General features: G+C 39.3%; 1 long non-coding RNA gene across 1 annotated transcript; it reads right to left on the bottom strand.

Moving 5' to 3' along the window:
* Nucleotides 1–69496: 69496 nt before the first annotated feature.
* Nucleotides 69497–126995, bottom strand: LOC308065768. Its single transcript, XR_013928915.1, has 2 exons — nt 88077–126995; nt 69497–87650 (listed from the first exon to the last, which is right to left on the bottom strand). It is a non-coding gene; the product is annotated as an uncharacterized lncRNA (long non-coding RNA).
* Nucleotides 126996–144179: the final 17184 nt, after the last annotated feature.

The raw sequence follows: 144179 nt of genomic DNA, 5'->3' as shown, positions 1-144179 counted from the left end.
GACAAATGCTAAATAATCAGTCTTAAGAATCTGACATACTGAAAAGTCTGGTCAGTTAATGGATAAAGGTATCATATGTGCCCTCTATCTGAAGCATTTACATCTGACATGAGATGCCCCAACATGAAACAAAATCCATGACCCTAATTTCTGACAGTAACAGTAGCTGCAAGTACTTAATATGTTGTGGAGCTGGTAGTAGTGAAATAGACAGATAGATAGATAGATAGATAGATAGATAGATAGGTAGATAGATATTCAGAAAATGCTGTAAAGGGTTTAATTTCATATCCTTCAAGTCTGGAATCACAGTTTGAGATATGTTCTCAAATTTTCAGGGAATCTTCACATTATGAAGAATTTCATAAATTCTCAGGATCTTGAATGTTACACTTGGAAAACATTCTTTGAGGAAATCCTAGCACAGATTAAACCAGAGATCCCATACTCCGTTGGTATAGATCAGATTAGTTGATTTTCCCCACTTGAGAAATTGACAAAGGAACTGTATATTATTTGCATTTGATTTGTAGGAACACACTGAAGATCATATATTTGGATGATTAAAATTTCATATTAATTCTGCAAGCATATCCAATAATCTTTGCTCAATTTAATTTTATGAGCTGAACTGAAATACCCCATCCATGCAATTAATCAGATGAAAGAAAGATTGCAATACCTGGTTGCAGAAAATTGTAAAGAACCAGGAGACCTGTTCTCCCTCATCCTTCCTTTCACTGTCCAGTTTAAAAATGATGAAGAGGAATGACCCTGAAAAAATAATGGAACTATGTTAGAATAAATGGGAGCATAAATAGGACTCCTCAAGTTATGTATACTATGTACCATGTCTGCATAGGTACATGCAGAAATCTATGATTTTCCTCAATTAAACCTTTGTTAGATTGTCTTGGGTTTAGGATGCTTGAATCAATATACACTGAAAAGGTTTTGCAAAGTTTATGCATTTACACTCTTGTTTATGTTTAAATCACATAAATATATATGTGATGCTTTGGTCAATTGTCTAGATTAGACTGACAATATTCTGGGGATCCAAGCCGCCAGCCATCCACTAAGATATACTATATATATAGTACGTAATCCAGTATTATGGTATAAATCTTGGAATATACAATACTTTTTAGAGCTATACATATATAACATTTACTGTAAAAGTGTTTTGCTTGGCAAGAAAATAACACATATGCATATTTCTTATGCCACCGGCAACCACAAATTAAACATCTAATTTTTATATATTCATTTCAATTTGATGCAATTGAACTTCAATGTGGACTCAAAAATGACATGAGCATCAACTGCATTAGGAATGCTCTTCAAACATGGCTTGTCCACCAAAGCTAGATGCAGCTTAATATGCATCTGCATAGGTATCATCCCGTTTGAAAATATATGCATTTACATGGGGATTTCGACTTTTCTTCAGATCTCTTTTTAAACAAGCAATATGAAAGGAAAAGAACTTTAAAAAGCTGGCTTTTCAAGGAGAATAAAACTTGGCTTGTCATGCTTCTTCTAATATGTTTTTCCTGTCTGACCTTTGCTCTGAATGTCTACAATGGAAGTTTTAGGGTTGTAGAACCAGGAGGTAAATGTTTGTCAGCTTCATAAGCTTTTTTGGAGAGTACCCAGCTTCAGATCCAGCTTTATAAGGAAAAAAAAAAAAAAAAAGAAAAAAAAAAAGTAAAGAAAAAAGTAAAGAAAAATATTTTTCATGCTGCTTCAATTAGGCCCCCGGGTGAAGATCATACAGCTTTGAAATTGTTCCGTTTTGACAAAGTTCCAAAGTGCTATGCACATTAGGGAAAACTAGAGTTTGCTGTAATGTAAACTGTTTAACATGCACACAGAGGTCAAATCTAAATTTTCCCAAGCGTTTGGGTTTGTTTAAACATTAGAACATGGTTTGGTGTCAGTGAATAGGAAAACTTTAATGTTGTGGGTGGGAATCTACCCATCTTTCTTTGTTAAAGTTCCAAAGGCTACTGCAATAAAAATATTCATTTACCAAGGGGGCTAATGTGATAAGCGTCCAAAGACATTATGCACTGGTGTGAAAAAGCCAAGCAGGAATAGACATCAGCATTGTGGGTGAAAAGAAACAAGTCTTCCTTTCTTTCTTTTTCTTTTCTTTTTTCTCCCTCTCCCCACCCCCCCACCCCCCACCCCCCTTCTTTGTAGGAGTTTCAAAGTCCAGTTTTAAATGAGTTTTTTTCAGGGTGGTCTGGTTATCTGCACTTCCATATTTTTCTGGTTGAATACAATAAAGCTTGGATAGCTGTGAGAGTTGCTAAGTTCAACAATAACTGCATATTTTATTTCTGTTTTCCAATTATGCCCTTAAAATCAATGTCGACTGTATTTACCTGTAGTGCCTGAATCATACACAGAGGACTACCTGGTTTAATTCAATATAGCTTTTCTAGAACAGCATCACCAATTAGATAAATCACAAGTGGTTCTGAGATTATGGTTTCTGAACTTAAAGACAATTTTTTTTCCCAATTAGTATAGAACCTCAGACATTTAGCACTAAGATAATATTGCTAGTTAATCATGATGTTTTGCAGTGCCCAAGAGTAGAGAATTGTCATCAGTAAAGCACCCTACTGATTTGACTGAAATGTCCTAACTAATGTATTATACATTTAATACTTTTAGAAGATTCTTGCATATTTTAGAAGATAAACCTTGTGTTTCTTTCTTTTTTTGCTTTTTTCTGTTTTTTAACTATGACTTAAAATTATTTGTGTTTTTAGTTTATGATACCAAGCTGGAGTAGGTAAATTTAATCCTTTTCTCCATAAACTTTTAAAATTCAAATGTCTACTACTTGCTGATTAGAGAAAGGAGATAATCTGACCCAATGAGAAAATCACATGCTATGTTGAATGACAATCTATGTGTTAAAATACATACAAAAGAAGGCCATAATGCATCATCCTCCATTAATCTGGTATCTGGTTTTGTAGCAAAAGGGTTACATTCACAACAACTCAGCCCAAGATGCCTAATTAAGCCATCTATGTTAGGTAGCTAGAAACATGCTGAGTCTCCTGGCCAGATTTACTTTCCTACCTTTCCTTATAGTTCTCCATATAGTTAGTGTAGACAGCTAAGGTTCTCCAAAGACAGCTCAGAGCATTTAGAAAAACGCCTTAAAGAAATAATACATTTCATATCAGAGGAAAATAATAGAGAGCTTTGGGAACAAGTCTAACAGGGTTACAGTTTTATAAGAATTCTGCTTCCTTACTTCAGTGCCCAGTACATACACATGGAGAGCTTATGAGCTGTGCATTTTCAGGTGATCTCCACTGATGTTTAAACAAAACCAAACAAAAAACCCAACCAAGCCTCGCCCCCAGAAAAGCACCCCAGGAGTATTAAATAACGAAATTCCAACCTACGCTTGTTTTTGGAATCTGAAGCAGCATTCTGGGGTGGCACTCATGAGGGCAGAGTAGGTTAAAGTGTGCTCGCGTAAGCCTTTGCATAAATTATGGCTCATTGTTGGCAGGTTTGGGAAATGTAGAATGTTGGGATGAAGGAAAAAAGAGTGGGCCTTCTTCAATATTTTTTTTCTTAGCCAGATATAATATTGTTGGTACCATTGTAGTCTTCTCCCCACAAAAAGCTGGCCGTGTTAGATAGCTGGAGATGTATGCCTATACTCAGTCCAATCCACCTGACTAAACTCTTACAGCTCTCTCTGTAATCAGTGCTGCAAGGTCCCAGCTCAGCACATGGCAAGGAAATAGTAACCTAAATAAAAACTGAATACAGAATAACTTGTAATATCCTTTATCCTATTGAATTTCTTAGTGGAAGAATAGGACCAGATACAGAATTTAATTTCCATGAGTAGTTTGACATCACCAGTGTGCTTCCTACATTGGTCTGAATTCTATCCAAATTAGTAGCAAGTGAAATCCATTGCTATCCAAAAAGATGTCTAGAGGTCTCTAGGAGAAGAAAAGCATTTCTTTTCTTGGGTCTTTTTATTGCAGCCCTCTATACTTCAAAAGTGATCACAAATAGTATAAGATAGTATGTCTTACCCAAATTATTGAACGTGGAATATTTGACTTCTCCCAGGTAAGTGTTGGTTTTCCGAATTTGTGTGCATTGATGAAGTCCCGTATTTAAAACCTCTTTTATATGACTGTCTCTAAAACTTTCTGAAATGCAGTTTGGGGCTAAAGGCTCCCTATAAGAAGTGGTAGTTACATGTCTGAATACAGGCTTTTAATTGAGGGAGAGGGAAAATAAACACTCTGCTTAAGACTGCAGGTTGTTTGCAGTCCAAAGGAAAACAGCTGAGGCGGGTTCTGGTACATGAAAAAAGAGTTCTGGTGCACCTTCTAAACAGCTCCATCACCAAATTGGCCTTACATAGCTGTAATTATAAATCAGTTTTTCACAGAAAGGTAATGGTTACATAGGAATGTGTGAGCCTTTCCAGAAGTAACATGTTGATGCTCTTTCGGTCTCATGCAAGGACATGATCCGGATAAGAAACTGGACATCTGTTTCTTCAAAGCAGAAGGAAATCATTTAAGCCTTTATTATAAAATAGAAATATAAAGATGATCATCTCTAGAGAGCTTCATGGACTTCTTTTGTTCTGTATCCATGTACTTGCTGTGTGATTCATAGCATAGATGCAGATCTTGGTCCCCCTGGAAAAAGAGAGCTCTCAGATACTATCCCTTGACACTACCAAAATGCAAAAGCCAGCTGATGATGCAAATCCTGTCGAAATTGGAACTCTGAGGTATAGCTCTGAATACAGAGCATGGCTTTGACCAAGTTACCAAAACGTCTCTGTGCCTCTGCTCTTTTGCATATAAAATAGGCATATTGTAATGCTGTCTTAAATAAGTCACAAACCGAATGCATTTGCTAATCGATTTTTAACAACAGAAGACAAAAAAGGATATTTTTGGCATTTTTACACATATAAACAAAGGGATCATCAGTGAAATGCCGAGAAATGCAAACTTCAACTGCCACCTTCTGCCCCATGCTTTGAGATCTGTAGGTACAAATAGTATAAATCAGACTCCAAAGCAATGGCCGACCAGACTCCCAAAGCAGTGGGAATAGATCCAAGAGGTCGGGGAGATTCAAAAGCCAGCAGGTGTTCAGAATTAAGAAATCCTGTAGAGTGAGGTCTGTTATCAGTAGGATGATGTAATGAATTTATGAGCTGCAGAACACGTGCAGATTTGCCATAATGTTTCGCTATAGAAACGCCAGCTTCCAAAACCTGGGGTAAAGAAGCTATGTCTTAGTTATTTCTTGAAATAAGGCTCTTATTTCTGCTGTAGGGTAAATACTAGATGGCTGACCTGTCACAATACATTACATACACTGCAGAAAGGGGAGATGACAGCTTTCTGCCCCTCCAGATTGCTATGCATCTAGCTCAGATTGTGCTAGGACAAGCAACCACTTATTACACAGTAAGTGGAGATGTACTGCACCAAATCATGCAGGGAATTGCAGGCTGACATAAAAACACTTTGTAGAGCCATGTTCAAGGCTGACTGAAAGGCTTACCTTTAGGCATATGGCCAGAACGCTGAATCCCAAACTAGTGTGTGATTGCATAAACATATCAGCTTTTGTTAAAAAAATATTAATATATCCCTTGTTATGCAGGTTGAGAAAAGAAAGAAAGCTTGACCACATGCATTATATTGAACTAGTACATGGAAACAGCCTGGATTTGCAGGAAAGTTGAAGGCTTGGAGAAGAAAGAGTTGCCTCAGGCATGATGAGTACAGCACAGTCTATTTAAGGTAGCTAACTTAGAACCTGCAGTACCATGGAATTGCAGAAGACATGGTACTTCTGCTCTTAAAAGTCCCAATTTGCTACAGAAGGAAATGTCTGTGTATAAAAAAAATTTTGTTTGAAGAATCAGGAAATTTGTAATCAGGAAAAATTTGGCATCGCCAAGGGTTAAAGGGGATGATGTCTTATAAGAGAGAAACATTCTCTAAACAGCAAAACTCCCACTTAATTCACATGAAGGGAAGCTCTTTTCCATTAAATCTGCAAGCACTATAAGCTGTTCTGTAAATATCTTTAATTAAAATCATATTTAATAATCAAAAATTACTTAGAAAGTAAAATCTTTAACATATTACAACTTGAATGAAGCCCAACTATATGGCATGGTTTGTAAGTTCCCCCCCATGGTGCTGCAACACTGGGTTAAACTGGTGATTCCTACCAGTCTGCATAGTCTATGGGATTTTCCATGTCTTAAAAGAATGTTAATCAATGTCATAACTCTATCAGCTAGAAATACTAGAATGTCTGAATGAAGGACAGAATCTCTTATCTGGGAAGCTCCCACTGACCTCAGGAATATCTACAAATTTTAAACCTTGCTTTCACTAAGCCAGGCAATGAAACACTGACCTTGACGATTGTGAAAAAACTAGTATCTAGTCAATTCATATGAAGAAAGAACTGCTCTTATTGTCTACGTTATATCCTTGATTTTGTCATAAGTTTCAGTAGCTTCTGAGATCACTTCTTCCCGCAGCAGGGTGTGAGAGGTGGGGTAGTAAACTTATAAAATAGTGAAATGGGTTAATTAAAATAAAGCAAAATATGTCTTATTCACACAAACTCTGTTATATATTGCTAAGTGCTGGGTTTGCATGCTACTGATATGAATTTTACTGATACCTTTACAGTGTTACCTTTAGGATCTTTGGTCCATTTTCATTCTTTCCAATGTACTGAAATAGTAGTGGAAGAAAGAGCATTCCCACCCCACCCCCCCCACCCCACCCCAATTTCTCTTTGCAGTTCATGGACAAAACCAAGCACCTCCAGGGCAGAGTTGACCTAACTGATATTTAACTCCAGTGACTGTGCAGGAGGCCTACAGCTGCTTCATTCAATTAGATGGGCTAAATTAGTAAATAAACAAGTCTAGTCCTGTTTAATATAAGTCACCATGGCTTCAGGTCTTCTTTCTGCTTTATATATGTATCATCTGTAAAGCTTCTTGATTAATACATAGATTTTCATTTTCAACCTCCAGACGTGTCACAAATAGAAGTTGTGATGATACTTCTCATTTTCTGTTGTTGACATTGTGAGCAGATGCTTTTCTCTTGGTCAGATTAGTACAACATATCAAAATAAGGAACTGAAGATTTGCATGTTACAACTAAAAGTGAACCCTCTTATTCTTATCACCCTCATCTTCCTCCTAGCTACCCTCTTGTGATATTATGACCTCCTACATTGATGAATACTGCAAGAGCAGAGAGGTAGATATTAAGGGTGTATGCCTGGCTTTTCTGAGGTCAATGGCTGTTTTGCCAACAACTTCAGTAGCTCCACAGAGTCATTTCATGGAAAAATTTGGCATCAGTCCTGCATACAGTTACAAACTAATATATCATGCCTCCTACTCAAAGTCCAATTAAGGTTGGTTCTTTATGTAACTACAATCTCTTCCACTGAATGTTGTCAAAGACCTATAAGCATAGATGGTTGTTACTTTAATTAGCAAGGACAGCAGGAGGACTTTGTACAGATTGAAGGGGAAATGATGCAGATGCTCCTAGGAATTCATGGCACTATTTGAGCATAGGGAAAAGATTACTGAACCATCATCTTATCTTTTATCCATGGCAACATAAATGAAGCCAATGGAATTTTTTTACTATTACTATATGTACACAAGTAAAAGCTCCACTGAGAGGAGAATTTGAGCCATTACAACTACTATTTTTTTTCTTTTGCATTTTTTCACCCAAAAATGAAAAACCACAGGATTCCATCTTGCACTGAAGGAAAAGGTAAAGGTCTGCTTAATTAAAGGCCATAAAATTTAGTCCACCACTCATACTGTGTAAAGCCAGTGCACATTTACTAGGGGATGTTGGTAATATTCATTAGAGAACAAAGGACCCTCAGTTTGAAGAACTATGGTGATATTGTCACATGTAAAGCCATGCAGAGAAATTACCAAATTTGAGTATTAACAAAATCAGTTTTCAAAAGAAGGGAAATTAATTTCCCTTGTTTTTATCAATATGGAGGAAAAACATTCTAAAATGTGAGCAAAGTTGATCTCATTGGGCATGTTTTCCACTGTCTGTAGTATCAATTCTCTCTGATCTTTTTTTTTCTCCAGTTACCAGATGCAACTGTAACAGGGGCAGCAGATGCCACCCTGTCAACTGCAACTCTAAGAATAATGTACATCACTAAAGCTGCATAGAGCAAGATATGGAGCCATACACACAGTAATGTCCCAGCATTCATAAGGAAAGCAGAATTTGAAAATTCCAATTCACCATGTCATGGAGAATATAAACCAATACTTTTCTTTTCCCTTCCAGTGCAGATTTTCTGTCTGGGAAGACACAATATATATAGTGTTTACCTCAACTGTAGTATAAGAGATAACGTCTCCATGTAAAGGAAACACAGGAAAATAATTTGTTTCAATTACATAAAACTGCACCTCTGAATTTCAAAATTATTCATTGTATTAATTTCAAGAACATGTCCAGTTATGTTATATGGCTATCAGATTTTATATTCTGAAAAAAACTCATAAACCGTGGTTATATGTTATTGTTGAGACACTAGAGAGAGAGAGATATAAACAGAGAGATTGGTCTAAGAATCATACTTGAACTAATAACAGAACCTCCTTATCTGAAATCTTCATCCTCACTTTTTTTACCTCCAGTGGGGGCCAGAGAATTATTATCAGTTTTGTAAAAACAAAACCAAAAAAAAAAAAAACAACAGAAAAAAACCCAAAACAAACAACGACAAAACCCAAAACCAAACCCCTCAACTTTTTACTTGTGCTGTTTTCTGCTATTTCACCTAGGAAAACTTGGAAGCATTGAAAGCTGCTTCAAGAAACTCATGCCATCTGACCTTATTTCATGTGTTCCCTCCTATGAGCTGGAACAAAGGAATGGGCTGGGTGGAATTAAAGAGTGGAGCGCGCGCACGTGTGTGTGTGTGTGTGTGTGTGTGTGCGCGCGCGCGCGCACATGTGTGTGGTGCATGTGTGCCTGTGTGCCTGTGTGTATAAAGAAGTGGTGATCAGACGTTACTGATAAGAGAAGCCAGTGGTGCTTCTGGGTGATGTGTGTATTCAACTCCAGGCTGACTCCTCTTATGCTAATACAACCAATTTCCTCTTTTATTTCATTTCTGGAGCCTGAATCTGTGATCTCTGATAAGGTTCCCAAGGATACCGCCTTCACTCACAAATGGGCAAGCCAAGGGGGGGTAGGTGACGGAGACGTGTAAATCGCAGAGAGCACTAGTGGATGAATAATTTAAAACTCCGCCCGGAGATTTGAGGCAAAACCGAGAGATAAGAGACACCACAGGGTCTTCTCTGTTTATTCAGAGCTTCATCTTCCAATGACAGGTGACCTCCGAGGTCAAGGGCGTTATGGGAAATGGAGCCAACAGTGGGAAAAGGTACTACATCCCAGAAGGAAGTAATGATTCACTTCATGTCAAATGAAAAATTGATCCTTTTCCCCCCTCTTCGCAATTTTTCTTTCTCCTGGTTTTCACGGAGAAACTTTGAGCCCAAGGCGGACACAAGTCTGAGCTGCAGGAGCCAATCACCAGCAAAATGGCTGGTAGTGCTGGGATTGCACCAGTGAGAAACTGGTGCAAGATAAGAATCAGGATCTTTGTCTGAGCAGCATGCTGTCTGTGTCTGTACACAGGGAGTCTGCTTCGCTAGCACTTTTATCAAATCAGATATGTATAAAGGCAATACCTCAGAAACATCACAGACTCAATCCACCGCATGTAAATTGTTGTTTTCCAGTGGAGCAACCTTAATTTAAATCCACTCGGAATCTGCCCTCATGTTTTAAAACAAAACACTCCCTCCTAGCAGTTTTATACCTTAATTTCATTTATTTTATGTTGACCTAAAAGTGTTTACTGTCAGGGTTTTATCTGGTGTTTGTAAAGAAGCTGAAAGAGCTGACAATTCTCAAGAAATACATGGTCTTCCCTGGGCCATAAGCGAAAAACAAGGCACATTCACAAGCTCTGGCTCTTGTTGCCTCTTTCATTTGAGAAATCCCAAACTCGATGCCTCCTTTGCAATTAGAAAAATCTGAGGGCTGTTCACTCTGGTCATATTTATATTGTTAGCTTTAGGATCTTACAAATTCTGACAGTAAGAAGTATCCCTAGAAGAGCTCTGTTCTACATTATCAAAACCTTCTGCTCGGTCATTCCTATTTGTTTCAATATAATGCAGCCATGACCTCTACAGTAAAAAAACAGGCAAAGTCAAACGTTTCTCAGTGCTGGTTTACATTTCCCTGCCTCTTAAACTGCTGTTTCTGCTTTCCTCTGTTTGAATGTTACCCATGTTTTCATTCCTGAGCAATCACATACCTTTTATCTTTTTAGATAAACATGAAAACATGCTAAGGTCACTGCCCGGTGAGAAGTTAAGGTTTTGCGTGACTGCCACCCGCTTGCACCATGTATGCACTTCCCTTCCAGCTCCCCCACTCCCACTGCGAGCCGGTCCCATCTCAGAAATGTTTCTCGCAGGCTTTTGGAGCTGTTTGGACAAGTCCTGGGGCTGACTCACATCACACCATACTTAGTAGCTAACCTAACCCAAGCAGAGAGCAATGTGCTGGGCGGCAGCAACCTGCCTGGACTTCTGGGGTGGCTCACACCCAGCCATCTTGCCCACTCCTTTTCATGTCCTTGTTTTCATAGTCATACCCTGATGAAACAAATGTGCTCATGGGCCTAAACCTGAACATCTCACCCACAAAAGCCACACCGCCAGGAGGGCTTGAAAGAGTTAGGTGAGCCCTACAACCTTGCTGATACTTATGTTCACAACAGATGTTTGCCATGAGGGTCCCTTTGGGTTCCTCCAGCTGAGCCAAAGACAGCTTTTGTCTCATTTATACCAGTTGGACCAGTTACAATCCTTGCATTCTGAAATGGTGTTGAACTGGGGCAAGTTAGATGGGAATCATCCGTCCTGATCTCACAAGGGTGTTTCTCCCTAGCTATGAGTAATGGTGGTGGGTAAACGAAATATGCTCCTTCACATTGCAAGTGGCAATAGGGAGGTAAGGGATGTAGATACTGGCTTTGCTTTAAATCATTGTACTCATTCAGTGATGGGGTTTTGCTCTGGAGGACAGGATAACAGCATTGAGTCTAAATGGTCAAATATTATAATGGCCATCTATGTGTACCATTTTATGTCTCAAAACCAAACTATGCGTTTGTACATGTGCATACTTATATACTGGCGAAGTCTGGAGTATTTCAAGACATTATACCTAATTAAAGCAGAAATGTATACATATCCACACTATGTCTAAAGCAAATGTATATTACTTCCAGTTCAGAGTCATAGCCATAAAAGCTGTGCTGGACTATACTGCTTAATTTATTCCTCTCTAAGGCAGAGTGGGGCTTGCACTTTTCTTCTGAGATACAGTTATAGTTTACACTCCAACATCCACTCCCTTTTCATAGAATAAGAAAGCAATTACAGAAAATGCACACAATGTGGGAGGTTTTGGTTCAGTTCCTTCTTCTATCCAAGAGGGTTCAAACACATATTTACAGACTGTTTTGGCTTGGTTAAACATTTGGAAAAAAGTTCAAAATTTCCTGCAAAGAGAAGAGGAAATGCATTTTTTCCCCATTAGTTACTTAACGAAAAATGCATATCTAGCTGCTGGAGTAGGACTCAGAACTCATACCACCTCCTCAAAATGTGTCCTGACCACTCTGCATCTCCTCAATTATTTCCTGTGAAGGGGAACCACTTCAAAAGGAGGCTGAATAGATGGAACCTGTAGACTGGAGGTTAAATAATTTTTGAGGGAGGCTTTTTATGTGCAGCCTATTAAATGAAGTCTAGCATTTCTTGGAATGAGCTTAGTTTCCAGGGTGGTTTATGACAGCAGAAGGATGATGGCACTGTATTTTTTAAGCAATGTCATGGACAGTGCCATGTTTTGTAGGTTTGTTCTAATGATGGTAAAAGAACAATTAAAGTATTGTATCTCCTGGAAAACAGAGTGGAGGAAGGTTTAAATGACAGATCCTAACAGCACTGATGTGAATTAAAAACTTTCTCTGCCGGACAGAAAACACCACACTGGGTTTGATGAAAAGTTGTCAACAGAAGTTAAGTCTTGATACACCATCGTATTAAAATTTTGTCGCTCTCTTTTTATTTTTTCTAGTTTTGATGATTAAATGTTCTCTTAGTAAGGGCACTTCAGTTTTGAAGCTGTGAATTGCTGCAAATTAAATAGTAACAGCTCTTCAAAATTAAAGATACTCTATCAGTTTTGGTCAGAAGCCTACGGCGATGTTACAGAATCTTGAACTGAATCTGAAATACTGCATTCACAGTATCATTCTCTTTAAATTATGGGGAAACAAAGAAGCATTTATGACAACGCTTTTTCTTAGCTGTTCACAAATTAGAAAGAAACAAAGTTAGATGGCAAGTTAACACTTTTTACACTAACTTAAAAGTTTTTTTTCCAATGAACTGGCCTTTGTCTCCCTTTGCCCCACCCCAACCCAATTCTGATTGAATTAGCATATTAAGAAAAGAAAAAAGATAATCATGCTGCTTTAGAATCTGTCATTTACAATATCCTCATAATCCACACACTCTAAACTTTAGAAAACTGTATTCTGACTGTTCTAAGTAATAACCAATGGGGAAAAAAATGGTGCAGATGTTATTCAGTCCTGTTTGTTTTAGCACACTGCAGTGAAGATTGCTATGGGACTTCCATTGCTGAATGAAAGGACGGATCAACCTGATAAAATGAAAAATGGAACCAAAGTGAACACAGGAAGAATCTGGGTAATATATTATTTTTTTATCTCTGCCTTTCTTTTAAACATTACCAAATACTCCCCCTTCCAGATTATGGTTAGTACAGGAAATTAAAGTGTGAAGAGACTGGCTACAAGACTGGACCTGGTTCAATGAGGTGATTCACAGTTCTCTAATAAGTGTTGATGGTTGAATTTTGGACCCATTAAAATCAACGTCAGGCTCAGTGATTTGCTCAAGGGCTACAGTTTTCTGTCTCTAGCAATCATACTCTCTGTTTCATAAAAATGGGAAGAGGAAGGACTGTAGACATTAAATAATAGAAATAGGACTTTGCAACAACTCTTCTATGCAACAGGTAGGAGTAGGGCTCCTGAATCCTAAAGGCATATTCCATTCAGAAGACAGACTCAGCTTTTACTGCTGAACAGACCTTTCAGGCATTTAAAATTGGTTCATCCAGTGGTGGAGAGAATTTGTAAAATGAAGGGCCCCAACAAGAGTATAAAAGTGAGATAAAGGCTGTACCACATATTAGGGGTTCCTTTTAAGTGCACCTCCCGCAGAAAGAACAGTAGCAGGAAATAACATTAAATACTTTTCTTTCATTTACATCACTTTTACACTGACATAATACCATTCAGTTTGGTAGAGCTACTCCTGATTTATGACGAGGTAAATGAAAGCAGAGTCAGACCCCAAAGGAATATAATATAGACCACCTGTTTAGAGAGAACAACTGGGCTAAGAAATGAGTTGTATACTGTACATATAAGAAGCATGTGAAAAGGGCATGGTGGGAGTAACAAAAGCCTTCAATTATCCAGGCCTAGACTGGATTACATTAAGTGGAGGAAATAAGGTTGGCAGTATGTTTGTGGATCTGGGACAGGATTGCTTCCTAATTCAATATGTGCCACGACCAACCAGGAAGGAAACCATATTAAAGTTCTGATTAAGCACTGAAGGGGCATGATTGAATACTTTCCCTCCCCTTCAGAGGTAGGGGACACACAAAGATCATAAGCTCAAAAGCTCAAGAACAAACTAACCAGAGAAGTTGGACTTGGGAAAAATGACCCAGTTCCTGAATTTGGAGAGATTAATATAGGAAATACTTGCTGCATATTGGTTAGTTAAACATGTGTGTTTGACTTCTGTTGTCAAGGTGATTACATGCCTTGATACCACTAAAAACAACCCATTGCAAATTCATAGGCTGTGGCAAAATCTCCAGTTTGTTTGTAATAAAATTAAAATCCATCTAGGCGGCTGCAAAACCAAATAAAACAAATAAAGTCTCATCTACACTTAGTTTTATAGGGATAGCTACACTAACAAAACTTTATTGTGGACACTGCTTATACTGGCAGAATCACATTTTGTTGGAAGGGTTTATATTGGCTCAGCAAGCGCTATGAGCTAGGAAAGGAAACCCAGTATTTTGCTGGCTTAGCATCTACCCTGGAACAGGGTCTCACCTCCTTTAACGTTATCTCACTACTTGTCTAGTCACTAGCTAGACATCTAGGACACCCTATAGTCAACAGGAAGGGACAGGTATTTCCAGAAGAGGATAATTCCTACTCATATTTAATAGCAAGCTTATGATGGGTTCAGTTCCCTCTAGGGTTTCTGGGTTTCTTCATTGACCTCAGGAATACTGACAGCCAAAACTAAATGTGCTGTCTCCTACCATCAAGTTTTTTGGATAACTACACTTTGCAAGGATTTTAAAGGTACCCAAACTACTTGTGAAGAAGCAGGTGTGACAACACAGATTGGGTCCTACAAGTAGTAGGGTTACATCACTGTGGCTAGTTCCTGGGCTAGTTAACCTGTTCCTCTGGTGGTATTTCATGTCAATGTGGTTCCACTGCTTTGGGGTCCTGAGTTAAGCCCAGTGTTAGTTAAAGAAATCCCCACACAGTGCTACTTATCAAAGTCAGATCCTTCTGGCAGATAAACACCTGAACAACAGCAATGAAAAGCATATCTCTGAATGACATGTGGTGAGGTTTTTTGTGAGGACCTGGCTTAAGCTGCTGATTGCATCCTGTTTTGAATTCAGCTGCCCAGGAGAGCAGGTTCCGACATCAGGTCTCCCTCCCTCCAGGAGTCCATCTGTCACATGAGGTCGGAAGCACCTAACCTTACGGACACTAAGAAAAGCAGCTAGAAATCCTGTGCCTCCAACTCATCTGCTCCCTTCTTATAAACACTTACTGCTTGGATTGGTAAAAAAGCAAAAAGAGTGAGTTGAAAGAAATGGACTGTGGACATCAACTCATGGTTTTGACAGGACGGTTCCATTTGGATAAATAAACAAGGAATATAGCCTTTCCAGTGGTTGTGTTTTATGAGTAATTGTATGCCAGCCAGATTTTAATTTGAAGAGCTACATAATTTCCTTTCAAACTGGAATTTCAATAGGATAAGGTGACACAATTTCCAAAGGCTCTTAGAGGATTAATTAAGACACACAGTTTCTTTTAATTTCACATCCAGGAGCAGTGTACACCTCACTCTCCAATATGCTTTGGAAACCCTTCTCCCAGTATACTCCCTTTCCTGTGTTATATTATCCAGCATTTTAAGCCACTGTTTTCCACACCACAGTGGCTTCATTAGTGAAGTTATCTCTAACTGTCCAAACTCTCTGAGAATCACTGCTCATTCTTATAGTCACCGTAGGTCTTCTTCAAAACTGGTCTAGAGACTAGAAAATGGACAAGTACTAAGATGATTAAGCTTCTCCTAAGGCAAAACAGCATCATTACAATAGCTTTGCTTTCAAAGTGAAATAATGATTTGTGTCCCGTTTGCAGCCCAAACATGAGTGCTGCTTTCCTTCTTTTTCTTTGGTTCCCAGATTTCACAAGGAAAATAGAGTGGCAAATTGGGACTATGAAAGATAGATGGGAGCGGGTTGGAGGTAGTGAAGAGAGGAAGGATTAATAAAATATCCATAAACAAAACTGAAGAGTCATAAAAAACTTACCAAAGAAGGCTAGATTTAGCAGAGGGAACTGATAAACTAAACAAAGAAAAATAATACATAAAAGAGGTGGATAATTTGAAAATGAGTCAGTAAAGGCTGCTTATAGACAAGTGTGGGAGAATCTGTGACAAATGAGCTTAACTTTTGGCAAGAGTTTCAGTTAATTCTCCCCAGCATAAAAAGATGTTAAAAAAGTAGATATCTGAGACTATCATACAGATCTTTAAAGAACAGTAGTAGTCATTTGTCCCCTTACTAAACACTGGTTGATCAAACAGCTGGGTTCAGTACACAAGCAACTAGACGAAATAAGATAGTTTTCATTTTAAAGGGAGTTGCATCATTCTACAGTCCTTTCTAACTCTAAAATCTTTATTTCTATGAACCTGAGGTTTTCAGAGGCAGATACATTCATTAAGCATCAGATTATTAATCTGTTTAACACGACTCCATTGTCAGTCTGGAAAGCTGTATTGCTAACAACAGGTTTAAGTTAAGTAAGTGCTTGACCACCTTTCTGAATTAAGGTGTAGATGACTTTTTTAACATTATGCTTTAAAACTAAGGTGAGATCAAAGACTTGGAAAGAAACATTGCACAGTCAGAAATTTCTATGCATGTTCTGACTCAGTAGCATTTTAAGTAGCCTCTTGTGTCAGGGAGAACTTAAGCTAGACTTTACATTACATGTAATAGCAAATATCAATTACTAGAAGCAGCAGAATCGTATCGCCATGCTGATGTTCCCAGGCCTACTGTTCTGTATTATCTTCCTCGTGGGGGATTCCAAAGGGAAAATATGAATGAACAATACATTTTTCATTCCTTTGTTTATTTCAACCTAAAGAAACAAACATTCTTTACACAGTTTAGAAAACTGTCATTGTACTTCCATAAGGGAGATACCAACACAAATATTCCTGCGTAAATGCTTATGATAAAGACAGAAGAATGGAGATTGCTGTTTTATAAATGTGCAATTACATTGCTTCTCCAGTAATGTTATCTGTGACAGATCAAAAGTAGAAAGTAAAGCCTCTGATGCTTGGTCTAGTACCATAAAATTGACACAAAGCTTCTCATCCAACATATATACTCATACATGCCTATGTATGTATAAATACTTCAGGTCAAATAATCATCTTGAAAATACGTAAGAACATTTACGTGGGACATTTCATATATCCCACCAGTAATTCCAAACAGGAACATAGCCAAGCCAAACATATGCATGTTCATTCCCATATCTATTCACTTTTCATTGTTCTCAGCCAGGTTTTATAATCAGAATGTCAAGCATTGAAGAAAGCAATATAAATAAGATCCTGAAAACCCTAAGACTGGCTCATGAATCAGGAGTTGGGCACACATTTATATGCTAGTTTCTGTTTCATTTTACATTTCTTTTTCCTTCTGTACAACTATGAGTTCCAGCTGATTCAAATGTAGCTCATAAATAACTTGACATTTTTTCCAACTTTGTCATACCTGAAGTCATCAACAGCTAATACCAGATAATAGTATCTGTGACATATTTCTTAACTTGTGACCAGAATCAGAAGGGTGAATTTTTAATTTGTTTTAATGGAAATTGAAATCTTTACCTATTTGTGTAGTTCTGCAAACTAGGATTCACAAAAGTAAATAATTTTATAAGATTAGTAATATTGGAATAAAGTTATGCTGAGGTTCATTCCTTTATCTGTATGTTTCTTTTCATCACAGTTCTGCTGCATAGTTTCATGCCTCAATTTTCTTTTGAAGAGCAAAAAAATTATTATTGCAAATTTTAAATACAAATGCATCTTACATGTCAAATACATGGGTATTCAAAATGAAAATGACTAAATTCCACTATTCTCAGTTGTTACTGTTATGAGTTACAGGAAACTAATTGTATCTGCCTGACTGATCCAGACCCAAATGATTCAAATGAAGGTGTCCTATACCTGGCACTAACGCAAACTCTTTGAAGAAGTACTATAGGACCTGGGAACACATCAAGATTTCTTCATGGTGTTTTGTGGAGAAAAAAACCAACCCTGGGTGCTGCACTAATGCAGGATGTGCATAAACTACTGAAATATTTACATAATTTCTTGGAAAATGACATGTTCCTCCCATCCTTGATACAAATCTGGTGTTGATTTCATAACATTAGTCCAATTTAAAATTGATTGGCTAGTTGAACAAGGGCAATGTTAGCAGACGTGACAAAATATATATCATACTTATATCCTCCTAATTGCACATGGGCCTGTTTAAATTCCTCTAGGGAATTTTGGTAACGTTATTAGTCATAAGGAGAAACTATCCCAGAGGTTATTCGAAATCCTTGGTTCACCATGTTGCAGCTAGTATTGACCTGGTATTTTTAAAGCCTGTAGTTTATTAGCCAAATCTACCTTTCTATCAGTCAATCTATAGAACACATTTAGGTTCTTTTCGTATTCAGTGTACTTTCTTAAATTTCTTTCATTTCTAATTGTGCAATGTATGTCTAATTAACGTGTTGCATGTAATTAATTCTCGATCTCACCCTTTGCCCAGAGGGAGGTAAATGATTGCCATAGAACATTTTGTTTTGGTAGGGCTAGATGGGTACATGTAACTTTTTATTAGGGAAATAAAGGTGAGATACACCTGGTCTGAATGGAAAACAGAGCAATGCTTGGGATAGTCTGTTGAACACCCCATAGTCTCTCACTTTTTTCAGGGAAACTCTGTGTTATGTATAACTTCTGTTATGATTTCTGCAAAATTTTGACACGGGACAAACCATACTAATCACAGCAAACATGGGTGAGGTAGTATTGGACTGAAAGGTTCTCAGTTTTTCTCCTATTCACCAGAATATTTTTTCCCATTCCTTCAGTAATGTTTAGTTTCTTTTGTGGGGACATTAAATGTCTACTTTTTTCTCAAGAACAAACCAAAGCAAACATACTTGACTTTGAATGGCACAATGGGTGGACTGGATGTGTATCAAAATCAAACGGTCTCAAAACAGGAATATTTGAGAATTAAAATGTTTTCAAAATAATTAAGCTACTGTAATTCCTCTATAGAAATACGTGTTTATAAAACCATCATAAAGGTCTTGCAATATTTCTCCAGCAACATGCTCATCCCAGTTCTTTATTTTATTCAGAACATCGGGTATCTGTCTAGCTGGCATGGGCTATATTGTCAAGTGTGACATGCTGTCGTACCTCAAAGCTGATGCAGACCTCTCACTGTACCATCACAAGCCTGTACCCTCAGACCCAGAATCACACCTAACTTTAGGGGCTTAGCTGGAGTGCCTGAACTAGCAGGATTCACACCAAATTCTCTAACAGTGTCTAGAGAAACAGACACCTGAGATTTTAAGATTCAGCTTTCCTCTGCAGGTGATTATGGTTTTGTTTTTTTTTTTTGCTCGTGACACAGGGGATCTCAGATAACCGAAAAGCTAGGTACTGCTATCAGAAACGGGTCCTGAACCCTGGATACCATTTATATTCAATGATTTTGCGCACTAGAAAATACTATGGAAAAAACCTCAGCCATTCAAAGCACATGATTAGGAAGTAAATGCTGCTCCTAAACATCTGAAGATGCGTCATTTGAAAAAAACGTTACAACAGCAGTGCTGCTAAAATCAAATGAGCTTCCCAGTCCATATGGTGTCCAGGGTCAAATTCATGAGCAAAACAATTCCATCTTAACTGATCTGGATATTTCACAGCTGCTCTGCCTCCTTGTTACAAAGTAAGTATAGTGCACCAGTGAATCTGATGCCAACTGTAAATCTTATAAATATGAAATAGCCCAGAGGGTCAAATTCATCCCTGATTGAGATGCAGTAACCTTGTTCACTACCTTGTGTCTCTTATTTTATAACTTTGCAGTGGTGTCAGCTTTGTTTAGGATGTATTGGCATAATAATAATAGGAAAATGACATGAAATATGATGGTCAACCAGGTTTATGGATGGGTTATAATCATACAACTGGTAAGCAAGACAGAAATCAAACTGCTAATGACTAAATACCTCCAGCTCACAGTTTGGCTGAGATCACTTGCACTATGCGAAACACATCACAGCCAGCTATTATACCCAGAATCTTCCTGATTTAGTCATAACTTCTAATTGTCACAGAGTATGTTACTCCCTTCTTTATTTCACATTGGATTTTTCCTACCCCTACACTGGGAAAGAATCATTTCCCCTCTGTTTCTATTATGTTCCTTGTCCTAAGTGGAGATGTGTTTAATAATGGACAAGGACTTGGATTCTTCATAAAAGCACTAAAATGTATTAGTCGCTTCACTTTTGTCTGTGGAAGGGAAGGCAGGAAAGGGAGAAAGCTTTGAATGAAAATTATTAAATTGGGATTGTTTGAACTCATTATTGGAATTATCAAGTTTTCTGTTCACTTGAAAGAAAAGTTCAGATAAATTATATGCACTTACTACATGTTCTTATTTTTCTAATAGCCCAAAGATAGGAGTAGGATTTCTTGCATACAATTGCAGTTAAGGCATAAAAGACACATTTTATTTCTGCAGCAGAAGAAGAGAGGAGAAGGAACAAGTTTGATTGCCATATCTTGGTTTTTCCATAGAAAAGAAAAAGGTCAAAATCTTCTATCAAGTCTTCTACAGATGTCCAGTTCAAGCCCCGAGCAATACTTCAGCTCTCTTAAACCCCTGAGATGGCGTTTATGTGCTGTGGACGTCTGGTACCAGGATGAGATGTGTTTTCTCTGATATGGTGCAAGGAGGGTTTTTTCATGCATATGCAGTAGCCCGTGGTACCACTGGATGGCAATGGTTACATTTGTCGCTAACACTTTTAATTCCTCCAGTCACTGTGATCGTCTGTAAAAAGAACTGCAGCATTGAGGACCTGGTTATCTTCCAGCAAAGCTATTGAGAACTTTTCCATTGCTGTCTGCCAGAGCAAGATTAGACTTAATATCTTCTAAAGAATGGGCAAGTACCGCCCGGCTTTCTCCCATGTTCATACTCTTAACTGCGTAGACAGAGACCCTCACAATATGGACTGCAGGTTGCTGAGCATTGACGACTTTCATCCTATATATATATAGAGAGAGAGAGAGAGAGCATCCCAAAGGCTGCTCTACCACTGTGAGAGTGCAGGAGAGAGCTGGCATATCACCATAATCTCCTTGCACACCCCATCTGCCACATGCACTATGATGGATCTGACTCTGCTGGTGTATGTCAGCTGTAGCAGCCTTCCCCGCAACAGGAGTTTGTCCATGTTCTCTTTTGCACATCACACATGAGTAACACAAGAGGGACTACCTGTACTCAAGAACTTGGTCTATAGCCTACACAGAAAAAAACCCCTACCAACATCTTCTTTTTTCTTAATCTTCTCTGGCTGTTCAAAAGAGTAGAGTCACCAATTATACATCAATTGTGCATATAGTCCTATTCAGGTGATGTGAAGCTTTTCAATGTATTTGTTTTCCTTCTAATCTGTGCAGTGACAAGTAATATGTTTGCAACCTATGTGCTCAGTTTTGGGTCAAGTGGGAAAACCATGCAACCTCTGTGATTCTGCAGACCTGTAATTTATTGGGGTTTTGGCTTCATGCAGCTAGCAAGAAACAGATCTACAGACAAGTGCAGAGAGACAGGGATGCTTATACCTGTTGCATGTAGCCCTGCTGGGAGCTCAACCAACATCTACTGTTGGAAACCACAGCATCCAATATTTACAGCTAAGGTTTGCACTGCTTATTTGCTACTGATGTCTCAATCATGTCTGATCACAGAAGGTGCTCAGATTTCTGATCCAGAAAGTTTGGCATTATTGGTCACCCTTATCATTCAATCACTTAAACAGAATAGATCACATATGAACAGTGTTAATACTATTTTGTTGTTGTGATAGTGTTTTAGACCTTCTTTTCTGTGTTTAATTAGGCAGAATATCAACTATGAATTTCAACAGATCTACTGAGAACTTTTTCAAATCTAAAAGTTGGAATAAATATATTTTACATTTCCAAAGACAGGGAAGAAAATATCATTTGTTGATAAATGTGCCAGATAGTCATAGTCATTGTCTTATTGGTACTATTGTCAATGTAGAGATGTAGGCACATATATGGTGTGATACACCTGACCTGTGATATGAACCCACACTGACAGAGAAATCTGTTACTTATAAACATTTAGCTCCACTCACTGACTCCAAAACCAATGTCCAAGGTGAAGTTGTGTGAATCCCACTGTTTTCTGTTGCTTTTTAGCTGCAACAGAGGAAGAGCACAGCATGCTGGAATGCTTCATTAAAAAAAAGTGCAATGGTTAGATGATGCTGATACTATGTTGGTTTCAGAAGTTGCTTTGTCTCATTATGTTGGAGGTTGTCTCCTCTATGTGCCTAGCTAAGAAAGTTGTTGGTTTGTTTTTTTTATGGGTTTAGGCTAAGAAAATAATGAATCATAATCTTCATGGCAGAGCTCCACAACTGTCATTTATTGAGTCATTCAGGTGGGAAGGGACCTCAGAAAATCCCTGGTCATCTTCTGCTCAGAGCAGGGTCAGACCAGTGTGGTTAACACTTTCCCCAGCCTAGTCTTGAAAATCTACGAGGACAGAGATTTCAAACCACCCCTCTGTCTCTGTTTCAATGCTTAATTATCCCCATAGTCAAAAAAATGTCCTCATGTCCAGTTCCCTTATTATGTCTATCCTGTTTTAATTTATGACCATTGTCTCTTGTCCACCCACTATACTTTCCCATGAAGATCCTGAGCCACCTTCTCAATAACATCCTCTGATATTGCAAGGATCCTATCAGGTCCCACCAAGCCATCCCTTCTCCAGGCTGAACTAGCCCAACTCCCTTAGCATGTCCTCACAGTGCAAGTGCTGCAGCTCCCAGCCATCTTGATGGCCCTCTGCTGAACTTGCTTCTCATGTATCAACATCTTGCTTGATTTGGAGCTCAAAACTGTACACAGTACTTTGGAAGTATTTTTCATGATGGAAACTCATTTCTGGTTTGTCCTACGTACCACTGTGAAGAACTGAGAAGCTCCTTCATGTTTGGGGTCTGAGCCTAACTCTGGGCTGTAGACAGAGGTGGGAACTGTTGTTTTGCTTCCTCTGTGGAAATGAAAAGTAGTCAGGGCTGAGAAAGTGGAGTCATGAGCTAGTCTTTAACAATCACAGTGGGAAAAAAGGGTAAGGAATGATGATGTAATTCACCATCTTTAAAATCAGCAAGACTCACCTTTCTCCTGCATGGGGGAAGAGCAAGGAGACAGTACCTTTGAAGGCATGTGCCCAAGTATCTGACCCTGCTCAAAATGATTCCTCACAGAAAAGTCTAGGATTCCGTGCGGGAAACTGCAGATAAAACACTTCACTATTATCGAAATGAGCTCATCTCTGAAGTGGAAATGGGCACAGAGAGCAAAATTGTACACTCCTTTCAGCTCTCACTCTCAGTCAGAAAGTAAACACAAATTGAAAACAGGAAAAATTTTAAATCTTCCATAACTCACTGAGCAAGTCGTGTCATCTAGCTTTAGGTGAATGCCTTGTAAACTTCTGCATGAGAATGAGTTATCTAAAGTCCCCTGACTGTTAATGGGGAGATAAAGGCCTTTCTTGGGTACAGCTCAGTTCATCCTAAGGTGGGTATTTAGATGTCATACTGTTAACTTCAGTCTCTAAAAGCTTATACTTTTATTGTTAGGAGAGCAGTGGGTGACTGACTCGGTTGTGTACTTTTAGCATCTAAAGGGGTTGTAGGGGCTATTAAGAGTTACACGATTTAGTATTAATTCATCTGCTCCATAAAATTGAGAGCTGAGGCATATGGAAAAGAAAAACAGGGTGAAACAGGGGAGGCATGAGAACTCAAGTAGAACAGAAAAGGAGATGTGAGAAAACAGGAGGAAAAACTTGGTGATAGGAGGAATGACAAAGGTTGTACTTGACTATATCATTGTCCTCTACTATTTCTAAATTGTGGGAAGTTTTGAGGCTTTTTTATCTTCTTCCCATTAATCTAGCTTTCTTTAATATTTTCCCTCTGTTCCATCAGCAGTTGAATGCAACCTTCCTCTTTCCTCCCACCCACTCTGCACACTCACTCTTCCCTCCTCCCACACCCAGGATGCTTGACCTTTCACTGATATCAACCATAAATTAGCTGACCCAGGTCAGAACTCTAATCATGAGAGCAGGCTGTAAGGAAACAGATTGCTGTGCAGAATTGTACAAATTTAAATGTACCTTTTTTTAGTTCACCCAGAAATGCTGAAAATGCATCTTTATTTGAGGAAAAGGTTGTTTGCAATGTGAGAAAGAGACTGAAAAATTCTTTCCAGGTGGAGGAAGGACCATCCCACAGACTTTGTAGGCAGCTTTTGCTCAGCTGCCAGCATCAGAGGAAGATGTACTTGTGACAAACTATTGGACTCCAGCAGATCAGCCACCTGAATGACATTTTTCAGGATTGGGTCTATTGAATGTTTGGAAGTATTGCACAGTTTTCTGAAAATTTTGAGCAAAATCATATAGGTCAGATACTCATCTATGATAAGTTAGAATAAGATCCATTCAGTGTTGCACTCACAAGTCTACATCAGTCCCCACATCACACCATTTTTAGCAGGCTATATTATATGTACATTAACTCTGGGCCTTCAGCATTGCCTTTGTTACACAGAAGCCTGAAAGATGGGGAAATACTTTCTCTTATATGCAAGGAAACAACAAAAGTAGATTACAATGACTCCCCAAAGGTGATTTAAAGAGGAAGATTTTAGCAGATGGTTCCTCAAGCCTACCCAGTCTACTCCAGTGTGGTACCCATCGCAGAACACACCATATACACTTGTTTAACAGGTTAACAGCATCTGCCTAGTTAACCTGCAAGGTTATGGTGGCAAACCATACTGTGTTCTTCCAGTACTCTCTGCTAGAGAAGGATACAGAGTCTGGACTACTGTGTAATTAACATGAAACTCAGTCTGGGTTCATTGTCCAGTCATTACCCCTTTTCCATTTCTAGCTATCCACATTCTTTCTCCTGGGAGCTGGATTGTGTATGCTGGAGATCTACCAATGAGGACATTAAATGAATGAGGGTTACACTGGAAATGAGACCAGGTTCCTTTCCCAGACTGCTGACTATTGGTTATGAAATCCTACAAAGATTAGTCAGATCTTCTTGGTACAGAAATTGTTGTCATCTTGGGCATAGTTTTAAGGGAAGATGGTCACTTATCCTTTCAGGTATCCCTGCTCCTTCATAGCACTCGGAAAGTAATCTGTCAAGGTCTGGGATTCATATTTTAGAGACAAGGAGAGGGTGAGGAATAAAAAGCTGGTTGCTCTGCTTTGAAAAAAACTTGACCTAAAGAAAGCTGAGGAAATATATTATCTTTACTCCTATGGAAATCATGTGTGGGATAGAAGAGGTAGAGATTTCATTAAAGTTGGTGTGCAGATCCAATCTAAAATAGGATTGAGTTAAACACAGCATTTACTGAATGACCTTCTGAAGTGAAAAAAACACCTTACAGATCATTCCCTCTTGCACCTCCTGTCTGTGATGACAAAAGGTATCAGAAAACAGAAGGTATTAAAAAACAAAGGCTGAAACTGTAGTGAGAATTTCTAAGTCCTAAAGTTTTATTCCTGTTTATGGTTATACTAATGCAAGTCTGAAGTGACTCTGTTCAAGTCTGAGTGTACAAATGAGGCCCACAAATTAGATATTCAAGAAAAACAACTGGCAGACAACCAGAATTACCCGAAACAGAACATGGAGCCTTTTACATCGAGTCAATAAACTATTGCAGTCTGAAGCAAAGGGCAAGACTTTCTAATTGCAACCTTTGTTCCAGCTACATGTGCTCTGTTGCTTAGACATAGTATATGTTGAATAACAGAGTGTAGACATATTTTCAAGCCATCAAAGCAACCCCTAGGCCCTGTCCAGCAGACCTGACATCAGAGAGCTTGTTGAATCAGTCCCACTGATGGCAGTCCCTGTGGTTATATATAACATTTACACTTCTCAAAGAAAGAAAAAAGTATGATGCAGACTAAAATCTCTCACATGCCTTCAATTACATCAATATTGACTACAGGAGCACTCCTTATTTTCCATGCTTCTGAGTGACTGAATTCAGTCAGTGGAGTCTGGTCTTAACTTTGATGTTTCACAAGCTTGAAAAGAAACTATGCAATCAGAAAAAAAAATCTAATCAAAAGAAAAAATTATAAGATCTGAAAAAAGTTGCAGGAGTCAGGAGAGAGGGGGAGGGAGCTACGTATTAAGAGCTTACTTTTAACTCCAAGAGAAGGTCCTCTTTCATGTAAAAATAAATAAAATACTTTGTTTTTAAAATTCTTTTTTTTTTTTAATGATAGTGAAGCAAAATTTGTGCAACTACATAGAAAAATAGAAAATTCCAATTTAGAATTCCATCATGAAACGACACCATTCTAATTTCTCCAGGCCACGGTTTGTTAATATTCCACAAAGTCCCAGGATGCAACTATAAGACAGCATTCAAATCTATGAACATGAGGCAATCATGCTCAGCAGAGTATAACAATAATTATAATAGAGATTAAATAAAAATAATTAGAAAAAGTTCATCTAGTTTTGATGTATTAATTATTCTGACCCTGTTCTATTCAGAGTCTAATTATCTGGTTCAGTGAAAATGCCAAGATTTCTACGACTCATAAAAATTACATTCCAGTAATTATGTCAGCAAACTAAACAGTATTCATTTACCATGCCTTTTTATGCACACATTTGAATATGCTTTTTTAACTGTTTTTGCTCTTTGTTCCTATTCATGGGAAATAATACCTGTAGAGAAATTTGAAAGTCAGTAGCACTCTAAACGTAATGTGCAATTCTTGCTGATATTTTTCTTTTGTGAGTCTTCTGTAAGTCTTATATAACCTTTGTTTAAAAAACATGAATTAAAGTTCACTCTTCAGTTATTTCAAAGAAGCATTTTGAAGTCTGTGCTGTAAAAAAAAAAAAAAAAGTTTAAAGTGACAACACACAGCAGAATTTCATTTCAAATATGTTGGCCATAATGGAGATTACCAACCAGCTCATTCCCACGATGACCATGGTGCAGAGTGCTTTTAGAGGGACAGATCCTCATCCCTGTGTATTCTCTTTTTTGCTTCATGCAAAGGTAAATAAAATGTATATCACCAGCTACACAATGCCAGATGATATAAATCACTGAACCTTATCAGAATGTAAAAAATTTGCAGTCAGATGAGGATCTGGCCCTTATTTTGATGAGACTGAAGCTGAGAGTAAGGCTGCCTTTTTACAGCAAAACAAACTTCATCTCACCATAGGGCTGTCAAGATCTAGTTGGTATTATATAATTTTGACCTATCTAATTTTATGTCATGCTGCAGCCTTGTCCCTGTCCTTAAACACTGAGCTCTATCCAGATGAAACGATGGAGTAAATCAGAGTGTTACCTACCAGGAGGCCAGTAAAATCACTCTTAGGGTAAGAAGAGGGTGCAAATGGGTCATAGTATTTTACCATAGAAAGTAGCATGAGTGGTGTGTGAGGGGGCATAAAACAGTGACAAAAGCTTTCTGCAACAAGGAAAAACCTTCATTATATGAAATTTATTTGCACCTGAGGGAACAGCCCAATGGTTAACAGACCTGGTTTAATACTACACAAGAAAAACAGAATGTCCCAAATCAAAATGTTGCAAATATGCAACTGATTTAAATATTGATTCTTCAGATCATATCCTGTGGTCAAGACCCTTCAGCTTCCAACTGATATTGTTTGACCTGCACTGAGCACGATTTCAAATATATACATATCGGGGTTTGGCTTATTTGAGTTTTGGAGGTTTTTTTCAAGAAAAAAGATGACAGCAAGCTGATGTCCCTAAAATATCCACTAGAGTTTGTCTAAAACAATATCCTCATTATTTGTTGGAATAATTTCTCCATTTGCTGTTGTTAGCAGTAGTTGACTGGCTGCATAGGTGGCCAAGCAAGGAGAGGAACCCAAGAGGAGGACACATCCCGAGACTTTACTTTATTCTTGTGCACAGCTATGTAACTATAATCCTTACATGCATTTTAAGTAGAAATTCACATCTGTTTCTTCATTACTTGTGCTGAAACAAAATTATGTTTAAACTATTAGAAAGTATTTAAATTTCAGCTGACTTCTGAATTTTTCCTTTTGGAAGGGGAAATGCATAAAATATCCTAAAATTTCCCACTCGAGTTTACTTGCTACTCCCTAAACAAGTATATCTTAGGAAATTTCAGAGTCTGGGTGGTTTTTTAAGGCTTTCCTCATAGCATTAATCACATTTCAAGTACACAGTTTTCTGGTTATCGGTCTAACAATTTCCAGCTGCTACAAGTCAGTCCCAAATCTACTTTCCCAAATAACTACCGCAGTGATATTTTCTGTTCAGCAACCAACAAAACTGGTTTTATGGGTGTTTTTTTCTCCTTGCTTTCTGCTTTATTGTAGGTTGAAAGACCCTGTAACATTGGCCAAACCTAATGAGCCATGAAACAACATAAAATATTACAAGAAAAAGACCTTTAATGCACAGCTCCTATTCAATTTCTGGAATTGCCACTTGTCTAGTATGTTTAGCTATTTTTTAAAATGTCACAGTTTGAAGCTTGCTGTGTTCATAAACTATGTATTGCTTAGGCATAACTACCTGGGCTTTCACTTCTGTTGCTAGAAGGAAGAAATTCCATTGCACATTACTCTTCCCACCAGAAAAAGACACACCCAAGCCCAAACCTTAAAAAAAGAATGTTAAAAAATTTATCTGCTGAAATTCAAAGTCTTATTATAAGTCATATTATGGCTGTATGGTCAGCTTTCAGGTAGAAGCAATATATATCTGTGTTGGTAATATTTAATACACAAAAGATTATGTCCTGGAAGACTGAAAAGATGTTGTTGTCATATCTCATAAAGGACTATGTATCATATGAAAAGACTGCCTGCCTTAATCAGTAAGATAAATTCTTAATAATAACTATGGAATTAGAATAAACAAGTGTACCCTTCCACTATAACAGACTTCTAAAGTATCACAGCTGATTTTGGAAATAAAGTTGTTTAAGTGTCTCAACACGTGAAATTTCTTTTTCTTGCTATCAGTACCACTGATGGATTGACGTTCAACTTCAACCTGCAGTGCTACAAACAGTTTGATCCAAGTTGCTTGCTGCTCCTATGTATTCCCCAAATGTTGTGATATTATTCTGTATAAAATATGTGAAAAGACTAAAAACGTACTATATATTTCATGTACTTTGATATTTTTCATATAGCTTTGGGACAAGGAGGGAAAAAATGCAGACCTTTGTAATCTCCTCTTGCAAAATCAAAAGGCAAAAGGCAAAAGAAAAGAGAAGAAAAAGAAATAATGTTCATATCAACATTATCTCTTCTACAGGCAAATTTTGTTTACACTAATGTGCTAAAAAATCAATTAAACAGTTCCATACAGTTCAGCAGAATAACTGTGATTTTTTTTTAAAGTACAAAACAAACCAGAAAACACTCACTCAAAAATGCCATACAATGCCTCATTTTGTGGAGATCTAAAATATGTCTACTGTGGAAGGAATAAAAGAAGGACTCCCTATTATTCCAAAGAAAAATTATTTGCCATCTAAACGGAATCATTCCTCAAAAAAAAATGACTGAAATAGCAAACCTAGGTTTCTCCCTGCACCACCTCCCCACCACCCCCTTCTGCCCCCATTCCCCCTCCCTGCACCTCCCAGTCCTCTAGCTGGAAAGGTTCAGATCATCTAGCAGTACCTATGTCAGACCACAGCATTTTGATTTAGTGTTGAGATGTCAACCTAAATTATTTCTATGGGTAGTTCCCTTATGAGAGGAAAATTATCTCCATCAAAAAAATCTATCAGATGGGTGGGCTGCAGCTATCAATTACCCTCTGAGTACAAGCTTTGGCTAAATCTTGTTTGCTGCTTATTCCCTTGTGGGCCAGAGGTTAACCTGTTAAGTTGAGAACTGATCCCAAAGTAGACATTAATGTCTTAATGCATTTAGTGGCTGTGGATCTTTTTGGCGGCAGGCCCCTGGGATTGTATTGTTTCTCATACTTGACTAGGTCACCACTTGCAGAGGGCACCTGGAATGCTTGAATAAATATGGCTCGGTTTACCCTCTTCCCCTAGTTATTATTTCAAAGCTGTATGTCTTTCTACTGTTTGAGAGGTTCATGTGTCATGAAATATTTCCAAGGAACCAATAAGAATAATACAATTGGTCTTTGAAGCGGCACGGACCGCCTTTCATTGTGTTGTTTCAGGAATGGTTATTGTAGCTTTACAGGACTGTAATTTTTACTAAAGGAAATTATTTGGGCTTCACCTTTCTCTACATCACACTTCAGTACTGGAAATGAGCTAAATAAGTGTTCGCCATGGGTCAAACTCTAAGGTCTGGCGCCAGTTTGACCAGCAGACTCAATCAGCATTTTTTTCCCTCTGATATTCACATTTAGGTGTTTGACTAGGTTAGGATAAATTAGAGGATTAAGTCATAGCATATAATAGGTGAGAATGCTTAGCATATTTTAAAGGCCTTGTAGGACTTTTCCAGCTACTGGTGTTAGTCTCAGAACCATTAGCTCTCAGAGCTGATAAAACATTTTCAGTGTAAAATTCTCTGTATAGGGGTTTGGGAAATGCTGGTTTTGTGCAGTGCTTGATATCTATCCATGCCCGGTCTTAATCTTTGGTAGAAAGACCCACAGATGCTCTGTGAGCACTGTGGTTTGTACCTGCTGGCATGGCTTTGCCCCGTTGGGGTGCTCCGTGGAGAACTGAGTGATTGACTTTCACAGTCAGTAACACTTCTGCAAACTTGACTCTGGTGTTTCCAGCTAAAATCGAGTGTTTTCTGGAATTGTTAATACAAAGACGAGAGAGTTTTGCGAATCCTATGCCAGAGTTTCTAAGTACACTGCAAATTAAAAAAAAAAAAAAAAAAGAAAGAAAGAAAAAAAAAGAAAAAGTAAAAAAGAAAAAACCTCACACAAGGATTTAACCACAAATTTCACAACCAGGACTATGTCTACAGGTATTTTATATCAATTACAGTGGCTGCTGATGAAAGAAAAGTACAGTAAAAATAATCAGACTTGAAGGAAAACAACATATGAAATAAATAACTGCAAGACGGTGTTTGCAAAAGCCCTGTAATGAGGGGCTGCTCTTCCAAAGTACCACATTATCTTCCTGCAAAGTCCCAAGCTTCTGAGTCCTTTTAAAAGACTCAGCTGCTCAAGGGTGATATCAACCTTTATCTGGATCAGTCCCAAAATGAGCCACCCAAGGATCAGACCACACTGTTTGCAGCCAGGACTGTGCATGCATAGGCAATTACTCCAGGAGAAAGTGATGAGAGAAAATGTAATGTAAACTCTGCACTCAGCCAATAAATCTTACAGTAGCCTAATTTTTCTGGGACTGATGCCTTGAGCAATACCTGTGTGGGCCGGAAAGGAAGGAAGAAGAAAAAAAAAAAAAAAAAAGAGAAAGAAAAAAATCTTGAAGTTTCTGAAATTCCCTTATCCTGTTTATCAGAACACTGCTGCTCCTCTTAAATTGTGACCTTTCCCTTGGGGATTTTGATCTCCAGATGAAGCTTCAAAGCCTTTGGGTTACTGCAGGAGACATCCTTGTCCAGGAGTGGACCAGAAACACAACTGCAACTAATTTCATGCTGTCAAAGCAGGGTATAACCTCTGAGTCAGCAGCCATTGCCTGTTTTCAAGTGACTTCTGTAAATCTGACCGGTGTCAGCTGACTGAGGTTTAGAAATAAAATCTTTCTTTTTGGGTCATATTCTCTACTTTCTGGTCAAACATTTCAAACAGGTAGACAGCTCAGCTGCAATCTGCTTATGAACATTATGCACTCAGAAAAAAAAGTTAGTCGCAGTCTTCAGGCTTACAAACCCTTTGCCTGTAGCAGGGAGGGATATATAAAATGACTTCACCTACCTCAGTCAATGAGGAACCCATTACTTTTGCATAGTACCCATCAGAGGGAGTAAAAATGGCAAGGTGAAGAAACCATAACAATTGTGAAGGACTGAGGTTCTTTCTTCTTTGCAAAGAAATCAAACAGCTATTTGTTTTGTCCAGATTTCCCCACAGACTTTTTTTTTATTCCTGACCAACTTGCAGAGTTTTTTTCATTAAACAAAATGTGAAGTCTTCAGTTATTGACTTAGCAGGCATCTGGTTTCAGTCAGTAAAAGAAAAATTTCAATAGCGATTTTGAGAAAAGAGTTGCTGAAAGTTTTTGCTAAATAGATTTTAAAACATTGTTTTGGTTTTGCTAGATTTTTTTGGTTTCCTAGTACTTCCGTATTTCCAATTTAAATAAAGTTTCAATAGGGGAGAAAAAAGAAATAAAACAGGAAACAAATCCCCCAAACTTATTTTCAGCTATATTTTCCCCCAAGAAGGTAAAAAATCTCTCGCACCTCTTAGTAGAACATAAACCACATGACTTTTAAAAATAGACAACCCTAATTTCATGTCTTCAGCATACTTACTCTTATTGAAACATAAAACTGAATTAGCAGAACTCCCTTTCCTGTGCTAAACCAAACTTTGCTTTGTTGTTACCTCTCATTTACTACAGCTCAAAATCACATACAGGGGACAGTTAAACCACAGGTCAAGTAAAGCATTGTAACATTATGCTATGATAACCACTTGTGAGTCTGAGCACAAACTTGCATAAGTTAACTACATTAAATATGTGTGTTTAATTAATGGAACTGTGCCTATATGGACAGGTAACTGTGGTTTAAAAGCAGCTAACCTGAGAATACTTAACCCTGTTATGCTATCAGTTTAAGTCAGAAAAAGTGTGGTTTTAACCAGATCAGGTGTATTGAAGGGAAGATGAATAGGAAATAAAACAAATCCAAAGTTTTGATCAACTCTAGTTCTCATCAAGGAAGGTGGAAATTCTTTTCAGCCTTCGTTGGGGTTGTTGCGACTGTTGTAACTTACTCAGCTATTACTCAAGTATCATGAATTACCTTGCTATTCTGTGACTGTAGGATACATATTAACCCCTTTTTTATATATATTGAGCATAAATGCAAGGTAAATTAATTGACAGACCTTAAATATACATTCTTGGAGCATACAAGACTTGAGGTGTATTTTCAATCACCTTGTTAACATCAGCACTATGAAAGCTCTTAAGGGTTTTCACAAAAATTAACCTCTAAAAAGAAAAGTAAAACAAGCTGTTTCTGTTAGTGGTTATGCTGACACAAGCTGGTCCTACCTTTTCTGTCCACATTTTTAGTTCTTGCTTCTGCTCAACCTCAGTCTTTTTTATCACATAATAGTGGTGTTAAATGGTGAAAAATAACATTTTATCTATTTGGACTAAAATAAGTTTGTGTTGGTTTGGTTTTGGTTTTTTTGATCATTTTGACTGCTTGTTTTTCAGCAGAATTGGTTGACTGATCCAGTTTTACTCACGGTCCCACAGCAGCGTGAATTCCATGAAGACAAGGAAAAGTAGCTAGGAGGGACATGGTGGGGGAAACCTTCTCACAAGCCTCACAGCCTCCAGCAGGAAGGTATGTTTAACCATCCCCAGAAGTTTTATGCACCAACGGGGAGGAGAAAGACAAGGCAGCGCTTGAGCTTCAACTTTGAAAATGTCATGGTGGATTTAGGTACCTAAATCCCTTTAATAACCTATCCCTAAGTGATTTGACTGAGGTCATAACGACATTTTACAACAAATCGGGGAATGAAGCCCAGATGTGCTGTGGCTCATACAGGCATCCTAACTTGTGTTATAGTTTCCCCTTTTCCCCCGAACCAAACAGAGATATGCCGGCTAAACCCTTGTGACCTTTCCCTAACGTCTTTAAGACAAACTCCATCTTTGGTGGTTTAGAGCGTCAAGGACCATCATAAAATTACCATGAGGGACAGGATTTGAAACACCACCACCACCACCACTGAGCACGCAGAGCTTTTTCTCTATTTCACTCCCAAGGCGAGGAATTTTTACAATACCCTCTGGAGTTCCCCTGGCCTCAGCATCAAACATAGAGTGCAGCAGCCAAGAACAGGCCCACACCCTGCACAACTTGCCAGCAATAATTAATTAACTAAGGAGCAAACAGCAGCAAATATTCCCTGCATAGGATCACACGGTTTCATTTGGTTACATTCCAGTGATTGGAGTGTCACTGCAACTCTGTTTTGCTTTTTGCCCCTTTTATTTTTTTTAAAATGTGTGGGTGTTTTTCTGTTGTTCTTGTTGTTGTTTTCCTTTAGATGAAAACTCAGAATCTGATTTAATAACTTAAATCTCAAAGCTGGGCCCCAGGAATGAACATAGAAATCCAGCAATTTAATCTGTTTTATACCTTGCTAAACTTGAAATCTCAGTGGCTCATCAACATCCTTCCAAGCCGATTACTGCTCCTGCATGAACAGGGCAGCTACTTCTTGACAGCAAGGATCTGCTCCTACAGCGAATGGTTCTAGAAGCACTGCTCCTTGGCAGGTCTTTTGGCACAGTTCTGTCAAGAGACTTATATGGGACTTCAGCAGCTTGTTGTCAGCTTGACTGATGCTGCTGCTACCTAATAATAATGCTCTCCAGAAGCCATAAATGCCAAGAACTACCTCACTCAGAAGTACTACCTCACCAAGACTTTGGAGTTTGGCTTGTATGTCATTGCTAACCCAGAAAGGTAAATACAAATGATGCGCTTTTCTACTGGCTCAGAGAAGTCCATCTGGTAGGTGTTTTCAAAGCATGTGAGCACAAAGCATAGCTGCCAGTTTAGGAGCAGTCCTAATTTTGGTCCCGTTATGTATAAGGGTTCTCCAGCTAGAGTGCACCCCACTGCCAAAGCCCTATATTGATTGCTGTCCCTACTCCACACCTCTCATCTAACAAGTAGACATCCTAACCTAAGGTTCGCATCTCTTGCAAGATGCAGAGGATTGCACTCCACAGCTATTGTCACTGTCCTGGGAGCTGCAGTGTGGTCAATTGATTATTACTGGTTGTAAGCAAAGTGCAGGATAAATTGGTCGAGGTGTTCTAGGGGCACAGATGATCTCTGACTTCCCGGCTGAAGCCATTCCAGATTGCAGGCAATATTTCAATATTCCTTAAGCGTAAAGTAAAAGTGCATCAAAGCACAGTAGGGAAACTGCAGCTACTATGTGCATATGAGCTACTCCTGGAGTTCCCCCTCTCCTTGTCTTTCCAAGGTATGTGTTGCTGTGTGGATCTTGGCTTTAAAGACATCTTGATATGGCACTGTGCTGTTTCATAACCTAGTTAAGGCGCTCACCTGGCATGAGGGGAGAGGGAGTTTGGGTTCTAGCCTGGAGGCCACTAAATATTTCAATACCTGCTATTAAGTATTCAATGCGGTGAGAACTTGAGTCTCTCTTGTCATTAAACTATAGATCTGTGTTTAACTGTGCTTTTTCTTTAACTGGATTGATGAAAATTCATGCAGAGTGTAATAGCCTTGATCAGAAAGATTGTGCAAACTTCCCCCCGCACTTCACAACCCAGGACACTTAGCAACAAGGTGCTGAATATGGGTTAAAATGGTTCCAAAGAGAGAAGAGATTCAGTTGTTTCCCATTTTTTTAATAAATACACTCTATTTTGATGTTTGTTGAAAATAAAGGATTGATGCATTTATTTCACCTAGCTTTGAAAAGAAGAGGTCTGGGTGTCTAATTGAAAAATGTTATGGGATATGCAGTTTAAGAGCAGGGGGGCTTGCAAGCCCTGGGAATGGATAGGAAGCAAACAAACTTTCATCTCAACCTTTTCTTTCTGGCAGAATTAGGCAGGATTTTGCTGAATATGATAACTTTTGTTGCCTCTATTGATAGGCAATTAAAACTCCATCTTTTGGGTAGCTACATGAAAATTGATCACCAGACTGCTCAACATGGTGATGCCCAAGTTCCCTTAATGGATTGAACTTTATGAATTAAACTGACCATAATGAAGGGCAAACTCATGTGCTTTGGCTTTTGTGCTTTGCAGAACATTGAACTTAGCTTTCGTGAAGACAGGAGAGGGAAACTGGCCACTTGTCAAGTCACACCAAATATGTTATGCAGGTGAAAACCTGGGGATGGAGCACTGTGAGCTTCTCACATCGTATTCTTGATCCTCTACAGAATCTAGCCTATATATGTATACAGCAGCTTCTTTAGTATGTTTCTAAAATTGCCTGCTTTTACAGGAGTCTAAGACTTTTAGAGGTTATATTATTTCTTCAGTGTGGCTACAGACTCTACTAGCACTCATTAGGATGTTTTCTATTGCCTGGGCCCGCCCTCTGTATAATTGTTCCCATTTAGGCAAAGCAGTTATAAAACCATCAATAGTTCTAGAAAGCTCAGATTTGCTACATAATCCACCTCCCAAATTTGGCCTTTCCTTTACTGGATTACTCCATCTGTTAATGAACACGAACCAGCTATCCGCTCCTCTTATAACACTCATTGGGCCAAGTCATATTTAAACATATGTTATAATAGATAGCTTGTCTTGTCTTGACCAGATTTTTAAATGCAAAAGAGCTAAGAAAACGAACATGACTTTTAAGTATGTGCTGATAGGCTGAAGAAAGTCTTAGTCACGTAATGAAAGTGGCCAGAATTTACTCAACGAGACATTCTTGGGAAACCTGTCCTGGCCATAGGCGTAGCGTTTGAAAGCCTGGCTGTTGTGGTTCTACTTTATTAAACTTTGTTTCCTATCTGTGCAGTCTGAAAACTACTTATGGAGAAGAAGGTGAAATATTCTTTCACACTCAATAAAAATTACTCGGGGGAGATCTTTTTGCTCTGTTTTCATCCCAGCTCCTTTCCTGTGTTTGCAACAGTTCCTCTTTGTTGTTCTTGAGTTAAATCTCAAATAATGGCACATGTGGAAGATTTCCCAGACCTGACTTATCAGGAGATGTGTGTGTAAGGAATTTCAGACTAACTTAAGGACCCATCATCTCAGCAAAGGAAACAAAGAAAAGAAAGAAAAAACATTTAGACTGGTCTTCAGTGCCATGCATTGCTTACAGGGGAAGGTTTGGAAGCCAAATGGCAAACTTGTTTAAATTAAAAGGTGAACGATAACGGGGGGGGGGGGGGGGGGGGGGGGGGGGGGGAAGAAAAGAAAAAAATAGAAAGGATAGAGTTTTCTGGAAAGGAAAGCAGCAGGCTATAGTCTTTCCTTTTGCTTTTGCTGGGCTCTTTATTTACTTATTTATCATCAATTAATTAGCAGCACTGCAGAAACACTAGCTCCCAAACAGCTTGCCACTTGTGCTCAGAGTAAATACCCAGTACACACAATGTAATTAAAAATGTAAATAATGCTATCGTCAAATACTAGCTTACGTGTCAGTAGAAAGGACACTGCAGGACTTGGGAGAAGGAATAACAGTGATCTGAAGGCTACAGATCTGCTCATTGTGTGTGTTGACCATAGGGTAACACATGGGTCTAATCTATTTACTCATCGTGGTAGTACCTCATTGTTGATCACCATCAATATGCACACTGAGCACCAGCCAAAAAGAGAGCAGCCACTGTTGTCATGGTGATGTTGTGAAAAAAGGCAGCAAAGAAAGCTCATCCAGTTACGGGAGCGGTGGCTGGGGGCTTGGGAAATGTAGGTTTGAGTTCCTCCCTTGTTACAGGGCTTTGAATAGGACTCCAGCAACTCACTCATTGGCTTGAATGCCATTAATTTCTTTGAAAGAGGCATTTAAATACTTCGGAGAGTCCTGCCTCAGTTCCACATCTTTACTACCTCACTACTCACCAGTATCTTTGGTGTCTATGTGCATTTATATTTTTCCTGGCCTTCACCTATATGTAAGATCTCCCTTCCATGTTAATTCTTAGGTTTCTAATTTAAATGATCTCTCCCTTGAATGCCAGGACCAATATCTTCTTAGTGAGTTTTGGTAATTTGCCAGAACACGAGTATTCTTCCAAGCTGCAAGCCTCTGTCTTAAAAAGATTTTGAAGGACATACTCTGACAGATACATATATACAGATTCTGATTAAACATTCCCTACTTTCCCCTCAAAAAAAAAACCCAAAACAGATTGAAAGAGTGGGGAAATGAGCATCTCAAATTACAGTCATTATGAGTGAGGATCTGCTGAAAACTCATTGAGACTAACAAAAACTAATGCTGCTGGACTTTGATTTTGGTAGGATTTGCAATTAACAGGAAAGCTGAGGGTATAAGGTAGATTGTGTGCCCCTGTCAAATGCAGAATAAAAATGTATTGTGAATCCAGCACTGCCACTCATCTCTTGCCTAACGATCTTTTTTGCTTTTATCTTGCACTAGCCTTGCTGTAGAGGTGGGCCCTGCCAATGGCTTCTCCTGCCTTGACCCCAGCTTCCTGGAGAGTGAGAGAGAGAAAAATCTCTGTGCTTTGCTTCTTACTGGAGCTAGAATTTGGACAGGTCCTGTACCAAAACAGCATGGTGGTTCTCCAAGAGCCTGTAGGGTTGCCAAGCTCCAAAATACCATCTGTCCACAGATCATCTTTTTGAAACAAGCTGAAGAGCTGTGTTCTTCTGTTCATGTGACGAATCAAGAACTCCAAGGAACTGAAGACATGCACTGGTCTAAAAGGGGCCACCTCTGCAACAAGGCGTGATGGTCCTCCCACAGTGTTGCAGATAAAGCAGCACTTCTAGCAGGACCCCACTCAGTCTCTCCACCCCTTCAGCTCAGATACACTGCTTAAATTCCCATGCTCTTTCAAGAAAAGATGTAATTGCTTGCCCAGGAGGAAACCTTGCACAAGTGTGTTGCCACAGAAATCAGATTTTGTAGGGGAATATCCATAGGCTGTGAAAATGCTGAGGAACAGCTCTGTGATTGCATTTCCATGGTTCCATGGAGCTCATAGGTCGGCCTTGAGCTAATAATTGTGTTGGTACTGATTTTGATTAGGTGGCCTACACTGAGCACTGCTCAGAGATAGCTCCCACAGCTCAGCTTTGCACCCTCCAGCCATCCCCTCCAGAGAGGAGGTTGTCACTGCAGACCCCCTCCTGGCCACGGAGACCAGACAGCCCTGCAGGACACCTCTGCTTCACGACTCTGGAACTAGGGTGAAAAAGAGAGAGATTACAAACTTTCAAGTTAATATCTCCTTGCAGGCCTCCTCCCAGCGGAGTGGCATGTCATTCCCCATCCTCAAGGAGAAAAATCTTGCTTTGTTCTTTTCCTGACCTCACTTTGGGTTTTTTCTGCCCTTGAGAGCTGTGAAGCCTTGCCGCTGCAGATCTATCATAGAGCTGACTGACTTCCTTGCAGCAAGATTTGTAGGAAATCCAATACAATGGATAGTGTGCATTTCCCCAGAAGCAACCCTAGATTTAATTCTTTGGAATAAAAATAGCTACTTAGATCACAGCAGAGCATTATTATCTATTAATTAAGTTGTTGAACATGATTCCCATATAATTACACACAAAAAAATTAAAATGGACAGTGTCTTTTCTGTGCAGTAGGTTATTTTCTGGGAAGTGACACCAGCTGACACAAACAGCAGCAGTAAAAGGTTTGTTTTAATTCTCTTTTTTATTTTAGATCCCATCACAAATTAAAGGTGCTTTTCCACCTGTAAGATGAACTACATGGTTTTTTAGAATAAAAAAAAAAATCCCCCTTAAATTTATTAAACTGCTTCTGTGTTATGAAGTGAGGTTCTGAAAAACTGTCCTTTGTCACTGAAATGCTCATTCCCTCCCAGCTGCTCTGTCCTTAAAGATGAACAATTGCCATTGCTGTTAACCCACTGCCTCACAGGAAAGTCTTTAAGCATGTGTGTATGTGCACATATATGTATGTGTATGTGTATGTGTATGTGTGTGTGTATATAAATAATTTAATCCAGTGCATTCAGTCTCTGATTTGGGCCACTAATTGCAACTGTTATATTAAATAGTAATAATAAGTAATCTAGGATATACAGAAGGAAAAGGGCTTTGAAGGGAAGTCTGCAAGATTAACAAAATCACTTTTTCTCCATTTCTTAATGCAATCTTAATTTAATATTCTGATCAGGAATGAAGAATGAGTTGAGCAAAAAGCTTTGCTTGGTTTAGGCAGGGGTTTTGCATCATTAACATTATTCCTTGATAGTAATATTTTCTAAACTGAGGGCACTGGATATGGGTTCTGCTAAAATACCACACAGAAGGGTTTCTACTGCTTTAGCATGTTTGTGTTAGCTGCCTTAGCAAATGAACAGTATGTTTAAAAAGCTTAGAATTTGTTTTTTATATCATTGTATTGGTCAAAAATTGTATTGATCAAAAAATATTATTCATTTTAGATACTACCCAAATCAAAACACTATATACCATAAGGTTTGTCTTGGCATATTCTACACATCAGTAGAAAAAATCAAATTATGATCTCTGCTCAGGGCCTTCCTATGATTTCTTGAAATTTTAATTAATAAGTAAAGTAAGCCTGAAATGACTATGAGGTATACTTGTTTGTAGACTGCTCCCTGAGATACGTCATTTGAATACTGATTACTTTTTATTGGAAAACAGCAGGAAGATTTTTATTTTTTTTATTGAAAAATAAAACGGTACATTTAGTCACTTACAAGCATGTAAAGCCTTTCTTCTTCCCCTTTGACAATAGAATTCTTACTTTTCAGTTTTTTCCTAGTGCTGTTTATATGCCATATTATACTCTCTAATTTCCTTTTATCTTTTCTTTATTTTGCAATGTCTCAGTACATGTCTCTTTAAGACAAGTTAATTTAGTCAATTACTCCAGTTTGGTTTCAGATAAAATCTTTAATTTATCCAGGCCCCTCTTTATTCTTTCTAAGATCCCCTTTCCATTAATTTCATGAAACATTCTAATTCTCCATTTTAGGAAAAAGCTAATTTCACTCACTTGCACAGACTTCCTCACTCTTTTTTCCTCTACTGCACGTTTTACTTAAACTAAAGCATGTGGGGATTGCTGATGCTCTTACATACCAAGAGCAACTTTGCTTTACTGCGCTGCCTGAAAAAAAGTTACAGATCCATTTGCCTTCTCCTACACCTCTGTACAACAGGGAAAATGATGGGTTCACAAAAGGATGAGAAATTCTTCCTACACAAGACAGGAGGACACATGGGCCACAGTCATTGCAGCCATGCCATGTCTTGCAAAGGTACCCCTGAATGGTATGGCGTTGCCGATTGTTGTTTGGGATGAGATGGGACACTGGTGGGACAATGCTGCTGCTGCCTATAGATCAGCATGTAGATAGAGGCAGGTGTGTCATGCAGCCCTGCTGGGGTCTCTCCAGTATTGGATATGGAAGTTGTAACCGTCTTAAAGCCTCTCCCTCCCCTCTTACCTAGGATTTTGTTTTTCATGTGTATTTCACATCCTGACAGCTCCCCAGGCTCTGACAGGGACTTGTTTTGCCTCCTCCAGCAATTTGCTTTCTTGTGCCTCATTTTCCTCATTTATGAAATGTGAAAGATAAACCCATTGCAAAACAGCTTGACCACCGATAGCGCCAAAGGGCATGAAGCAATGAAAAGGCAGAGACTGGTCATTACTCTAAGTGATTATATTGCTGCAGAAACACCTTTCCTTGTTTAGCAATTTTCTCACTCATCGGCAGTCCTTGCTAGCTTCAGATAAATGGTCTTAGAGACAGAACATGTGGTAGGTCCCTGACTATGGTCCCCTTGTACTATCATAATATTTTAAAAAGTGCAAAAACCTATATACTGTTATTTGTGCAACAGAAGAGTGCTTCCTGCTTTGCCACGCAGATATATGGACAACAGGACCAGGAAACTGAACTTCCTAAAACTTAATCAAAACAAATAAGGAAAAAACAACCCCCACGACAGTTTTTAGGTGGCTTGCCAAGCCGAGTACAAATCTCACCTTGAACATAAGCAGATGGAAGTGGGTTGGTGGCTACAGTACTCAAAACCTGAAAGCTGTGGAGGACTTTGAAAATATGCTGATTGCTAGCAAAAAGAACACCTAAATTCCTGGAACTGCAGATTAAAATATATCCTTTAAATCTGTTAGTAACAAAAACTTACAGCATTCAGCAAAATTAACCTATTTTATTAAGAATAAGTGTACTCTTTTTGCAGAGTTTTATTTAAAAAACCTTTTCATTAAAAAACAAAAACAAAAACAAAAACCAAGACCTCAGGAAAGACTGGGTACATTTTGAAATGCCAGCTTGATACCCAAAGGGAGATGTACATCAGGTTGTCTTTTGCTCTCCATCCTTATAAATGGGTCTCAAGAACAAAAGTACAGGTTTTATATATATATATATATTTCTCTTCTTTGTATTGGGAATGGGTCAAGGACTGGAATTTCATATAGCAAAGTACCCAGAACCCCAAAATGCATTGCAAAAGATAATACAACTATAACTCTGCAAAGGATTGGAAAATATGATCCAGAACCTCAGCTGCAGGGTAGCAAGGCAGTTTAGACTAAACCTATTTGGTTCAGTCGAGCTGTGTTTACACATACAAAATCCCTCTATTTCTGTGCAGAATATTGACCCGAAGTCCTCTAAATTAAACCCATTTTTGTGAAAGCACTTCAAAAAGCAACCTCCTTATAGAATTCCACCAATTTGAACTACGTTTACAGAGATAACCCCATGACAGTGGACTCACATTTGGAATAATATTTACATATTCAATTTTTTCTATCATGAAATGCTCTATCAACTGTTACATTCCAATAACCATGAACGTAAATGAGTGCAGACTTCAATGGACAATCATTAACCTATGCTGTAATGATTATACAACATCCTTCAAATACTGAATGTTTTGAATGTGATCAAGTGATTCTTTCTTGTTATTTTGACTTTCATACTAATTATTAAACTTTAATTACCCATTATGGGTAATTAGTAATATTTATTGTGCATTATTGTCATTGTTCATGGGCTTTTATAAAAGGAACTATAGTTGATATAGAAAAAAAACCATTAAATTAAATATTCATTTATATGTTTTTGCAGCAACCTATTTCTAAAACAAATGGGTATGAGTCTGTTTTTCTGTTAGTTGTTATGTTTATAAATATTGATTTAATACCCATTATTCTTCCTGACTACACCTCTGTGACTTTGTATACCTTTATGTTTTCTCTATAAACATTTTCTCCCTTGTTAAGATTACAAATGTGAACAGAAGGAAAAAAAAAAAGCATATTAGAAAAACAAACAAATAAAAAGTTTCTACCAGTCACATTAGCACTAAAAGTTATTGCCAGTGTTTGTACTTAGAGTAAGACAGAAGTAAGAAATGCAATCACTGGATGCTTAATTTAAAATTAAGTAACTAAAAAAATTAATATTTCCTGTATTATTTTCTCCAAAAATTGAGACAGGATAAAGCAAACTGACTTTTCAAGAAGCGTGCACAGCTTAATTCATTTTAAATGGGCTTGAATCTTAAAGCAAGGTGCCCACTAGGATTTTCAGAAGTCTCTGTGCCTGGACCACAAACAAGGGGTTTTCCTGTCACAGGGTTTGGCCTGGGGGTGACTGAAGACCTTTGGTGGGTCATCTATGGTCCACAGAACAGAACCCACCAAAGCCAGAATACCTGGAAGCTGCCCAGAGGTGGCTGTTGAGAACACACTATGGGTTTGATATATTTCAAACCCATCCCCTTCCTGGAGCGTATTTTACTCAAAGGTACAATGAATCATTTCCCAACATTCTCATTTATTGGTAGCCACCTACACCTTTACTTTCAAAATCCATATGGTTCTGGGTTTCTGTTTCCTTTTGAGACACAGCTATAAGTGTTTTAGGGTTAAAGTAGTCATGCATATGCATAGAATAGAATAGAATAGAATAGAATAGAATAGAATAGAATAGAATAGAATATAAATTTGAGTTGGAAAAGGCCTACAATGATCATCTAGCCCAACTACCTGACTACCTCAGGGCTGACCAAAAGTTAAAACTAAGTCCTTTTGCACTTTGGAAGAGTGTAAGGCCACTGTCATATCAGCAGTTCATAATGTATTCAGGGGCTAGTGAGGAGGGGAAAATCCTTAGTCACTCCCCAGGCCCTTGGTCTCCAAAGCCCAGTGCCTCTTGAAATTTTTGCATCTTGTAAGTGGCAGATTTACTGAGCCAGAGAGCTAGTAAGGAGCACAAGACCATAGCCTATTGCTATGGATGTTTAATGTTGATGATGAAAGCTCTTCCTCACAGTCTTTTCAAAAGGCCTCCAGAGTGGTGCCATGGTGAGGAGCTGTAGGAGAACTGCTAGGAAGTGGAGGGTGTCTCTTTGATTTTGCTTAGGATGAGGCAGGACTCAAAGTGGAACTTTCTATTTCTGTATACTCAGAGCAGTCTGGTGTATACCTCCTCAAATTGCACTTCAAAGATTATTTTTTTTTTAATAAATAAATAAAGCAGGTTCCTTGTAGCTCTGAGTCAAAGCGTCAAATCTGCACAAAGGGGTTTTAAGTCCTATATCTGATCTGTATGGGCTGGACAGACCTTCTGCATAATCCAGAATTCAGGACTGGAGATGCCACTGTGATGGTGAACTATCTGAGAGTTAACAGTTGCAATGCTTAGCAACATAGCTCCATAATTTTTGATGGATAAGTAATGGGTAAAAGTATCTGGAGCCCCATGTGAGGTTTTAACCCAATGATTATATCCTTGGTGTCTGTGTCTTGATGCAGAAGTGCACAAAGTGTGCTCAGTGTAAGGAACACATCAAAGAAAATGTCAAACCTGCAGAAGAATGAAGGATGCAGTATGTGCCCTTGATAAGTAACTGCTGCATGCGACCTTTAGACTTCCAGAAATTATATCTGTGATCAGAATAAGAACTGTGAATTGGACTCCCAGCCTAATTGGTGTTGAATGAGTGAGTTGCAGAGTGGAAAGGAACTTTCTAGGGGTTAGCTCAGCTTGCTGAGACTCGCTGCAGCAGGATGCCTTTCTGCGGTAGCTAGTGAGAATGGGAGGGAGGAGGTGCCCAGGCAATGAGACAGACTGCAAGGGAACACCCTTTTTCCTGCTCCATCACCCTCACAAAAAAATGAGGAAACCCTGCTGCTTCTCACCCTCTTTCTGCTCTTCACCCAGCACCAAACTGGCATCTCACATTTTCTTTACTATGTGTATGCTTGTACACAGCAGCCACGTTAACCAGAAAAAAATGGGGCCATACTTACAGGGATCTAGAGAGTTACAGGGTTAGGAACAGAGAGATCAGTTGGGCAACTAGCAAATGAAACACATAAAGGTATCAGATTCACCGGGTGAAGCAGAACCACGTCGCAGAAGGTGAACAGACCAATGAGTAGGCTGGTATTTGAGGACCAGGTTGAGATAGTGGAGCAATACAGCAAGTTTAGGTTGGGACAAAACTTTACTAGTGGTGTCAAGGTCCAGGAATCTGTTTTAACTTTAAATAGGCAGAGTGGCATTGCAAATGTCCCAGACCAGACAGTAAGGTAGTACATAGGGTCCAGAAAAATTTTTGGAAAAACAGATTCCTTGAAAAATTGTCCAAAACTGAGCTGTGAATACTTTGATACCTTTTACTCTAAAACATTCCTTAAAATATAACTCTTGGTTGCTTTTAGCCTTCAGCAGTTTGCTGAGGCAGTCTCCAGTTGAAGGCCGGTGTAGTTCAGTGCCACCGTGCTGTGTCCTACTGACACGTGTGCTCCACCAAGCTCAGGGCATGCATTCACTTAGCACAAATACAAATTCAAAACTCAGCCTCAGACCTGGCTACCATACACTTGCTAAAAACATTTCCAGCAGGAAACCTCATATTCTGAACATTTATAAAAAGTGAGCACAAAATGGATGTGTGCACGCCATTTAAATTAATTTTACAGATTATTTTGACTAACAGTATAAAAAATTAGGTTTTGCAGCATCTCCCCTTGTACATGCCAAGCCTTTTCAGAAAAATGTATCATACACTCATTTCCATGGGTCTGATATGACTGTAGACCCAAGCAGAACTAGTTATACATAAGAACTTCACCACTTTAAAGGATTTGGATCACATTGGAAACAATGTGTGATGTTCTGTCTTTTAATGTTAAAAGAGGACTGTATCATTTGTGGGTTTATTTAAACCTCACATAATCAGATGTGATATTTATGTTTGAAAAGCCTTCATTTTCTGTGCATAGCTGGATTGCTCCTGCTCCCCTAGAAGCCCATAAGAACATGATTTGAAGCAAAACACACCCAGCATGCAAGAAGACAGGAGCAGCGTCTGGTTTATATACACTTATATGCACACTGTTATCATTCTTACAGGTTCATGTAAAAATAATCTCAGGATTTACTTCCAAACAGTCCAAATCCCCCTTTCCCTTTAGGATAGGCTCCACTGTGCTTGTTCAGATTTCCAGGTGTCATTTAAGAATGTGAAGTGCTCCTGAAACAAGAGACAGAACAGCTAAACCTGCTTAGAAAATAAATAACCTCAGCTCCTCTGCAGAACCGAGCTGGCCAGTGGGGTTGACCTGGATGTATATTCACCTGTTTTCTGAGGGCAGAGGGTGGGTATTTTCTTGTGCTTTGTTGTTTTCTTTAAATATCATTCCAATTGAAATCTGAGTAAAATGCATTAAAAATAATGAATGTATATCACCAGAAAATACTGCAAAGGTGTAATGTTTGACCTGATTTCCCTGAAAATGTGCAAGAGACATTTCTATGAACACAGCAGGATTTTTACAGCTCACATTTCTGCTCCGTGAAGCTCTCAGAGGGGCAAACTGCATAGGAAAACATTAGATGCTCGATTAGATAATAGCATTAGCATTTAAGATAAACTTTCCTTTCTTCACAAAGATAAACCCTCATTATTTAAAATGTGTTTCATCCTCTAGTTCCTCCATAGGAGATACTTCTGCGAACTACCTGCCAATAGCAATTAAAGCTTAGTTTGCAAGGAAAGCGGGTTTAATTGCCAAAGCACTATTTATAGGAAGTCTCCCATGAGGATTACTGAGCTGCAAGACTGCAGATTAAGCAAAATGAGGGCAGCAGGGAACGTGATGCACTTTGGCTAAACAGCTCTGTCAGGCTCGATAGGTGTGGGTGCCGTAACAGCGCCAGTGACAGCCCGACGCTGCTTCCCCCATGCAGAGCTAGGTGTTTCAGACGGTTTGCAGTGTGACAGCATGTCCTCAGACATTTCATAGCAGAGCATCTTCCCTCTCCAGGTATTCACCACCTTCCCTTGCCACCCAATAACCATCATGGCTGAGAATTTCATCCTTGGGGGTTTGCTGGCTGTGTGAGTTGGGGGATTATGGTGGTCACCATGCCCAAAAGATATACAGGGGAGCCCCAGCTCTGCCCCAAAAGGGGCTGGAAGGCTTCAGGCAAGGGAATTAGTCTTGTATTTTATTGTATGCCTTGCAGGGGCACATAAGTGAGTCTATAACCTGCCTTAGCATTGTCCAGAAAACAAAGAACATGACAAGTAATGAGAGAAAACCTCAGTAAACCCAGGGGGGAATGTGGGGCCTCTTCAGTGGTCTGTCACCACCTGCCTCCCTCGTGGTCTCCAGCTGCCTAGTGCAGAGCAAAAGCTGGACTGTGTAAATGGAGGATCAGGGAATCACAGAATGTTTTGGGTTGGAAGGAACCCTTAAAGGTCATCTAGTCCTTTATAGCAATGAGCAGGGACATCTCAACTAGACCAGGTCGCTCAGAGCCCTGTCCAGCCTGACCCTGAATGTTTCCAGGGATGGGGCATCTACCACCTCTAGGCAGCCTGTTCCAGTGTCTCAGCACCCTCACTGTAAAAAATTTCTTCCTTATATCTGGTCTAAATCTACCCTCTTTTAGTTTAAAACCATTACCCTTGTCCTGTAAAAGCAGATGTGCTTAATGCCTTCTCTGTCCTTACCTCTAAGCCTCTTCAGCCACCTCTTTTTACCTGCAGAGTTCACCTGCTCCATTTGCCTTTCCAAACAATATCTTCCCCATATTCAAGTGGAAGCCTGCTGGGAAAATGGGAAATTTTATGCTTTGGTGTTAATTCTTAGTAATCTTCATTAGCATTGTCTTCATCGTCAAGTTGAGCAAGAACATAAATGTTGGGACGTTTTGGCAAAGCAGGCACTGAAAATATAAATATCTTGGCCTAACATTGATTAAGATCAGATGTTTCACTAAGCTTTACAATTATTTCTAATTGTTTAAATACAGGTTTTTTAACAATCTTAGATAAAAATTCGTGATAGTTAATTATAAAAAGTTAAAATAAATTATTTTATTTTTTAAAGATTTATTCAGCTTTTTTTTATGAATAAGTTAGCTCATCTGACAGAAATTCACAGACAAATAGATGTTGTCAAACCTACATCTTCACTGAAGGGGTTCCAGCTGAAAATTTACATCCTTCTCAGATTAAATCCCTCATTAAGATTTAGGTCTTTTCTGTCAGTAAATCAGTAATCTGGTAAAAAAGGGTAATATCATCACATTCCTTGTTGGCTTGTCTGTGTCCATCTTATCCTACCTTTTTTTTTATACTTTAAACTCCTTGCAACGAGGATTGTGTTCGTAACACAGTCCATGACTTGCCCAGTTCCCAGAGCTCTGTCACTGCCTATTAACTCTTACGCTTCCTGAGCTGCAAGTGCCACAAATTCTACAGCGATGATAATACAACAAAATAATGATATTTCATCTCCTTTCAGGTTTTGCTTTGCAGGAGCATATGCTTGGATCTAGGCTAAATTTTCAAGATTTCTCTGTGACCGTGAAAGTTTGATAGCTCTGTTTACATTCATTTTTAAGGCATATTGAATGATGTCTCATAATGCCTTGATTGTTGGAGTCGGAGCTTTAAAAAAAGAAAACACACAAGGGAGGAATTAGACTGAAACAAAGGTTGTCTACATGCATGTGTCTACAGAAGGACAAGCTGTCTAAGCTTCTGTTATACTCCATGGAGATGATAGTCTGTTGAGAGTCAGCAAGACCAACAGCAGAAACTAACAGTGCCATAACACTTAATTTTTCGTTTCATGGTTTCCACACTGTCTTTTTACTTGAGCAGACACAATATTGTATGCTGTAGCATGGCATCGTATAATTCATTTCTAAGTACCTGCACAAAACAGTTCCTCTTGTAAAACAGACCCATGCATGCTATGTAGAGTGGGACAATACATGTCCTGGCTTTGCCTCCCTGAGAACCACCTCCACCTGGAGCCCCCATCCTCCTGGTGGTGCAGGAGCAAAGCCCTAATGAGTGCAAGTCACTGCAAGATTTCAGTGCTGAATCAGGACAGATATTTAATAACCTAGACACAAAGATACATAACAACAGCTCTCAGAAGCCAAATTCTTAGAAGACTGGTCCATTTTTCTGCCATTTTTCTCTGGGGCAATCTGGGGAATGGAGTGTGTATGTATTCACGAAGTGAAGCAAGAACTGAGTGTGAGTGAGACAATATTGGATCTTGCATCACTCAGCATTTCAACAGCCAAAACTATGTCACTCACTGTTTTTTACAAGCATTCATTCTCCTCCTTATTTTTCTCTACTTCTTCCCTCTTTTGAGACCTGCTGTCTCACAGGGATCAATGGTCCCACTGACTCCAACTGACATTAAATGGGGGCTCAGAAACAGATGAGCCTACACAGAATCCAGGAGTTTCTTAAGATTGAAGCTTAAGAATATCCAGATCTGATCAAGGCTTGGCTCCTCCTTGTTCAAAATAGTTCTGTATTTTCCCATCCTTCTGACTGGATCTTTGTTCTTAGCTGGCAGAGGGACAATGTGGTGATGCACAGCTGAACCACACTCCCCAAACAGAAGGCCAACAAAAAACAGGGTCTGCCTCTACAGCTGACTCACAAGCACCAGGAACAAACTGTAACACAAAGGTTTCGAGGGGGAGAACCCTGTGCTCAGAACCCTGTGAACTGTGCTCACTGTTGAGCACGTTCTTGCCAAACATTATCACTTCTAATTAATCTAATACAGCAGGACAACTATGTTCTTAAACAAACCTCAGAAACTATTATTTTTAAGGCTGGTAAATCGATGCTAGCCAGTTATTGATGCCATGTTCGAAAGCTCAGATGGAGCTAAATTATGCTTCAGATTAATGTATTGAGCAGCTCAGAGGTTAGACAAACAGCTGTTTCTCAAGCAGGCACACTACAAAGCTTAACTGTTCATTGGAAGGGCAGATACAGCCTAGCTGAAGTCCCAATGGGCTAACTTTTATTTGTTTCTGATTGGGAGATATCCAAAGCTGACTCCATGCTACTGATGACCTCCCTTAGCAGGGGCAGAAAGTTGAACCTCTGGAGCCAGTGTGATTTTACCAGTCTCTGGGAAAAAACACAACAAATCTTCAGTGACTCTGAGATAATCTGCAAAATGTTGCACTTTCAGAAACGAGCTTTAAAAATTCTGGAGAAAAAGTGTATGTAAATAGAGACAGACTACAGGGAAAAACCATAAAAATCCCTGAATCAAACATGGCTTGTGACATTTTGCAAAGCTGTTAGTTAACCAAGAGCAACCATTTCTTCAAAAATGGTTATATGTGACATGCATGCTAAATTAAGTATATTCTAAATGCCAGGTTACTCAATGGGAAAAGCACAACACAGATTGTTTTGTTACCTGATATCATTGTAAGTATTTCAGCAAAGCAATGAGATTCTCATTCAGAGCAGCAGCTATGCACTTCAGAACAATGCTTAAGTGCTTACTCTGTAAAAGAACTGGCTATATGGGGAAAAAAAGCCAAAACAACCTACCACCCTAAATTGGAATATGTTAAAAAAACCCCAAACCAAACCAAAATCAGAATTACTGGATTAATTGGTAAAAGTCCTGTTAGTTGAAATGAGTGATTTGATCCCAAGCTGACACAGATCAGCTCCCCAAACATCATGGGAAACATTCAGATGGTATGTATTAGACATCCTCCCTCTGCCTCATATTTAGAGGGTTGTGTCTCTAATGCTCCAGAAGAAATGCCTTCATTCACTGCTCTGTTGGAAAGACGTAAACTAAGCTAGGCAGACAGAAATGATTCAATAGAAACCTTGGAGTTTTCTGGAGTTTATGGATACATGCTCAGAGTGCTTCTGTGCAGTAATGTGTTTTCTGTGGCCTGTAGTGACTTCTCTGATAGTTTTCCTGCCACTAACCTGTCTGATCCAAACATGATGAGACGTGACTAGAACATACCCCTGGACACTTTGATTTAGGAAAACCCATAACATTCATGAAGTGATCTCTGTTGATCCCTAAGAAAAATTATTGGTCCAGAGAATCAGAGCATATTGCAGCCTATGTTCTGAAGTAAGGAAAAAGAAACCTATCCCACTCAAATAATGAATTTCTAAAATTATTTACATGCTTAAATTGAGGTGTATGTAGAGGACCTTGCAAAGTACATTTCCAGTTTTATAATTGTGAGACAACCTAAAAGGGTTTATTGGCCTCCTGAAGGTGTGCTAGTGGTATCTCTACTGTCTCACCACTCAGAGTTCATTGCCTTTTCAATGCTATGCTGCAGCTCACCACTTGCTTAGAATGTGGGAGCTAACCCAAGGACAGGAGCCAGGCAGCCTACAAGACTTTGGCTGACAAGGTGAGAGCACAAACTAAGTTTGTGGGGGTCAGGCTGTAATAGCTAAACAGATGTGTAAGTGCAGGGCTTGCTACAAATTCTCCCTGCACCCACACTGTTTGCCTTTTAGATCCTGCTCCAGCAGAAGACAGTGCAGGTACCACACTTGCAAGGTTAAATTAGCTGTGCAAGCTCAAGCCCGCCAAAAGCAATAAAGCTTAAAGATCCCAATGTGTTTTATGTACATCAGGAGTAGATCCATTTTAAATGCAGACAATCTCTTGTCAGAGCAATGGACCATCAAGGAATGCCATGCTGCTGTAGGATGTGTGTCTGCAGCCTCCTTTCCATCAGGAGGTCACCAAGAGGTCTAATGGGGGGTTCAGTATGACCATATGACTCTGCTGGGTGGCTTGGAAAGCTGTCTTGCAGCTTAAAAGCAAGTAACACAGAGACAATTCATACTGAGAAATCCAGGGGGAATAACTGGTTATTAGTTCACTTCTTGTGGGCAGTATGGAAGAAGTGAGTCATTACAAAGGATAAACTCAAATTGCAACCGGCTTTACTTTTGTATTGATAACATCTATTGCTAAATTATAACAATAACAGTGACGTTATCTTGAGAAAAGTGCTTCAAAGTGCCACTTCCCATCTTATTTGTGCTCTGTACCAAAAGGAACACTAGTCGCCTAGCTGAAGCACAAAAGGGATGTGGGTTTGATTCCTGGTTGTGCTACGTGTTTCCGGCCTTGCCTTGGGCAAGTCCCTGAATCTGCCTGTGTCTCATTTCCCCCTCTGTGAAACGGGGATCACAGTACTGCATGCCTTTCATCCACCTCTATTTAGAAGGTAAAACCTTTGTGTCGCAGGCTGCTTTCAACATGCACGTGGGTATGTGTACATGCACATAAAGAGGGGAGAGAGCTTAAAATCAGACTCACATTGTTGTTGGGTGCCAATAGGTACCGAAGTAATAGAAACACTGATAAATGATGGGATTTATTTAGAATGGACAGTACACGCAGAGTGAAGTCCTTCTAAACAAATATTAATGTTTCTGCCTGAGCTTGCAGTTCAGAATCGCGGCCAGCAGGGATGATTAGGTCCTTCTTCCCCAAATGTATCCTGGGCTGCATAAAAAGAAGTATGGCCAGCAGGTCAAGGGAGGTGATTGTCCCCCTCTTCTCTGCTTTTGTGAGACCCCACCTGGAGTGCTGCATCCAGCTCTGGGGTCCCCAGCATGAGACATGGATCTGTTAGACTGGGTTCAAAGGAGACCACAAAAATGGTCAGAGGGCTGGAACACCTCTGCTATGGAAAGGGCTGAGAGAGTTGGGGTTGCTCAGCCTGCAGAAGAAAAGACTCCAGGGACACCTTATTGCAGCCTTTCAATGCTTAAAGGAAGCTTATAAGAAAGACAGAGAGAGGCTTTTTACCAAGGCCTGTAGTGATAGGACAAGGGGCAGCAAGTTTAAACTGAAAGAGGGTATGTTTAGATTGAACATAAGGAAGCAATTTTTTACTATAAGGGTCGTGAGACACTGGAACGGGTTGTCCATAGAAGTTGTGGATACCCCATCATTGGAAGTGTCCAATTTCAGGTTGGATGGTTTTGCGCAACCTGATCTAGTGGAAGATGTCTATGCCCATGGCAGGGGGCTTGGACTAGATGATACTTGAAGGTCATTTTGAAACCAAAACATTCTGTGAATCTGACTCTGTGATTCTAAAAGTAGATATCATGAACAGTTGAATATAAAGTCACCTGTTTCTTCTAGTACCTATAAAGGAATCCTTTCTGTCAAAAGCTAGGTGAAATATCTCCCCCCGTTAGCACTGTTGTTCTTTTTCTGTATAAGGCAACATCACTAGAGACCATTACAGAGCACGTTTCAGGCCCAGGGAGTAATGATTGTTTGGTGCAAGTCAGCAAAGAGAATTGTAACATGAGAAGGTTGAAAGCTCTGGGTAAAGATAATATTTTCATTTGACAAAGCTTTGTTGCCATTAGTAACATGAAATGGGCAGGGAGAGCCCCTTACCTCCAGCACTTTGCCTCTGATAAAGTAAGTGCTGCCACATTGTTTAGAGGAGAGTGGGAAAAACTGTAAGCAGGTAGATTCCTATGACCTACATCCTACTGCATCCTTTACCCTAAAAGTTGGAAAGGACACTAAATCCTGAAATACACACTTTAAACCGTTATTCCCAAAACAATGCCAGTTTTTACAGTAAACTGAGATATTTCCTTGAATCCTTGGATCTGATTGCCTATGAAGTTCTTGGCCCAACCTTTCTTAACAGCTGAGGACTCTGTTGGAGTTGACTTTATCTGCTTATCAACATTACTTAAAGTCACAGCCAGTTCCCCAGGTGGCTGTTAAAACTACTCTGAACAAACTTCACTACTGCTACTGGTGGCAGCTGTCGCAGGGGTAGAATCCCTTTAGTCTGTGTCCTTTCTTAAGGTGGTGGATGGTTCCTTTTCCCCTACCTGCACCTGCTCAAGCACAAAGGCTCCTCTGTCGAGCAGATAAAACTTGCCCATCCTTGCAGCTGGTAGTCATTGTTGGTAGGTTTATCCATTAGCCAAGCTCAATGGCCATGCTCCCAAAACCATTTGTCAGTGGGTTGCTGGAGCCTGTGTTTCACTGTTTGGATGTAAGTAAGATTTGTACACCAATGTTCCTCCCATCAGCCTGGCTCATATGCAGAAGTGTGAAATTCAGCACATAAGCAGTTTTTACACCTTGCTTCATATGCCATGCTTGCTAGGAAAATGATCCTACACCCACTAAATTCATCAGCGTGCTTTTCAGTGACCTCAGAGGTTGCACATTGAGACCTAAATGGATTATCATCTCCTGCCAGGAAGTGATATTGTTTCAATCTGCACACTCAAGCAGTTCAATTTTATTTATTTTTATTTATATTTTTTTGCCTCCTGTAATGGAACATTTATCTTTAAGACACATGAACTGCTGAAAGCTGCCACCACCTGCTGGAGTTTCTGAAGGTTAAAATGTCAGCAGTCATATGGATTTTTACATTGATAGGAAAAAAAAAAAAAAAAAAAAAGGAAAAAAAAAACCCAACCAAAAAAACCCCACCACAACAAGAAAAATAAAAATAAGAATTTTGTGATTTTTCTCCATGAATAGTTGTATGTTGTTGCATCAGTCATCTCAAATTTACTTTTTCTCATTCTCCAGTTTCCTAATATTCACCACAGATAGACAAAAATAGAAAATAATAGAAAAACCATGGTGTTCTGGCTCATCATCTGGCCATTATAGTGCTGCTGTATTGTTTTTCACAAAAATTAGACCAAATCCTCTTTCAGTAGGAAAAAGATTCTCTCTCATTCTCATTCTTGAATTTCTAATAAATTTACAAACTACCTACACCTGAAATGACAAGAATCATAAGCCTCCTGTTGATTCTGGCTCATAAAATATTATTGTAATAAACAGCCAGCAGACTGTTTATGAACATATGTCTCCTTGGAGCAAACCAGTGGATCATCTAGCTCAAGAACCCTTTCCCAACAATGTCAGGTCAAGATTCTCTTTAGGATGAGCACAAAATCCCAGACACATTCTGCAGTCTATTATTCCAAATCATATCTCTCAAAGTGCTTGGAGTCCTGTTATGTGACTTTAGAGTGAATAGTCCTGAAGCATGTCATTAAATGATTTGGTCAAGATCAAGCAGAGATTCCCAAGAATATACTCAAAGTGTAGAAGCAAATTCTATACCAATCAGGTGCATTTTTCCATATGTTTTCCTTCAAGCTAATGTTTCACCCAATAAAAGGAACTTTTATTCACTTGATAGCATAATTTCACCATGTTATGGTCGTCTGTGTTACCCAGTCATGTAATTTAGTAATCATGATCTTTCAGCTGCAATGACAGCAGAACCATGAATTGTCCTGACACTTTCCACAGAAAGAGAACACTGCACCTATAATGCTAATAAAGTATTAAATTACCATTTGCAGGCCTCATATTTCTTAGATTAGCCTGTGCAGTCACACAGGACAACCAGCTGTGATGATGATTGTGGACTACAGGGTCTTGCAGGTCTTCACTTACCCCTCCCTGCTCTCTGCTACCATCAGTTCCTTCAAGGATTGGAGAAAAGTGGGCAGGGAAGGAATCTGGCACATCTTTCCCTTGCTCTGTGAAATTATGCAAGGAGTGATGAAGCAATGTCTAACCAATTGAAAGTCGCACAAATTATTTTCCCATGGGAGCAAGTGGAGGGGCAGGAAAGGAATTTTATAAGTAGAATCAGTAAAAAAATAGTGTAGTTTTATAGATGCTTCAGTTGCATCAGAGATCTTTTCCCTTTCCTTTCCTTTCCTTTCCTTTCCTTTCCTTTCCTTTCCTTTCCTTTCCTTTCCTTTCCTTTCCTTTCCTTTCCTTTCTTTTCCTTTCCTTTCCTTTCCTTTTTTCTTTTCAGGATGTGGGAGACACTTTGGAGGCTGCAACCTGTCCAGTGTTCTGTCTGAAGCTGAAAAAAGCATTTCATAACGAATACACAACTGGTAAAAAAAAAATCATGTTTCTGCAGGTTCATGAAAAACAAGGCATCAGTCATCCCCAGCTGAATGGCTTTGGAACAAATAAAAAAGCAAATAAAATGAATGTATTTCTGGTTTGTTGTTGGGGGGAAAAGTTCATTACTGGGATCATACTGGGGGGAAAAATACAACTTGCCTAAGAAAATGATGAATTCAAGCCTGGGGCAAATGCATGACAATTCTTCATTTACCTGAGAATAAGAAACAGATCTGAGAGATAATGCACCCAAGGAAAATCCCAGTTCCTATGTATTTCCATAACTTCCTTACCATAAACCAAATATATTTAATTAAAATATTGGACTGAACCTGACTGTTTGTATAGGCAGCCTCCTGTCACTGATCAAAACCACTTTCTCCTCTTTGAACGTTTTGTCTTATAAAAAATTAACCAATGCAGGTTTTTCCCCTCTGTTTTGCCTGAAGCAAAACAGTATGTTTACCTTCCAAAGGCAACCAGTTTTGAATTTGCTTTCTTATGAAAAGGAGTCACTAGTGTTTAAAGCAATCAACATGAGCTCTTTATCCCTTGAAATGTTTTTCTGAGCAGCACAAACCCACTTGACATCTGGAAAACTCCACCTGTTCTGTTGTTCACCATGAGACATATTGCAAATAAAAAAGTACATTGAAAGCAAGATGGATGTGAATGTGTATATGATTGCATGCATGAGCAAAAGAGAATTGAGGGAAAACAGAGCAAGTAACGAGGGCCAAAACCTTACCAACCCATTAGAGTACTTGATTTTTTGATAGCATTTTTTGGCAAAACAAACAGTCGTGAATGAGGATGCCAAAATCCATGTATTTGTCGATGAATGTTTGATTTAGAAATTGAGGCACAAACTAGAAAAGACCACGAGGTATCTGTAAATATCTGGAAAAGCAGCACAGAGCATTAAAATCAAACGTGACTTTGATTTTCTTTCTTGATTTTTGTGATTGCATTACTAAATTCACCTTACAATATGCATCAAGGCAGTTGAAAGTATTTCATCCAAAGCACCAAACCATAGCTTTGGATATGGTGATTTACCTCTGATAATTTCAAGGAGCCCCACTTCATTTTATAAAGTCTAGCGCACATCGATTAGGACAATACCAAAACACAACCATTTGGAAAAGAGATTTTTAAGAAGAGTGAGTTTGCACCTCAGATCTGTTTTCAGGAATGCTTCAGTGCTTCTCTTGATACTGGCTCATGTTAAATCAACTTTTTGGAGGAGTTGCAATGTGTAAACTGTGAGTAGGGAACCTATTGGTCCTACATCCTGTGTGTTGTCAAGGGAGAGAGCGAGGGTCCAGAAGGTGGTTCAGCATCTAAATTAGAAGCCCAATTTAACATTGTGTATGGAGTCTATAAGCCTCAGTATTTGCTAGTGAGTGGTACTGCATGCTGGCCATGTACTGAGCTGGGAGGCTTCAAGCCAGTAAATATATACACAGGGACCTCATCCTCTTAGTAGTAGGATACTGAGATCTTCATCAATTTTAAAGCTAGTGGATTTCCTCAGCCAAGTCCCCTTAATACATGTTTAATGCCACCTTGAGGAGGCATATCAAGAGCAATGGTTTGATCAGTCCATGGGGAACTCTTGGGGTTTAGACCCTTATAGAGCTATTTCACTGCTCTACCACACCTGGTGAAAGCTCAAACTTCCATGGGTCCATCTGGCTGACACTCAGTCAGGACAACATTGAGTTGATAGTAGCAGTGGGGAAGTTTCCAAGAATTGGTCATGTCGGGGACTACTTTCTCAGGGGCTATTTGTTGCCAGATAGTGTTTCTAGATTCCCAGATATTAGATATCTGTACCTCAGAGCAATTCTGGTTCCTAAACTTCATTTGTCAAGAATGGTTCTTCTGATAAAGCCAGAGCCATGGATACTTCACCCCTACCTGGGTTCCTATGTCTGTCCTTACCTGTATCCAATATTGAGGAGCACAGACGGTCTAACTAATGTAAGCCTTTTTTGGTCACCGGGGAGAAGATCAAAAGTGGTTGCACCTAAGTATCTTCTTAAAAATAGGAAGTACTTTTAGCACAGAAAATTTGCATATTTTTTTTCTTTTCACTCAAATACTCCCCACAAACACTGAGTCTGCAAGTAAGACAAGGATAAGTTAACTGTATATTCATATGGATATTCAATAACCAGCTCCTCTCTTCTTTGGTGCTCTGAAGCATAGGCTTCAGAACAACTGGTGAAGGCATGTGACTTCCTCACAGGATTTTCCTTTCTTATGCGGTTGGATCCTTTCCAGTTATTCTGGGTAACTCATGAACCTTCTGGTGGTATCCATGGATGATCCAAGGCAGTTCCCACACTGCCATATTTAGAAATGTGTCTGGGGTAAAAAGAGATCAGTTGGGTATATATGAGTGTGCAGGTCCACCCAAGCTCACCTGATACGTCTGCAGAGACACTGTTATCCTGAGCTGATGTGTTATCTGTACATGTGACCCTCTCTATCACCCACTAGCCACAGTGCAGTATCCCTATCATGGTAAAGATTTCCTGTAACACAGGAAAGGGAGTATGTAGTGTGTGAGAGCATATTTGTAATAACTGGGGCTGCAAGTGGAGAGACACCTTAGTAAATCATGAGGGATTACCTTTCTCAAGCCAGTGACTAGTCTGGGGTGCTCAGGTCCAAGTATTGACTGGTTTCCATTTGTTTTACTCTTTTCCGTTTCCTATGTCTTAGTGTCATATTGAAGAATTTGAGTTGTACTGAATAGTTCAAAACACTGCAGTGTTAGCAGGAAGACAGGGACCTGATTTTTTTCTAACTTTTAGTAAAAGGCATAGTAGATCAGTTGTTAAGAATCAAATGGTCTTTATTGAAATAATTTGGGTTGGCTTTTTTTCAGGTGCCACTGAATGACTAGATTCTGTGCAATGAAATCTAGTAACCCACCTAATGTCTTTGGGGACAATACAAGCACCTGGGTCTGATGAATTGCTCAAAATTAAATCTTGCCAGAGTCAAGAGTGACAGAGTAATTCATCCAATCAACAGGCATAGCTGAGCAAATACCTTTTTAGAATTGACAATGTACCAGGATCAGAGCAAATGTGTAGGAAATAAGGACCATAAGAAATCTGGGAAGCAAAAAGTCGGCATAGACTGTCTGAGTAACTCACAACACAGTGGTGATTTGAGCTGACAAAATGTTATTGGAGGGATCACTCACTTCAACACTGTTTGCTTTGGGAAGTCAGGGAGAGATTTATTATGGCTGAAAGCCTTTACAGCTGTCAGATATAAGTGCTGGTTAAAAGAAGAGAATATACTAGTTGAATTAACAATGGGGGCTTGGGGCTGAATTCATGTGAAAGCACAAGGTTTTATCTGACTGAGGGTATCGTCAAAATCTTGCTGGGAAATGCATTACTTTTAGGTCACCTTACATATTGGCAAGGTGTGTTTATTTTTCATGTATTGTGCCTTTATTAGAATACGCATTAGTGATAAAGAAGTAACGTTACCGTCAGGCTAAAAGCTGCTAATGAGATCCCCAAGCTCTGTCTTACAGCATGACTGTTAGACTGCGGTTTCTTCACCACTTCCTTTAATAAGACTGAAGGATATGGGTGAACACACACTGCTAAAACACTGTTCCTAGATATTACTGGAAAGATCATTAAAATGTAGCTACTTCTGTTCAATACTGATGATGAATTTTTTGAGCTAGCTCCGAGGAGCAAATGATTTGGGGAAAACATAGCATATACAAAAGCCCAGAGTTCGCCTTTATATAAACTCGGCAGCAAAATGTATAGCTTTTTATTTGCTTTGGAAAAAGCATAAGTCCACGCGTAAGTAAACACTGAAACCTGAAGCTGTATTTTAAAGGGAAGTGGATGACTGATAGGAGAGAATATTAGTTTATATTTTAATGGCACTTGGGCTCTAAATATACTTGAAGACCTGGTCATCATCCCTTCTCAGAATACATTCAAGTTTTTCAGGAATATGATGTCTTGCCTTAGTCATTCTCCCTTACTCAGATGAATTATTCCAAGAGTTTTGTCAGTCAGACTCCCTGAATGCAATGACCAGCTCTGTCTTCAGACAAATGTGGGTACAGACACATTACATGCACATTTATGTACATTTCATAATAATGGGAGGGTGGGATACAGAAGGACACTGGAGGAAGACCTAGAGAATCTAATTTAGGGATAAAGTTATAATTATAGCCCCATATTAATATTTAGATTGAAAACGGCTGCTGGAGGTTTGGACCAATCCGCCTCTCAAAAGGCCAAATTACATTACATTAGTTTGTTGCATCCAAAAATAACAATAATGCATCCAGACGATATAAATATTGGAGAAAGGCACATTTTGACTTTTTTTTTTAAATGACTCCTGGGCCACTGTGTCCATGTCTGCCACAGCTTAAATAAGTGTGTGTATATTGGCCATTGGCTTGACTTGTTCCTGCTTCTGTGCATGCTGTAGAACCAAGTGAGAACTATCGTTTCTTTTGAAAAGCCTGAAATCTAATTTGCAGAAACAGGCTGAGGTTGGTGTGGGCCTCTGGAGACTGTCTTGCACAACCCTGCTCCTCAAGCAGGGCCACCCAGAAAAGGTGCCTAGGACCATATCCAGACAGCTTTTGAGTATCTTCACAGATGAAGATTAAACAAATTAATCAAAAAATTAAACAAAACAGTCAAAAAGCAGGAGGGTAGAGGGAGAGCAACTCCTCCAAAAATGTCATGTGCCCTATAGTCACCAAACAGATCAAATGTGCTCAGAAAGCAGTCCAAAGCCTAATAAAATATCAAGGTATTTCTAGGCAAATTACATTACCATCCTTTTTACAAAAAAAAAAAAAAAAAAAAAGAAAACCTTCATCGTGCCAGATTATCCAGCATTAGAAGTTCCTTTTAATAAAGCCTATTTTTTCCATCATAGTTGTTAACACTTCCAAGAAATAAGAGGGCCCTGAAGTCTGCAGCAAAGCGATGCTTTAAAGCTCATGAAACGTCTGTACGTTCTTTATTATTAGAAGTGACACCATTCTGCTGTCCAAATGGAGGACTGCCAGAACATGCTGCCAGTCACATTCAGAGCAGCATTGAAAACTCTAACAGAATGCTCTCCTTTTGCAAGTGTTCTCCCAGTTCAGCTCACAAAAATAATTTAGCGAGAACAAGGGTTGTCTGAATTATTACTGAGCTGTTGAGCAGAAAGAGATAGCTTATAGTTGCAGCTGGCATCGCAAGCTTTCGAGGTCATGCAGCAAACCGCTCTCCTCACATAGACTTGCTTAATATGCTGGGTTTGTTTTATGGCAAAAGTCCATTTTTAATAATATAGACATTATTACAGATTTTATATGAGAGAAGGTGTGTGGTCTAATGAGTTGAAAGCTTTGGCACAGATTGACTGTGTGACCAGGCAATATGTCTATGCCCAAAGATTGCCAGCTCTCGGGTGAGGAGGGAATAGCATTGCATTTTGCATATATATAGTGCCTATCACAATGGGAGCTCTATCCCCTGACAGCTAGTAATAAAAAACCCAGTCTGCTGCTTACTCTGGGAGTTTAATCAAGGGAGGTGCCAGCCAGGCACATATTTGTTTTCTGTTAACATGTGATATATATGATTATCGTATTTGCTTGCCTAACAGCTGCTTGTGTTTCCCCAGATTTCTCCCTTAAAAACCAATAGCACGGCCATTATTTCAAGCATTGCTCGTGACCAGTCAGAAGGTGTGGTTATACAGCAAGGCCATTGCATGTGCAAGGCTGTTACGCAGGCAAACACAGTGTTATTTTAACTTGCTGTTTGGCTTGAAACATGTTGGCTAGAATTAATTTGAGTTGTGGTAGATGGCGGTAGATTCAGTCTGGTTGGTGGCCTGTAGTTGCAAAGGTACTAGAAACAATAATAAAGGCAGGCTGTGAAGGGTTCGGTGTTTTTCCCGCCCACTATGGACTAAGAGGTTAATTGTGCAAAATCTTGATGTACTTTATTATTTCTCATTTTAATAGAGGGGAGGCTAGGAAATCCATTGGAGAATCAGAGAATCAGAGCCACACTAGACAGGGGATGCCATAAACAAGTGAGAAGAGACAGTCCCTGAGTTTGTAAGCCTACCATCTGTATGCCAGACAGCATACAGCCATGGAAATTAAATGGACAAGTGGGAGCTGGCCTGGGAGCGTGGGGAATGAGGCAACAATAAAACCCGGTTAATTTAGTGGGATAGAAAAGGTCTGGACTTGTTGCTTGCTTCACCTGAGTACTCCCTATGTGCCTGGGAACAGCTCATCAGCTCTGATGCAGGGTGAGAAGCTACAGGCTCAAGGTGGGCAGAGCTGCAGGTTCTCCAGCCCCGCTGCACGGAGGCAGGCAGGGACACTCCACACGCATTCAGGATTCACCAGACAAAAATTTCAAACTTGGGTACACAGAATAAAGACCTTTACTAAAGTATCTGCTGTCCAAAGCTGTCAAGAAACTGACTCAAATAATCCTAGTGCACAACTAGTTTAAACCAGGGTGTGACCCAATCTGCATTATTTTGGCCCTAGATTTAACCAAAGAGAAAGACTAATTCTCTTACCCTGTGACATAGATATTTAAGTTGTTCGTTACCTATGACCTTACAGCAATGGCAAAAATGTTGGTAATCTGGAGCCAGGTAGCTTCTTCTGTATGGTGAATTTGTTCCACTTTATTATGCATGTAAATTTTTGGTATTTATGTCCAATGCACAGTCATAAAATCCTTTGGAAAAGATCTCTTTAAACTTGGGAAAGCAAATAGCTCCTTTGGATTGATAACATGTTTGGCAGGGTAAGGACTGGGACAGTTTTGGCCTCGTGTGTGGGTAAAGATGGGAAATAGCAGAATGAAGAGTTTGGGAGAGGTGTACTCATGGACAGAAGCGTTTAGCACAGATTTATTTTGCTGCGGTGATGGGAGGTGTCAGTTTCTGCTTCAACCAAACCTGGGGCAAGGGTTTGGGTGCGGTGATAGAATGAAGTCACAAGCACTTCCTAGGAGGCTTCAGCCCAAATTGCCTGTTTTTCTTCACACAGGGGAATTGTCTCGATTTTCCTCCATGTCACTAGCAGGGTAGGAACAGGTGGTTTTTTTAATCTACTATCCCACTGAAAAAAGAGAAAGGACTGAGCCCGAGTGCATCCCAAAAACAAGTGGTTTAGAGAACCATTCCAGTTCAAGTTCATCTCGCCTTTAATAGCAATCCTGGTGTTGCACAATCCTCCTCCAATTTATTATTAATTCAGTTCATTTCCATTCAGTTCTTTCCGCAATTTCTGATAAGATGGCAATAGAACTATTTTGTTTAATGAAAATAACCACATACATGCACACCCCCCCACACGTACAATCAATCACATTTTAACTATATTAAATAGTGGTGCCATAAATACTGTGGGAAGTAAGTGGGTTTAGAAAGCATGACCTTAAAACAACTGTTAAACAATTTGTTGCTGACAACATTTCTTTATAAGGAACAAGTCTGGATTTATTGTAGTTAAATGGCCCATTGGGAAGCATTCACTATTTTCAATGTCACACACAGGAAACCCACCACATATCTTAGTAAGACAAAATGTGTCCTTTCAGATTGTAGATCTTGAGTGAAATGTTACTCATGTGTCTCATGAAAATAACTCTTTTTGTATAGCAAGGTAGGTTTATTTTATCATTTATACATTAATAGATATATGTAAGAATAAGGCAATTGACCAAAATTGCTAAAAGCCTGTTTCCTACTGTGACTCCAAAGTAGGGAACAACAGAAAGCTGAGCTGTGCTAGAAACAGACCTCAAAACTGCAACAGAGATTCCAGCCTTCCAAGCTAAATATAGACAGATGTGGTCTTTTCTCCTGCTGACAGCTGGCCAGGTGGAAGACAGCTCTGGGCTGGAAAATCTATACAGCTGTAGGAGCTTGCAGTGTCCTCTCTCAACATGAGCCTCTCGCTAAGGTTTGTGTGCAACACTGCGACGATGCATCCCTGTTAACTTTCAAATTAAAGCTGGTTCATGTGCAGCTAGCTGGTGCTCTGCCTTTACAGACACTTAGCACAAGCGTGTCATGGCTCTGCACAAGTTGGTTCCTGTTTGCATGGGGATTATGTAGGAAAAGTGTTGGGGGGATTATTCAGGGCCTGGAATAAAAGTTTGGGTCTTAAACCCCCAAGTCCTGCTCTGTCTGGGGTTGTCTGTGAGTGTGCCTGTGCCGCTGAACCACCTGCAGCAGGATGGGGTGGAGGTGGCTGCCTATGGTCCTTTGGGTCCAGCTATCATCATGCTTCATGGCACAGATCTGGGCTGGGACAGCAAAAACTCTCACAGATAATGTCCAAAAATTATGTGGGGCATAGCACAAGCCAAGCATTGTTCTCAGTAGGCTACTGGATGCAGCCAGCCTGTTGGGTTTTTTTGCCTTTTTTTGTTTTTCCTAGGAGGGAGAGTTAGGCATGTGGACATGAGTCAGGCTGCACCACTTGGCCTCAGGGCCAAAGCACGAGGCTCGCCTGTGTGGTTCAGCACTGGAGAGGTGCTGTAGGAGTGTTTCCAACTCTCAGGCCTGCAGCTGTAACACGGGGATCACAACAATTCCCTACTGAGAATGAGAGCTCTAAAAAAAAGTGCATTAAAAAATAAAAGACACAGTTTTCATTAAAAAATTCTATTTTAACGTATACTTGTGGTTGAAAGCATAAGCTACTGAGATTTCCAAAAAAAGCAGATAAACATTTTGATTCTCTTTACCTTATGTTGTTTTGCAAAAATACTTATGTTAAACCAAAAAGTAAAACAAATAACATTATCATATTTGCGGGTTTAGTGTATTTTCATGTTTTAAATATGCTGTTATAACTGCAAACTCATGTTGAAATTTGTATCTTTCCAGTCCTCTGACATACTTGAGAAACCTAATTTTTCTGTATTTATTATGAAGTCAAGGGAACTGGCCTTCTCCTTTACATTCAAAATTTATTTCAGTCATTTTTGCAGACAAATATTTACACATTTTCAAGTGGAAAACAAATTGCCCATAAATAAATGAAAATCATTAAATTTTTTTCATTCCAATTTTAAAAGTTCATAAAAAAAAGGAGCAAGACAGTGAGCAATAAAGAAAAGGGAAAAAAGAATGGAAGGAAAGAAGAGAAAAAGGAAAGAGAAAAGGAAAGAAAAAGAAAGACAGGCATTTGTCACACAAATAGGGAGAGAAAAATAGATGTTTAATGAGACATTCTTGGAGTATCTCATGTCGAGACTTCAAACGCCAGAGGACAATACGTCTCACAGCCCCGAGTAGGATACTTGTACGTTTGACTGTATGTGAAAATTGGGGGGAATTAGTAACTTTGTTTATGTGTTTTTGCTCCATGTTACAAAACAAATCTCTTCATTGGGTATAAAAGGTGGAAAAGCGGTGAAGGAGAACAGAAAGCCAAGGCCGCATGGCAATGAGCAATGGAACTGGCAGGAGCGATTACTTTACATTCTCCTTGCCTGAAATTATCTATTTCCATTCTATAGCATCTTTGTTTGTCGTTCCCCTGCTTATGTGGTTGCACATAGACTTTCTTTGTTTCTACATCTAAACCCATTATCGTGTTACCTTTAAAGTTTGGCATCCAGAGACACAGGGGTCACCAGTGCCACTTTGTGCAGGGCTTGTATGACTTCATTAGCTAAATAGAACTGTGGGAACAGATTCTGGTTGACCCTCAAGCCATGGAGAACGGTGGTTTGCTTTTTCTTTTTTTTTGTTTTTTAATATGTTGTTCCAAAGACACGCAAAATGTTCTTTCAATGGTGTTTTCAGTGACAGTCTTACAGAGACACAGATGTGCTGGGAATATAGGATACATCTGCTTTTTGCACAAGGCCAAGTCCTGCCTCACCATGCATAGCTGTCAGGGTGCTGTCAGAGCCTTGCGATCCACTTGTTTGCTGCAAAGAGTTCCCTCAAATGCACAAATTTCATAGTGTCTTAACTTGTTGCCAGAAATCCGCTGTTTTATTCAGACATTTAACCTATGGAATCAAATCATTTTTCTTCCACTATCTGGAACCAGATTTTGTGCCTGGTATCTCCTTCACATGAGGCTCTGCATGAGTCTCATGCATGGTTGCACATCTTTGAAATCAAGCCTCCTTTACCAAAAGGTAAAGTCTTGGATAGGTAAAGGTTTGGAAGCAGGAAATAAAGATGGGCTGGCATGATATTTTTTCTAACCATGGGGGCTCAGGGAATCTCTCCTGATATTACGGCATCTCTTGTTCTGAGAGACAGAGGCTGGCCAGTGAGCATCATCACTAGGACCTCCAGGAACTTTCACACAGTTTCTCAGGTGTGTTGGTTTTTTGCTGCCAAATAGTTTTCCTCATAACAGTTCAGCTTCCACTACACAGGAGGTGCACAGAAGAGAAGTAATTGCAGTTTGTCTATTACCAACATGCTGAACTGTCAGCACAAATTTCATGGGTGCCTTTTTTAGTGAAGACACTGTAGTTTTACCAGAAACTACAACATGGCTAGGGTTCAATCTCTTGGACTCATCACAAGAAAAAAGAGAGCCATTTTGGGCTTTGTTTCACATCCTTTCTATACACCTGTTCACATAATGCTTCAGTGTAGGACTTTCTTCAATGACTAAACCTATTCGCTGCATTAGGAATGGCCAGCTGGGTACTGACGGGTCTTCTGGTCTGCAGTTTTCAGCCCAAACCCTACAACTTGTGCTGGAAGTGACCCTGCCCTAAGAAGACACCTGTCTTATGGACAGGCAGCTACAGCACATTGCACTGACTGAAATTATTACCCAATGTGCTTCAACGGCTGGGCTAAATTCTTATTCTCCCACATGATTCTCCAACTTTATTTTATTGAAATACATTAAAGCCCATTAATGACCTACATAAAATCAAATGTGTAGGAGATCAAGTGGAAGAATCAGTGTTTATATTTAGATGTTATTGTTTAAAGCAAAGCCAGATCATTAGATCAGTAAACAGTACTTTAGCTAGAAACGTGGTCAGATGATAAGCATATAGTTTATTAGCAGATAGTACTTTATTATATTTTCAAAGACGAACCAGATTAACTGGGTGAAATGATCACTTTCCACTAGTAATTAAAGTGATGCAATATCTTTGGACCTGAACAATGATGAATTTTGAAAGGAAACAGATTAGAATTTCAACATAGAATGGGATCCAGACTTTTATGGGAAGGCTTATGTTCATACTGTTCACATGGAACTTCACAACTTACTTCAAAAGGCCGCTAATCCAAAACCAATGTCTATTTAAACGATCTTTATTTGAAAACAATATTTAGCTTGGATTCAATAAAAATCCAGCTCTTTTAACCTAGCACATCATGACAAATCCATTGCAATCAACAGTCAGATTACCATGCCAAGGTCCAGATCTTTCAGAGGGTTAAAAAAGGCAGGAATAAAACAGGAAAGTAAACAAGATTTCCAAAGATTCTTGATTAGATGTTCAGTGAGTTTATATCTCTCCCTAGTGCCTACACATGAATAAGGACCCAGAGCAGGATCTCAGCCTCCCACTCTGCCTTTCTGATGACAGTAGATACTGACGTGAATCTTTGGGGCTGAGCCAACCTGTGAGGTCTGGCTTTTGGTTCAGATCCAAAACCGATAAAAGTTTCTCTCTTGGATTCACTTTCTATAGAGTTTTACCACAGCAAAACAAATGAAGAGATTTCTAGCTTGTCTCTGGAATGAACCTAAACCCAAATCAAAAGCTGTATTCTGTTTTTATGCATTTCTGTATCTTACCTCCTGGCCCACCTCTGTATGGTAGGAAATCTGGGATATTCTGCCTCCACAAACACATCTACTGCATCATTTGGGCTATTCACTGCCTCCAGCTGCCTTTGAAGTATTTATTGAAAACCTATGAAATCTGTACCTTGGATTCTTGTTTGTGGTTTGTCAAGCTATGAATTAAAGTCCCAAAGTTATGCATAAGTCACTGATGTGTTAATTTGGTTAAAGCTAGAGGTGAGCAGCTCATCTTTGTGACTGACAGATACAGTATTAGTGCCTGTGTCTGCCTTGCTTGGCTTCTCTCTCTTTCAGTTGTAATTGCATCTAAAATCCGTATACGGGGAGAGTCAGAGTCACTCATCAGAGTCAGTCTTTCTTGGAGAAATGGTGGCAGTAGCTTTTTGCTTTCAATTTTCATTAAAAAAAAATAAATTAGGTTTTAATTCTTGTGCTGATCTGTTGCTGGTGGCAGACGGCAAGTAAATTTAGCAGTATTTACCATTTCTCAAGTGTCAGCTATTTCTTATTTAGTTCAGTATGTTGAGGTTCACGATTGAAGGATCTGGGACAATCTCCCGCTGCCTCTTTGCTCATCTTCTGAAGGTTCCTGTCCTGAGTCCAAATTTTGCAGCCATGCCCTCTCAAGTGAGAGTGAGTTTAATGCACAGTTCTACAGTTTGTCTATCTTTTGTCCTTGCATGCATGCATATGGAGAGCTCTACCAGTGCAAGTCAACTGCCCAATCTCACATCACTACACTGAATTCACTGGGAACATGCAGCTGATACCAGCAGGACTGAGAGCCACATCCAGCCCTAGCATGTGGTTCATGCTGCTTATCTGCCATTGATGAGAATTTATCTATCTTCTGCATCTAAATTTATTCTGGATGTATTTTGGATTACTTCCTAGTATTTAGGCTTCATGTATATGCTCACTGAAGATATGTTGGAGAGACAGTAAGGTGTACACTATGGTGCATAAGAGCATAGGTTTGTGGGATTGAAACAGAAAAGTAGCTTTGTTGTTGTTTTGCTGGGGGTCTTTAATCAAAGGATTTGAACATCTACATTTTACTTCATAGCATTTTTATTGGTGTTTTTGTAGCAACCCAGATGTATCTGTATGTAACTGAGGAGAGCATTCACATATAGAGAGGTGTTATTCTGAATTTTACTACTCAAAATAAAAAATACAACTTTTCCTCTTTTCCAGTGCTGATTTTCAAAGTACTCAGGGAAACATTAGATAGGTATCAGGAGCTTCCTTAAGCACAGAAATGTCATCCTCATCCATTTGACCTGCTAAGGAATTAATCTCATATCATTGTAAGTTTGAGAGAGTTTTTAAGAAGGTAAATGCTTCTTTTTTTTTTTTTTTTTATTTCCCCCCCCCCCCCTTTAATAGCAAATACTATCAAGAATGTTTGAAAACTTTCAGAATTCCCATCCAAGTTAATCCTTTTAAACCTAGCTATGCTTATTAGCTTTCTTTGAACAGATAAGGCTTAAACAGATGTGTCATTTGGAGAACTGAAGTCAATTTAATAGCAAAGAAGGATACAAAATAGTGGCTACAGAAGGTGCAATATGGCATTTGATGAAATAGTGGTGATACATTTTTAAATCTCTTCTAAAACTATATTGTTGAAATGACAGAAATTACTAGTGAGCTGTTATGGTTTTAGGAATTATAGGCATCAACCTATTTAGTGGTGCTAAGAAGCAGCTTGAATCCCTGGCTGTCTCTCTCAAGTCATTTCTGATGGCATGGCAGCTTCTGCAGTTAGCTGTATCTGACGACAAGAAGTGCCTTGAATTTATCAGCCAGTGCATTGAAATGTAAAGATAGGAAACCTCCTTATCCATCTTTAGGAGCAGAAGGAAATTCTTAAATCATCTGAATTAAAATGGCAATTTTAATTGAGTTCTTGCCTGTATTTCATTGTATGTCCCCCCGGACAGTGGCAGCTGAGGAACACAACATCAACTCATTTGGATTGTCCTATTGTGCCGGTGGATGTGTCTGCTGTGGCTAGGCAGGGTGGTTTAACGGGGATGCATATAGCAAGTGTCTACGGAGTTGAAAGACATTTCATTAGACATATCTGCAGCATACATGAACGGCAGAACTTTACAGTGAGGTCACATCGTGCTGCATCGTCAAGGAAGAGTCAAAGGAAATCTTTCCACTTCGCTATACAAAGCTTATTTTGGAAGGGTATTTACAGTTAATATTCCAAACAGGAGGTTTTGAGTTCCAGAGACCTCTCTGAAAGCATGCTCTGGGAATTTAAAGCAGAGGCAGTTTTGGAAACAGGAGGTGTAGGGAGAGCTGGAGGGGGAGGTAGTGGCTGAACAGGTTTGATTTTCTGCCTATGGCTCAGCAGACACTTGGGGCCTGACTCCTTAGCTCAGCAGCCCACTTGCCCTGGGAGAGAGCTCAGTGGCTGCAAGGATGTATCTCCACCTCGGGGTCCCTCAGCAGTGCTACAGTGGGAGAAAGCAGCCTTACTCCACACATAAATTAAGTTCTTTGGGTGCAGCTTCCCTGCAATTATAAATCATCGTGGCTGCCTTAAAATCTTTAAGCGTCCTGCAGGCGCTGCGACCAACCAAACGAACTTTGTGTGTATTTTCCCAGCACTGTTTTATCTTTGGAAAATTCATCAGAAGCTAAGTTTCAAACCGTTCCTCTTTGCAAACCATCACGGAGGTAACCAGGGGGTTGGGGAAGGGTTAACACCTGTGCCCGAGCTGGACACTGTCCCATGAGGATCAGTCCAACAGATGAGGTAACAGGGTTTTGCTGAGGCAGAGGAAAGGGGTGGCTTAACTAGAGATGAACAGGAGCTGCAGCCAAATTTAAATTAATTAGCTTCAGCTAGACTGAAATTCTATTGTGAAAAGTCAATGGCTGGGGCTGGTAAGCAAACTTGGAAACACCAGGCTGGGAAGGGAGTGAAATACTGAGCGTGGATCTGACAGCCTTGCTGATAACAAAGCTTTCCACAGTTTGCAGCTGATGGTACGCTGGGATTTGCCAGAGCTGTTTCTGGGGCCATTTTTGAGTGACCAGTGTTGCTAAGCTCTAGTGGTAAAACACACCTGCCTTTGTAAATACAGCTTGAGAACTGGGGTGATCCTTGTGTTGTACAAATCCCCAGCACCTAAAATAAATTTATTATAAGTTGTTTTTTATTGCAGCTGCTTCTTAGCTTTTTTATTCTTTTTTTTTTTTTTTTTCTATTTCTGGGAGGAAAAAATTTAAATGTATACAAAATGCTACAAACATAAGCATGATCCCATGATTCATTTACTTTGCAATTTAATTTTTTTTAAGTCAGCCTCCTGATTTTGAGTGCATGAATTCACAACACTGTTGTGGGACAAAAGCTAACTTGGAATAAGCATGCTCGCCGTGACTGAATCTTTTAATATTAATGCTTTTAAGAAAAGCCTGGGCCAGATCCTCAGCTATTGTCAGTGGAGGAGCCACCATCAAAAAGAAGCTTCAGAGAAGTCAGCCATGCTACTCCAGTATGTGCCATTTAACAACTTTTCTCTGTAACAGTTGTTTATTTTTTACTTTTTTTAAAAAAAAGATTAAATGTGCAGGTGTAGTTCATATCCTCTAATTTTGTTCATCAAAAAGTCACATCTTTTTGCACATTGTGGTCTCCTAGGTAGTCAACAGAGAAAGCACCATCCCTTGAAGGACCTCTAAAGTCCTTGGAGATGTTCTTTCTCATCAGTTTTTGCAGAGGCAGCCTGAAGGACTGACTTTGAAAGATTTGGGCTTAATGGGAAGAGTGGAAAAAATCCTAAGAGCAGTATGCTTAAGAAAGCAAGCTGCAAATTTGGGAGGATCTCTGGAATTTGACCTTAATTCAACAAAGTGATCTAAATTCAATATATGAGATAATGTGTTGGGTACGAGCATTCATGCTTTGCTGGGCAGACATGGACCAAAGGTAGGGATGCCTGACTTTAGCTGAGCCAGACTTCCACTCATTGTTTTTGGTAGTCAGGGTGCTATTTTACCATGTACATCAATTTTGAAGTATAATTAAAAAATATAAGCAGAAGAGGTCACTGGTGCCTAGAAAGGTGACCGGCAGCAAAGGACTGCCAGTGCCAGCTCAAGGATGCTGTCTGCGTGCCAGCAGTGCTGGTGGGGTGACACAGGTTACAGCTGGCTGAGGGTGTAACACAGGCTCAGTAACATATAGTAGCACTCCCTGGGAGTGCCTGCTCTCTCCTTTGACAGACTAAACACATATGTCTCTTTAGCCACTTAGAAAAAGATGTTATGAAATGGCTGTAGAGACAAATGGGGTTTTAAATGGTTTTAACATAATATGACAATCTGTTCACAAATCCTGATGTGTTTACAAAACATATCCTTGCTGCCTAATACGTTTATTTTAACACTTTATTCAGGCTTAAATGCCATTTTCACATGCTAGGTTTGTTTGGATTTTGCATAAGGTTGTACCACTTATTCAGGAATGTCTGACAATAATGCAGCATTGGGAAAGAGTTCAACTTTTGTTTGGGTTGAATCCCATTCAACTTCTGTTATTCACCATTTAGTGCCTGAGTCATCAAATAACAAAACACAAGCATTAGGACTGTTTAGTTTCTGCTCTTAGCCAGAACAGGTGACCTACTCTTTAGCATGACCACAGGCAACAGAAGTTAGTCTCATCTGGACAGAGCAGGACAGAGGCTAAGTGATTTCCAACATAATCAGGTATTTTGCCATAGTGCAGTTTCATTCGGTTGGGAACAGATACCCACAATTTTCCACTTCAACATAAAGGTTTGGAACACTGTCGGATTGCTCTCCAGTTCTGTACTTTTTGTTGGTAGGGTCCACAGTACATTTTGTTGCTCTCTTTTTAGTAGGTGAGACAATCCTCTTCCATCTAGTCAAACGATTACTTGGCGCCAGCTGTGTTCATCTTTTCCTGGAATGATTTCAGCATGTGCCATACCTGTGCTCCACATCATTTACCCTGCAAATCCTCCAGCCACTATGAATGCCATGGAGTACCAGATGGCATCTCTTCAGCCACAAACATAATCGTTGTTCCATGCTATACAAGGGATTGTCATGCAGCAGCAAATCAGGTCCAGAATTTCTTCCCTCAAGGTGCTCAAGGGCTAGCATGTCTAAAGGATACAAAAACTGTGGAATGAAGATCATGTGAACATTTTGTTTCTTTGATATAATGAACTTCTACAGAAAGGTTAACCTAGCTTGTACTGGAGGATGACCACCGACCGCATGTCTGGCTGTCACAGGCTTTTTTAAAGATCAAAGCGGTCATGTCTGTTCAAGAACCTCTTCTAAGGACAGAATTGACTTTTGGCCTCATTCAGGCTTTGCATTAGTTTAACTCTTACAATTTTAGAGTAAGCAATAGGCAAGATGAATACAGAATTGAGAGACATGCTTCAATTTCCATATAGAAATATTTGATCATTAGCAAAGCAGAAGAAAGAGGGCAAACTACTGACTTCCTGATATCACCTTTCCTCTTATTATCCTCTTCTCATATTATGAATTTCTCTTCTGCCCACTGTACTAAGGAGAACAAACATTTAATAATTTATTTATTTTCACAGAAAAGTCGATCAACAGGTCATGACGTTGTCAACAGCGAAATAATAAGGGGTATTAGGCAGAAGGAAAGAATTTCCAGTCCTTACCACTTTCTAGGCCCTGTGTAATTTATATCATAGTTGATATGGTATATATCAAATATAACATTTAATATATCTGTTGTTGTGGATCATTTAAATCACATTTATCCATAACTCATCTTTATTGCTGGTGAGGAGTTTAGCTTTGATGCTATCCACTGGTAGGGATGTAGCCTTCCTTTCATCGTGTTTTTCCACCGGGCTATTATTATAAACTCCAAACTTACAGACTATATAAAGAACCCAATAATTGCAGGGCTAGACATTTTTTTGGCATTTAAGCTAAGGAAGTTCCAAAGGAATTTCATTGTTTTCTTCAGATTTCACCTAACCCAAGTCAACCTGCCCATCACTCATGTTAACATGGATTCAGTACAGCAAGGCAGCAGCAGCCCACACCACATATGCCACAGTGTATTATTCTTTCTAATCAAAGGGTTTGCTTTGGTTTCCAAAGTGTGGGAAACCTGACACAAGATGCCCATCGCAGATAGGGAAGGATCCTCTGCTCTTCAGCATAGTGTAATAATAACAACAACAATAACTTTGATTTTGTTTCAAGACTTCTCACTTGGGATCCTACAGATGTTCTAATATCCTGCCATGCCAGCATATTATTTTTGGATTGAATGACTGGACGAGCTTGATTTACATCTTATCACACTCTATAGTCCATAATGTGTTTTTAAATCATGTCTAAACAACTTACCGCAAAAGCAAAATTGGAGGCAGGCGGTGGGAAGTATCTTGAATAAGTTGAGCATCAAAGAGAGAAACCTCAGAGGATAAAGAGGGGTTTATTTGCAGCTGGCTGAGTCATGTTTCATGTGGGGTATGGTCCCTTGCTAATAATAAGCAAACTGCTAAAATACTATTCCATGCATTATTAACTTGTTCAGTAAGTTAGTATGTCCTGCACAGACATGTTCACTGGTAACTTCTTTTCTTTAATAACTTTTCCCCTGATAGCCTTTCAGATAACATTAGAAAATATCTTTTTTCCTACGCTTCTTCTGCCTTATGTCACACAGCCAAGCCTCTGAAGAGGCTTCCGTCATAGTGCCATGATGCAGCCTACGTGGTGTTTACAACTAGGAATTTGCAGCAAAGTGTCTTCAAAGAAAAGCGATAATCACACCAAGGGAATGACTGCATTTTTTTTAAAAATAACACTGGTAGGACTAATGAAGATTGTTGATTACTACTGTTTCTGGATGGAAAATGGGAAATTTTGGGGTAAAAACCTGTTTTTTCAGCAAAGGTTTTGTTTTCTTTGGAAAGTTCAGCTTCCTTTGTTTTTCTTCCAGGATGCTTTTGGTTTGATATGGATGTATTTATTTAGTTGTTGCTGTTGTTGTTATTATTATTTCATTTTTAATAGGGGGGGGGCGTGTCTCCTCAAAAGTTGTTTTTTGGCCAAAGAGGAAAGAAAAGGAAAACAATGTTAGAGAATAATGATTTATGCTAAATCAGTTTTGGGACTTAGTTTTCAGGAACAGTACTTCAACCTTGGAGAAAATTCTCACTAAACTCTCAAATATGTAGGCACATGGAATTACTAGTTAAATTTGGGGAAAACTAATTGATTTTTTGGCTAATCAGGCATACACATCCCAGGACAGGGGACAATGGCTGACCAGAGTTGTATGTGACAGAGTCATGGCCACTCAACTATGAAGCCCCTTCATCAGATTTGGTTGCATCTGCCCTGATAATACTGCAGTTTTATAAATGAAAATGTTTATTCATATGATTTGAGGGTAGGAAGGAGAGAGGTTTATTGGACACACTACACCTTAAAATGCTCCCTAGGATGTGGTTCTGCAGCTGTTAGGAACATGTGCTACTATTGTTCAAAGGATGCAGTTTAAAGAAGTGGTGAAAAAAAGATACATGACCCTTGGCAGAGAGAGTTTATCCCATTTGTATGAAAACATGCTAATCTTTAATGAATGGGAGCTGATGGGACCACCTCACGTTGGTGACAGTCAGAGACAGGGCATCATGCCCCTTGTGCTGTGGTGAGAATAGACCCATCAGTTTTGCAGCTCTTCAGACACGTGAATAAGTCAAACATTTAGGTCATCTGTGAGTCTCAGGCCACGAAAACAGATGTGCAGCCCAGACCAGGGCATGAAACGGTGGCCTGGGACTTACCTGCTGTCATCATCCCAGCATAATAGGACCAACAAAGCCATCGCTTTGTCTGCCTTCTGGCTTCCATTTGGGCCAAGGCACTTGCCACAACTGAGCCCCACAACATGTTTTATGTTGCACTCTAGAAACAACTGTCTTTGTTATGTAGTGCTGGTGCTGAACAGTGGCAGATTTTAAACAATATTATTATGACTCCTAAGAGACCACAGTCAGTGTCTTAAGTACACTGCCTGTAAGACTGTACTGTATCATAACACAGGTCATGGTTCTTCTCAGATAGCTGAATATAACTTAAAGTTTAGGGAAGGGGAGGGAAGTGCAAAACCTGATAAAGGGCAGAAGAAAAACAGAAAGGAAGGAAGGAAAAACTGAACCTGTGGTCAAAATGAGAGCTACCCCTGACACTGTCAGCTTTACTCTTAAAATAACCAGTAGTCCTGTATTTAGGACATTGTGGTTGGGATGGAACTGGTGAAAGTACCTGTACTGAATCAGGCAGAACAATTATTTGACCCTTGGCCTTCCCCGTCCACTGAAGGTTTTTTGACCCTGTGGATCCTGGTGGTTTTTGCAACTGGGGTACAGGAGTACTGAAGGATGATCCCCACCTTGATGAAGAATCCCATCCTTGCTAAAGAAAAGATTCCATGGTTCACATTTGTAAGCTGTGGTGTTTTCAGATGTCAATGTTTTCTGTTTTTAAAAAATAGAAACATTTGAAAAGCCTTTGTCTGTTTTATTAAATCCCAAAATGGGGGGGGCTAGGGGTGTGTGTGTGGGGGGTGTGAAAATGCAACAAACCAATCAACCAACCAAAAAAAAAACCAAAAAACAAACACCTTCCCATTTGAGCAATAGGACACTCAAGGCTCTTTTAAGCAGACCTCAGGTTTTCCATCACTGGCTGCTGGAATTGCTCACACTGGAACTACCCCACAGGACTTATAGCATCTCCTGAGACAAAGTCATGCTGCCTCCCAGCAGTGGACCTGTGGACTCTTACCTGCTAAAAGGGTGGGATTTGTCCTTAATTATAGTAACGTTCGCACTTCTCCTCTGAGGGTCAGCACTAGAGGGCAATACAGCCACACGCTTAGCCACACACCAGTGACTTTCAGTGGCCGGTGCTGGACGGCTGCTCCAGTGACATGAAAAGGGGAGGGTGGAGATGAGTTGTCAAAACCATGAGTCAGAGTGTAAACTGGTCCCACCTTAACCACACTGAAAATGCCAGTACTCTGCCATGCAGCAATTTACCTTATCAGACTACTATCAGGAATTAACACTGGGCAAAGCTGCAAGATAAATATCATTAATTCCATTAAAATAGATAGATAATATAATACAGAGAAGTTTCACAATGATCTTGGAAATTAAGAACTTGTATTGCATGTACACTACATGCAACCAGGAAATCCAGCTTTATTCTGATTAATTATTTTTTTTTAAATGGTTCAAAACTGCCCAAAAGGGTTAAAGTCCAGCTTGATAAACAGCAAGGGGGGGGGGGGGGGGGGAACAACAAACAAACAAACCAAACAAACAACCCCCCCCAAAAAAAAAAACCGACAAAACAACACTCAGACAAATAAGTAAAACCAGTACTACTAATGCCAGTCTGCTCAGGGTGCCATTCTGAACTTGGCCTTGCCCTCTACTTTACTGAAACTCTATACGTAAAAATGAAGAGATGGCTGATACAGGACAGGCTGAAAAGTTCAATCTGTTGGGACCAGGATTCATTTCAACCCACCAGTGTTCATTAATTCGCTAAGTGGTGACATAATTACAGGGCCAAGATCCTCAGGGACTGGGCTGGAGCTGGCTCCAGTGTGCTGGCCATCCTGCAGCATGCCAACCCGGCTTTAAGCCAGGCAATGGATTTGTAAAGAAATTGCTCAGCTCCAAGACATACTGAACATGTATTCTTGCCTGGAAATCTCTGACTGCCTCCCATATTAGACTGATTTTAAAACTCAGAGAAGACTGAAAAGAAATACAGTTGAAATCAGTGCTACCCAGCCTATGTTAACTCATAGCACTGCTTTTTCTCCGCCCCAGCATGGTAATGCTCACTTCATCTATCTTGACCACTCTACTTATAATGAAAAATAAACCCAACACATAGCAGACTAGTGAATTGCCTTTATCTAGTTATATTTCAGTACTGTTAACTTCTTGGTTGAGCAGGCACAAATCTCTGCATTTATATAGACATCAAGAATGGAAATTTTACACCATTCCGTCCGAGTATCTTTACATAGGTTCATACTTGTGGGCTCACCACGACCCAAAATCTTTTAAGAATTCACTAATAAAGAAATGGGGATTGGGACCTGCAGAAATGTGGACTTTTGATATCTTTTCCATGTTTGCGCAGTGGAATTGTGCCAGGTTTGCTACTCATTGGACTACATCTTTGTAACCGAGATGGGATTGGTCCCTGAATGAGTTTACTTTTGAACCTGGCATCAAGTCCATCAGCATGTCCAATATGCGTAGAGAAAATATAAAGTAACCCTTCACTTTGATTTAAGTAGCTGGGCCACTCTTTATTTTATGGTGTAATGCTTCTACAGCTTCTTGCTGGCTTTATGGCACCTGCAGCACTGCTTCACCACAAATCTCCATATTTATTTCAAATTAACAGAAACTCATCAAGGCCCAAAAGGCCATGAGTAGCAAGAAGCAGCTCTGGAATAGACATCCTGAAATCCTACCGTTTAAAGAACTCATTATTACTGAGGGAAAGCAGAAAAAATATTAAGTCAATATGGAAGAATCTTCAGAGACATATGAAGGCAGATCATTGTCTAGGGTGGTATGCAGTGGTGAGTCTTTTAAACATCTCCAGATCAGTCTAGAACTTTTGGAGCAACAAACTGGCAATAGATAAATTCATGTTATGAATTAGGTGGTTACTTTTAGGCACAGCTGACTGAGCATTGACATATGCTATCACAGAAAATGGTGGATTATTTTTTTTTTAATGCATGTTCTAAGAAATATGTTTTATAAGGTGGAAGTCCTGATTTAGTCAAACAAGCTGCAACACTCCTTTCAGAGGTAGCTGAATGAAATGTAAGGGCCTTCTTTGTATAGAAGGTCAGACTAGCTGATCCAATAGCCCATTCAGAGCTTAAAGTCTCTGGGAGCCTATAGTCTGAGCTACAGACTTAAGCCTCTTACTGAGAGTTGAAACAGTTTTGTATTGTCCATAGATCATGTATAGAGGAGAAAGCAGACCAGACAGTGAGCAGTGGGTTGCACGCACCAGGGAAGATGTAATTTGGAAAGAAATACATCCTTACACTGACTCATAACAGAAGTTTTATTATTACCTCTCCATGTGTGGGTATAATACCTTATTTAAAGTTGAAAATACCAGCTAACTAGAAGCAAAGATTACAAAGCAGAAAGACTTTAGAGTGGTTAACAAGATATCACACTAAACATCACCCTATGCCAGAAGATGAAAGGAGAAAATCAGCAGAAATTTAAGCACTTAAGAGTTGTTATTGTTGTTTTTAAATTTGCCCATCCTCAGTGAATACATAAGCACAGGGAGGTTATGCCATCCTGTGTTTGCTCATCCCTGGTCTTTGTCAGCTCACCTACTGCTTAGATACACTAGAAGCCAATGGCACCTTAAAAAAAAAAAAGGGGGGGGTGGTGGTGAATCACCTCTGATTTGCATCGAATCAAAGGAGTTTGTAGATATCTGAAGTTTTACAAGTGGGGACTTCACTTCAGTGATGAAGTTTCAATGGCTTATTTCCTGGTGCTTAGAAGAGATTTGTGCTGCACCAGTAGCTTGTTAAGTTGTTACCCTGTTTTGTTAGGTACTAATTTCTTTTAATGTGAGTTTACTTTGTCTTGCTTTGTTTGCTGTTATTTCTTGAGTGGGTTTGGTTATCTCCTCCTTAAAAGGAGATTTCAGACTGATAGTATTTACCTAAGCTAGCCATGGACATTATCTTAACCTTTAATGCATTTATCACTTGACAACTATTTGGGAGGGCGTGCTTTGTAGTGACTCTAAATAAATGCTTCTGAGTTAATCGGTGCAGGTGAAAAATTTCTTAAGAATGACGTGAACATAAAGGTTAATATCATCATATCAAATACTTTCTAACTAAAACATCAAAAATGTACACGAAAAGAGGAAAGTGAAAATAGTAGATGGACAGACTTGTGTGTGTGTGGGGGTTGTTTTTCCCCTAATGCTTGCTCCAAAGATCATTAAAGCCAAGGAAAGATCCCCTTTCATCGTGCTAATTGATTCCCATAAAAAACAAGACTCTTGTATATTTACTACTGTATTTGTAAAACACACAAAACGAGTAATGTGTACACAGAAAAAGCAAGGCAACAGCAAGCCCTAGATGCCTTTGGGAAGCTCAAGAAACTCCCTCCTTCTAGCTGAATATCCCACCATCCCTGCCCTGCATGTTAGCATCTTTTGGGGGTTTAACACAGCATGACTGTATCAACACAAGTGGAAATTGCATGAGTCAGCCAATTCAGGCCAAATAGAAAACACCAGCCAACTTTCATCTGAAATCTGAATTTCCATAGAGTTGAAAAACCCGCTCACTTCTCTTTCTTTTCTTTTTTCTTATTTTTTACTTTAATCTACACACTTCCCCCCTCCCCTCACCCAGCCACCACCTGCCCCCAGTTCCCTACCTTCATCACTTTTTTTGTGAGTTTCATTCTTGAAGAGTGAAAGAGCCTCGAGATGGTTGAATTAGGGAAGTTTTGTATAACATTTGACTGGGCAGAGCACCCAAGAACCCCAAATTAGACGACACCATGTTTCAATCTCAAAGTATATGTAATTACTAAACAATTTCCTTTTCTGAAAAAGCTCTGGAAAGTCATATTTTTTCATCATTATTTGAATCTCAGCTGTGTAAAAGAAGAATTGAGTGTTCCCAGTTGAACTCATGAGCATCGTCTAGCCCTTCCCTTCTTTCTCATCACTTTACTGCCTTTTCTAACGACTACATAGGCACAACAGTTAATCTTGCTTCTTTCACTTGGAGAACTTAGGATCAAAAGGGGCAAAAATATTAACATGTAACTTATTTAACAGCAGAAAATACATGTACAGGAATTCAGTAATTTGCCTGAAGTCACACTGGAAGTCCTTTAGCAAGACAAAGACTCAAGCCCAGACCTCATATCCCAGCCTATAACTCAGATTTTTAGGTTATTTATTTACTTACTTTATTCACATATTTTAAATGTAACAGCAACTACTTTTGAAAGTGCAAAACCACTGTCAGATAGGTTTTTCCTGGCTCTACTGTACATTTTTAAAATTGGAAGTGCTAGACTTCAATGAATTTGTGATTAGTATTATTATTATTTATTGCTGTAAACTGGCTTATGTGACACCATCTGAGATTGTATGATCATAACGAGCCTAAGCAGAGCACCCACAGTCCCTCCTACACAAAGGAATTAAAAATTTCTAAGAATCCAATTTCTAAGTATGATCTTTGGTGAATACCAAAGAAATATGAATCACCTGTCATGAGTCACACAAAAATGTTACAAGGCATAAAACAGGAGCTGTTCACGTGAAACATTTTGCATGAAAAAAGGTAGCCAGCTGACTAGGTCAGCAAAGTGACTGTGGGACCTGTGAATTTCCACCGAGATTTTTTTTATTTTTGCATGTGGGAAAAAAAAATATCCTTTGCTCAAGGCACTGATGCAGTGGGAAATGTGAATTGTGAGTAGCTGTATTTAAACCAAAGTCCAGCAAAAAAAAAAAAACAACAAAAAAAAAAAAACAAAACAAACCCACCCCTGTCAAGACCAATTTACCACACCACAAGCTTTTCAATGGATGTGAGAAGCAGGCTGATTCTGAAAACAAAACTGGTTAATAACAGGTTTTCTATTGCTTTTGCCACATTAATGCCATAGATCCAGTGTCTAAAAGACAACCAGGGTATCTGCCTTTAACCCTCTCCTTATTACATGATTCACTGTTGTGTCTACTCTGTATTTGGAGGTACCTGGGCTGTTTTTACAGTAGGTCTGTAGTGTGGTCTGTGCTGTGTGAGCGGCTGTTGCTGGTACCTACATGAGCCAGTTTAGAGATGTCTTGGGAATCTCCACCAAAACCACAGCCTCTTTGGGGAAGGCATGCCAAGAACATTTCTTTTTGGATTTATTCATGCTGCCTGCCTATAAGACAGAGAATTAATATCTTTTGTCAACACCATTTTGGAGACAACAAACTGCTGCCTGGTAAAATGGTGGGGCTTGCCCACAGTCAAACAGAAAGTCTAGGGACAAACAAGGAGCTGCCCCCAAATCGTCCCAAGCTTGCTCGAAAACCTGCTTTGCTGTCATAGCATCGTTATTGGATATTCCTGCACAGCAATTCCATGTAACTCTGGGAATATTTTAGCTATTCATGTTCTGATCAGGAGGTCTTAAAAGACCAAATTTGAAATTAAAAAGGCTAATCTCATAAACTCAACCATGGATAAAGGTTTGGTTCATCAAGGATGGTGTCTGACTTTGCCATTTGACAGACTGCACAAACACCAAATAGGGGCAACAGAAGTAATTTTACTTGTCTTGAAAGTCAGGGAAAACATATCAGCATTTTAAGTACACTGCATAAATGGTAGCTGAGCTGGTGGTCTGCTGGCAAATGAAATAAGAGAAAAGAGCAGGGAGGACATGACAGGTTCAACCAGACTGGCCCATATCTATGATGAAAAGAAAGGTGTTTGTCCCCAAAAAATGTTTAGGATAGCTGATGCTGCTCCATCAAAGTTGACATAAATGTAAGAAAATGGCAAAAATTTAAAATAACTTTCCAAAGCATCCTTTTTTATTCCCACTACAGTATTTACTTCTTCTTTAATATAGTAAATATAAAAGATTTTCATCCCAGAGGAAAGTTCTGGACAAGCTATGTTATGCAGAAACATTATGCTTTCACATTTCAGTCATCTAAATATTGTTTTTGGGATTACTCATGGAAACTTCACAGTGGAAGAGGAAAGGGGAGGGGAAGCTGCATGGGGAAGGGAAGGGGGAAAGATCCTTTATTAAAGCTCCATTAGCTCCAGAAAGGAACTCTGAAGTGCATGAAAAATATTGTGGATGATTCAAAGACATCTCTAATTTGGGTGTCTGTTTTCAATGTCAAGTTTCCTCCTAACCCCTATCACATTTTTTTCCTCCTTTTTTTATTTTTTTTTTTATTTCTGCAGAGGAGGATAATGATGATTTCAGAAGTGGGGAAAAGATGGATTGTCTTTATATGAACTGTAAGTGTTGGGTAAGGCAATTAAGCGGAACAGAAAATAACTAGGATTAAAATCCTTTTTTAGATCCTGCCAGGGCTGAAATCGTTGTCACACGGAAGCTGTGTTTAAGCTCCAGCAAAGTTTGGGTGAGGCAGCTGTGAAGATGACTGTCTAATGACTGTAAAACCTTCAAAATGGCAAATGGAGGGGAAGTCTTGCTGTGAAGGAAGGGCACCTTCTACCCCTGCCCCCGCCCCCCCCCCCCCCTTTAATGTCAGATGCTAACTGCACACCTGTGATAAATATAAACCTACAGCTGCCATTTGGGTCGGGGAGCCTCAGGATGAGTGGGCTGGTGGGGACAACAGCTCTCCTCACCCCACGCGGGCTGCTTTCAGCTGGGGTTTCAGCTCGCAGTTCCAGTGAAAGCAGGTGGCGGGGCTGGGGTGAATCACTGAACTGGCAATGACTGAGTCAGGGTTGAGGAAGGGGTTATTACACAACTTTCATGTTTGGGGTGGAGAGCGATGGGTGCTCAGAAAAAAGCAAAGCCACACAAACTCACCTGCTGCCGAGGAAGGTAGAAGCCTTAACACTTTGCTTTCCCTATCTGCCCTCCCAAAGCTGGCAGGAAAGCAATGCATAGCGGAGGCTACAGATTAAAAGAGAATATGTGACATTACACTGTGGTTTGTGTGATGCTGCTTACCCACTGCCATCAGACTGGACCTCTTTGCTTTAGAGAAGCAGTTTTAGCAGGCTTCAAGCCACGTGGAGTGAGAAAAATCAGAAAAACAACCTGTCGTGCACATGCACAGAGGGAGGAAGCCGGTTTGTAAAACCACCTCCCCTCTGAAGCCGGGTGCAAGCTGCTGCCAGAGCGGCTGCCCCTCCAGCTACTTCAGAACAGATCCATTTTGCAGCCCCAGGTGCAAGAACCCTGGATGCTGCAGCCCTTCCTCCTTGCCTTTATGCTCCCACAAGACCCAAGGCACCAGCTCCCCTCTAACCCTCCCTGCTAGGTCAGGATGACAGATCTAACAGGAGTAATGACAGCTGATGGTATAATTAGAGCAATGAATTAAGTGTGGGAGTCCTGCAATTTGAGAGGTAGCTTGTGACCTCTGGGTAGTATCATTGCTGATGCGTGCCCTGGGACACCCCGCTGCAGTCAGTGGGGTGGCATGGGCAGTGAGTGAGGGCACATTTCACCCCTTTCTGTCAAAAACACTTGATGTAGGCACAAAAAGACGACGTTCACCCTGCCCCACCGTTCATAAAAAAAAAGTGAATTTTACATTGGGCTAAGATATTCTTGCTCTAGTGGCAAATAATCTGCTTGGTATTTTTTATTTAATAGTAGTACGTGTGTAATATTTCTAAATTGTGTAGTATTTCTAAATTGCTTGTACCCCAAGTTGTGTGATCAGACACTAATAGACCTCGCTATGACCTTGTTATCCCCAGGCGGCAGCCTGAACTTACGGACTGGCTTCTGGTTCTTAAGATCACCACGGTTGTGTACATCGCCTTTGCTGCTGACGGGATCAAAACAATTTTTTTTTCCTCGTGTTACACAGTGAAATTTCAGACCCAGAACTTCCTGGCATATGCTTCTGAGGAGAAAGTGGGGAAATTAATCTGTTCTGTTTGTTCTGGCTTACATATGGAAACATCTGTTAAACTGTCTCTGATTGCCTCCTGGCTGCATTAAAAGTGATGACAAATTTTGCCACTGATTACTGGGTATGTTTCATACTTTTTGCAGACAAGTTCTGAGCAACGCTCACGGCCACTGTACCTGGTGGCTTGACAGTGTACAAAATGATGGGGATTAGATCTGCTGATCAACCGTGTGCATTGTATTGATGGGCTACCCCACAGCTATACATCAGCGCAAAACTGTCAGCTTTCCAGGAAGGTTCCAAATATCTATGCATTTATATTATATCATTTATGTATATATATGTATATGTCTGTATATATATATATATATATATAAAATCTTTATGTATAAAATACATATTTTATATCACTACTCATACGTGTGTGTGTGTTTATGTGTATATCTATGCTTGTACCTTGCCTCTGCGTTGGCTTGTTGACCAGAAATTGATTTAAGAAATAGAAAAGGATTTGAGCAGAAATCCTATTGCTGAACACAGCATATCGGTGCTAAGCAAATAGCTCCAAATAGAGATGCAGAAAGAAATACTCAACCGAGTAACCCTGGCAAGGACTGATCAGCACTTTGCTGGGGAGATGGGCCAAGTTCAGCAAGCCGTGATGACACCTCTCCCAGGAATCAGAAGATAACCCCTAGTCCAGCTGGGTCCTACGAGACCAGAAAGTATTTACAGGAAGGTGAAGATTTTAAGGCAGCAAGAAATTTCTTGCAGGTGTTTCTGGACTGGGGAAAAAATCTCCTGAGTATCTGAGCGAAGCAGAGAGAAAAGCACCCAGAAGATGGAGGAGGAAGAACAGAGGAACTAACAGGCTGCAAGGCTTGGTTCTGCACTCCTGATTTGGTTCAGTACCTATTGCCGTCGGGAAAGGACACTGGCGGGCATCATGGGGCAGCACTAATCCTTCCCCAGCTGCTGAGGCAGCCCGGATTGCAGAGAGCATTTAAGTGGGCCAAGTGTAATTACCTGATTGGCATTAAGTAACAGTGTAATTAGCACTTTTTGGCACATCGTCCTCTGAACATATGGTATTCAATGCTTTTTGAAATAAGATATTTATACGACACTCCCAGCAATGCCTGTAATGATGACTTTGAGGTTTATTTTCCACATTTTACAGAAGTAGTGCTTAGATTAGGGGTGCTGGACAGCGGGGATTTCTACTGTACAGGAAGGTTGAGTCAATGGGCTAAATTCTGCTGACTGGTGTAAACTGTGGGTAGCATCGAGAGCTTTAGTGAGGCAACTTTTGAGGCTGTAGTGGTAAAAGACAATGCATTTATGGCTGATTAAGGAAATTCTTTTTCACATGTGGAAGCTGGGGAATTCCTTACTGCACAGCAAAACTGAAGCAATATACAGGAGAATGGCTCAGGATTACCGAGGGAAATTATTTAAACATAAACTATTGGATGTTTAAAATGAACCAGGGAAGGAACTACATTTTTGTTCTGCAGCTGTTTGCTTGGATCTAACAATTTGATCCAAGGTTTCATAACTTGAACAGTGTAAATACACTGCTTCAGTGCATTTGCTGCAATTCTGCAATTAGTTTCTAGTAAAAGAGTGTCTCAAATCATCACCAAAGGTTCCCATTTGCCAATAAGAGGGTAGAAGTAACACTTTCAGAATGTTATGATTATTCATGCTGTATAACCCCTGATTTTTAGCAGAGATGCTTTGCATAGAAAAATATTGCTATCTCCACCCACAACTGCTAAAGGTTAAGAGGCAAGTTTCCCTTAGGTTGTTTAATCACAAGCTTTCTGCCAGGCTTCTTGTATGTTCCATGGTAATGGCTGGTTCTGATCATGTGCTGGATCAAGCTTCCTTTCCGGAGGATTAGGAAATGTGATGGTTTTCTCTTGTTCCAAGAGAAATGAACTCGTTAGGCATTTGGCAGAACCCTGTGGCTCACCATGCATCACAACTTTTGGTCAGTCATTGTTCAATACCTGTCTACGAAATGCTGGGGGAGGAGGTGGGGAGAAATGTAATAAACTCCGTGCTTTCTCTGCAAAATTAAATTATTGCAGTGAGCTTTGGATGACGTTAAGAAAGTGACACAGTGAGAAATATAACTTTTTTCCCTCTATTGCCTTGAGTCAGTTGATAATTCACAGCGGTGAACAAAAGAAAGCCAGTGGATAACACATGTTAGCAAGGTCTCTGCAAAATTACCATTCGTATTAGACTTTTTTGTTATCACTAAGATCCGCTGCCAGTTCACATTAAAATTCAGAGTGCTGACAAATGCATTTCTCTTAACAAGATCTTTTTACTTTTTCTTTTTACTAGGCAGGAGCAAGGCAATGACTAGCAAGCAGAGCTCTGGACACTCCTGAAGGTTGTTTTTTGAGGGGGAAAGTTGTTATCATTTCAGGACAGCTACATCCAGCTCATGGGGTCAGAGAGTCATGTAACCATCAGCATGAAGAATTTACTCATGGTCCCTCATACCACCGGGGAAGTGGAGGCATCACCTGACACACTGCCCTGTTCCTTCCTCTCCCCCTTCCCACCCTCCCCCTGCCACTGCTACCCAGCACAGGCTTTCTCAGAAGGGGGTTATTATCATGACTTTGCACCTGGGAGTCCAAAAGGAGGTTGAGGCCCCACAGCAATGCAGATTGTCCCATCCCAGACAGGGGGTTTGTGCTTCAGCTGAACTCCATCTCCTGAGCTCTGCTTGCTGGTCACCAAAAAAGGTCTAAGGCAGAAGAAAGGTTGTTTTACTATTATTATTATTATTATTATTATTATTATTGTTATTATTATTACTACTGCTACTACTGCTGCTGCTGCTGCTGCTGCTGCTGCTACTACTACTACTTTGGAAAAGGTGTTGTAATGGCCATAAAATGATGCTGAAGTAGCCACCCATTGCAGCTGGTTTCCTTCTGGGGAAGATGTATAGTTTTCCTATGCCTCTGTCCTGATCCTCAGCTGTTACTGAGTCACCCAGGCAAGGAACTCAGATACCACACTGCACATACCTGGCTTTTACACAGAAATGTTTTGCTGTACTAGACTTAAAGTACATATTAGAAAAAAAGATAGAGAAATCTTCATCAGGGACACATCTAGAAATCAACACAAATTATACATTTTGCAAGATTTTTAGAATGAAACTCACCTTTTGATCAAAACCATCACCTCTCCTTTCGATAGTGAAATTTCCAGGGAAGTGATTTTTCCCTGATTTGGGGGTAAGAAATCTTCCACCTGTTTGCAACCACTGGAACTGTCAAACCTGACAACCTGCATGTACCTGCTGTAAAATCTGTGCTGATAATCAGTGTCTTGATCTCCAAAGATCTGAATGCTTTCAACAGATCATCTAACCTCTCCAATACAAACATCTAACCTCAGATCATCTAATCAAATCCTCTAACCTCTCAAACCTTGCTAGCTATTTATGAATCACATACATGCCATCAGAGCGCCTATGCTGATAACAAATGTAATACTCCAAAACCTCAAGAGATCATTAGTAAGACAACTATCGGGACAAATGCTGAGGCCCAAATTCTCCTCTTGGGGTGGCCATCATGACTTGAATATAATAAAGACCAAGCCAGGGTAGCATCTTTCACCTGCTGAAATGTGGTTCAGATTTTTTTTCCCCAGGCTTGCAAATTCAGTTTTCATTTTCTTTGACAAAATCTGGAAAAAAACAGCCCAACCAAAAAAAAAAAAAAACCAAAACCACAACAGGAGAGGAAAAATACTGAATATGTGGTCACATTTTTATTTTTACTAACTGTTCTGTGCTCCAGCAGGCCTTTGGTATTTGTTGCTTTATTTTTATTTTTTTTTCTGGCATCAGGACAGTTAATATTCAGTTATGGAAAAGGAGAAGCCTAGGCTCTTCACACACCGTATTTCGTGCATCCCACAATTAGGTATCAAACTCATGATATTTAGCTGAGAGGAAAAACTCTTTTTAGACACCTCTAATTTTCCAGAGGAAAAGAGATTAAATCTGAACTGCTGAGTCTTTTTCAGTTTCAGTGATGGTTGGTGAGAGAAGACCTGAAACTCTTGCTTTACACTCACCATCAGTCATACATAGTCAGGCTCCAGATAGGTAATTAAGAGTCATTTCACTGTTTACTTATTATGATAACCATGGCTTTAATCTGGAGTTTTAAAGTGTTTATTGCTAGATGAGCATAAATATTCAGGGAAGTTTCTTTTGTGATTTCTCAGTGCACTAGATGGCACTAAAGCATGGCTTTTATATGTAGGGGAAAAAATCCCTGCAAAAATTGATATGTAGGTTCAGTAAACCTGAACTATTTTGGTCAGGTATATTTTATGAAAGTTCTTTGATATATTATTTGTAATTTTTCATTTTAATTTTCAGATCATCAGAAACAGAGAATTAATTACATCCACTTTGATATTAAAAGAATTTCAAATTGAAAATAAATAATGCTGGAAAGTTGAAAAAAAAACCCTGAAGAAACTAATTTACCCCAGGCTAGATGCAAAATTATTCTAATGTTCAAAGATTAGGGGGCTTGATGCAAGTAAAAAAAGTTCTGTACCAATTACATGGCTTTTTCATGAACTTCAGCTATCAAAAACATTAAAGTCACCAAAAAAATGAATAAAGTCTTCAGATTTTCTATATAGAAAAATCATTCTTAATATACAAGCAAATAGTTAGCTCCATACTGTCTCCCAGGCATATCATGTTCAAAACAACAAGTAGAACCATCTTGTAAGAGCAGTGCACTTTTTCTCCCACATAAATAGCAAGGAAACAAAATTAAACTTTAATTTTTCTTTACTTCTTCCCCTCCCTTCAAATGAGGAGCTATGGTTTAGCTCATTCAAAGTTTCTCTTAATGTATTGTTATGTGTTGTATACAGCACTGTTTGCTTTCTTATATGATCATCATAAACAACAACAAAGGAAATATGAAGGGTGGATCCCTTGTAAAACTAAGCCTTCTAGACAAAACGGTGAAGAAATATGTCTTAGGTCATCTTGGGTATTTTAGTCTTGCTGTAATGCTGAGGGTGCTTACAGAGGCATTTCAGGTCCTTATGATCTTTAGATGGTTCCAGGATTATTCACCATGTATTTCTCTGAGAAAGAAAGCAGAAAGAAAAGAATGCAGAGTGAAAAAGAAAGGAAAAAAGGCAAGATCGTGTGGGCTGCATGTGAGTTTGCTCCAGCAGTGATCTTGCTGCACTTTATTTCCAGCAGCCATACAGCGAGGTGATAGTTGCTCCATTTATGCTGCAGACACGAAGGTGAGACACGAAGCCCGGGGTCTGAACGCCAGCAGCCGGGGCTGTATGCGGAGCAGGGCTGCAAATGTTACGGTTTCATGCTTGGGACTGTCATTGATTTGACAACGGTTTCAAAAGCAGTCATTTACCTGCAGGGGCTGACAGGATCAACTCCTGCACTGAGAGATGGAGCTTCATCTACCTGCAAAGCCAGTCCAGGGTCTGAACTCCCAGGCATCTACTCTGCCATGGGCAGCAGGGTTTTCTTTTGGGAGGAGAGACCTGTGCATTGCTGCTGAGAATTTGCCCTCATGTTTATAACAGAAAGCCCCTATATACCCACTATTGAATTTATTATTTTTCTGTAAACTGCATTAAAGCCTGCACCTCAAGAAAAAGTATTATGGGAAAAAACGAAAATGCCTGCATGAAGCTATTAAACATGACCCAAGAGCACACAAGTCCTTAAATTACAGTGTCTGCAGCATCCAGCTCGTGCTATTCTGAGGGCTAATATTTTTAGCACCTCTACAGAAAATAACTTCCCTGAGAATCCGAGGTTAAACAGTTTCAGGAATACTTGTTCTTGGCTTCCCAAACACTCATTTTCCACACTTCAAATGCATAAATACAGAGAAGGAGAAGAGATGAAGAGAAATGCACCAATTCAACAATTTTTTTCTTAAAATATATTTTGCTGATGACTTCACAAAAAAAATAAAACCACCAAAAAAAGCAACACACCAAAAGTAACAGAAGATAGCAGAGTTGCACTCTCACTAATGTCAATTGGTATGATATCACCACAGAGTTTGGACTTTACTCTTTTAAATATGATATATGGCTTGGCTGTTTCATAGGGACACTGTTGATCTAAAATGAACATCTTAAAAAAATTAATTACAGACAATAGTGATAACACCTCAGGTTATTAAAACTGAAAGAACATTAAATTTCCCAATTTGCTTTTCACTGTGCTGCCTGCAATTCATTCAGTCTAGACAATTTCACTTTTTTTCTCACTTGGTTTCATTTGTTGATTCTAATGAGAGAAGTTAAGGTTGCAGCTGCCAAAGGGGACTTTTTGAAAAGTAAAGTTTCTTAACAAGAAAAAAATTAAAAGCAACCCGCTTGTCCTGATTCTGTCTCCCCTTGCTTTTGTGATACAGGTTTTGTTCACATGCAAGGGGAATTACAGCACTTAATTATTATACACTCACAGTCCTCCAAGTTCTTGGCTCCGAAGTCACCAGCTTCACAGCTTTGGCTGGTGGATTGGATACCTCAGGTCTTCTCCCAAGCTCAGCAGTATAGGTCTTTATTCCAACCTACCTTCAGATGCTTAACTGCAGAACCTTCTTTAGGACCAACAGTCCAACTAAATATCCAACATGAGTCCACTTTACCTAATTTCCATACCTACTGAACACTGATGGCACCTTTTTTTTTTCTCCTGCAAGCTCCCAGGGCTAGCCATCTGCACACCCTTCAACCAGAGGAGAGCCCCCCCCCCCAAATTAGTTCCAGCCCCAGGGTGAAGAACAACCAATGTAAGAACACTGCAGACCCCTCCTCTAGGAACTGAACCACAGGAGCTGTGGGATCAGGAGGACACTTGGGTTGCTGGCAGAATTAAATGTCTCTGATCCTGTTACATCTTTCTATCAACTTGGGAGCGAGACTAGAAAATCACTTAAATCCCACACAGACATTTGCCACAGAGTTAGAGGGCCTTTGGACTGGTGCCCAATTCAGCAAGAAATTAAGAACACGGTTATGGTTATGTGTATGATTATTTAAGTACACGCTGGTGATTAGTGACTACGTATACTATGTCACACTGCTGTAGCATTTGTATAACTTCAGGCATGTACCCAGTAGATCACTTCAGTATTTCAAACCTAGATTTATATATTTTTCCATTAAAAATACTGCCATCTTTTTAAAAAAAATCAATTAATTTTTGTAATGATTCATCCAAAATTGTGTGTATTGAGATTTTTCCCATTTTTTCCTTCTCCAGTTCCCCTTCTTTCCTCTTTTTCAACAAGGAAGAAAACAGATGATGGAAGAATAGAACAAGACATTTAACCTAAACTATTAGCAAACAATGTCTCAGAGTTTGGTTTCAGGTTTTAATGTTTTCCCTAGATGATTCACACACAAATAAATTATTTTATTCAAGCAGCCATATGTTAACACAGCCAACAGCTAAAGTCTTAAATAAATATTAAAAACAGGTTTAATTTTTTATTTTAGAAAACAGCTAAACCAGCATCACTGCCAAAGAGTCTGCATACTTTGAAACAAAATACTGTTCATTCCTTTGTAATTTAGCTTAATGTTTAAAACATGCATATAGATGACACTGCAGGATAGAGACATCTTTTCTTTGTATTTCCATTATCTGTAGAAGAAATTCAATTCTGAAGCACCAAGCGCTATGAACAACTAATGAACACCTTCAGAGAACTAAGTTAACTGAAACCCCATCACATCAATGCCATATTCTGATACCTTTTTTCCCCTCGTGTCAGTTCTGTTCAACTAGCGCTCTCACTACCTAGTGGGAAATGTTATTAAAAGAGGAAACACTTTCAGACCACTGATGCTGATCCAACCTATATCTGTAAAGGTACAGAGGGAATAGAATAAAATTTAGAGAGAAATCAATGCAGCATAGGAGGCTGTTTGATTTAAATATTTTCAGTGTGCTCCAGTACAGCCTCAACAGCCAGGATGCAATGTAGGAATTGGAGTAGTATTCTAAGACCTATGTTTGCAAAACATCTGGCAGAGTATCAGAACCATCCCATCTGACCTTAGAGCCCATGAATCAGTGAGGGGAAGAGTGGTGAGCTCCAGGGAAAGAAATGGGTAGCTTGCAAATGTCAGGTTAAGGAGATTCTGCTGCGTGTGTGAGATTTTTATAGACATACATAAATGTGTACGTGTGGGTCTGTATGTTCGGACCATATCTATCTGTAAAATAAAAGTCGGTTACAATAGATGTTCTTATCTGACCTACTTAAAATTGTACATGAAAGAACAGTTAATTTAATCTCCTATCTGTCAGATTGATATAAATCTCCTGTTCAGTATTAATTATTGTAAGCATGAATATTCTTCATTTTGGGGGGAGACCTGATGATTAAAGCTAATGCAGACAGAAATCCTGAACTCATTAAAATTCCCTCCCACACCCCCTCACTGAATGTGCGTGCAACTTTTCAGACAGGATTCCTCGCTGTTCTGGCTGCCACGCAGTCTTCTGCACCTTCGGATAAAGAGTATAAAATGCTGCCTCTGTGAAGCGTTCATGTTTTTAAACTCGAATGAGTTTAAAAACATGTTTTATGTTCATTGTGCTGCAAAGTCAGCGGGAGCAAAGTGGCCTCGGTTTTCATCTGAGCTTCAGCTAAATGCTTGAAGCTCATTTTCCTTCTGTTTCTTTCTGCTTTTAAATTCTGTGAAGTAGCTTGACCTCAAGAGCTCAGGAGGTGATGCAGGGTGTTAGTGACATTCTTGTTCTCTTTTAATAAAATAATATGTTCCCATCCAAAATGATGTCAGCGATAAATGTAGAAATCAGGAATTCAAAGGTAAGATTATTCAGCCATAGTACTGTCTGAAAAAGAAATCCAGAACAAAAACTTGCTTTACATCTGGGTCTCTGTAAGGTTTTAAACCTCATAGGACAGGGTTTCTTTCCACCTGGAGGTGTCTTCTGTCATGAAGACCCTGGTGCTCCCAGGCCCTGATGCCTCCCAAGCTGATGCTTCCAAGCATCAATGGGGTCTCACAGACTTCTGTCCCCTACTGAGCAAGAGGATCTGCCCTCTATGGGATCCGGGATCTGAACCAGATCAACAGTTAACGCTTTCAAATTAGGGTTGTTAGGGAAAGGAGTAAAGAATTGTGTTTTAATGGTCAGGAGTGCCAAGAGATTTTAATTACTATCTGCCTTGCACCCACTATTCTCACAGGGATAAGTGTATTTGAATGAAAACAACCCCAAAGGAATGGCGGGGGGTGGGGGGTGGGGGGGGGTGGGCAGTGTTTTGGATGTGTGTGTGGGGGGATGCTACAGAAGAAGAGAACACATTTTCACTCAGATATGCTGAGCTATGAATAAGCTGTTTTCATTAGACACTTTAAATTACTGTCATGAATAAAACCTAATCAGACACAATCGCCCCCCAAACCAAGGAAGACACATCCCAGGTTAGTCAATAGACTTATAATTACATGTTCAGCCAAGATGCCTGTAAATCAGGTTTGGCTCCATGCTCTGTCAGAGTTGAAAACAGAGCTGTTTCTGACAGGTTAAGTGAGTCCTACAGTTGCTGGACTGCTCTGGCTATGAACAATATTCTGAAAACAGCACTGTGAACAGTGATTTTTTTTTCTGACATTATGTTGATTATAATTTATTTTTCTTAAAAACTTATGCTAAAAGTGCCTGTTCAGGTTTTGCTCTGAATTATTGGAGCCTGATTTCTCAGTGCTGCCTCAAAAGTGTCTTTCCCAGGTACACAAACCCTTCCTGTAGCACAGAAAAGATGGCTTGTCACTTCCGAGCCCTTTAGAAGATGCTGTCCAGAGAAGTTAATGTAGCCTCTAACATGAAGATTAGTTGGTTATGAGAAGAAGAGCTGCACAAACAGCAATGAGCAGAAATCTTTACATCTGCAATTTTTGTCTGCAGTACACTTAAACCCCAAACAAACAGAATAAAAGAAAAAGAAAAAAAAAAAAAAAAAAAGAGTGGGGAAGAATATATTTGCCCGTTGCGCTAAAATTAAGAAGAAAATGTGCAGTTTAGACCAGGTAGTTCTAGGTACCTTTGAGTGGCTTTCTTAATCTCACAGCCATCTGTCTCTGAGAAATATTTAGTAAATAGTCTCTTATGCTGTAGTCAACAACCCTCATGCCACCATTTCCAGTGGGAAAAGTACCTTTGCAGTGGCCAGCTCATAATATTTGGTTTAAAAAGTACTTGGTCAGCACAAAGCGTCTTTACTGAATTAGGCATGTCTGTCAGGGTCAGATTTGAAGGTGAGATTTTGAAGGAAAAAACAGAACAGCAGATGAGGGACAAAATAAACTGGTTTAATCTAGATATTCGCTCCCTAATCTTGCAAACATCTATGGTTTTCTTTAACTCTACATGAACCTTTGCACAGTGTGTTTAGCTGCACAGTGTACTGTTTTTTCAGTCCTTTGGTTTGAGAGGAAAAAAGAAAGAAAAGAAAAAATAAAACCCAACCACCCTCTCCTCTCAGAGTCATTCTACAAGCCATTTATTCATCAGAAGTAATTGTGGTCAGACATTTAGCTGAGAACGCTGGTATTTGTCCTAATGTTCTGTAAATGTTTATACCAAACTTAAATGAATGTAAATACCTCATCTCTGAGCTCTGTGGTAAATCGTTTGTTCTGCACAGAGAACATTTGGTGGGGAAGTTGTGCTACAGCCCATTCCTACTGAAATAGTTGAGACCGATGGCAACTGGCCATCTAATGCCTGAGCTCAAATGTAAATACTTTGCTCCACAAGCAAAGCTGAAAAAAACAAGCCACATTTTGGCCATTTCTGCTCAAGAAAGAAAATAATCTGCACCAACCCTTTTCCTGACACAACTTATTTATCTCTGCATGCTGCTGAGCTCTGCAACCTGATGTATTAAAAGTCAAGTCTAGGCTCTTCGTCTTCTCCCTTCATCCCAGAGCTCCAGCATTTGCTTTCCACTGCCCCCCCCCCCCCCCCCCCCCCCCCATGTTTTAGCTCATGAGTCAAAGAGATTAGCAGACAGCAAAAGTTGCAGTTTGCTTTGGGTGAAGCCTTCAATATTTGTTTCCACTGCAGGGAAAACTCCCACTGATTTCAAAGGGAAGAAGGACTGCAGGCATGCGCTTCCCACTTCTGAAAATCAGAGCTCCCAGATGCAAATTTGAGACTTGCAATAGACAGGTATCAGTTACGCTAATTAAGTCTCATTTATCTTAACCATTTCACTACTTAATCAGATAGCACAGTGATAAGAAGCTATAAAAATATATGACAGATAGTCAAGGTCTAGACTTCTCTAATGTGGCAATTTTTTATATTATGATCTTTCTTTGTATATGCAGATGAACCACTCTTTTATTAACTTCCCTTTGTAAGCATTTCACACTCAAAAAAATCAGATAGAGCTTTGGGGGAAAAAAAAAAAGCAGCTTTCCAAGGTGATGAGAATGAATTAGCCCATAATTGGACTGATGGGTAAAAGTTCAGTACAATGCAACAAAAGTACATCATTATCAGGATTTAAACTTACTATGGGGAAATTTTATTGCTGCTCATTTAAAACGTATCATCTTTGGCTGCACTCTGCGGGGACTTACCAGTGTTGAAGTAGGTAAAGAAATCTGTAGAAGGAACGGTCCCCACACACAAGTGTAGGTAGAGAAAACATTTAGCTGTCAACATTTATTACTTGAATTACATTAGGTTTCATGGGCTGTCATCTGAGGTTGAAGATTTGTGTGCTGGGTGCTTTTCATACATCTTCATAGTATTTGGTGGAAAAAAACAGTAAAGAACAGTGGTCATCTCTCCTCATAGAACATCTCTGCTACAAACCTATACAACAGCACAAGAACATCAGCACATTTTCTTCATTAACAGCATGGAGAAGTAAAAACACAGAAGAGGTCTACTCAAGATTGCAGAGGAAAAGATCACAAGATGGAATGCCTAGAAACTGAAGCTAGGCACCACCCTGACAAGAGAACCAACACATGTCTTTGGGCCAGAGGCAAATCAAGTGTACAAGAAATGTGCCTGGACTTCTGTTGAACTCTAGCTCGAGATGGGGAGTGTTTTTCACCCTTTTGCTTTGTCTCATTCAAATGCTGCCAGGGGAGGTAGATGGCTTCTGTTTTGCAAATCATCAGATTGCCTGTGGTTTTCATGATTCTCTGATTTTCAAACTTCTGGAAATTTCCAAATGAAGGGGCATCCTACAATAAAGGCTCCTGACAAGAAATTTCCTTAAGAAACTTTCCTCTCTTTGCTCGTCTTGGGGATTGCCACAATATCTCTGCCATCTCAGTGGATGTCAAGGGCCTTCAGGATCTCTCAGTTCATTAGTTTGTCATTTTTCAATACCCTAATTTCCTCCCAAACTCTTGGAGAAAGAGATACTCAGTGTGACTTGAAGGTTCTCTCACTGGGAATATTTCAGAGAAGGGGAAAAGTACATTCAAAATGCACATAGCAAATATACCAACTCATCCTTATTAATGCTGAGCTTCAGTTAGGCCACAGTTGTCACCGAAAAGAGGCAGTGTTTGAGGTAAAGAAGCAGAACATAAGGGAGCTACCAAGATGAATATTAACATCTTGATCTTAACCTAACACCTTGATCTTAATTTTCTGGTTCTCATGGAAAAGTCTAGCCACGAGTTAAACAAAACCAAAAAAAAGTGGGCCTAAGCAAAACACCCAAACAACCCAAGCGCCGATGAAAACAGGCTGAGCAGGAAAGGAAACACGCAGAATAGCCAATAATTTAAAGGTCCCTTTTGATGAACAGGAACTCCTACAAGCAGCCGCATGGTGACAAAGCTACCCAGCTACGTGATCCTGTTATCAAAGCCGCATCTTTTGTTCAAGGCAAATCGCCACAGCTTCTCCTTACATGTCTCTCAGGCTGCTAAGCATGACCCTTGTGGGGCTGACAGAGGGCAAAAAGGAGGATTGCAAGGCTCTCAAGTATGCTTGCAGTAGAAAAGCATCTATGTCTTACACCACCCTTTCAATCTTGTCCTTCAAAGTCTAGATTTTTCCATTTACCCAGGGATAACACTGACAGCACAAATAGTTCTTCAGTCTGGTAGTACAAAATTTGCTTTGCTACAAAATAAGGAGATTTGTAAAAAAAAATGGAGTTTGCTGTTTCAGTTTAGGAATGGCCAGGCTACTTACAGACTGGCGGCATACTGAGCCTCGGCACACTGACTATAAATAAGATGCTGTCATATAGGAGAAGGAGTAACAGGTTCAACTATCACATCTTTTTGGTAAATTAGAACTATCACATCTCTTTGGTAAATTAGTTTATTAGGTAGGACAACTTGAAATTTGTGATCTGAGCTTTAAAACAAAAATCTAAATGGTTTTATTAAAGTTCATATTTTTTTCCTGTGATGTTCTAATCACTAATTGATATTTCACTGGTGAGAGAACTATTAAGATGCTAGTATCATAACTATTATTGACATTGATCCATTAGAGAATTTAAAACTCCTTTTTCCAATAACAGAGATTGTAGCTCATAATTCCCTTTTGAGTTTTGGAATACCTGGCATGATTCATAACTTTTCACTTACTAAATTCATGTAGCTCCATCAGAATTTTGGGTTTTATGACAGTAAGGCTTTAGACCTTAGGACTGGAGAGAGAGAGAGAGAGATTTTTACTGCAAATAATCAAATACCAGAAAAGAAATTGTTTCAATACACGAAAGCATCCTAAATTTACTACCTTTCCTATTTTTAAATCTTGAGATTGGCTGGATTACCTCAAGATTTAAAGAATGAGGTGACTTATGAATATTGAAAGAGTGAATAATTAAAATCTCAACAGCAAAGAAAGACCCTCTTAGATCTTGATGAACTAAGTCATGCTTTTTAACTGTGCTTTGTAGACGATTTTTATTAAAATTATGGTGATTTATGATTAATTGACCCAAACCAGAAAAATGTAATAAACCCCCCCCAGAATTTCTTACATTTTTTCTTCGTCTTCTTATTTCTTGACATTTATGTCTTTAACTGTGAAGCTATTTTTTTCTTTGTCTGACAATCTCCAAGTTATATTGGAACATATTTGAATAGCCTGTGCCTGTTTCTTTGAGATTGCATTAGGCTATTGATGACAGTTAAACCAGAATGCATTTTTAAACTGAAATTCAGAGCATGTCAGAACAGAAACTGAAGTCTCTTAGGTGTTTGAATAGATTATCAAGATGATATTTTATCAGCATTAGGGATATTAGAAATGTATTTATATTGCAGGAAAATAGATTCTAAGGTGTTTAACACAAAAGATACATTATATTGATTTCTACCAATCCTTCAGAAATTCCATTCAGTAATATTTTTTATACTGTGGTTCTAAAACAATGTAAGTTGTGAGGAGATAAGAATACTGCAGTTTTAATTGCCCTTTCTGAAAGGGAAATTACCCTGCAAAGTCCTTTACCTAGCTGTTGTCTGAATGCTTCCAGAGCAGAAGCCTGCACTGAGATATTAACATATCCTGAAACTGTGTTATCTTCATCTTACTAGAGAAGAGCTGGGCAGATGTAGGACAGGCACCCCTTCCCCATGCCTTATTCTTACACACTGATAAAATTTTATCACCCATTTTTGTCTGACTAGATAACCAAAGAAGATTGCTGCAGCAAGAAATTTGGGGGAATTTGAGTTCATTTATTTTTCTCTCCACCTGGTTCTTCTGCCAACAGTCACTCTCCCAGAAACCACATCTTGTCTGTGGAGCTTCAACAGAGCTGAACGTTGGTGGGAGCTGGGAGCCAAAATCCACTCGGTACATTTCCACCATTGTAAAACATAGATCCTCATTTACCTCCTGGTCCTTGGGTCCTCAGCGTCCATATTTTGTAGAAGTTATTTTGCTCTTGTCTTCTCTTTGGGAGTGAATTGAGACCTCTGCAGAATTAAATGCAACTGTAGTTCCAAGGAACACAAGTGAAACACTGTAAGGACGAAACTGCTCCAGATTTGGGTTGTTCTGCCTTATGCAATCCTCCAACACTATTCCAGTGAGCTTTCTACCCTCACACACCCTACTCAGCCTCTTAGCACTGACCAGCTGGGGAACACAAATTTTCAGGTTCTACTATAGAAATAATGTTTTGGTGGACTTCAGCATAGCCTTTGCATTATTTCAGAAAATAAAAATAAATTAGCAACAGAAAAAAACTTTTTATGACTGCAAGGCAGCCCTTGGGAACCAAGTCTTTACAGATGGAAACAGCATAGCACCTTGCTACTGTGGCTGTGTAGGAAGGTCCAAGCTCTGTGGAACCAGATGCTTTGGACCATTTAATGAGGGCTACAGAGACCGTCATCAGGTGAACATATTTAACAACACGCATGCAGGCAGAGCCTTTTCCTTTCAAGTTTGCATCCTTCATAGCCTGTTCTTGTTATGACCTTGTATTGAAAATGGAAAGAGGTGATAAGGGGTTGTAGCAAGAGTGGCCCTGACTGTGGTCTGTATGCTCAGCTCAAAGCAACAGGGTCCATGGAGGGAGGTAATGACCACAAACGTTTGCCATGAGCAGCAAACCTCCGCGTAGGCTGTTAAAAGAAAGAATTGCGCCTTCCCTTCTCTCGGAGGATAGCACAGTGACTCATAACAGCCTTGGTGTTGCTCAGCCTGAGATCAAGAAGTGGGAAAGGAAGAGCCCTCACAAATACTGAGTTTACAAATAACACCGAATTACTGATTCTGATACTTGCTGCTACGAACTCAGAGAATGTCACTTTTTCTCTGCGCACAGTCCTGTTCCTCCCCCTGGAAATCCATTGCAGGCCAACACAAGCTCTCTGGATGCTGGCATCCTCTTAAGTCAAGTGTCCTTAACCCATCCCAACATAGCCTCCTTCTTCCCTAAGTACCTAACTTCGATGAAGTGCCTGAACTGAGACCATATGGACAATCTGTCCCCTGTTTTCCTAAGTTATGCAGAAGAAAGATGCTATCAAATTGAAAAGGTTAGTCATTTTCAAGGAAAAGAAAAAATACAAAAAAGAGTTCTAAGGAATTTAAAAAACCCCATGATTTCTGTGTTGCAGGTGAGTAAACAGAAACCTAGAAAGATTGAAATGAACTGGGCTCGGTAACAGGCTTAGATAAGAAGGGAACCTCATTTTTCTAATGTGAGCCTGCTGGCCCTCACTGTCACACCACTCTCACTAGTAAAGCTGTCAGAGAACCACTCTTCCTTCCTCTTTCATGCTTTGCATGCCCTTTGAAATGGCAAAACATCTTCTTGATACAGACATCAGGGAAATAACTCTGTCGAAACATTTCTGTATGAATCTTTTTAAAATAAGGTGGACCATTTAGCTTAGCACCTTTGGATCTCGACAGCTTATGCACACACACAAATATTCCAGGCCTTGGAGGGGCTGATTAAAAAGGAATTTCCCACGTGTGGGTTTTAAAACAAAACTGGATAAGCACCAGCCAAGCTTCAGATTTCCTTTCATTGGCTTTTTGTCTGCTACATCTGCATGTAAAGTTATTTTTTGAGCTGAGAGGAATCAACCAAAGACCAGACAAAGATCATAGCCAGGAGCTAATCTGTGCCTTTAAAAAATATTCAATACTTAAACTTTTTTATACCAGTAAGGATGATTCTGACTTGGATTTAGGCAAGGCGTCCTGCATCTTACTCCTCCTGTCTGGTAGGAGAAGTACCAGCACCATTCTGGTCTGCAGAGGATATACCATGGCCTTGAAGAGTATGCAGAAATTTCTTGGGATGTCCAGGGAGAATGGGGGGCTCCAGGGCTGGAAAGTATGCACAGATAGGATAAAAGAAGATCTTCTCTCTTGATGAACTTAGCAAGTGAGTGGGTTTCCTTGCAAGGAATGGGCAAGGTCAGACATTACAAATATTCTTTCCTTGTGTGACTAAACTCCTGTGGCTTCAGGAGTGGTAACACTGGTTCAGCACCCGCAAGCCTTGCAAGATGGGCTTGGGTGAATTGATCTCCTGCCTCAGTTTCCCTCTTCATATGCCAGAATAAAAATGCTGACCTACGCTTGCAATCATTGATATAGATTTGCTTTAAAGAGAAACACTATATAAAATTTTGTGAACCTGAAGACTCCTTTAAAGGATGCAGTTGGCTGATGCAGCTACTGTGCATTCTAAGTGGAAGGTCCCACCGACCTGCTGGATGCTCTCCTGGTTATATCATAACAGGACTAAGGTTTTGACCCTCTGAACTGCTTCAGGGTAACTACACAGTGTTCACTTGTGGCCAATATTGCAATGTTTTCTAGTTCTCCTCTCCCTCCTGCTATGAACGCTGTGGAGAGATAAAGAGCAAAGGAAACAAAGATGAGCTGATGGGCTTCCTCTTCTCTGTCACAAAACACTAAGGTTAATTTACCAGTAGGAACTGCTGCAGCTTTGATGAGATACGTAAAGCTTTAAGCCCATGTAATCACCATTGCCAAACTAGTCTGCTCAATGGGATAAAATGTCTTCCCCGTGCCCACTGGGCGGGAAGTCAGTTGATTAGAGGCATTTACAGAACCAAAAAGCTTTTTTGCAGATGACCTTTTATAAATCCCACCAAATCCTAGCTTGCTTCCCACCACGTTTCTAATAGTTTGATCTGTGGCCTACTAATGAGGTACATATTGCTACAGTTCCAGTAAAGGTATTAGGGTGTCTACTCCATTCTGCAGTACCACAGAGATTATAGTTATTTGCGCCAGGAGGAAAAGGAATTTCCAGGGCATAAGTCATCATTTAGAGTTATTAACAAAAGGATTTATTATGTTGCTCTGTTTCAAATGGCGGTATACATGATGTCTAGAGCATGCCAGAGTGCAACTACCTACCACATAATGTCCTAATGAATCACTGCTTGCTGGAGGAGCTGCAGAACCTCAACATTCAATCGTGCATTTCTCCCACATGCACCAAATTGACAAATAAGGCCATAATAGCTTTGCACTTTTATCAGGTAAAACTGATCTCAGGAAGATGACTAGATGAGTACATTGAAACCACGTTCAGAACTATGTGGGGGGGGGAAATCCACTTTTTGGGGAAAAAAAAAAAGAAAAAAAAAAGAAGAAAAAAAAAGAAAGAGAAAAAGTATTGGCGCAGCAAAACAGCTCTAACGCAAAGCTAAGTGCTAACCCCTAACCCCATGGGCACTGGGGGTCTGGGTCTGTGCCTGGGAAGTCAATGGGATCTTTAACCATGACTTCAGGGCTTGCAGAGTCAAGTCCTACTGTAAAAAGAACTTTGCCTTCCAGAGTTGTGAAGATGAGGCTGACTAAAGGCTATTGAATCCTGCTTGTCCACGCTTGCCTTCTGTGTAATTTATAGTAATTGACAGCCAAAGGCTCTCCCCTCTCAAACAAGCAGTTAAGAAATAATTCTCCTTTTACTGAACCTGGGTCCACTGAGGTTTAATTAAACAATGTTTAGAGTACATTTTGAGTGCTCCAGGTGGCAGGAGAAACAAATTATTATTTATTTGCTTTCACTCATTTTATTTGCATTTTCAGGCTTAAAGGCTAAAATGACTATGTTTTGTTCTGATTTTGCTTTCAGTAAAGGTGCTATAAATTTTCTTATTTACTGCGTGTGGAAGCAGACTCAATTAATATCATTTGTTCATGGTATATATATATTCATAGCTAAAATAATCTCTGAAACTCCACAGTCCTCTTTGGTTATGTTTTGGAAAAGGTGAAAAAAAATAATAAACCTTAACGTATCATTTAGCCCTGTTTGATAACTGAAAAAACGTTGGCATTTTTCAACACTGTTTTTATTTCAAATTCTCACTAATGCTTTTTTAGGGACAAATCTTCCCCTGGCAAAGCCTTCTTCCACCCTTGTGAAAGTAAGTGGCTTTACCTTGGAAGACAGCCAGCCTTTAAATGTACTGCTCAACAAGTTCATCCCCCTCCATGCAGTCCCTCACCCTCTTCCTCCCTCTCTCCTCCCTCCCCCAACCATGCTCTGTGTTAAGAAGTGGGCTTGAAACACATCCTGTAGTCAGTCCTCTTGGCAGATTGCAGCATTTCTCCTACCTCCATTTATTTATTCTTCCAGCTGATGAGCCTTAGGGGTGTGGAGGACTTTTACCTTTTTGGTAAATTAATCATTCCTTTTGATATCTTAGAGGGGACAAGGCTGATGGCATCACAAGCAATATTTTTTAGGACCATTTAGCATCTCAAATGAAAGAGTTTATAAGAGGGAAGAGCAGTGACAGAGGTAACAGTCTATTTTTGAAGCAAAGCATGGGTCAAATTCTGCCTCCCCTGTGGCACAGCTCCCAAAGCTTGTGCTAAGAGGAAGCCTAGGCCCAGGGGATGATGAAGCCAGTGATTATACAGCACATTATGCTAAAGAAAAATTAAATCAAATGCAGCTGCTTTTATATAATTCAAAGACAGAACTCAGTGTTTTCTTAAATTATTTTTGGTTCCTTTTCCCCTCTCCCCTCTCTGCACATTTATTCTTTGCCTATAAAGAAAAGCTTCAAAGAACATACGCAAATCCAACCCTTTTATTTAAGTTTTGCTTTTTACCTCCCTTTTTTCCATATTTTTTTTTAAAGCTGCTTCTACTTGAGTCTGTTGCAAAAAAATCCTGCTTTTTAGCTTCTTCAGTGATGCCTTTGTGCTGTTAGGACTCAAAAATGCCTTAACTGGGGACAAGGTGATGTCTGAACCTCAGCTTTAGAAAAGTGCCACCTCCTATTCCAGTCAAATGAACCTTGTACTAAGTCACGTTCATTCAAAAAGTCTTGTTTTCAAACAAGAATCTACCTGTTACTGGTTACTGGAGCTTAGCCTGGCTGAAAGGTAGATCAGAAACTCACAGTGGGTTCAATAAAAGATACATAAAACAAGCTCAAAATTCACGTGTCGCTACTAAGTGGAAAAAGGTCATCAAATGAATAGGAAAAGAGATTTGATGCAAGCAGATGCATTGCAAAGTGCCCAATATTACATCACCTCCTAAAGGAAAGTCTTTAGCTGAAAATTTGAGCTGGTGTTTTTTTTATTATTTTTTATTGAGTCATTAACGTGATTCCACAGTTAAGGACATCTTCTTGCTTCTCAGGTGCTGATTCAGCAAACTTCTTGAGCCCACATGAAACCTGATCATGTTTGCGGTTCCACTGAGTTCAACTGGGGCACAATCACATGAGTGAAGTGAGATACACAAGTGCCTTGCTGAATCAGGGCCCTATGCCCATGGCAAAACTTTAATTGCAAGATATACTGTCAGGCAATTTCCAGTAGAAGTTAGTTTTTGCGTTGTTTTACTAAGCAAGCTGATATTTGATTCTGCAATTGAATGTAAGCAGACATTCTTTTTAGCAGACTCTTGACAACCAATGTTTGTGGAAATAACATTGATGATATAACCCTGATAAATTTTAAGCTTTGTACACTTCTGCCTTACTTTACATCTCTCAAGAAAAAGCAATAGCAATCACATAAGCAAATTCCCCACAGATCTAGGTGAACAATGTGTCTGATGTAACTGTACTATTTTTAATTATTTGTGAGATGTTTAGAGCAGGTCTGAGAGTATCTGAACTCATGACTAAGTAGATAATTTTACCCATATCGAGATCCAAAATTTAGCACATGTATTTTTAACAATCCAATCATTTTATTTTGTTCTGAAAAAAGGAGGTGAGAGAAAACTGCCGGGGGGTGGGGGGTGGGGTAGGGGGGGTGGGAGTGGGGAAGAAAGAAAGAATGAGAAACAACTTTTCTACGGAATTGTTAGGGAAATCAAACCACACTATCAGGTTGCATACATTTATTTTTCACATATAAAGTACTTTGTCCTAGAAGAGATGTTCATAAAAGTCTCTCAATTCGGCCATTTGACAGATGAGATCTGTTCTTCATGTCAGTCACTGAGTTACAGGTCTCTTCCCCTATTCTGCTGCTGTGATTCTTATTCTGTTTACCTTTGTATCCACAGAGTATATCAGTATAAATTTATACATGTGTATGCATATTCTATACATACAGCCTATCTTTATTATGCAGATGATAGCAGTGTTAAGCTTGCTGCAGAGGGCATTTCTTTCATATTTCAGAGGAATGCTAGGCAAGGAGATCTATTCTTGAAGCCCACAATATTAGAATAAGAATGAAACAATTTTCATAGCAATGCAGTGGGAAAAAAACAGTAAAACTCTGAGAACAATAAATGCAGGGCCATTTTTATAAGATGTGGCAAAACAAAACCTGGTGATGAAAGCATTTAGAGCAACCTCAGAGCTCAGGAATGGAGTTACTGGGGTTGATTCACTGCTGCCCTGCGCTCCGCACAGTCAGAGAGCAAAGTGGGTGGAAATCGTTACTGTCCTCCACACTGGCACAGACTTCTACTCCCACCTCGCCTGGTGCAAATGAGTACAAAGACAGCCCAGTGGAAACATACAGTCGTGGTTCTGTGCAAAACAACAGACTATCTTCTCATTTTAACATCTTTCTACTGATCTTTTTTTTTGTTTGTTTTTAAACTGATGCTGGTGCTGTTATTATTATTGAATTAAAACTGAAACATCCATGTTATGGGTTGAGATTTCTATTTTCTACTGCACACACAATAGCCAAACATTAAGTTCTGTGACCTGTGAAACTACTGAATTCTGCTTCTGAAGCCTTTCAGTGTAGGTTTCCCACAGGCCGGACATTCAATTACATCTATGCCTTCCATGACCTCCCTGGCACTGTGTCATACCAGGGCCTTTCCCTCAGTCCAGACTAATCAGAGCTTTCTCGTTATTCAGCTGCCTATTTTTAAAGACTTCCTCAGGATTCAATATCTTCTGAACTACTCTTTTGATGAATTTTTAAAAAATCAATAAGTTAAGAAAAAAAAAAAAGAAAACCACCCCAAAAACTGTGGGGGAGGAATGGACAGCAGGTGGACAACCAATCATTCAGCAAGATCACCTCAGATTTGCTTTTTGACAAAAACAGGGGTTTATTTATATTTTTGTTGCACACAGACCAACTTTTGAGCTTTTTGTTATCATCCCCAAAGGCAAGGAGGATTCATCTGACTTGGCCCTAGTTGCCTACTAGTTAGACATCTATTTGGAAGCTGCCATCTAGGATGAATGCACATGCATGGAGAGAAGGTATAAGTACCACCTAGTCCTGGAAGAGATATCTCAAGCAAACAGCATGACTTGACACTCTAGGGTAGTTCTGTCCTTTTCCATTTCCTACCAAGGAAACTCTTCAGTCTGGTTTACAGAAAATGTCTAACTCTTAGAAGAGAATCATTAGGTGGGGTTTATGTGGCTCCTGGAGAATACCATAGGAAACCACTGTGAGTCAAGCAAAGATATTCTGTATCTCCTGCAATACAGATCTGATGGCCCTTCCGAGCTGATTTTTGAAGAATTCAGTGGTGCCTTCCTCTTACTTTGACTAGCATGAACATGACACTTGGTGACTCCAAAATCAAATCCACTAGCACCTTTGAGACACCTCCTGTAAGCTAAACTCTGCTAAGCTGAATGAGGACTGAACTACTTAAGTTCACTGCAACTTCAACTTAAACTCTAGTGGCACAATACAGCTCCCAGTTACAAGATAAAGCAAAGTGCCCTGAATCAAATGATCAACCACCAGCTGCTGGGTTTGCTATTCAGCCTGCATCTACGCACAAGCACAAGGTGTTTCATTAGACCTCTAAAATGGCTACTGCTTTCCCTAGGGTGTTGCTTTTGAGGTCTTGGTACCTGCGACACTGGAAAAATCAAGACAAAATTATGATAAGTTTTTGTGAAATGGATGGAATAGAAACCACAATAGAGCTCCCCAGACCTAGATTTTGAGGAGACTAGAGCAAGTGCTACTCACTTGTTCATAAACTTGTGTGTTTTGGGTTTTGCTTTTTTTTTTTTTTTTTTTTTCTGAAACAACCCAACAGATCATCTACACAACAAATATATCTGTAAGAAACTACTGAGACAGAGAGCGGAGTCTGGCAATTCCTAGCGCTTTCTGAGGGCTGGGTCCTAATTTGACCACAGAGTGTCTACCCACACCTATTGAAGCATAGCTGGCTTTGGATTGGACTCACCAATATCCACAGAAAACGCTGCACAACATTTTGCTCTGATTCTTGCAAACTATGCACGATGAAGCCTCAGAAAATCCAAGAATCAATGGGTTGCAAAATGGTGCTTAGCAGAACAGCCTTTGATTTTGATTGCACCTACACATGCAAAAAGGGAGCTGAAAAACCAGCCTTCTTACTTTTTGTAGGTTTTTTTATTTAAAAAAAATAATCTCTACAATTAATTAACAATGCAATAATTCCAATTTATGAATGATAATGTGCAGAAAAGAGCTGTTGAGAAGGGATTTTAAAAGCTGTGCTACTGTAAATTATTGCAGTGTAAGACTTACTTCTACATAGATAATATACCCCCAAATGCTTTTGAAATTCTGCAGTGAAAGGAATATAAAATGAGGGGTATGAGATACTGTAAGCAAACTGCTTCTTAACATCTCTATCAAGGCAATACATTTTAACTTGGTGCGTTAAAAATGCAAACAAAACCTTTAACTCCTAAGATCAATTGCAAGCATAGGCAGACTCTGGGTTTAGGAAGAGCATTCTGTCTTGTCAAGCTCACCTTATCATCATGGAAGAATAAACAGCATAATTATTCTCACCTTTTTGTTTGTTTTCTAATTGCATCATTTATTACTTTCAGGAAATTCAAATCAACATCAGATTTATAGCGCAAGGCTTCTGAAATATTGCTTTGGTTATAGAAATGTCAAAGCTGGCAGGTAAGCTGTCTTGTTGCCTCAGGAGTCTTTTACATTAGCAAAAATTATGGAAAAGGCCTTTAGAATTGAGTAAGTTTAACAATTTGTTTCTCTGTTATGCATGGTTAAAAACTCTGTTCTTTTACCGATATTTCAGTTCCATTTATCAGCCTGCAGTATATAACATTGGTGTGTTTGAATCAAACACACAAAGGGTGGGATTGTAACCATTCTGTTTCTGCAAAATATGTTCTACTCCTAGGTTGGCTGCAACAGGTTTTCGGATGACTGTTAACATAATTTTTCTGGTTAGTTACCAAATATCTACCACCGTAAACCATGGAGGATCCTGAAAGGACTCCTCTGCATTCCTTGTAAGTTCTCAAGTGCTCAGAGTTTATCCCATTTACCACTAAATGAATGCTGTGCTCTCTGCTGCTCAGCAACGCATGTTTCTTTCACCAAATATGCAAAGCAAGGCCTAAAACATAATTATCTAAAATATGTATATTAGGAAATTTGGTTTAACTTTCTGTCTTATGATGTTGAGGAATTTTACTTGCAGATTCATCACCTCGTTCTGTGAGTCAAATTAATCCTACTGGTTACCATATAGTATCTCTTCCAGCCATGTGTATACTGCAACTTATGAATTTTGTGTGTGTTAAAGGGACAGATTTTCTGACTTTACCAAAAAACCTCAGACAACAAGGAGTTTGACATTTGATCTAAATCTCACTGAAGTCACTAGAAAAACTAGAGCTGAAATCGGCCCCCACCATAATAACCTGTCATGACATAAAGAAAAATCTTGCCACAACTTACGATGTTCCTACACATAAGAAATTCCTAAAGTGTGGTGGTGTTTGGTAGTGGCTTTCCGTTTGATAAGCTTTATCTCTATCCTAGACGGGATCGAGTTGTTGTGGGGTTGGGAGATGACTGTGTGTGCCACTGCACTAGTCATCCTGGATGCCTTTTATAACTGGCAAAGGCAATTGGGTGCTTTCAGGACTTTGTTCATCTGACTTCATTTAGACATTCACTTTTAAAAAACAAGATTGACAAAACTGTGGAGGAGCTCATTCATCCTCATATCCTGTACTGGAAGAACAATTTGGAAGTAGGTAGCCATAGAGGGGGTGGCCAGAAGATAAATCGGGAAGATAATTTTTTTCTTCCTTGCTTTGTACATACATATGCAGTTTTTAAAGACAGGGAAATTTTATGAGATAACAAGCAGAGGAATAAAAAGAGAAAGCAACAATTCATGTGTATACTTCTTCTTAGAGCCTCTATTACAATTACATAATTTAAGACACTGAATGAAAATGTAATCCAATCCTTACATCTAAAGATTATTCAATTTTGCAATTTTCTACTTTCTCAAAACAAGACCAAATACTGTTCAAGATTAGTATTTCTGATGGAAAGAGGAAAACAGACAAAAGCTTTACAGCTTCATTGAATTAAAGCAAAAACTTTTGCTTGTTCCTAGTGACTTACCACTTATGAAAACTTTCAGAAATGAGTTATTATTCAGTATATTTTGTATAAAAATATTTTCGCTGGGGTAATGTGAAAATATTTCTCAGGCAAAATATCTCATCAGTTCAAGATATACAGGATCATTTGTAATATAGGACATTAAATGTTATTAGGCGTTAGGAAATGGGAATGTTATCAGTGTGTTTCACTTTTAAAAAACATCAAAAATAAAAAACAAAACAAAACAACTGTAGGAAAAGGAGCCATATAAAATACATTAAAAACAAGCAAACGAATTACAGATTAGTCATGGGGTTTGTTTAGAGAAAATTAAAACAAAAATAGAGAGTTTGTCATCTATTTACACAGATAGTAAGGAAAGACAAGCTGATCAGAGAAATCATAGATCAAAACATGGTATAGCATCCCAAAAGCCAATGCTTTCATGTGCTAAGATAAAACGGTGCAATACTCTCTGTACATGTATAAATTATTTGTAAACAAAGCATGACAACAGAACTACCCCAAGTGTCTGGACAGTATTGCAAGAAAGGGACAGATTATTTCTGAAGTCCTAAACCTCTGTTGCTGCAAACACAGACAACAGTAAATTTATATAAACAAATTGTCATCTCTTTAAATGACAAGATTTGTATGTTTATTGATCTGTTTTGTTACTTTGATGGATCACAGCCAGAGTTTTCAGTCCTGGTCAGGAAACAGCATCTAGAATGTATCCGAGTGCTGACGAGATTCATTAGGGTTTTATGTCACATTTAGATCCATGATAAGAAATCCCCCTAAATGTAACAAGCATGAGGACTGATCCTTGCTTTAGCTTTTATTCAATTAATTGTCTAAATGACAGTCATGAACCCTGAGCACAGGTAGGATCTGCCGCAGTTTAGTTATTAAAGCCAAAGATTAGCAGTCGTATCACCTTGATTTTAATCCTCATTTTTTTCTGATTCATAGTAACCTTAGGCAAAACATATTCTCTTTCCTTTATTCACCCTCAAAACAACAGGTTGTAATAATTCTGAGCTGCCTCTGGCTTGCTGCCTTGTAATTTTTCTTTAAAGTGTAATAAATACTTAAAAAATGCTTTCAGATGATAACTGACAAGCACGACAGTACAAAGTACTATAACCTTAATGACCTGCAGAGCTTTGTCTAGCAACTGAACAAGTCCTTAATGACAACGAAAGCGTGTACATATAATATAATCTCTGACTTGGTATAAACCGGTGCTGTTCACCGATACCTACGCTTGGAAGCCAGTTTATCCCAAGTGAGAGTGTGGCCCAAATCCTTTTATTCTCAAAAATCTGTGTCTGGTGAATCTTTAATAGCCCCAGTGGTTGTCCCAGTTATTTAACAGCTGCATGCAATGGACCACGCCACTCAGCATCGCTAGGTGAGCCGCTACCACTCCCCTTCCCAGCACAACCCAGAGGGTTGGTATCTCATGAAGGTAGGATTGCATTTTGCCAGGACATGCCGGGGTGTGGACATGGACTTTTCTGAAGCCACATGGTGATCAGCTCATGCTCTGAAATGCTAAAAAGTTAAGTACAGCATAAAATCAGTAATCGATTTGTGGCCCGCATCTGGCAACCATGTTTTTTCCCTATGCAAATCAAACCACGCACAGTGTAAAGGCCCTTCTGGTCCACTTCATTACAGGAAGGAAAAACCCACTTTTTACCGGCATCGGTCGGAAAAAAATGAAATATTCAAATTTCATCCAAACAAATAATCAACAGTGTTTTTCAGAGAATTTCTTTTTGTCCTTTTCAAAGTATTCCTTTAAATAGATCTTTCCTTTTCTGCATGCTTTTTCCTGTATAATACTTCTATTCACTACCTTTTTTGCATACACATCTTTTGTTCTAAGCAGAGAAAGCATTTATTAAACAAAGCAGACTTGGTCTTAATTCACTTAAGGCCTTGCTCTTACTCCTCATTACAAGCTAAGTTAAACAACATCATCAAAGCATTTTCTTAATGTTTTTGGACTTACCTTAATTTTTCTTTTTCCCTCCACTAATGGGAAATGCTGTTACTCATTCACAGTCCATCTGCCTAATAGAAACTAGCTTCTGACAATTAAAGTGCTAGCATGTAAATTCTTGTATGACATGCCCCTATCTGAAGATTAATTTGTGCAATTCATGACTGATGAGATGCATTATTATCTGCAAACTTATCACCTCTCTTACCCAAGTTCTAGCTCAATCTGATCTTTGTTAAGACTTAATGAGAACAAACGCAGTTCTTAAGAACAATGGAAAAAAGGTGCAAAATGCAATACATTTTGTTTAAATCATTTTTAGAGATACTGTCTGTGGGTGTCAGTATAGGTATGAGTCATTTTATAACCAAACTTGAAACAAAACAAAACAAATAAAAAAACCCAGAAAGGACACTTGTTCTTAGAAAACTAACAGTCTGTCAAAATGTTTCCCACCTTAGCACCAAAGGTGGGAGAAAATGGAGCTTCAAAGAATTTTAAACTACAAAATTATAATGAGGGAACACCAAATCAAACAAATGATCACTGACATTTGGAGACATTTTAAAATTTTTTACAAAAATTGATCCGTTCAGCCAATCTCCTTTGGGCATTGCCATGAAAACCTTCCACAAAAAACACCTTATCTTCAACAGTTTCTTGTAAGAAAACTAAAGATGATGCATTATTACCAAAACCAATACTTTGGGGGATCTTGGGGTTTGTCTGAACAACTTGCTGCTGTGTTTGGGGAGCACGGATGCTCATACAGAGCTGACATGGAGACTGTTGTAACACAACCGTAGATTTGACCATAGTCAGGCAGAAGAGTAGAATCAAGATCAGAAGTCCAGCCCTGGTTGCCATGGTCTATGGTCAACCTTACACTCCAAGCAACATACACATCTTTTAGTATGTTGTGATTTCTGTCCCAGCCTTGCATTTAGCAGTGGAGGCTTCAGCTTGCAGCTGGGTAATGGTGCATGAACACAGTGGCAGCTGAGAGATCTGAATTCCTGTTCCACATCTTCTATGGATTTACCTTGCAGGGTGGTTATTTCATATATTTCTGCCTTTATTTCCCCTCCCATCTTTCACCTGTCTTGTCAATTTAGACTGCAATCTCTCTGAGCCTCTCTGTGTTTTTTCAGTGCGAGGTGCTGATTTTTAGAGAGCTTCTCAGTACTACCACAACCAAACCAAATCATTGTGTCCAGGAGACACCAAGGATTGAAATCTGGTCTCCCATGCACTGATAAATGCTGACATTGTCATCTGTATCGCAGTGGCATATCAAACTAGACTTGAGCTTCTTTTACTAAGCACTGTAGTAGGGTTATACTTCTGTCAAAGAACTGTTCTAGTTTGGGATAGAGCAAAACCTCCAGTTTCTGTGGTACACACATAGTCTCAGGACACGTGATTTCTATAGTTCTTTTACCAACTGCCTGGACCACAGAAGTGTGGAAGAATGGCTAGAATGAGCAAAAGCTTAAAGCAAACAGCAGAAGGAATCTGAAGGCTGTTCATTGGGGGTGTTAAGGATAGATTGAGGGCTTGCTGGAAAAAAAGGGAAAAAAACAAACAAAATACAAAACCACAAAAAAGCAGGAACCTTTACATGGGTTTCAGGGAGCTTTGGAGGAAGCCCTCAAACAACTCTGCTACTTAGTTCTGCTTTAATCCTTGCCTCAATGTAGAGAATTCCTCTGTAACTTACAAACAGCATTGCCAAGGGCAGCAGTTCGTGTTTAATATCACAGGGCAGTGAAAGGGCTGGGAGGGGAAGAGAAGCCTAAAACTTCTCAAAGACTCTTGCAATGCCTTTTCCTTCCTGTGCTGTGCATTGATCTCCTTTGCTTAGATTAAAACCTCCTGCTTCTGAAAGACACCCACAACTGACACATATCCCGCTAGACTGAAAACCATTTGAAAATTATGTTGCACTGTGTTTTTTTTACAGTCACGCAGTGATCAGAGTAGAATAGATTTAAGACAAGGTTATTTACATTAAAAAAAATTTGATTGCTTGTCTAACAGCAAAACATTGTTATATGCCATTAAATGATAAGGACTGAATACGGCACAAGGATATCTGTTCATTTCATAACACTGAACACATTTCTTATCCTTCTGACATTACAGTAATTTAACTTTGCAAAGTTATACTCAGATGCTGCTAGTTTTAAATGCTTCTGTACATGCTTGTACAATCCATGCTATGATATCCATTCTCAAAAACACTGTCAAGTCCTCCTGCTTTAAAGAAGACACAGTATATTTCCCTGAAATGCTGTATACTGCAGCAGACAAGCAAGGAGACTGCTAAAGATTTTAGAAACAATGATGTGGGCTATTATTGCCTCACATGGTAGAATCATCATTTATCAAAATCTCATTTGGCAAATTGCATTTCAAAAGAGACCCTGCACAGCACAGGATTGAGGCTTTAGCACAGTTGGGAAGGGGGGACTCTGAAGTCTTTTCCTTGTTTTTTTCATATTTCATGGCTAGGGACATGAGTAATGTCCCTGGATATCAGAAAAATGAACACTGCATGCAGCCCTGGTTCAGCCTGGTTGAGTGAGAAAATGCAATGCTGAATCCTAAAAAGCAGTGTCATGTTCATAATCTACTTAGTAACCCCCAGGCTGCGATTCAGCTCGCTTGGGTTTCCACAGTCACTCAGTCACCTTGATCAGGATCCTGGTTGCTGGTGGCTCCCCCTGTAGTCAATGGGGACAGATAAGCTCTTACAGAGGCTGACTCACGTGGTGGGAGGCCTGAATCACCCTGGGGGGTGACATCAGTTCTGTGGAAGAACCCATGCCCAAGAGGCATGCTGCTGTGAACCACCCCTCGTACACAAAATTCAGGGAGCAAAACGAATTTTGGTAGAAAAATCCTTCCTTCTGCCTTCCTTTTTAAATGTGGAAATATGTTTGTTTTCAAAGGGCAAGACAGACAAATAGTTGTTGTGCGGTGAGCAAAGACGGGAAATTAAGCGGATGCACTTCAGAGAGTTCTTTCATGGCAGGAAGGGGAAATAGGTTTAAGATACAGCAGTACAGTAGGTTTGCTCACCTTTCACTTCAAAGGTTCACTCATCTAATCTGTTCCTTTTTGGGTGGTAAGATGGATTTATGGGTTATGTCATTTGCCTGACTATATTTAAATTAGCCTTCCTTACACCAGACTGTGGTGGCCAACACCAGCCATGGTCTGCAACCCACCCTCTGTGCCAAGTGTTCTTGAGACGGCATGAATATAGCCCATGGTACAAAGCACAGGAAACTTCTAAAACAGCCTGAGCTAAAACCAAATCAAAAATTAAATATCTATATTAATATAAAAACTTTTGCTTTCATTAAAAATGTCATTGCAAGAGTGATCTAAGTCAAGGAAGATCTGAATATAGCCCTCAAATACCACCTCAGCAGTGAGTCCCTGAAACTGAGGCTTTGGTGACCCTGGAATGTAGACCATGAATCAAATCCTGAGGACATTTTTTTTATTTTTCCTAGTCCTTTTTTGATGTACAGCAACTTAAAACTTTATTTGAATTGCTACATTCTGATGTAAATTAGAATTGGGTTCATTCATGTGTGGAGTCTGGGAATACTAATTTCTGGACTGCTTTCAGCCTCAGTGATAAAATACCAAGAGAAGTAGGAAGAGGTGATATCCTACTATTGAGGTCAACTAGCCCTGAAGATTTCTGTTCATATCTCTCAAACATGCCAGTGTTGCTCAATCGTAGCTAATATCCACCTGGAAAACCCAGAAATTTAACAAGAGTGGCCACTACTGTTTATCCTGGCTTTGTGAAGAACAGCTGAGGGGTCTGAGGTAAAACAGTAAATACTACACAGCAATGGGGGATCCCAGCAACAGATCATCAGCTGATCACACCCTCCCATGAATCCACAACCACCTGCAAAATGGATCTGTCCTGAATGTCCACGTAAGATTGCAGCTCAGTACAGCAAACAGGGTCATGAAAAACAAAAGTTTGGGTGCAGGCATCACTGTAAAACTCTGGGCTTTTGTCACCTCAGGATTAGGACACTCTGTACACCTTTTGGTTAATTTTAGCAAAATTGATATAAGATGAAGATCTTGTGGTATTTTGTCCTTCCAGCAAACATGAGGCAAATTCTAGAAGACACTGTGTGTAGACGGCACTTTTCAGCTGAAGAAAAAAATAATAGGAAATAGCAGTATTTTTAAGGAGAAGTCATATATTTCTGTGTAGGCCTTAAAGGTTGGATTTTCCTAGACATATGCAGAACATAATGTGTAACAGACTGGATGCTTCAGGGAGAGATTTTCTGGATTCTTCCAGGATTGAGTCACACACCCATGCTGGTTTAACAGCATATATACAAAGACCTCATTTTAAAAGTTCTTCCATTTTTAAATGTTCTAAGACACTTTTACCATTGCTTATTAAGATGAGCAATAAAAGCATCTGGTAGATTCTTTTTGACCCTTACTGGACATGTCAAATTCACTGACCAGGAAGAGCCCCAAGGCCGGGGGGTGGGGTGGGGGGGAGAAAGGACAGTGCTATTTTCATTGCATGTACAGATGCTGACAAATAGAAAAGACTTTATAAACTACATTTTTATATGGCTGACTGAAATCAAGGGTACCACCAAGTTTGCCATCCTCTGTTTTTCCTGTCTCATGACCGTAAATGCATCAGGGGGTGGGAGTGGGAAGTAGGGGGCAGAGGGAGGGGCAATAAATAGATAAAAAAGGTCTTTTCCAACTCTCCAAATTCTCTGTTCTTGGAAGCCATACATACAGTCACATGGTAATGTCATTTCAACAACGCTAGCTTTTCTGGCAAAATCACTGCCTTCATCGCTGCTGACCGCAAGTGCAGAAATACGTGGTAGCCTTGTGTTAAATATTGATAATTACTGGATTGCTTTTCCATTTCCAGGGTGCATCCTCTGTTAGGCAAACGAGGCATCAACAAAATGGTTAATAGGACAACACTTTGCAGAGACCTTAACAAGCAGGGGGGTTACATATTGGTTAGAAATGTTCATGGCAGAATTGAACTGAGCACAAGTCACCAGCCACGGTTGAGGAGATACACTGGGCTTTGCCAGCGAGCAGTGCCAGGGTACTGGAGTGTGCACAGTGAATTGTCAAACATATTCTGGGAAATGTAAAAGAAAAAGACTAGATTCTGCCCCATGTACCACGAGGCAAATTAATCAGAGATTGCTTGACAAGTCATGAAAAACAGATTCTGCGACATGGAGAGGAAAAAAACCCAAAATAATCAGAATCTCTCATTGTGCCAAATCAATCAGAATTTGTAGGCTAGATCCTGAAACTCATTTGACTATAAGTTTAAAAAGAAAAAAAAAATAAATAAAGGGATAAAACTTTGGACTGCCAGCGTGCTAATTCACTGGTCGAAACTGATAAAAATGGGTAAATCATATGAATATAAGTTGTGGTATTCAAATATGGGAGTTAAGATTGAAATCTGATACTCTGTAAATCATAAACATTTACATGCTTTAAGGTACACAAGGATTTCTTTCATATTTATCAAACACCAAAAGAATGCATTGTAATGAGCTGCTGTTATCAGACCTATGGCTTCTGAAAATTGCTGATCTTAAGAATTTTGATCAGCATATCTGCCTCCAGTGCAAAATAGATATATTCCTCCCCTTCTGGTTTTTCACAAAATCATGAAAGGCAGTAGTTTCATACTGATTTACTAGACATAAAAACCCCCTTATTTGTAATTCTGTATCTATCCTTAAAAAAAAAAAAAAAAAAAGATGAAATATCAAGAACTGAGAAGCTAGAAATTCTAGTATTTCAGGTTGAATTTTCAGAATTAACTCCATCTCAAAATTCAGTTTCCCTTTTTACCACTCATTACTGTTTGTTGTTTAATACGACAACAAAAATAATACGAATAGTAACACATTTTAGAAATTCTTGTCATTATTCCTACTCAAATTGCTGTCATCTTAAGATGTCTCAGACTATGGGAAATATTGAAAAGTTTAGGATGACGTTGTTAAGTTCCTCCTAAATTGGATGCAAATGCTGAGTTCAGGCATATATGACTTTAGACCTAGTTGTCTCGTTTCCTTCAAACTTGATTTCTTTTGTACACCTTTTTGAGGATTAGGGATTCCAGTCTTCCAACTGCTTAAATTTGGCAAGATATAGATTAAACTGAGATTAAGTTAATAAAAGAACTGTAAAAAAAAAGGGGGGACAGAAATAAAAATTCCTTTGCATACATTTTAATAAAACTGTCTTGGAAAAATACCTATGCTTTTCATATTCCTTAAGCATTTTGATACACATTTTGTTTAATAATTAAATACTATATGAAGGGCAAAGTATGGTCCCCAATTTTAAGACAGCTGAGCACATATTCAACTTTCTGCATATAACTTCAGCCACTTCAAACCTTCAAAAGAAATAAGACTACTTCCTATTATAAATGCACTTAGGCATGTTCACAGGTCTGTGTTTCAGGTTTTGATCATTAATATTTTTTTATTTGTCCTAACTACATTTTTAATTGAAATATACAAGAAAGAATGTGTTAGGTTCACTCTTGAATAATTCACACTCAGTCATCTTAACTTAAAAAAAAAATAAAATTAACGTATATATAAAACTCCAAACATTTACCTTTCAGCTGGTTCCAAGCACAGGTATTTTCAGCCCCTCAAATATATTTTGAGAAAGTTATGAGTTTCTGAAAAGAAAGGGGAGGGAATAGGCTGGAACTGACTTATGAATACCATATTGTGTAGCTAAATCCTGTTTCCTTCTGTTATTATGGAATGTTGCTCCTTCCCTGCAGATTAACAAATAAAGAAAAATATATACTAGAAAGATTGCAGTCTTTCCAAACTATTTATTATACACACTGCTTATGATTGCTTTGATCTTTTCAATTTCAAAATTGTAAGTCTATTAAAGGTTTAGTATACTAAGAATCAGGAGCTAATCTTACATTAAAGTGATTTGACTCACAATAGTGTAAAATGTTGATACAACCATATATGCAATTTATTTAGACACCATGCAAAGACCTCTGAAATGATGGTCTCACTTTTCAATGACTACAGGGAACATACCTGAGTCAGATGGCTTCCTTCTGTAATAAAAGCCAGCAGGGTTTTGACTTAAGACATGGGCAGCCTGAGATAAATTAACTTCACTGAAATGTTCACGTCCATCCCTTTCGCTGCAGTTAGCTTGGCCTGTCATGTATGCAACTTGCCACAGAAAGGAAGAATAAAAAAAAAAAATCAACCAAAGCTAACATGAGTCTGGAGCTGCTAGTGTTATGCTCTTCGTAAAATGAACCTGGTTGCTATGCAGTCAAAAGGCATGCTATCATGTGAGTAATAACTCTTCAATGCTGTTTTAACTGTTCCTTGCAAAGGACAAATCAACTCTTTGGTGATCCACAGGATGGAAATGTCTCAGCCCAGGGATCTGCCTGAGATGTATTAACAGTGCAGAAATCACAAAACTATACTATTCACTGTGGGGGTAATTCTACTGCTCAAGCAGCAATGTCAACCATTCATGTTAATTGAACAGTGAACTAATTCTTTGGAGAGTTTGTGTTTGGGTTTCCTCTAATGAATGAGCAACCTACATTTTTTATGACTTCTAGTCTCAAGACTTAGCATTTGATCCTACAAGATGTTTAACAGCCTAGTTCTGATCCTATATTGACTGAAAACACATATATAAGTGCTATGCTGGGTCATTTGTGCCATACAAAAGCACAGACCCCAGGTGAGATCCCCCATTGCATACATCAGTGCTGGTTATACTCAATCGCTCATCCACCCAGGTTCTGCCCTGGAACGTGCCTACGTGCAGCAAAGCACCTTGGCAGCCAGGTCACACCCCACCGAGCTGTTTACTCCCCCCTGCTCACCTGAGGTCTCTTCTTCCCAGCTCAGGGTTTAAGCTGGGGGGGCTTTGGGCAGCCCCTCGTTGCAGAGAGGTGAGCACAGAACTGATGTGCAGGTGAGCTCAGGGAGCCAGATTTAGTGCCAGTTGCTCCCTCACCACATTTTCAGACAGAATCACTCTGCAGCCCGGCACCCAGGCAATGGTCAAAGCCTTTTCTCAGGCTACAGTCATTGTCAGATTAGTCAGCACCTTCCAGGACCAAACCTTCAGTGTTATCTTAAGAAGAGGTAAAAACTTGCTCCTTTGCTTTTGCATGACTCGGGTTCTAAATCCAACTGCTAAGATGCAAGGACTTATTACACCAGTACGATTTTCCCTTCTTTCCTCCAGTGAGTTGCATTTATTGGTGCTATAAAAAACAAAGAGTGGTTTCAGGCTTCCTAAACTGTACTTTCTTGTGCAACTACAAACATCTTTATAGAGGCAGAAGCCAAAGCCATTATAGCAGGCAACTGGTTTTGTTCCTCCCTATGCAGCAGTAACAGTGAGAGAAATCCCAGACAAATTAATGCATCTCTAAGCTGTTAATTCCCTTCAGTTTGGTCTCATGGAGTAGCACATAGGAAAAGATTGTTGAAAAATACTTGAAAATTACATGGTTTACGACATTTTGTCTTTGTGTACTATATTCTAATGTATATATTTGATAAAGATGTCATTTTCTAAGACTGCATTCTTTTAACTTATGAAATTAAATATATGGATAAAATTTGAGGGGTTTTTTGATTGTTGGTTTGGGGTTTCTTTCATTTTGAAATGTATCAGATGTGCTTTGGTCCTTAGTAAAACCTCTTTATGATGGTCTGTTATGTGACAACCACATAGCATGCCATCATTGTGTCTTAAGAAGGAAGTATTCATCATTATCATTTTCATGTGTCTATAAGACTAATAATCTATAAGCATGATACAGAGTCTGGGTATTTCTGAAATTCAGGGACTACAGTTTTTGATAAATAACAGAATCATTACTAAGTAACTTGATAAAGACATTTGTTTTACAGATTTTGCGTTTCAAATCATGCAGCAAAAGCAACTCCTTTGCATTTTGCCTGACTAAATAAAACCTTTATCCATTATCTGGTTTTGTTGCTATTCTTTCAGTGTCCAAAATAAATAAATAATGTCTTAATGCACCTCTGAAAGGGTAGAAATGGCATGTAAGGGGTTGTTTTTCAGCTCCCCAAATGATAACAGCTAGAAGTGTCGCTTTGAACCTAAACCTGAAATCCTCAGTCAAAACAAATATTGAGCATGATGATGACACTGCTAGAACAACTTACTAATTTATTTCATGTCAAGTGCTGCATGAATTTTGCTGTTGCTGAAATGAAAAATACAAAGTTTGCTATGCCATTATGTATTACTCACTTTCTTCTAAAAATCAGTGTCTGAGCATCACATGTGGAGAAAAAGCCTAAGAGAAATCACCCAGAGGCAGAGCTGTGTAATATACATCAGTTTCAAATTGGAAACATACCTGTATAGATTTTAACTTGATCTTTTCTAAACAACTCAAAAAAAGCAAAGGTTCTGTATTTAAATGGTCAGGAGAGTTGTTGCTAGACAGAATGTGAGGGTACTAGATTCATGCGGAAGATCCTGAATGAATGACTTGACAGGAAGGAGGAAACAGTAGAGGGTCTATTTTATGTTAGGATTGCTAAGAAATAACAAAAACATTTATGTAACAGTGATATCTCCTTCCTCCAGCTGCTACATATGCAAACTGCAAGTTCTTCCAAGGTCTCAGTGAGACAAAGGCATGGTACCCTGTTGCAGTTCTTTCCATGACCTAATATCATCTTACAGAAAATGACTGGAAAATAAAGAGATGGTTTTGAGGACAGAAATATTTCATTCTTATGTGGTTTTAATCTACAAAATTTTGGAAAGATGCATTTTTCCACTTTCTGCCTATTTTTTACAGTTGGTGATATTTTCATATCTTTTTTCAACTTTCCAAATGACTTAATGAAAAGCTTGAGCCAAACCTTTTTAGGTGCCTTCCTTATTACCAAAAACATATCTTATGTTTAATGCAACACAAGTTGAAAAGTTGAATTCAAATCTGAAAATAAGAAAAAAAAGAATTCCAAGTTATAATCTGACTGAAATTCATGAGAGAATTAAAAAAGTATTAATGTGTACGTACCAAGACAAAACCTTGTGATTAATCTGTTCTTACAGTTGGGGCTGTTGCAGAGATGAGGTGGCCTTACAACATGTGAGATGCCAATACTGTTGTATTTGGGTGATGTGTAGCAGCCTTTGAAGATGTGTCTGTGACTAGAGAATATTTTCACCTTGTTTTTCTCCAGAAGGAATAGAGCTCAAGGTTCAACACATTCTGGTAAGACCGCACTTTGAATACTGTGTTCAGTTTTGGGCCCCTCACTACAAGAAAGACACTGAGGTACTGGAGTTTGTCCAAAAAAGATCAACGAGTCTGGTGAAGGGTCTAGAGCAGGGGTCCTCAAACTACGTCCTGCAGGCCGGATATGGCCCCCCAGGGTCCTCAATATGGCCCCCGGTATTTACAGAACCCCCCACCCTCACCCACCCCGCCTCCGCCAGGGGTTGGGGGGGGAAACCAAGTAGCCGCAGATGACTGCCTGCCACTTCATCCACGCGCCGGCCCCCTGGTTAAAAAGTTTGAGGACCCCTACTCTAGAGTCTTACCAGGACCAGCTGAGGGAACTGGGGTTGTTTAGCTTGAAGAAAATGAGGCTGAGGGGAGACTTCCTTGCTCTCTGCAACTGCCTGAAAGGAGGCTGTAGCGAGGTGGGGGTCAGTCTCTTCTCCCAAGTGGCAAGTGATAGGACAGGAGGAAAAGGTCTCAGGTTGCACCAGGGGAGGTTTAATTTGGATATTAGGAAACATTCATTCACTGAAAGGGTGGTCAAGCATTGGAACAGGCTGCCCAGGGAGGTGGTAGAGTCACCATCCCTGGAGTATTTAGAAGAGGTGTAGATATGGTGCCTAGGGACATGGTTTAGTGGTGGGCTTGGCAGTGTTATGTTTGCAGTTGGACTTGATCTTAAAGGTCTTTTCCAGCCAAAAAGGTTCTATGATTCTGTGATCCTACTCCTCTGTGCTATCAAATAGTGGTCCCAGAATCACATAGTTTTGTGCCTTGTTTACTTATTGACATCAACAGTCACTAGGGTAATAACTGATTAAGGCAGACTTTCTAACCTCAGCTATTTTAAGACTGTCCCATGAGATTAGCCTCTTTGCAAAACGCCTAAGGAAGAAGCGACTCTTATCTTGCCTGAGACTTTTGAAACCTGTTGAAACAACTAAGGAGAAAATACAAAGCAAGTAAAATTCAGTGAGGAACATAAATAAAAAAATAGACCTTTCATCAGCTTCTGGGTTTTGATTTGAAAAGGGGTTTAATCTGAACAGTGACTTGAAAGATTTTTGTCCATTTGTTTCAGAGCCATTCTGCCTTATTAAGCTCCCCTAGAGAATTAGAAGGAAATTGCTGGGATATTTTGAATTAGGACTCAAGGTAGAAAACCCTGATTCTTCACAGCCAGAAAGCACAGCAAGATCTCATGGAGCTGAAAAGAGTTTGATTCTTAATTCCAATAAAAATTAGAATTCTTAGAAAAGAAAGTTAGAAACAGAAGTGGAACACATCTTTGGCTCTTGTAAAGTCTTCCTCTCCTTGCAAACAGCAAGCACCAAACCTTTGCAACAGCATTTTGCAAAGATGTCTACTTTTTCTTCCTGAGCTTGCCTCAGAACTGGAATGGGGAAAGCACTACTGAGCCACGTCAGATCTCTGCAGAGTTCTGCCATACCTGCTCCTGTGCCTGAGACAGTAAGTCTCATGGGAGGTAAAGCTTATTTTTCTCTGCGGTGCAGCTTTTTAACCTACAGTACTGATCCTGGACCCCAAGCCCCGGCACTGGATATGCCATATTGGATTGTCACTAGCTTGGGGACTTCTATACTTGGTTCCTAGTGCCTTACTAGACATATCCAATGACATTTCCCTCACTTGAAGAAGAAAAATAGCATTATGGCTCCCCTTTACAAGGTAGGAAACAAACATTCAGTACTTTGTTTTCCTCAAGTGACTTAAGTAAATTGTAGGTGACCACTGAGATCTATCAAAATGCAGAATTCACAACATCCTGGAGAATTTGCAATATCCTGGAGCAGATGGAAACATGATCTTAAGAGGAACATAATTTTACAGGACTGGCTCCAGTCTGAGGGCCATCTAAGTTCACTTTCCTACTCCTGACAGGAGATAGATCTGCTATGTCAAAAAGAGAAGCAAGATCCCTTCCCTTGGGGTTAATTAATTCCCACATCAAAACAGAGTAAAGCTTCAGCTCCTCAGGATTACTTCTGAATTCTTATGGTAGGATACCCTACTACAAAAATACGTGCGCACAAACAAGCTGATATTTTAAACAAGTGAACAGGATATATATTTTAATAATTTCTGCAAGTGCCTACAGATTCAAAACATTCTGTACTTCATCTAGTATGTCTGATGAGTCATTTGAGTTTAGCTTTTGGAGATAAGTATAGTTGGCATTGGAAGTGGGTTTCTGCAGTCAAGCCCAGCATGTGTCTGCAGTTCTTTGCAAAAACATTGGTCCTTATGATGCTGTAGGGTCAGGCATCACTCCCCGTAAGCTATACACAGTACCAGAAGAAATGGTTTCTCTTCCAAATTTAAGCTTTGGTCCAGACCTAAATATACATTAAAACACAAAGCTTTCTGAAATTATAGCTAAAACCAACAGGTTATGACCTAAAGATTCCACTGCTTATAAAAATAAAAAGGAAAACAGCAACCCAGCAACAGCTGCTGTTAACAAGTTTCAGATGCCCGGCTTGCAACTCTGCAAGGGAGTAGATCTGATTTAGACTAATGGCAGCAGGTTTCCTTATAAAAAAACCTCAACAAAACTTTTCTCAGAGCCCCAGTGCGTTTGCCCGGTAACACGTCCTTGATCCTATGATATATAAATTTTTTTTAGTCTTCCCCCCCCCCCAAAAAAAAAAAAAAAAAAAAGAGTTTACCTGCAGTTAAGATTCATCAAAGAACAGATGTAACTCCGAAGAAGCCATCCTAGGTTAAATATGAAATTCAGCAGTTAGTGAATAATGGGTATCTCCTAAAACTCACGCTAGAGGCTAAAGGCTTAGAATGTGTGAAAAGATCGGGAAAAAATTATAGAAATATGTCTTTGAGGTCAAATATTTCTGATCAGATTTATTTGCCAGGCTGAGCTGTAGCCTTATCCTAGGTGAGGTACTGTCATGTTACTGCTTTCTCCCTGTAGGCAGAAACCAGTCCTGTGAGAATATCCCAGTCTGACCCGAGGTGGACCTGCTCCCACATCCCCTTTAAATGAATATGTCAATGAAACTTACAACTTCTAAACTTTCAACTACAAAGTAGAGCCAAGTGAGAAAATCCAGCTCTGCTGGGTGACAAAAATAAAATAAAACATTTGAGAACAATCCTTTTCCCCTTCTCGCTGTGTCCTTGCATGTCAAACCCTTTTCTCCCTGATGTCCAGCTGCAGACTCTTTATTAACCATGTAGTACCTTCACCATGGCCATTACTGTTCAGGTAATCATGAACAAAATAGTCAAATACTCTATTCTATTCTAAAAAGTTTTTCATTCTCTTACCGTGATGAAACCTTATGCCTGGATGTACACGGTATATTTTTAACACAGTAATGGCTGTATCAAAGAGGTTCAAGATGACCTCAACGAGGACTTTGTTCTCTAGCCTCCAGCATCTTCGTGACTTGCAGTGTGACGGATTTGAGTTCAAGTTCTGCTGATTCAAGACAAGAATCCAGACCACTGAATTTCAGAAAGGCTGTGAAGGCAGACGTGAGGGGGTTTTATGTGTTTGTGATAAAACTATTCCATTTTCTATATCATCTTTATGTATAATCAAGCCAGAGAAAGAGGGAAAACAGGTGTCAAATTGACCTTAGAAATGTAGATTTTAGTCAAGAGAGGGTAGGTTATAGAGGACAGGAACTGTGATAACAGATTATATAGTGTTATGGTTATGGCATCTTCTTACAATGTGGAAGGCTTTAGGTTAAATCCTTTCTTTTTGGGTGCAAGTTACTGCTGGGAAGATTCTGACTGGACAGAAGAAGAAAATGTTTCCCAATGAGAAAAATCAGCCATTGGAATAATGTCCCCAGGGAGGTGATGGATTCCCCAAACACTGGACACTCTTGAGATTTATCTTTAGAACAGGGTGCTGGGCCATCTTGTCTAAAACATGCTTTTGCCAAGAAAGGTTTGACCAGATAATCCTTGAAGTCCCTGCCAACATGCTATTCTATGTTTCTATGATTTAAAACCAGTGTAAAACAATCTGGGTTTGAATATCATGGTGCAGATCAAAGTACCTACTGTTTGTAAATCAGGTATGATCTCCTTATTTCTATTGTTTTGGATGTTGCTTTTTAGCGTTGCCTGAGAAAAAAACAGAATTCATTATAGGAAAGACAAAACAGACCACACTGGTGAGGAACAAAAATAATCCTTGGTTTCCATCTGGTTAGAAGAATTTCCTACAGTTGACTGGATTTGCAGTACTTTTAAATCAACTCACTTGTATCTCTTAATAGAAAATTGGTTTAGGTATTTCTTTTTTCCTCTCCTATCCTGTGTATTCAATTTCTCGAGTAATCAGTAATTATAATTACAGTTTTAAAAATATTTATATATATATATATATGGATGTGGAATATTGCTTTATGACAGCCATAGTGTATTTTTTCATAGCAAACTTCTGTGTGCCTACAGTTATTAAATCACATACACAACACATTTTCTCACACATAGAAATGGAAAGAATTCTACTGCCAATCCAAAAAAGAATTATATGCCTTTGGTAGAAATTACATGTATCTTTCCTAATTCTTCCCTAGGACAAAACTGATGAGTTTCATGGAGACGATATTGAATTCCGTAGACATTAATACAGATTCTTTATATCCAACTAGTTTACTCCATTGATTATGAACTGGAGCATGATCAAGCACTCATGCTTTTATAGATTACATCTCAATGGAGTTTAAACTCACAGAAATATTAAGAACTAGGGTGTAGATTGTAGAATAACAGAAGAAAATAAGTATTTTGGTGAAAAACGGAGTGAGTTGAAATTTTTATTTTCTACCTGGACTAAATCTACATAGCAAACAGAGTTCTGTATACCTGCTACTTTGGTGAATGAAGACATTTCTGAAGGTCTGAGTCATTTTCATGCTGTATAATGTCTGGGGGTGGCTCACAGGCCACCGCTTCGCACGTATTGCTTAGTACAGACCAGCACCGCTAAACCTGTCCCAGATAGTTTCAAAATCATTCAGAATCCCAAACCTTCAAAGCCTGAACAGTGAATGAAAGTTGAACTCATTCAAGCACACCCATGAAAGGGAAAGTTTCATGACAATTTAACATTTATTAGTTTTCCAAGGAAAGGGTGAAGCTTTCTTCTCTCTACCTGGCCTGAGACTAACACACTAAAAGAATAAATTAATTCTCTGTGCATGTGCGTGCTCAATTAAACTCCCTCTTTGAATGTTCTCCCTTCCTTTTGAGTGCTTGTTTGCTCTGAAACATGTAATATGCCCATCATGTTTTAACATTACTTTCTCATTTAAAGCAACTTCTAGCATCTATCACAGTTCTTCTTAATGGCAACATAATCCCAGCCCTGTTAATGAGTGACTGGGGTCTGTGTTCATCCCTCTGAACGTCAGCTGCCTGAAAGCAGCCTAAGTTACCCATCCATGATCCCTCTAAGCATGAGACAGGCACCTCTGGAGTATGATTCCTCCCAGTCCAAGAAAAATTGTCCAAAATAGGTAGGTTGACATGTCTTTGGAAGTGCCTGTGCTTGTGCGACAGCATTCAAATCTCTTTTCCTCGGTTAAGCCATTTTAACTCTGGAATTATTATGCTGCTTTGCTTCACAAGGCTGTCACTCGGATTGTTCACAAACTGCTTTGAAGGTGGAAAGTGTTGAGTTATGACTCAGAACATGTAATTGTGGCCTCCCTCTAATGACAACGGATACCAGGTTTGGTTGATGTGCTAAATGGGTAATAAAGACATAAGCAAAAAAACATAATGTGTTTGTTAGGCTGTGAAATACAAAGTGAAAGTATCCTCCTTTAGATGGGTAAATGTTTCTTCACATCTGTGTAAAAATGTAGATATTTGTACCTGAAAATAATGTACCATTTTACCAGTGGACTTGTATGAGATAGATGTGATGACAGATTTGTATCAGCTTTAGAATTCAAGAATAAATCAAAAACGGATTTATAATCTTGGTCTTTAAAATAACACTTCTCTAATGAGAAGTCAAATTGTCATTGAAGTGCTTCCCCTTTTCAATTGTTAAAGAATATTTTTAGCTAAATTAAGAATTATGTCAAAGAAAGAAAAATTCTTGGGAAGAATTGTTGCTTTCTAAGCAGTTTAATGAAAACAGGTGTTTTAAGGACAACTGTATCCAATGCCAGTAACAACGTACAAGGGGTTTATATATCTTATCTTATATGGAACCAGATGGAAAAAATGGACTTCATATGAGAGAAAAATAGAAAGACAGAAAAAGTGAAAGAATTAGGAAGAAATGCAGTGCTATGTCATTTAAAAACAAGAAAAAACCCACACCAAATGTCATCCTTCAAAAATTTTTGTCTATTTTCTTTTTTTCTTGTTGAAAAAGGGGTATGAAAAAATAAAAAGAACCAGGAAATCTAAAACTATAGAATCATAGAATCACAGAATAGTTTTGGATTTGAAGGAACCTTTGGAGATCATCTGGTCAAATCCCCCTGCCAGGGACAGTGACACCTTCCACCAGCCCAGGTTGCTCCCAGCCCCGTCCAGCCTGGCCTTGAGCACCCCCAGGGATGGGGCAGCCACAGCTGCTCTGAGCAACCTGTTCCAACATCTCAGCATGCTCATTGTAAAGAAATTCTTCCTTTTGTCCAATCTAAATTTACCCTCTTTCATTTCAGGCCTATTGCCCCTTGTCCTGTCACTGCAGGCCTTGGTAAAAATTCTCTCTCTGTCTTTCTTATAATCCCCTTTCATATATTGAAAGGCCACAATAAGGTCTCCCCAGAGCCTTCTTTTTGCAGGCTGAACAATTGATGATAAACACAGATACCTTTTGTTTTGATTAAAAATAATAAAAACCTGAAGAGCAAAGGAAAATTGATTTCGTATTTTTGAAAGTTTCTTCATCTTTTCGGAAAATTTAAAATTGCCACACACACGTACACATACACCCTCCTCCTCACTTTTGCTTTTTGTCTAAAGGTTAAGGTGATAATATTTGCCTGTCTTTATTTCTGTATAAATGATTCATAAAAATATGTATACATAGCAAATTCAGATTATGTGGGAATGAAAATGCATGTTCTTACATAAAGGAGAGAGGAAATCAATTGTATTTGGCATCAGCACTTCTAGACAGGAGTACAGTTAGAAACAGGTGGGCGGCTTTGTGGTAACAGTAGGGGGAAAAATGAATTCTAAGAAATAAGAGGGGGTTAGTAGCTATCTGGAAAACAGTGGGTTATTTTTAGACCTAAGGAACATGCTGTACTAATATGAATGTTTAAGACTTGCATATCGCCTTGGTTTAAAAGGTCACGTTCTCAAATCCCATTTTTGAGACTGACTTCTTACATACATAAAAAACAATATTGATTCAGGTGCAATAATTTAACTTGAGATGTAGGAGTAAATTGAATTTTATATTTTTATTGTAACACCATTAATTTCTTATGAATGGACAGTATTGGATTAAGGTCTGTGATAAATAAACAGCAGATAGGACAAGATACCTATTCTTCACTGTCCATTCTTGACATGGATGACTTTCAGGTGTCTCTGAAACTGATGTAATCTTCCCCATCATCTAGCCCTGTTTTCCTGTCCAGAAGGCTGGGCTTTGACAGCCATTAATGGCACAGAGTAGAAGTGTCACCTGAACAATCTGCTGCTACAGTGGAAACACAAATTTAGAAATACCTGTGGGGGCCAGGGGAGAGGGGAGAAGAAGAAAAATCTCAGTAGACCCCAGTTACAAGCTCTCTCCTCTTTCAGGACAGATGACTTATTTCCTGAAGTGCCTCTGTGGCAGATGGACAGTTCTTGGGTCAGTTTAACCACCGAGCACTCCTCAACAAAACTGGACAATTGCTATGTTATATTTACAGTATTTCCATAGACATGATGTGCCAGCCATTTTGGGCAGACATACAGGGGAACTAAAGACCCTCAGTACTGGGGAAAAAAAAACCCCAAACCGACTTAAAAAACATCCCCACAAACAGGTACAGTTTGGGCTAATAATCCTACTCCAGATGTATACCCACTGAAAGAACACCTATAGTCAGTACCTCAGTTGCAGGTAAGGGTTTGTATCCTTCAGAGGGTAAAACAACACTAAGACGTGCCCAGCTGGCTATTTTTTTGCTGGCCCTAAGCTCTGCATAACATACTGTACCTAATTGTAGGACCTGGGTTGCACCGGCCAGTCTACTGAGATAGAGGTACCCAGTGCACTGCATAACACAGGCAAGGAGAGGTCTTTCGCTATAGCTCATCGAGTTGTAGGTAATATCAGTATGAACTAGATGACAGTATTTCTCTCACCTCTCTGAGTCCTCACCACAACACCGCAGTGTGTCTCATGTGTTTCATGTGTGGGGACACGTGAACATTTTTTTCCTATGAAATGGCATTGAGAGGAACGTGGGTGATCTAATTGACCAAGGAGAGTTGAGTTCTTCCATTTTAGCTTAAGTCATATTTGGTGTTGAGGTTAAGTGAGAGAGTCCTAGAGATACTTAATCTCATCTGAAAATGGTAAAATTAAACATGTTCCTGAGGTACTTTTCCTGTCTTTTAGATTGATAAAAAGCCTATACTATTCACTTAAACTAGATGTCTAATTTCTGGAAAATTAAATCTTTCCCAATTACAATAAAAATGACCTAATAAAGTGATTTGGGCATGAAAATAATTAGCAATTTAAGGGTGTCACATCGGTTGTTTCTCAGAGACAAGGAAGACCATTTACAAGCACACCTCAGCCTTTGTCTGGAGTAATATGGATGAGGCTGATTATGCATTTAAAAGAAAATTAGTTTAAAATAGGAGAGGAAAGCTGGAAGGGGACATAAGTCTAGGAATAAGTACAGTGGTCTACAGATATGTTTGGGAGGTAGAATGCAAAAGAGAGACAATCTAAACCACAATGTTATCATGGATAAGGATGACATAAATTGTCCATTAGTACATTTAGGCTGGAAATAGGGATATGATCATATGTTTTAGCAATAGGCTGACCTATATAAAGCAGGATTCACCATCCACTTCCATGTGCCTACGATACAGGCTGTGCAATCTCCTTAGCTATTCATGTCTCATTATACATGACACATCCTTCTTGATGCACATTAGCCACAGAATGCTGTTTTTTGCTGACTGCATCTTTCTCTTAAAAGACATTAAAAGGGGTGAGGGAAGTGAGAAGAAAACCCTGAACTGTGGAAGTAGGAAAAGAAAAAAAGAAGCTTAGTGCAATGTGTGCATGTGTGTGCTCATTTGCAGATGTCCCTAACACTAAACACAGTGTAAAATGTATAGTCAGAAATGGATTAAGACATCAGGCTGGAACTGAATATTTTATCTGTCTCACAGTTCTTAATGGATTTGAGATTTCTTAGCTTATAAAGTATCTCAGAAAATGCACTGAACACTAAGACAAAACTTATGGTTGACCACCTCACTTTATAGCAACCTTGTCTCTAAGAGCTGTGTCCTCAGACATGTGCTAGAAGTAATTTTCTTGTTGTTTAAACACAGCACAGGTAGATGCTAGGCAAGGTCTCAGAAAGAGTTCATTTATCAGGCTCAGTGGCTCCAGCTTGGGACAAGGTATTGAATTTCTAGGCCACAAAGACCAAGCACTTAGTCTTTGACCTAGTGACTAATCCAGTTACTCCTTGGGAGAACATCCCACCCAGAGGCATATCTTGAAAGGCAGAGTCCATGCTAATCAGTGCAATAGCATGACCTACATCCTACCGCAAAAATCCATGTATGTGAAATATCCTGAGAGGCCTGGGGCACTCCAGAGGTTAAAATAAGAAACATATTTACTTAATAGTTAGCTAAAGCCCTAAGAAAAGCTCTTATAATTATAAAAGCTCCCAACCAGTTTTCCATCCCCCATTCTTCCTTCTTCCCCTGAAACTACAAAGAGAACACACACCAAAATACTGGTTTGAGGCACAGAAAGGCATCTCTTTAGATCTTTTGGGGTTACATGATGAGATGCAATTTACTGTCTCAAAGGTCAGAAAACGTGATGAAAAATGATTCAGGAGTCTAAGAGAAACTAAACAAATTTCAGCAGCAGAGAACAGCAGAGCAGAGACTGTTGCAGATGCAACTAAGGCAAGGTTAGTGATAGCTTTAGAGAGCAGGACAGGAATCCAAATCCTGTTCCATTCACTCTGGTGACAGTGCCAAGGTGTATGCTTTAGTAAGGTGAACAAGGGTCAGGTGAACAGGTATTTCTTATAGGTAAATGCCACAAAAGATGCTTCCATTTATAGATACAACCAGCTCTGGTTCTCCCTTTGCTGCCTTTGAATTGCATTGTTTTTCTAAGCAGAAGCCAAGTTTTAGCTGCTGAACCTACAACAGAAGCTCGTGGAGCACCTTTTGCTCAACCCAGATAGTGTACTTTAAAAGTGATATACTTAAAAACAAACAAACAAACAAAAAACAACAAAAAAAAACCAAAACAAAACAAAAACAAAACAACAACAAAAAAACCCCACCAAAAACCCTGCCCAAAAATCCCAGCAAGAGAGCAAATTTTGGTTGTTGCCTATACATAGAACATAAGATAGAAGTAGCTGGAGAAGGTAGATCCCTAGGACTTGCTACAGACACCAGTGTACTCTTCTATTCTAATACTATTCCCAGAAAAAAATACTGGCATTCCGCCAGAGTGCACCCATGGAGAGATTTTCCAGGTCTCCTCTTACATGTCATCTAAGAGACGGCTTCCCTGCCTCCAAATTGGAGCACACTCGGAACCTGATTCTTTCACCACCCCTAAAAGACAGGAAGGGCAATGTTGTGATAAAATTGCAAGTGGGAACCGAAGGTGTGGAGAAACTACACCAAAACTTTTCACCCAAGTGGGGAACCAAACCCTAGTAGTCCTACAGCCAAAAATAATCTTCCTTATTTTTTTCATAGCCTTTGGTCTATTATAATCTCAAAATATAACCTAGTCCTGAAATATAGAACATGTGTGGTCACAAACAACTGCTACGTATTTTCCATATATCCACATATGTAAATAAATCATAATGAATTTATGCAAATACATACCATATCAGAGCATGATTTTTGTGCCTAAGAGGCAGCTAAACCTCTCTGTAGTTTATCATTTTGTTCTTGTTTTATTTTCATGTAATGGGCATCTTTCTTCCCTTTGCCCATCTGTGGAAAAGTTAATGAAGATGCTGAACAGGGAAAAGTTAGAAACATTGATGACCCTGACCAAGAAATTAGGATCACAAGCAGAGGATATCAGCATGGGATTAAAATTGGGTAAACGCCAACTCCCTTTAAATCTGGTCTTCATTATGAAGCCAACAATTCAAGAAGGAAAGAAATAAGCAGAGAACCAAGATATCTAGTAAGAAAGGAAAAGAAAAAAGAAACGCAAAGAAAACCAGCTTTTAGATATTTTCAGTGCCTCATGGGGTAAAGAAAGCAAGCACACAAACAAACAAAAACCAAGAAAACATCAAAAGAGAGCTAAAACATTAAATTATTCACCTCTGTCATTCCTGTCTTCAACCATTTGTATGCCTCATTTTTCCCCTCACTCATTAAATACCCCCACCTTTATCAGTTTGCTTGAAGCCATCTTCCCCAGGGGACATTAAAATTAAAAAAAACATCAACTTTTTAAGTGACTTTGCTGATTGTACCTTACAATTTAAACAACTGTTGTTTGGTTTTTTTTTAAACTGTCAGAAGACAGTACAGAAGTAAAGTTTGAGGAAAGAAAAGAAAAGCTAGAAGGAGAAATGTAACAGGCAGACAGATTGACATTACCTAGCAAAGCCCTCTTAGACTGCAGTAGAACTGCTTACATGTTAAGCAGATGCTGAAGCATTTATCTAGACCAACATCTGAAAGAAGTCTGGGTGTGATGAAAAACTCACTGGAGTCAGCTGAAAGTCTTCCATTGCTTTCAATGGCTATTGATAAGACCTAAATGTGACATGCTAAAGAACAAGAATAGAGAGACATAGGTATCCATAAATATTTGCAGACTTAAGGTCCCTCCCATAGTTCATACATAGAAACTTTAAAGGTATTTCATCCACACTGATTTCTTTTGCATGCCTCAGTATGAAAGACATCTGAACCTCTCCTCCCTCTTCCTGGGAACAAACACATTACCCTGTGATGCTAATACATCTTCTGTCATTTGACATTATTTCAGGTGGCTTCTCTGCTATTCAATCATGTGAGATAGCCAGAAAGATAAACGCATTTGGGGACAGCAAAGAACAAAACAGCAGTATTTTAATCTGTGTCCTGGGTTTCTCTCTTTTTTTTTTTGTTATTTTTAATTCCCCCTTTTAAAGTTTACTTGACAACTGCATTTATTTCATGTTGCAGTTGTTACAGGTTAACAATATTGTTTTATCAGGAAACATTTATCTTCAGGAAGAAAGTTATCCTAATACAGGACATATCTTATCCAAGGACAAATAGAAAGGGGAACATTTCCAGAGGGTAATGTTAATGTCCTTAATGCTATAAAAATAAATGAAATCTGATTAACACCACTAGGAAGAAGTAAGTCATAGCTTGTATATAAAATATAGTTGCCTTGATTGGGCTCATTATTTTTTGGCAGTGTAAGGCAGTGCATTAACAGATGTGATGGCATTAAACTGATGAAAAATACCTTAGTGCTTGGGCATTATAAATAGAGCTTGAAATCTGGGAACCTGGAGAGCTTTTAAAGTCAGTTTTTCTGCAGTGAGAAGGAAGTAACACATTGCACACACCCATGACCTCGGCTTTCTGGTAATAGCAAGAAAAATGATACTTGCACTGTGGGGAAAGTTGGGCTGTATGACAACAGGGACTTGGGGCACCTCTTGTTCCTGGATGTTGATCCATTGAAGGGTGTCTCCAAATGCCAGTATACTTTAAAGCAGTCTCTGGTGTGCTCCAAGGTGTGTTTTTCAAAATGACCTTACCTTATACAGCTTCTCAGTGGAGTACAAAGAAGTCAGCAGCTTTGCGTGTACCCTTCAGCCTCCTTGTCTCTGTAGAGGGTGAAATGCCCAAAGGTGAACGCTCAGCCCTGCCAGAATATCATATTTAACAATTGGGACAATCTTCTAACCAGAGACAAACACCTACAATGTGAAGTCAGCCAGGGACAGCAGGTTTGTCAGGAGAGGTGCCACCTTGGCAGCAGAGCCCAAAGGCTGTTATCATCCTGCTGATCAGAGAATGACAGGACAAAGGCAGCTGAAAGTCACAGAAGAGACGGTTCTGATCTTAGGCAGCTATTTTCAAGTGCTTGAGATAAAGAGGGTTGCATGAGGCTTTTGCTGAGGCACTGCGCGGTGAGCAGACACCTTTTCTCTCTGGGCACAGAATGACCTTCCCTGTAAGTCTTAAGGCTGTGACAAGTAACAGCAAAAGACTTTTTGTTCAACCTCTGCACCATTTCTCTCTAGTATTCTGGTAAATGCATGCACAGTTGATTATGCCTTGCATGTGAATTTGTAAAAAGTTACACTACAGGGCATATGCTTAAGGGGCATTGGAGATTCCTCTGAAGACACCTAAGGAATATGAGGAGGAAATGGTGAAAACAAGGAGAAAAAGCATTACTGCATGGAGTCCAGTTTTTCCAAGGAATACTTGAATGTAAGCCTGTATCCCATGAGCACGCCTGGAGGCTTCAGACAGGGAACTCTAGAGAATCAGTGACCATAGGTCGACAAGCAATTTGGTTGTCCAGCGTTCACCAGAATCTCTGTGCAAGAGCTACACTGTGCATTTAGTTCCAGTGTCAGATCTAGCTGTTTTACATGTAAAGGTCTGCTTAGCAGGAGCTGAAGGTCTATGCCACTTCCACTACACATGCATCTTCCCTTCTGCAAAACCTGTACAATAAAATGGCTTTACATTCACGGATGTAATAAAAGTTTCTGATAATGTCTTTCACAATTTCATCCACCGGGACAAAATTTCAGAAAGGAAAAAACATGTATCCAAAACACTGAATAACAGCCATCACCAAGCAGGAATGCAAAACAGCAGTTCTTTTTCAGGGCCCTGAGATCATCTGTTTCTTCCTTTCTCCCTTCCTCTTCTGTTTTATTACAAATTCAGAGGTATATGGAAACTAAGTCACCATTAAGGATTCTGGGCATCAGTAACATCCAGGGGTATTTGAAAGAAATTTCATCAGACACAAAACTGAAATCCTGGTGTCAGATCCAGATGCAGTTTTCAGATTCAGACAAAGTAAAATTACTGTTGCTTGAAATAAGCTGGGAGCTAGTCCACTTCTGAGCAGGCAGCAGAAATACAATCTTGTCCTTATATTGCATCTTGCTGTTAGTTGGTAATAGTTAGTAGGTGGAATCAAATAGGAATAGATACCACATTCCTGCTGTATCCTGTTAAATCAATTTCAGGACACAATATTTTGAGAGAAGCTGTGAGGGACCACAAAAGTTCCCTGTTAAGGGGATTTGCACTGTGACTGATTTGCATTGTCTAAATGATATAAATACCAAAAAATCCTCTCTTTCCCCCTCTCCTGCAACAAATAAATTAATGGGCCAGATTCAGCTCTGGTTTTCAGTTTCCATGAACATTCCTGTGGTTCCTGTGGTAGAATTAAATACAGAGTTAACAAGGGCTAAAGATTTTGCATTGGCTGTTATCATAATGGCAAAACACTAATGCAAAGAGAAGACAGGCAAGGCTGCAGGGATCTAGTCAACAAGTCAGACATCTGCTTCGGATCTAGGTTGCAGGTGTTAAGTAAAGGAAGCTTTCTTAAACACCCAAATTTCCTATACGGTCAACGGAAAGAAGTAGGGGGCTTTGAAAGCCCTCAGAGGCTTTCTGCCTTCATACGCAGGTCTTTTAAGGATTTTTAGTACTTAACTTAGATAAATGATATCTCACTCTTGAGAGCCTCAGCAGTTTGTAACTCTCCACATTGCACATAGGAACATTGTAGTAGGTGCTAAAACAGCTGATATACTTGAAATATATAATGAGGCAGACTATATCCCACACTGCATGAGCATCGGCAAAACAGAAATGGAGAGCTACAGTTTAAAATCAGAATTACAGCTGCAGGAAATTCTGGTTTTCTGAAGTTCATGTCATTATTTGAACTGGAAAAGATGGATTTTTACTGGGAAGTGTCACTCAGTGGAAACTGAAAATTTCCAAGGGAATAGATGCTTGATCTTAGAAAAGAATGGGATTTAAAATAAAGATTTTCCTTCTTCAGTAGTCTGGTGTACAGGAAACATTTACAGTGAAAGAAAATTAAGGCTCAAGACCCTGCTCTATGTATCCAGACCAGAACACAGATATTCTAGGTGTTCTATCCAGTAGGTCATTGTGGTTTTTTGAAACAACTGCCATGAACTTCCAGTGAAAATTCTGCATATCTGGAAATTAATTTTTTTTTCAGCTCAAAAGAAATTTTCATCCACGACTATTATTCTATTGACACAAATAATCTGTGTCAATCTGAAAACAAAGGAACCAAAAGACTTTAGGTCATCTTTCTGTTTGGTCTGTTTTTTCCTCCATATATCTATACTTTAATCATACTGATGAAGTGATGCAATGTTCCCTTCATGAACACACTTTGAGTGCAAAACAAAATCTTTTTATCAAAGATTTTATACCATAGAAAGTAATGCTATCAATTCCTATATAGAAATGGGAATGATGGAATATAAGGTACCTTTATTCACATATGGCAGCCCTTTTCTTTAAGGAATGACAGCCAAAATGATGTTAATTGAGAAACAGTTATTTCCCTGTGAAAGAGGAAAACCTGCCTACTCACTAAGTAAGGTATATTGCGTCATCTTTATTTATTGCAGTCACAGGCAAGTGCCTATCTTGGGCACATCTTGGGGCTGCAGAACTAAGCTGAACTAAACTGGCAGGACTGTGGGGTCAACATTTAAGTCCTTGGCTCTGGCTGGATTTTCACAGCGCTGTGAACCAGTGGCAAACACAGCCTTAATAGGTGAGGTCTGTCGTTGCAAGTCTGCAGTTGGACTACTTTGAAGCATAAACCACACACAGAGGAGACCCCCGCTGTTGGTAAAAGGCAAGTGTCTCCCCAGTAAATCCTCACTTCCAGTCAGCTGCAGTGAGGAGAAGGAAAGATGTGAATGGAGCCAAGAAGTACCTTTCAAAAGACAAGCTTTATGCTGAAATGCTGGAACAGTTCGGGTAAAGAAGGCTGGTTCTTGTTTCACATCCATTCCTGTTGCTGCAATATGCATAAGCAAAACTGTTTCCAGAAACAGGAGAGACCCAGGGCCATGTCATTTCCCACCACTGAATTAATTTACATCATTAAGAATTAAAATCTTCATATTTCCATTATTTAAAATTTCCAGGTTAGCAAAGCCTGTAAGCTTTTGCTGTTAAGCTTGTCCACACTTCAACATTTATATTTGCATCTCTTTTTCTGGTACATTATTCATTAGCTTATTTATCTATCTTTTTAATTTTTATGCCCATCTGCTTAATTATCTTTTTAGAGAGATTATCAATGCTTTCCATTTTCTTTGATGTCAATTTGAAAGGGACAATGAGTTTACAGACAACTATCATTTCAGCCATTTTGATGACATACTTGCCCTTTGACCAGCTTGGCAATCATCTGACCCTCTCTCCTGACCTTTGCATAATTACCTATCCAATTTCCTTATCACCATTCTCCTTTTCAGTTCCTAAAAGCAATATAGCTGTGGTCACTGTCAAAGTCATGGTGACCTTGTTAGGACTCCTTCTATAGCCCTAACAAGATAACCAATTAATGACTTATTCCTTTATCTCAGTCTCAAGTAATTTCTAAAACTCCTGTTATGTCTTCTTTTTTTCTTTGACAAAGTGTTAATTAACTTGACCAACTTTTCCTCTTTTGTATTCAGCTATTATTTAAAACATAATAAAATATATCTGCATAGTTTGTTCCTACATTTCCTCCAAGTATTCATAAAGTCCAGTTACTTTCCAGACTCTTTTTCTTGCTGTACTATGTACTCCTTAAATAAACACAAAGTCTAAGCAAATTTTGTGGAAGCAAAGTCTGTGAAGTTATTCCACAAATCATTCCCAAGAATAAATATCAGTTCTTTTCCTAGATAGAATAGATGGAAAAAGCATCAGTTTCATCTAGCTTTCACGATAAGGTTGGAGAATAGTCTACCTGCCTTTCTTCTTGATTTCCTAAGTCTTTCAAAAAGTCCAGGAGAAACAGATAGACCACTCCTGGTGACCATATGAGAAAATTATAACTGGCAGAAAAATAATTTTCCTTACAGATTTCCTCATTTGCCAGCCCTAACCTCTTTATCTGCTTCTAAAACTTGCAGAAACCAAGTATGCTCTACATTTTTCAGAGGAAGGTGGCTCCCTATAGAAGTTGCCCAAATTAAATTTAGCAAAGAGTAAGACAAAATGGAGGCAGGAAAGAAATAATGGACTAAAAAAACCATGCGTCTCTCAAGTCTATATAAGTGCAATACAGTGGGTTAAGGACATCTTCATGCCAAGACAATCCAAGCTGTTGCTGTAGAGCATCAGTCCAAGTATCTATAGCCACAGCCATGTTTACGTTGTTTTCAGCTTGAGTTAATAAGCTTTACATGCACAAGAAACTGGCTCAATTAAACTCAGCTCAGCTGTCCCTGGCCTGTATCTCCTCTCAGGTCTGATTCCAGGGGTAACTTCTGAGGAGCCAACTCAGGTGTATGCAGCCACAGGATATGGACGCCTCGGGAGAAGTTGAATCGAGGCTGACAGTACAGGATCCGGCATGTTGTTCAGGGATATCAGGCAAGCTGGCTTTCAGAGAAAAAACAGCTATGGAAAGGAATATCTTCCAGAGGATGTCAGGTGAGACAGGCATTGCATTCTGTAGTCCTTTCATCTGAGTCCCAGACAAACCATTACAATGAAAACTCAGAGTGAAACCTTTTGATAGATGTATAAATTTTGAGGTCAAAAAAGGACTATTCTGATTATCTACTCTGATCTACTAATAGCAGTGCTGTGGGCTCTTACTACTCCCCCGTTATTTGCCATCCAAGAATATTTGCCTTGAAAGAGGTAACGTCTCATCAGCAAAATTTCTCTGCAGTAAGTGCTCTTAAGTTTTCTATGAATCCCTCCAAAACTGCACATAAACAAAGTCAACAGATGTTAAATGTATGATCAATAGGCAAAGGCTGTAACTGAACAGCATTCATCTCTCCTTCAAAACTGACATATTCGTGAAGGGATTCAGTGCCAAAACAAATACAAGCAAAGCAATAGCCTGGAAATACTTTAAACATATTATTTGAATTCTCAGAAGTATCGTTTTTAACTTAAAGTACACATTGGCATGCAACCCTAACAGTCTGCGTAATCCAGTCTTGAAGTGTAACTTTATTTGTTATGGGGATTTGCTTAAGGAAAGGGGAAGGGAGGGCGAGGTGGAAAAATAAAATAAAAACACCCCTCCTTCCAAAAAAACTCCTCTTCTCCTACTACAAAGAGGAACTGGTTGTTTCTGCAACACTGCAGACATTTTACAAGGTCATGAAAGTGACTGTCTCAAGCTGCTTTAGCAATTCGGGAGGAAGGAAGGATTGAATCGTTATGCACTTGGATGTTCATTTGGCACACCGGGATGGGTAGGCTTTGTCGCTGTTTTAATAGGAGTCAGAGGTTAGGATGTGCCAGCCAGATTTCCACCCTCACAAGCGCAGGCGCCGGGAGCTGTGGGATTGCTCTTATGTGAGGAAGGAAAGGCCATAACCCTCCTTCTTTGGGAGTCTCTTGTGTCATGCTGCGGCCCACCAGCTTCTTCTGAAATAGTGCCAGCTTCTGGCAATCTCCAAATAAAGTCTCCAATTAACAGGGAAACAAGAGCCTCTGAGGACTCTAGCCAGGATGTGCTATTAAATGGGAGATGTTGTGAGCACCTTTTCCAGCTGTGAGAGAAATAAGGAGAAACATACTGATAATATTTTAACAAGAGACAGTTGGCAAAACAACTCTCCCTTGCTGGGTATCAGTTCTATGCACTAGGGAAGAAACAGAAATATGTATGATTTGTCCCATCTAAATACTAATTTAGTATAATTTTATAACTTTAATTAACTAATAAAGTAGATGAGTCTTCTTGGCTTTATATGCATCGTCTCCATCTCAACACAGTTATCTGACTTTTTCAGGGCTCAGTATTCCTTGATTAGGCTTCCCTTTGACTTTATTACCTTCACTGCAAAATTAAAACTATCTGATTTAATATCATGCCTATTGGTATAACACACCATTTAATCTTACCACCTGAAAGATGGAACTTTAAACTGTCAAAGTCTAGTCATTTTAAAGGAAAAATTAGTTTTGTCTCCCTTAACTTTATATATCTGATATTGAGATGTCTAGTTGAGGTTTATGATCTAGATTTTCTGGCTGGACAGAGAACTAGAAACAATCTACGAAGAGATTCATTCTATCCTGAGGTATTTTAGTAAAATGGGTAACATAAAACACCCTCAAGAAGTGTCCAGCTCTCTCCTCTGTGGAAGAAAGAGGGGTTGTCACAGATGAGCTTAAACTAATATCTTGAATTCTAGTTGATCAATGGTGATGTGATGAACCTGACCCATACTGACCCATTTTATGCACAAGGTCATGTTGGAACAGGTAGCATCATTGTCATTTGCCAGTGAGAAAGCAACCAGAACTGACAGCATATAGGACAGATTACATAGACAGCCTACAATAGTTTTCTGCTTTCATATACTGCTTGTCCTGGTTTCTGCTACAAAAGAATTAATTTTCTTCACAGTAACTGGTACAGTGCAGTGCTTTGGATTTAGGATGAGAATGATGCTGATAACACACTGATGTTTTAGTTGTTGCTGAGCAGGGCTTACACAGAGTCAAGGACTTCTTATCTTTTTAATGCCCTGCCAGCAAGGAGGCTGGGGGTGGTGGTGGGGCACAAGAAGCTGGGAGGGGACACAGCCAGGACAGCTGACCCAAACTGGCTAAGGTGATATTCCATACCATATGACATCATGCTGAACAATAAAAGTGGGGGGAGTTGGCTGGGGGCTGCCAATCGCTCAGCTCAGAGACTGGCTGGTCATTGGTCAGCAGGTGGTGAACAATTACATTGTGCATCACGTGTTCTGTGTGTTCTCTTGTCATTATTATTTTCCCTTACTTTTCTGTTGTATTAAACTGTCTTTATCTCAACCTGTTTTATTTTTTTTCCCAGTCCTCTCTCACATCCCACTTGGGGGGTGGGAGTGAATGGCTGTGTGGTGTTCAGCTGCCCGCTTGGTTAAACCACAACACTGCTTCATATAAAAACCTGAGGGGGATTTGTCTCCACTTAATATTAAATAATTAAATATTCATTGGAAAAAAGAGACAACCTGGTTAAGTAGTTAATGACTTTGTACAGCTCATATGAAAGATCATATTTTAAGTCTCTATCTTAATGACTGTTTAATTACTTATAGAAAGTGGAAGCACTTCAGTAGGAAGTTCTGAGACACCTACTTCCATACTGTCACTGTCACAGGAACTCAGCCAGTTCCCTTGTGTTTGCAGCTTTTATCTGAACTGTGAAAATATGAGGCTGAGTTCTGGACCTAAGAGGAGAAGGACTTGAAGTTAGATTCTTTCCATTCTTGGTGAGTCCCAGAAGCCATTGTACATGTACACTTGTACAAGATGGACATCTACAACTTTCCCTCCAAAATTCAAAACAATTGTCCCAATGTGAATATAAAGGGAGAAAAAGAAATCAAAGCCAGAAATGAAAGTTATATTCAATATCTTCACGTCTTGGGAGCTCCTAGTTAGAACTGAAAGAGCTAGCAAAGAAGGTTTTAACCTGAAATTCTCAGCAGTATTTTCAAACAACTCCAAATTTTCATAGTGTGAATGTAGCCTTTCAAACTACTGAATGCTCAGACCCATCTGCTATGATTAAAATTACAGACATTGTTATTTAAAGAAAAGAAAAACCAAAGATTTAAAACCCTTCTCCACTTCCCCAGTCTCTTTAAAAAAAAAAAAAAAAAAAAAAAAAGAGTAGAAAACAAAACTCAGCATAACTGAAAGCCAACTCACCTCAGGAAAATAATTTGGCATCAGCTTTTATCGACAGCTGCACTTCAATTCAGCACCTGTGTGTATCATTTCAAGTGATGAATGATTGGAGAGGCTGTTTTGTATTAATGAAACACGTCGTGGCAAAGCATGTATTTATATTTACAGGATGAGTTTGAGTTGAACCTGTCTTATGAGACTCAGATCTTGATGGTAAAGGTGGGTTGTATTGGCTGTGTCTATATTATTAAACTTAGGAGTGCCTCCAAATTCTAAGGTCTGAGTAGATATGTTGGCCATGTCCCAATTTAGTGTTAAGGTAAGACCATCTCCTCCCTATCCCAAAGTCCTGGTTTTCATTCAAAGGTAACAC

This window comes from Falco punctatus, assembly GCF_963210335.1.
Source record: "Falco punctatus genome assembly, chromosome: 6".
Lineage (NCBI taxonomy): Eukaryota > Metazoa > Chordata > Aves > Falconiformes > Falconidae > Falco > Falco punctatus.
This window is presented reverse-complemented; position numbering and strand designations above follow the sequence as displayed.